Source organism: Colias eurytheme, chromosome 7 (genome assembly GCF_061535395.1).
Source record: "Colias eurytheme isolate Ceu_HAF_F1 chromosome 7, ilColEury1 Martin Lab GWU primary, whole genome shotgun sequence".
In the NCBI taxonomy this organism is placed as follows: domain Eukaryota; kingdom Metazoa; phylum Arthropoda; class Insecta; order Lepidoptera; family Pieridae; genus Colias; species Colias eurytheme.
In genome coordinates, this window is record NC_142986.1 from 2,062,440 (window position 1) to 2,206,618 (window position 144,179).

Sequence of the window (144,179 nt, forward strand, 5' to 3'; positions counted from 1 at the left end):
GCGCACGCTTTTATAATTAGGTTGTATGGAACGGCCACACACATTTTATAATTAGAAATTAATACAACGTAACAAAAGAACATGAAAATCCTCTCGAAATAATGTTTCGCAAACAATAAAAATTCATAATTACCTTCTGAAAAACAACCGCTAAAGCGCTTACCTAAATTAAATCTATTCCGAATCCGTAAAGTAAAATACAGCAAAATTTCAATTCTATCAAGCGTAAATGAAACGGAGAAACAGGTGATATCTATCTAATACTAGTGACCAGTATGACATGAGACCCTGACCCTTTTGTGTTCCACACACGTGGTACACAATCTATAGAGTTGAAGGGTCCTATATAATTTGGACATGTAAATTTACCCCAGGCACGGGAAATTAGTGAACCTTACTAAAGGTTGAAGACGGTTTACGGGATTATTGGAATTGTTCAAGTTTATACCGAAAATCCTCGGTGAGTGTAGTTATTTTATTGCTAATTTCGTAACTGAAAGTCATTGTTTGAGAATGGGCGAAAAATGAGGAAAATAAATATCCGCTTACGAAACTAGGAAGAGAAGTGACGAGGCGATTGTTTGAGGTAAATTTTAATGGAAAATGTGAAATAATATTATGTGAAATGCGAATGCAATTTTTTTTAATTTGAATACAAAATATAGCACACAAAGTTTAATTGTACCTATCTTTATAATTCTGATACATATAACTGCGACACCTCGACGATTATTTTGCTGTTCAATCTTATTTTTTACGTAGCTGTTCTTCAAATTGTATAAACACTATTTTGTTTCGTCGGTATCTTAACTTAAACAGTGTAATTACCACATAGATTAAAATGAGGTATGTTTCAAACCTAAAATTATATTAAGTCCTTAATTTAACTTTAAAGCAAATAAAATAAATGGAACTTTAGAAAAGACAATATTAGCGTTCACACCGGGTATCAAACAGCTATGTAAATGCAGTGAAATAACAGCTGGGACATCAAAATATTTGCACAGTATTATATTCCTTATTGACACCGGGGACCGCGCTCGGTTACTTTTGGCGTGGTGACGGTAAACGATTCGCGCTAGTCTATGTTCCCGTGAAATTGAATAAAATACCTACCCGTTTGTTCAAGTTTCTTGAATTCCCACTGACAATATTGGTGTGTTCTTTGCAACAATTTTGCAAGATATTCTTTTTCATGACAAGGAGTTGAAAATAACGATAAGAATACGGAAACAATTTTGTATTTCTTTTTTATATGCTAGTCTAATGGTCCCATACCTAAAGAGATGAACAATTGGCAATCAGTTTCTTGAAGTGTTAGCTACAGCAGCTGTATGTAGAATGTATCATCCTATAGAATACCATTGTGTAGGATTAAGCGTTTCGCATAACTGACCCATGAATTGAGCGTATGCGTTCTCTCAACGCTACGAATATGCTACGCATTGGCTACGTATGCGTAGCCCATACTTTAGTGCACGCATACGCTACGTATGCGTAGCCGATACTTTTTAGTGACATGTAGTAAAAAAAAGCGGATGAATGAAGAATTTACAGGATGAAATTTACTTCCTAGCATCACTTTTAATGCAAGAAATTAACATTTAAAAATATTAAGTAGGTAGGTATTTTTTATTTCACGCACAACAGGATTTTGTTGAATAAGTATCCGTATGCCATTTTCTAAATAGCAACGATAAATAAATTTTCAACACACTCATTACATCAAAAACACACCAAGTCCTGTGGTGATTACTTACTATAATCGTCTGTATTATATATAAAGTTTATATTTCCACAATTTTATAAGACCGATAATAGCGTTAAATGCTAGAATATATATTTGTAATCTGAATTCCTTTCTATGTAGAATATACATATATTATATATTATATATTATATATATATATTATATATATATTACTAGGTACCAACAATAAAACTTCAAAATTTTATTTTAGTTGGCTAAGAAGACTGTTGCTCTTTCACACAAAAACTAATTTGTTATGCAGATTATGCTCCCGTACTGTTGAATATAATATCATGTTACATTTTTATTCGGATAAGTACTTGTGCCTACTATTATATCATTTACTATTATATTTTATCATAAAATGCTTTTAGTTGTTTATGTTTCATAATGTACTCGTAGTCAAGGTGCAACAACTATTATAATTATTACACTATCAAATAGATTCATCAATATTTTTCCCTTCATTTTCTCTCTACCATTAAGTAATTAATATCAATAAAACTAAATAAGGTTCGCTCAAAACTCTATGAATGTAATGTAATGAATTGAATGAAATATTTATTCCATTTTATCTTAGCTTTTCTTCATCTAGAAAAGAAGGCATTCAAAGATGACTTACCCAATAAAATGATTAACGTCTTCGTTTTGCCCAGAAATATAGACGCTCTTTACCAAAAGCAAAACACTACGTTCAAAAATGTTTGAATCAACATTATATTTTGCCATTTGAACGAACCTATGTTATCATATTATTATTTTACCTTTCAACTTACAAAATTTCTGAAATATATATTACATTAACCGTATTACTCATCATCATGTTCCCCTACAGTAATTAAATAGTTTAAAACTTTATAGTTATGAATCTAAGTACAATATTGAATTTCAAATTCGTTTGAACTATTGAAAGCATAAGTTTAATATTGAAATTTAAATCTTTAACTTCAGGTGATGTTCAGAATATGATACCGACGTTTGTAAGTTACACGTATTAGTTTATGTTTTATTCCGAATCAACGGTTATTTGAAAATAGAAAATAGTGGAAAGTAGTTACTCATGAAAAATATAACGTCATACATTTAGGAGTCCTCTTAATACATTAACAAGCTTTTATGATATTAGCAGGTGAATTCGGTGCCTTTACGTTGCTCTGTTAATAATTAATAAAAAATATTCAAAATATGACGTTAACTGATTAAATATTATGTTTTGATGTTTAAATTAGTACAAATTAGAACTTATTAGCCCTGTACAAAATGCATAGAATATACAAGTGATATCCCTCTACTATCCCCATTCAAACTCTGGCGCAATACACATCGTAACAATCAAGCAATCGAGTCAACAATGACCATACAACTTGATTAAGTCTGTCACCAAATCCTATGCATATATAACCCCTCTTGTAGCCAGGTACAGAATGGAGACATCATTAGTGCATGCAAATTCAATTTTGAAATTTCCTGACGCGTTTCAATTGTGGTCATGCGTGACCGTGTACAAGCCTATTTATAGCTTTGTGGTCATTTATAGTTTGTATCTGTGAAAACCTGTGGTCAAGCTTCGGTATTAGTGTGTTATCTACTTGACAAACAAATTAATATAAATTACTTGACAAATGAATTATTATTGTGGTCGTTAAGAGTTTAACGTTGCAACTGCATTATGAAATATACAAATGATTGATCAATCTCATCTCTTATTACTATATTGTTTGTCACTTATATACCAGTCAATTTTTAAGGCGGTATTTTAATTTTCAGATCACATTGAATTTTTCGCTACGAATCTTTATTTTGCCACTGATTTTGTGTACGTTTGAACAAACAACCTCTACAATGTAAATCCGCAGAGTACCCATAGCGATAGCACGTAGAACGCCATCAGCATTTCAGCGAAGATGTCATATAACAACTGAAATCCAACATATCATGCTCGAGCACAATTCACTTGATTCACATGGCATTGTCTCTGAACAAAAATATCACATTTTTCCACAAGTGTAGGCACTCTAGGCACGTCTAAAGCGCATCTAGAGAGTTCTTCAAACAAGGTCCTTTAAAACAATTTGTCGGGACTCCGGAGGCGAGACGCAACCGCTTTTAAATGCATTTGTTTTCCATTTGCAAGAGAATGTGACTCATCGTCGAGATAGTCCACTGTTTGCTAAAGCACTCCGGAGTGATGCATAAATGATGTGGGCGAAAAGTGTTAGGAATATACAGTTAGAAAGTGGGACGGAAGACGGAGCACGATTGACTTAAGCTCTCCAACTAATTGTTTGAAAGAATGAAAGATAGGTCAATTGTTATTAGGCAAGTTTAAAGAAAACTCGGAGAGTTCGCTATTATGTTGCAACTTCAGTGTGATGGAATTGATGTTCTGACTGGATAAGTGTATGAATTTATTTTTCTTCGAAATATGTTTTAAGCTAGCGGTCCGCCCCGGCTTCGGCCGTGGTACTTACATGTTTACGTTTTTCTTCATGAGAACCATCCTCGTACTTCAAGGAATAGATTCCGCAGCGCACGCGATGTCGGAATTTTTTACACCTTGGGTTACATTATTGCATTTTTGGTAAGAATTTCAATTTTTTTTGAAAATGCAATATAGCCTATGTTGCTCAGTGAAGATGCAGCTTTCTAATGGTGAAATAATTTTTGAAATCGGTCCAGTAGTTTATGCGTGAAAGCCATACATACATACATAATTACAAACCTTTCCTCTTTATAATATTCTAGTATAGATAAGAACAGTGATCATTGGATTATACTAACAATTACAATCACATAAGTGTGTATATTTTTTTTGCTACGACGTTTTAAGTGAGATTTAGACAACAATAATGCAATTTGCATGCACCAGTAACGCAGTCGTATTTTAATGTATAAAATATTGTAAGACACTATAACTAGATATTCAAAGTTCCAGCGTTTAAGCTTAACCTTGTTACTACATTCTCATAAAATAGCTTTTAATTCGACTCGTAAAAACATAAGAGCTCAGTGCAACAGTACTTACCTAATAATTGTATTTACACTCTAACATAACATAAAATATAAGCTTTGTCGTAAAGTAAATTCAGTTATAGAAGCTGCCATTTCTTCTCTATCTGCTGACAGTATTTTAACATTTAACGATACGATTTATCGTCGCAATAACGTCATCAAATCGTTAACGCGAAAATAAATAATATAATTAACACTAATAAGTAATAACAATCTTTAGGTAAGGTACAGCATAATTATAATCGCTCTCGTTTTTTGTTTTTGTTTTATTATAAACTTAAAACACATAACACAACAGATTTTTCATAAAACTCTAATAAATATTTCAATATCACTTTCAATGTGAAACACTTTTTCAGGCACAAATCTTACGAGCTATTCTTATAAGAATGTTTACAAACAGGATAATTGACATCCGATATCGTATCGGATCGAATAATGTAAATCGCTCTCAGGGTGTTTACGATGCCATTATTTATATCTTCCTTCCCATATGCAGAGGATCACCAAGGAAGGGATTTTGGAATATATTAGTGTTATAGTAGGATTTGGTTTAAAGGGCATATCCCTTCGAATAAAATTGAGCATTAGTGCCTTAAGTCCGCGATATGTTTTTAATATCCTTTCTTCTCGGAATATTAAACATGTAATCTTTATTACTAGGGTCTGACAAAATATTCTACAATACAACGCTGTATAATCAATATATAAAAATGTGTTGGTAACCTATATTGTATCCACCCTTTTTTATTTAGTTATTATAGTATCATTGCTTACAACAAAACGGGCGATAGATTTGCAGATAACATTTATTGAGGTGCAAGCAACATTTTCTTATTTTTTACCTTCATACAATCATTTTCATTCCCTTTAGTAATAAAAACAATTTCCCATAGCAACAAGGAAAATTGAGATAAGGTAGTGATTAGCATCTCTTAGGAAAAATGATCCATTATAATTTTCTTTTGGCTGTTCAATTTAGACATTGACTTCAAAGGAACATGCGTTCTAAAATGGGGACATATTAGGTCAAAAAATTACCAATTTGATAACTTTCTTGCTCTTATATTATAATTTTACATTTATGTTAAATAGTTTTATTATTTAGTTTAATCATACTTGTAAATTTTTATTAGATTCCAGCCAGAAGCCTTCTTTAAATATTAAATTAGGTCCTATTAATTGTCTACTTTAAAATTTGGATGAGGAGTAACAATTTTCTTCATTTAATAATTTTCTAAATGTTATAAAAATTAAAAAACGTGAATGTTCCTTTAGAATTAACTTGAGTAGACACGTTAAAATTATTTTTGCATTTATATTAGAAAATAAGTATAGATACTTGTTTGTCTTTGGAAACACACATACACACAACACATCAAGCAGTAGAAGCAATAAAACGCTGTAAGAGTTTTGTTGTCTCTTCTATAATTATTTTGTCCACACTAACGCAAACCGCTGTAATCTCTTTGTCAATCTTGGTATACTTCTGGAAGTGTAAAAATTATTAAACCTAAACTGAACTTTAATGTCCACAATATTAGGCCCAATATTATCACACAAATTTGCCAGCCACTTTTAGACAACATTGTCTTTGTAATGGCCTTTTAATATGCCTTCCCTTATAATACTTTGACGGCTTAATCCTTTTGAGGGTCGGAAATTAGATACAATACTTACTTAGAGCATAGTTGGATGGGAATAGCCTTAACTGAGAAGTTTTAAGTGGGGTTAAATTTGCAAGGTAAAGTGTTTAAAACTTACACTTACAATTGTGTAATTTAGACGGTTATTATAAATTCAAGTTTTTAAATTGATGACAGTCAAGAAATATTTTTGTTTATTTTAAAATCTTCCATAAAATTATTGATCTAATATTCTATCTAATATTAGCAAAGTCTATTAAAAATAACGCATAAAAATCAAAACCATGATTACAAAGTGTCAGAAGCAAATTACACATTTATGTAATCCAAAGGTAATCTATATAAAATTATTTTTATGTTTACCGTAAAACCTTTTTTCTTCATCGTATAGATTTAAATAGCTGGCTGGAAACAAAATTAAAAAAAAAATGCGCTTGACATTGCACAGTTGCTATGGAGTTCTAAATTTGAAAGAGGCGCGAATAAAGTTTGTGCTTATATTAAAAAATAATGTAGCTAGTGATAAAATTTTAATTTAAAAAATACTTAACAAAATATAATTATTTATTATATTTACTAAATTAAACCTTTCAAGTTTTAAAATTGAATTAAATTTAAAAATACTATTTTGTTCTCGTTACAGTCTTAAAATGTGGATCTAATATATTTTGGTCTAAACAGAACACAAATATTAAAATCATTTTTTTCCGTGCTAAAGCGAATCACACATTCATGTTATACATATCAAATTATTTATAGGAATACAATATACATACCATAAAACCTTCTTTCTTTATTGTGTAAGCTACTTGGTGGCTGGAAACAAAATTAAAAAAAAGACGGGCAAAGACATTGCGAAGCTATCTACGTTCGAAATTTAAAAGAGGCGCGAATAATTTTTCGTGTTCCTACAATTTTTAACAATTTATATAAAAATTAACTGTTGTAGTGCTATTTTAGATTAAAAATAACAAAATGGTTGTAAAAGTTTTCAATATAAAATTGAAGCAGATAATGGATCTATTATACACCAAAGCATGAGAAAAATTGCTTTAAAATAACATTTCCTGTTTCGATTATCGTTTGAAGCGAAAACCTACATGAACAGCAGATCTTTTGCCAGAATCTAGCCTCTTTTGGCAGGCACACTTTTAAATTTAATTCAGGTTAGTGTTTTACCTTTTATTTTATAATTTAGGCAATAGAGAGGTCAGTACTTTGAAGCATAATATTAACTGTTTGTTAGGCCTAACAAATTACAGCAATTTGGAAGTTTCTGTGCTAATCGCAAACAATCAGCTGTATTTTTAACAGTATTTTGGTTCTTAGATAAAAACTCTGAATTTCTTGAGTATATACTAGAATAGTAGGACACTAGAATTTTTTACTAAAACATACATTTTACATGCGTTTTAAAGTATAGGTAATTTTTTATTCTCTTTTTAACAACTTCCCTTAAACTTTTTTTAATATCTCACGGTCTGAGTTACAAGTTTCTTTTGTGAACAAGTTTCATGTTATTAGTAGTTGAGAGGCAAGTCATCTTCAGTCTAAATTATACGCTGTGAGAAGTGTTCATAGCTCGTAGTATTTAGAGATAAAAATAAGCGTTTCTATGTGTTCGTATATTAATTGCGATACACAGTTTGATTACATTATTGTTCAATGGAATAAAAAAAGTATTTATTAGTATTTAAATTTTGATAAGTAGGTACTCACACTGTTTTTGAAAGAATTATAAATCGAAACTAAAACATTTGTGTCTTTACGCAGACGCATTTAATTGCTAAATACTACTCGTTTATTTTCATAAATTTTAAAATGTATTCATATAAAAATTATAGCGTGGTGGATTATGGCCCTGTGTACCCTCATATAGGAGGCCCGTGTCCCAGCAGTGGGAACGTACCTATATGGGCTGATTATGATGATGATGATTCATTTATAAATATAATTTAAAATAATTGAGATGGTACCCCCCTCCACATCCAGCGCTGTGTCAATTTCGTCGTCATTCATACAATCGTTAACTAGATAAGAGTAAAAGGGAAACAATATCGAATTTTTCCTCAATACTATCGAATTTCATCACAAAACGCTGATAAAATCCACGTTTCATGCAGGGAACTTGATAAAATACATATTCACATCGTGAAATACAATTTATTCGTCAAAAGATTCACGCGCCCGTCATAATATAATCAGTAACAAACGCCTGGTGAATCTTATTCGATTTAGAATTACTGGATAGGATTTTGTATCTGAGATTGAGGTACGTCTCGTAATCGTGTTCGAAGTGATCCGATTTGCCCAATTTCCTTTTACATACGCGTATTGTCCTCATTCGATCACTATCGCGTATGTAATACACATTTTCAAGCTAGGTGTATGTACCTACCTATAATATGGTCACCTCAGGTACCTATAGTCCCATAGACTATTGTTAGGCGACAAAAAGTTACAAAATAATAATATAATATTCATTGGGCACTTAATAAAATTAAATAAAAAACACGCAAACTAATTGTTTAATCACCGGTCCTTGATAAGTCTACAAAGTTTAAATTAAATCAGTCCTTTAAATTTTAATATTGGGTTAAATTCTAGTCTAAAGGAGTGGGTGAGTTAACGGATACAATATACAAATATACAGTTGAAGCTAATATACTTAAGCGTGTTAAAAAACTTTCTATTGCTAATAATATCAAATGGCTATATATGCTTTCTAAAAATTCCATTCCACATCACACAAATGCCATATTTCAACATTATCTAAACTGAAACGAATGAACCATATTGTACAAGAATCATAACAAAAACCCCCAGTATTCACGATAAATCAGTCGTTCTCGGAATCAAGATCGAAAAACCTACAGACGGCAACATATCAACGGCCTTGATGCTTGTCCGTTAATCTGCTTGAAAAAGTAATTGTGATGGGGAAAAAAGAGAATTTCAACGTTATCTCTCCCTTGTGGGCAACTGAATTAACGCGAGTGACGTGACCGTGAAACTAAAGTTCGCATTATGCGTGAACTGCTTTTATTTTCGGCATTTCGATTGGAACTATGTGCGATTCTTTACAATTTAATCGGTCGCTCTTTGCACTGAAAAATACGTCCTAAAATATAAGATATATTTTCTCAAAGCTTAATATTTATACAAATTTTTTGACACAACACTGAAACTAAGTGTGAGACGGGTGTCTAAATTGTGAACTAAACAATCTGAACTGTAATTTTCATACTCATAAGCTCAAAATTATGACTTCAAATATTTGGATTCTAGAGCTTAAGTAGAAATCTACAACAAGTTAGTCGTAACAGTCTTGCAAACTGTAAGTTTCTGAGATAATACTTACAGTCGTAACTGTCATTTTTACTCAGTATAAAAATATAATACGAGTAGAAGCTACAGAATATACCTACATTTTAATTAAACTGTTTCTAAAATTGTATGTGTCACAGCACGCAGCTGTATGTGGCGTGTGCTTGATGTTTAGGAAAATATCCTTGTGCGAAATTTACTTTGCTTTATTTATAAATGATACATATTACATAGCTTAAAGTTCTTAGATTCTTAAGCTAGTGAAGGAGAGATATAGAGAATCTTTTCATGTTTAAGAATTTCATCCAGGTATCATATTATTAGGTCTTACTTGCACTTTTCTCCATGATAGCTTATATTTATAATACACATTTCAATGTGATTTAGATATTTCAATGTGAAATAGATAATTATTAATTATGTGCATGTGTTTATTATGAATTTAAATCATATCGTGTAATGTGTGAAACCTTTCAAAATAATATTAAAAGAAAACTGTATTAAGAAATTTAGTACCTACTAAATATTTCGAAAGGCCTAAAAAATACAGGTCTGAATGTGAAATTAGATTTTTAAGGCCAACAAAAAATCAGATTACTCAATGAACAATGTCCATTATTTTTAAATATTAAATTACCGGTAGGTTCTTCAAAGCGGATACAATGTATAATGAATTACTGAAACATGAAATATACAGATGTAACATCAAACGACACTCAGACGCCCACACCATCTGTTTATTCGTTAAAATATTCACGGAATCTTTCGGCTGCATTTTGGATAATGAAATTTTAATCATCACTCGCCTAAATCGCTACTCATTTTCCTTCTAGACGTTTTTGTCGACACACTTTTGGTTATTTCTGAGTGCGTCTAGTAGTTAGGGAGTGGAGAGCGTTTAGAATTTCAGAAACCACTAAGTGAGGAATGCTCTATTAAATTTCGAGGTAAAATTTGCCTTTGAGTAAATAGATAAGTGTCTTTTAAGTTTGGGCTATCCTCATTATGTTTAAGAATAATGGAGGTACAGGGAATATCCAAGAAGCGTTAATAATAATAGGTATGGTAAGCAGTTTTGTGTTGACTATCCCTCCAACGAGGTTTTGTTTGTTAGTACGAATTTAAATTATAACTTTGTTTTGTTTAACAATGATGTTTTCATATAAGGTCATATCACATACTATTTACAAGATAAGAAAAAAAATCCTAACAAATCTGAACCTTATCGTTTATCTTTTAATCACTTTATATCTAGCGAAACAAATATTGAATCAAAACTGAAGCAAAGTATGAAATGGTCGAGTAATCAGTAGCAAATGAACGTGAAAATGAAAACAAAAGCCAAATCACTGGGTATCCGAGCTTCGTATTTGCTAAGTTGCTAATTTGCCTCAGCTAACGAAGCGATTCGATTCCATAAGAAATTAAATTTTACACGATACCTGTAATACTTGGTAACAAACAAGTGCTATTGAGATAAGTTCCGTGTTTTCTAGAAAATGTTACAACAATTTTTCAATTATAAACAACTAGCAGTCCGCCCCGGCTTCGCCCGTGGTACATGTTTACGTTTTCTCTACATAAGAACCACCCTCGTACTTCAAGGAATATAATAAAAAAAGAATTGACGAAATCGGTTCAGCCGTTCTCAAGTTATGCGCTTACCAACACATTTTGGGATTCATTTTTATATTATACTAGCGGTCCGCCCCGGCTTCGCCCGTGGTACATATTTACGTTTTCTCTACATAAAAACCATCCTCGTACTTCAAGGAATATAATAAAAAAAGAATTATCGAAATCGGTTCAGCCGTTCTCGAGTTATGCGCTTACCAACACATTTTGCGATTCATTTTTATATATAAGACTAGCGGTCCGCCCCGGCTTCGCCCGTGGTACATATTTACGTTTTCTCTACATAAAAACCATCCTCGTACTTCAAGGAATATAATAAAAAAAGAATTATCGAAATTGGTTCAGCCGTTCTCGAGTTATGCGCTTACCAACACATTTTGCGATTCATTTTTATATATAAGAAGATAGATTAAGTATTAAAAATAATCATTATAATTATGGTTTTTTTTCTGATCATTTCAAGTTTCATTTGCTTTCTTTTCTAGAATGACTGAGCAATATTCCATTTGTTAATATGGTATATTTCAAAGTAAATAACCTTCTCCTTATGTTACGTAAATCGTTCATCAGCCCGAGTCAGATCTAGGTATTGCTCTAAGACAACATAGCCTTTGAAATTATTATGCTAACCTAACATAGTTTCAAAATTTAAATTGAATCACTCATTACTATGCAAACGTTAAACAAAAACAATATTTATTCATAAAACTTATTTATCTTGCCAAGTACAACTGTATTGAATTTTCAGTCTACTCCATCAAAATTATTTCTAATCAAACAAATTACTAAGTGAACTAACTTCGTTAAACTTGTATCTTGTTTACAAATGTTATCCAATTTGCTTCGATACTCTTTATATTTAAGTGAACTTTAATGGTCATTCATTATACTTGTTGAGTTTGCGCTACAAGTGATCGCTTACTCATTATTATTAGATTTCTTAACACTTTCAAGGTTTTTAGCAAGTTTAATAAATTAAATTACTCAGACGATTTTAGTTATTAATAACGAGATGGATTGTTATAGCTTATTTATCAGTTTGGTAGTTCTGATGATGTAAAAAATTACTTTGAAAAGTTATATTGTTAGTCTGTGAAATCTTGTTACTTATGAATTAAAATCCATACTAATATTATAAATGCGAAAGTAACTCTGTCTGTCTGTCTGTTACTCAATCACGCCTAAACTACTGAACCAATTTGCATGAAATTTGGTATGGAGATATTTTGATACCCGAGAATGGACATAGGCTACCTTTTAGTGCGTAATATGTACCACGAGCGAAGCCGGGGCGGACCACTAGTGTGCATGTTCTGCATTACAAAGAAATATAGCTTTCTTTGTAATGCAGAACATGCCCGATGATCTATAACGTCAAGTTTTTTTTATCATTGCTATACGTAGACATAAGTCTTTAATACGAAAGAGACGATGAAAAGGATTTGATTCTCATTTAAACAAGGAAATATAAATTAATCGATCCGTGAGATGTTTTTTTTTATTTGTCATGTGATACATAAATTAATATCTTAACGCTAGAATATTATACAATAAGTAACATGAACTAAACTATAAGAAACTATCTTCAACAAATGTTTCCCACAAACTTTAACAAGTGATGTAATTATTGAGACGTGTTCTAAACATTGACCGGTTAAACCCCGATCTCCCCAGAATGGTGATGGATGGGAGTTCAGGATTTGCAAAAGCGGTCCCCGGCTACAAATAGCACAGCGAGATTAGTGTGCTTTTAAAAGATTATTTCAAACTGTTTTTTCCGTTTTCGGATATCGTATTTATTATGCTGATTGTGAAACGAGTACAGAATTGAATATGGTTATTAGGAAAGATTTACTGCCTTTTCAGCTTTGTATTACTTTGTTTTTGTTTTAGCTAGATCCTTTTTTGATCCTCGGAAAGTCTGCTTTTGATGAGTATATTTCAATTCAAATTTGTTTTAATGGATGTGTTGTTTCATGTTACATTTGTGTTGTGTGTAAGAGAAAGCTTTCCATTAGACTTAGTCTATTTATACTCTCGAATAAACGTATATCTGTACTTTTCTGAATTAGAAACATAAACTAAATTAAATCTTTGTTCGTGGGTTTCAGTTGTTCTTTGTCTGTTTTCCTATTTTATATTTTGTTGGTCAGTGAAGACATTACTGAATTAGCCATGTGACATGATATTCAAAAGTGGTACTACTGGAATAATTAATGTACTTGCCAGGCAAGACTGGCAAGATCATTCAATGTACCTACTGTTTAAACATAGAACACCTTCAGATGAGTTTGGTGAAATGTATATTATTTAATAATACATTTAACACTATTGAAGCTATTGACTTGGTTGTTTTTACTGTCTTGATACTTTTAGTTATTATCTTTAATACTTCGTAATCCAGCAAAGTTATAAGTTTCAAACTGTAATCTTGTGAAAGTGTATTATAGGTACAATATAATATTAAAGGGTGTTGTTATGGGAACATATTATTTGGTTTCTCGCTTTAACGTATTTATTTATTATTATATTAAACATAGCGTATAAATAGCTCAAAAATTTTCAAAATTATTAGCATTACTTCAAGAGCAATAGTGGGTTTAAAATTTAAAACGTCTGTACCTAATGCTCTACATTATTTATATCTAGTAATATAATATAAAGTTAATTTACTCTAGTTTATACCATATGTTACCAGCTAATGTGCAACAAAGTTAGTTACTAGATTACGTGGATTCAATAATACGTTACTTAGGATATTGCACGACAGCTGGGAAGCAACGACTTGCTTTTAAGAAATTTTACTTTTTATTTCTAGGTAACATCGTAAACTATGTAGTTAGGTACATTGTACAAAGTTTCTCATGAAATTATTCACAGGTAGGTATGCGCAGCGTTATGCAAATTCTTTTTTCATCCGAACTGCGAAGGAATGGAATTCTCTTCCATCGTCGGTGTTCCCCGTAGACTACAATATCCAGCTCTTCAAGTCCAGAGTGAATAGGCTTCTTCTGGGTAGACGTGCTCCTAAATAGATCGCATCACTGCTTTACATCAGGCAGGATAGCGGTCAAACGTCTAACTATTTACTATAAAAAAAAAAAAGGTATACGATCATTGGCTTTATTAATAACATATCTTTTTGGTTTATTTAAATTGCATTATTTTTTGCACGTTTCTTTGTTCAACAATCAAAAATATTAATAAGAAACGTTTTTATTAACAAAATATCCGATAACTTGATTGTTTGTATATTTTTTTTCTTATCAACCGAGTATTAAGATCAAAACATTTAATAATAATATTATAATCTACAGAAATGCAATAATGACGATACATCTTGTGGCCATAATACAGATTTACTATCAGATAATTCAACCACCAAGCTACTCTCTATATCTGTCTAATTCTATTTCGCAATTTGACGAGGGTTGTAAATTAAACCGGCTAAGTCGATTTATCAACACTTAATAAAGATTTTAAGGGCTCTTATCTTTAGTGTCGTTTGTATCTTACGACTCTGTGAAATATCAGTTGTTGGGCGCTATGGAGTTAGTTGAAATATGGATGGGACTTATTCTTAATGCACTTGTATTTCAGTGTTGGTATTTTTGTCAAGGGTTATGAATCGTATTTAATTTTGAGCTAAATTATAATATGACTGTTAGACGATACCTTTGAAATAACAATTTAATTTAAATAATAATAAGCTACTTTTATATCATTTATCTGTAAGTAGGTACACTGATTGTTTTTTTAGCTATTGCATAGCTTCTATCGCGGGCCTTGAGCGCGGGGACCGAATCCAGAAATTCCGTAACGAAAAAACCTCACGCTCCCCACTCCGACGGGCGCGGAGGTGTGGCTTGAAGGCATGCAATAGCTTTACCGCGGCAGTCCCCGAGTGCCACACGTCTTTTTTTTAATAAGGTATTTTACAATTTTTAAAATTTTCATTTATCGCTTAAAAAATAAAATTTTAAAGAGTCCTGAAATTAATCCGTGCTAACTACGAAGACATGAAATATTAAAATGTCTAAATTCCGTAAGCGCTGCGATGTTCCATCATAAATTCCGTCAGAGACAAATAGTTTAAAAGCGCAGCGAGTTCTTAAACCTTTACAGGGACGAAGAAAATTCTAATACCGAAACCTACAATTTTAATCCGCTTAGTTCCTTCCAGTGGTTTATAACCTTTCTTTGTAAGTTCACCAGTAATCGACATTCTATGTTCGCCACGCATAAATATTGTATGAAGCGAGTAGATACGATGTGGCTATCAAGAGAATATTCTATTTTATTTTAACGCAAGAACAAGGCGTTTCAATGGATAGTGCTCTTCACGTTATGGGAATAAAGGATCTGCTAAGTTTAAGAGCATGGCTAATGGATGAAGCTCTCTTTAGTGCACGCTAACAAATTTCAACCTTAAATTGTTTGGGGTAAGAGGTAATTTCGAGCGTGCTAATATTTTCGACAATCCTTGTATATAATCGTGGCTACTTAGGAACTTAATTTATTATTTGTTTCGTCTCTTTACGGATGTTTTCTCGAGCTCAATTGCAGGGGGATTTAGGAAGATAAGTTGATGAAGTTCACGACATCGTATTTACATTAAAATGTTTGGGTCATTAATGAAGATAAACAACACGAAACAATTGCATAATTAAAGTAATTAAGTTAATTCTGCCTCGGACACCAGTGATTTATGAATTCAATTAAATATGAAACCAATTTAATAAATGTAAATCTCCGTCAATATTTGAATCCTATTTGATATAAATTCCGCTTATTACCTTTACATGAATTTAACACTTCGATTTAACTTAAAAAAACGCGATTTGTTTTTGTAGAATTTTTCCTATATTTTAGTGAGAAAAATCCAGTATTTAGAGCAATGAAGAAATTTTGTACTATTATGGCACACAGCTTTTTTATGGCATTATAATATATTTACATATTGGTTAGTAAAACACTGATAAATATAGAATATGTCCGCTTATTTAATTAGCATAATATAAACTGCTTATACACCACTATTTTTTAATCAGTACAAAAAATTTTACAGGGTGTTAAGTATCTTTAACCAATCATATTTGTGTAAGAAATAATTAAAAACACTAACAATCAGAAATGTCCCAAAATTGTCCACATAAATATGTAAAAATTGTTGTTTCATAAAGGTGAAACAAATGTGATCCGCAATAAACTAGTACAATTTCGTGATAATTTTCACACATTCGAAATTGGTCAGTTCATATTATTATTGTATTGTCTTATGATAATATACATCTATATATATATAAAAATTAAACCCGTTTCGCGTTGTCACGGCATCACGTGTGAACGGCTGAACCGATTTCGATAATTCTTCTTTTATTATATTCCTTGAAGTACGAGGATGGTTCTTATGTAGAGAAAACTTAAATATGTACCACGGGCGAAGTCGGGGCGGACCGCTAGTAAAAAATAAGATCGGAAACCTTAGTAAAAGCGGCACCAAAACACATTATCTACTATAAAATCTTGAAATAAGAAAATTATTCATCAATCATATTATGTAAATAACCACAAATATATCAAACGTTAGTAAACTGTAACATAAACAAAATAGTACCTACAAAACTTACAAAACGCAATAAAATTTCATAATTTTCATACATTAAATCGCAGTGTTGATATTATGCACAATTCCATCTGCATAATCATTTCGAGCTGGCGCAGTCGGCTAATTAGCGTATTTTTAACAAGTCCTCATGTAGGAGTTGAGGTAATAAGTGCTTGTACTTGTTAATTTTGTTACTCGTGTATAATCTTAGCTGGACTGTAATGTGAAGGAAACTCTGGTAAACATATTTGTAATAATATTATTTTAAAACTGGATAAGGAATCATGTATTTGTTGAAAATATATCGATATTAAAATGCTCTTATCTATACAGCTATATAATTTGATATGTCAAAAATGGATATTATATTGGTATGTTTTGTCTACTGTTTAAGATAATCCAATACATTACAGTATATAATTTTTAATAAGTGTTAGAAATTTGAGAAACTAATAAAAAGAAAGTCTTCCCTGGCGGAGCCGGAACGAACGCCCAACGACTTCATAAAAATAATTCTTATTTACACGAACATAAGTATTCCTTGTTAAATAATATTTAAATGTTATCATAATAATATAATATGTTGCTAACTGAAAAGGTTATGTCTTATAAAACATACTAATTGAAGTAACACGATCGCTTTACAATTCAATTAACGCATTTAAATATTTTAAGTAAATATTTATATTGTAAAATCGAGTCGCACTCCGGATCAGATTTATAAAAAAAAACTATGTTATTAAGCCATCATACAGCTGCCACTCGACAGGCAATACTTTCCAAGACAAGACTTTTTTTTAATTAATTGATAAGCCACAATTATTTAGGTACGATTCTATTTCGATTAAGATGAAATTGAAAGTTACTTAAAGCAAGATAATTTATAGTTATATTTTATTGTAATAACGCAATAATAAAATCTTCATGATATGAACATCTTGCCAAACCATCAGTCATATCTCATATTAAACATAAGTCAATAGTTCAAATCTGGGAAAACAAAGGAACACGTCCCGAGATATCATTTCTGGGAAAGATAATATTCTCACATAATATATCAAAGTAAATAGCCTGATTATTGAACAAAAACCTTCGTGACGTATGTGCTCCGTGACCTTTGAGATTGAACTGTAGTAGCGCAACTATGGAGTTTCTTGCCGGTTTTTCTCCATAGAAACGGCTTTCAGAATCTGTGGTAAATGTTAAAACTGTTATGACGATTCAAAAGTGCTTCTAGAGATGAAGTCTAATTGAATAAATGTTTGAGTATTTGAGTTAAGTATCAAGAAAATATGTTTGAAGTACTATGTATTTCAGAGATTTCTGGATACTAAATTACATAAGGTATTTTGAAACTCTTAATTCGGTTAATGTTACATGCTTTGTGCATTCAGGGTATATTTTCTAGAGAATTCCGCTACCAAGACTAAGCTTAGTGAGCGCTGTGTAGCTCAAATCTGTCCTAATGCTGTTGCATTACGCTGATCTTTTGTAAGATCTCAGTCCATGTATACACGTGTTGTAAGTTGATTATAGCCTTTATACGTGTAAACAATGCTGTGAAAATGTAGAATATTATATGTATTTCGTTACATTTTTATAAATTATATTTATCGAGACGTCTTTAGGCCATCTTTTATTCACTTGAATGAACAAAATATGTCAATAAAAAATTTGAATCAAACATTTGTGACTTATTTGCTTACAAACTATATTATCCAGCCTATTTTTAACATGCTTATTAGCTTCACCTCTAAGCCTCCTTTACAATCGATTTTGACCTACTTTTAACGGACAGATTTAATTCAAACTCTGTGCACTTATCAAGGATCAGGGACGAAGCGTGTTTATTTTTGGATTTATAAGAATATTAATTTTATCAATAAGAAAAATGTCCCGTTTTATTCAGCATACTATACATTAAAATGTACCGTAAATTGAGTTAAAATTACTTTCAGTAAAAAAAAGTAGCAGCACATTTTCTGAACTAAGAGATACCAACAGGCAGTTAAATTTAACTTCTTTAATATATTCTACAAGCGTTCCAGCAGTAACTTTACAAACTTTAATTGAAGACGGTTTATTATGACATTTTCATATTACGTTGTCTGATTTCATTTCGCACGAAACACATATTTTACTGTAATAAGTAGTTAGATAAACATGTATTATTGCGTGTGACTTATAAACAAAGCAACTGTGATTCAAAATAATAGGATAATATAGTATTATAGACAAAACGTATGTACCTACGAAAATCAAACACACAAAATAGATAACTCACCATTTATATGAAAAAAATAATTATACCATCCAATTATTTATCGCCAAAAATACTTCTAATATCAATTTAAGTATTTGAAATACTCTATTATTATTTAGATTCTATCGTTACATTCTATTAGCAGAAATATATTCTTCATGTCAAAATAGACATAAAAACATTTTCACACGTTACACCTACTTAAAATTCCATTTCATAATGAGTACCTTTTACCAAGGATTTGACATATAAGCGATAAGAGGTTCCTCACGACAGGAGGCTCGCCAAAGGCTCGGATATTATGTAATACCCTAATGTGATTAGCGGCTAATCCCAGGTCATTAATTTGATGAAAACGCCTCTATGTCGTTACATTATTAACACGTCGTGAGAGTATGAAGGATACCTTAATTTTTATTTTTATTAATATTTTGGGTTGATATTTTTGAGTAGTGATTTCGATAGATAAATATTAAATAAATACTAGTAGATGCACCGGGTGTAATCGTTAAGTGTGTGCAGGTGATTATTCCGTAACTATTGCAGATATAAAAAAAAATTGATATCGAAAGCACTTAACCTAATGAGTAAAATGACAATAATAACTTTTTAAAAATAAAACGAGAAATATCCAAAAATGTTACGTTAAACACTCCCATAGCTGTACCGAGCGGTTTCATTTCGGTTTCAGTATTTCTATAGCTCATGTGTATTCTGATGTATATGTCGTGGTCATATCGTAGATTTGATCATTTCATGATATTATGAGTGGCCATTTCACGAAATGGTCGCATATCGTGAAATGGCCAACATAGTTTGATCAGATCGTTAAATCGTCAACGTTTCACGATTTGGTCATCCACATTTGGCCAGATCGTATAAAATATAAAGAGTCCATAAAATATTAAAAAAATTCAGAATAACTATATTCTAAAAACTTTTTTAATGTCATTAAAGTTAGTGCCGCGGCAGCGGCCGGCGAATGCCAGAAGCGAATCGTTTTTGCAATAGAAAACAGTTAGGTTAGGTTAGGTTAGACTTTGATAAACAACGCACGAGCCGAGCGAGCAAAGCGAGCGTGCCGCGGCAGCGGCCGGCGAGTGCCAGAAGCGGATCGCTTTTTAAAAAACAAACAATTATAATAATATAGTAGTACAGTTTCTTAAATTATTTTATATAAGTCGCATTTTTCCTTAAATACATATATAAGATATCCACATTTTCCATAGTACTCGTACCTCTTCGTCGTAAATTCTTTGCTGACTTTCTTCATAATATTGTTATTAAACGAATTATGAAGTTTTTAACTGCGAATAATTTAATTTTCGCCAGCGGCCGCCATCTTATCACATAAACACAGAGCTTGCAGCGCCTCTACCAACGATTAATGTAACTATTTTACGATATGATCAAATAATTTTGATCATTTCATGAAAAAACCGTGCGTTAATTGGCCATATCGTGAAACGATTTCTTATCATTGATCTGCCCAAACCACATCATGATGTGGCCAAACTAAATTGGCCATTTCACGATATGCGACCATTTCGTGAAATGGCCACTCATATCATGAAATGATCAAATCTACGATATGACCACGACATATATCTTATATCATTGTAAAGTTTAATCCAACCCCATCCAGTAATTCATTCGTACAAGATTCTTATATACATCCATCCACAAATTTAGCATTTAAAATAATAGTAGGACTATATAGTATAACTAAATGGTAGATGTTTGATGTATTAGAGTGCATAGTGCATACTTGTGCACTATATTATAATCTCCTACATAATTGACTAGTCTCAATCGAGATTGGCCCGAGTACGAAATTCAGTGAGGAGTAATATTGTGGTAGATATCAACTTCCACTTTAATCCTGATATTATATTCCATTTAAATATTAAACATGTTGTTCGGCCTATTTGATATTTCATAAGTGATAATATCAGTTTGCACAACAGATTCAGTGGCTGTTTTAAGTTAAATGAAGAATGTATTAAAAATATCATAGCATTATGATTCATGTCTTTGATGTCTAAAACGTAATGTTTGCAATCAAGCATCAATCATTAAAATATAAAGTTTAGCAATTAGATTGAAAGAGCCTCATAGAGCAACGCTTTTTGCTTGTTATTTTTTAATAAGGCTAGATACTGACTAACGACTACTCACACCCTAAGTGATTTTGGTAAAGAGTAGCTATTTGTATTCTGTTCGTTTTTTACTGAGAAGTTTACTGACATCCCCTTACCCACATTTTTGCTGATTATTTATTACCCGAATGCCCAGGGGAGATATTTTAGTAACTGTAGCTATGTAAGATTCTGATATATATTTAATTTTGGTTATGTTTTATTATGCAGGCTTTTAATAATTAATTTTTATTACATACTCACCCAACAATAAGAATTTAATGAAACCATTAAACAAAATTAATAAGTTCTTAAATTAACATTACCTAATGTGATAAATAATCTGAAAAATATTAAACTTAATTATTTTACCTTATTACTTTGAATTACTTATCATTTTTCATAACAGATAAATGTAACAATGGATCAAACGAATATTAACTAAAGTCAATAACACGAAAATGAAGCAGCCGATAAAAAAACACCAAATTTCGATCAGAAATTTAAATTCAATTAATGTATTTTTATGCAAAGAAAATAACTGTCTAATTTATAAACTCCACAATTGAAGCAATGATGAATATATAAAAATACTAGCGGTCCGCCCCGGCTTCGCCCGTGGTACATATGAAAAATAGATGTTGGCCGATTCTCAGACTTACCCGATATGCACAGAAAATTTCATGAGAATCGGTCCACCCGTTTCGGAGGAGTATGCAGACTAACATTGTGACACGAGAATTTTATATATATAGAAGATGTGTCTGGGTGAAAGTGGAAATTATTCTAGTATCAGTTGGTGTGGGTGAAATGTATCCCACACAAACGAAAAATGTATAAAAACATCATAAGAAAAATAAACGAAGAAGAAAAATATCGTCGTTACACGTAACGCTCGTATTAAAGGCATATAAAATCTGAGCTCAGCAAATATACTCGTAGATAATATATGAAAATTCAAGTGCAAGGGCGTTCAATGTAATATTAAATGGATGATAAGTGGGGTCCCCTGCGAATCGTTTATCACAGTACCTACTATCTGCCATCCTTATCTGCCTACAAAGGAAGAAATGAGACGGATATGTTGCAGTCAATATTTCTTTAGAGGATTTTTGGTGTCACGTGGACAATGTAATGTAATTTGTAGCTGACCGTCTTTATGATTGATGACTTGACGTATTTAGATCGTCGACTTGGCAATCATAACATCTTAATTGCTTTTTAATTGGAGTAAAGCTTTGTAATCCGATATTAACTAATAGCCCATTATGTATAAGTATTTTTTTTCTTCTTTTTCGCTTTATTTTACCTACTTTTGAATTTCATGACTGAAGAAGCAAATTACTCCTTACAAAATTAATGAAGTTCTTGGTTATTAATAAGCGTTGTAGATATTTATATTTATTGTAAAACGGCTTCGGGCTTATACCTAATCTTATATTTTAATTCAACCCTATTCTCTACCGTTATATTATCTTTAGGTCAATCCACCCCATCCCACTGAAAAAACATTACCTAGTAATTACATCTACCAAATCCAAATTCCAATACTTAATTAAAAATGCTAAGTATTAAATGCATAACTACCAACCAATAATCAAGATGAAACCAACTATTATTAATTCTAACATATTTTAGATTCGATTCCAATTATCCCTAATCCGCAAACCCCAAATTCTGTTGAATGCAATCACTAAACATTTTAACGTTATTCCAAATAAACCACAGCACTGTTGAAGATAAAATTAATCAGTTAGAATTTATAATATTGTCTAATTACTGTTTTACTGTGGGTTTTAGGATTGTAAACATTTAATGACACGATAAGCGACGGTTTAATAAAATTATAATTATTACACATGAAAAGATATATTATGGATTAAAACTCTCGTATTTAGATACTACGTAACATTGAATGTTACGCATGTATTTTTGTTGTAAATTAAAAGAGGTAAGTTATTGCACCGAATATTAATATCCTACAATACAAACACTGCTAAAAATGGTTACAATAACGTTGCTTTGTGTTTTTTCTTTATTAAAATTTTCTGATAAGTAACGCTATCCTGATTTATATTTGAAAAATCCCTTTTGAACTTGAACTTATAAAAAAAAGAGGGGTTGCACTCCGGGAGTGCCGGCAGAAGTGAAAACTTGATTATTAACGTTCAGCATGTTTGATATTTTGGAATGGTATCCGTCTTACGCATGGAATATAAGGGCTAAAAAAAAACATCCGTCTTACGCTTTTTCGATCAGGCCACGTGTCCTGACGCGAGTTTAAGATTTTATACCCAACGCCGCTAAAGAAGTTTTCACTTCAATAAAAGCATCGTTTGTAAACCACCTACAGTTTACGACAAAATTTCTAACAACATACATAATATTATAAACACTACGTAATTAAGACGAGTACAGGAAAATGAAAGCCGATCGCCGTAGTTTCCACACAAAAGGCAGGAAACAATAATTAAACAGAAGACATTCTATAAACATTTTCCATTGTTTGTGAGTATTAATAAATACTTAAGTTTCAATTATATCACAAAGATCAGTGTTCCAAAATTTATATCAAATAACTAGGAATGAAAATGAGAAGAGGTTCGCCTCTTCAAAAGATATTAAATTTTGATAGATATTTCTTCTCTAATATTTCGCTTTTAATAATCGAAAGATAAAAGCCGGTTACCAATTTTTTATAAACAATTTTAGATGATCATATTTATTTTTCAAAATACGTATAAATTACAAACAATTTTACCGAATATATTATTGATACTGTGTATTCTGTTCCAACCCAAATAAATATTGAAATATGACTCTATAATTATTATTGAAATATGACTCTATAATTATAAATTAAACTACATTTTCAGATCCAAAAAAACTTCTCAAAAGTGGCCTAAAACCAAATGTCAGGTGCACTAATGCTAGCCATTTCGCAGAATGTCTGAATGAAACGAGCTGCAACATAATTTATTTGACGAATGTGTGCGAAAAGTCACATCAAATCGCAACTCAGTTGATAGTAGTGGACAGAGCGGGAAACATTTGCGTTGTTTTGAGGTTAGTTTTATTAGTGGGTTATATTTTATTTTTTGTCGAACATTTCCAACCATATTCCATTTTTTTATTTTGTTTGCTATTTAAATTATATGTTTTATTGTGTTAAAATATTAAATAAATAAGCATAAGGGAGGAACAGAATAGTGATAAATAAGTAAGAAATTTTTAAATTTATAAATCTTAATCGACTGATAATAATAATTGATAACTATTTGTTTGAAGTAAAAGCTTCTAATAATATTACTAAGTCTATATTGACTTTATTTGATGTATTATTGCGTGAAATTTCATAAATAAGCAAAAGGAAGGGACCAATTTTGTGCCATAAATAAGTAAGAGGGATGTCCCATATCTCATAGAGTACCCCAGATGCGTTTCACTGATCCAATTTTTAGGGCAAGTATTCACTGCCATGTGTCAATAAAATAAGTCCAGTAAAAATATTAAAATATTTATGAAAATTTTGGAATAAACATAGATCTATAAACTTAATCCTTATTTAAACAGGCGAAATACAACACTAAGTTTATTTATAATGAACAAATAAATATTTAATGATGTTCTAAATAGTAAAATAAACAATATTACTTTAGAATTGTAAATTCTACTCCAAAATAATTGTTCGTTAAAAATTAATTTGGCCGTTAAATTACTGTTATTGTGCGTTTCCTGCTTAACTTTCGCTTCAATTAAACAGTACTTTCAGGAAAGCAATTTAACACTCTATTAAGCTTAATCGAGTATAAAAGTTATTTTTCGATTTTAAATTGTTCCCGTAAAACATAATGACTGTAATTCAAGAATTGATTACAAATATTACTTGCGGTTATTCGAACTATTTTAAATGATAGAATGCACTAAAAGTAGTGTAAAAAAAGGAAATAGGAAATATATTTCTGAAACGACTGTTGCCCACTTACATAATATTATAATTTATTTGAAGTAGATAAGATCTTCTTAGCTTAGTGGCATAAAATTCGTGCACACGGAATTAGATTAATTTGCAAGCGTGTGTAACTTATATTACCTATACATAATATGTAATATGTATTACCATTAGTATACGTATAACTCAGCCGAGGTTTTCTATCTGTATCCTATATGTATACTTATATAGTTTTCGATATGTGTTGTATTTTTTACTTGTATTTACATAACTGAACTTTATAATATTGTAAATAATTATTGCTCTATCACACTGTTAATCATTTATTTTCAAACAAACATCTAAAAATAATCTAAACAATAACAAACCCAAACATTTAATAACACATACAAATTTTCAACATGAACAAAGCAAAACAAAACATTTTCCCATTCTTCTATCACATCAGCTGAAACTCGCAACTCGCATACATGATTGATGAATAGGAGGTGAAAATAACATGTCATAACATACTGTATCGAGGTATCCGCTTTATTTCCTGTACAAAATAAACGTGCGTACGCCGTACATGTTTTAACGATACATCTTGATTTCACGACGTAATTGATATGCTAGAGTATTTCAGAGGTTATTGACGGAGTAAATTGTGTGTTGTCGTTTTTTTAAAAGAAATAGGGCAATTTATAGGATAATATAGACAAATTACAGTTGTGACAACATCTAATTTTGCATTAAATGTGTACCAATCTGTCCTTCTCAGTGTCTAATTATATTTTAAACGGTCGTCGACACGTAAGCAAATACCCTTTTAAGGGCTCATTTTCACTTTCATACCACTAGAACATTTCAGTCAAACTACTTATGATAAAATCAATTTTCAATTTTATTATGCCCACGCGGTACTTGTAGTGTACGACTAATTAATTGAGCATTACTTTACAACAATCTATTTATAATAAAATGTTATTATACATAAACATAAATAGAGTTGTCTATTATTGTTTGTTTTAAAATATTTATGTTGAACAATTAATAAAATTAAAAACATGACACACTTTTTTACCGTAGCTACTCTAAAAGTTTACAGTTTTAATGATTCAAGGCATGCATATAATCACTATGGCTTGAACAACAATGTCATGATATCATCAATCAAGCCAACACAATAGCACCCTAAATTACAGAAGTAAAGTGCAAAATCAGGAGATGTCTTGACTAGATTGCATTTCCGACGTGTTAGGGAAGTCTTGACGTGTTCACATTTCACTGGAATAGACACAATGTACAATCTAATGCTTACATTTACGAAATGGAAACAAAGCTGTTTGCGTAATTGTGTTCTTTAAAATGGTGGAATGTAGATTGGATGCGTGTGGGTTTAATACGTTTTGTAAATTTGAAATTATGTTTATTCTCATACTGTAGTCGTTATAATTTCGTCTCATTATAATTTTGAGGCGATTCGTTACTGTATTTTTTGTGGGATATATACGAGTGTAAAAATAATATTGTGAACGTGAAAATTTAGCTAAAACAAATGTTTTAACTGTCTACAAATAAAACACCCGTCTTATATTCTGAATATTTAAAAATTCAGTATCAAATTAAGCATCGGTCCGCCCGTGGAATGTATAACAAGGCTCGGTCCCTTAAGGGGCCGTTAAAAATTAATGCAGTCGCGTGCAGCCAATTGTATAATGACCGTCAATATTCTGAAATTGTCGGAATCGAGAATTAAATTTTCGCCCGTAGCCGCCCGATGAATAAAATTACCTCAAAAGCAGTTACTTTTTCACAATTTATTTGAACATAAACGGCCAGCGCTTTGAATGGATTCATTGCAATAGTTATGTACTAGGCTTGTAATACGTAACAGTTATCGTTGTAATAGCGAGCGACTATTAACCCGCTGCTGAACTTTTTGTGGCCATTTTAAGCGTTTGTGAATATATATTTCGTTTGAAATAATCCGCGTGTTTTATGTTTTGTTAAACGGCAATAAACCTATTATTGCGATGATTTTTCTAAAATTGTATACAAAGCGCTTTTATTTTAATATGGCTTTTTCGTGATTCAGCTTTTCTATCTAAGCAAACGACAATTAATTTGCAATTATGCTTTCAGTAGACATTTCTTTGGTCTAAAAATCAATTAAACGAAGACTGCCTCAGAACTGGGAAATAGCTTCAAAAGTATTTAATTTACAAAAAAAAATGTATAAAACCATTAAAATGACAATTTTTTACTAAGAAAGCGATATCCAATTATTTATATATTAAACAACCTTAAATAAAGTTAACCACTGCACATCGATTTGCAGAAGCAAATTAAATTCAAACAGTTGAAATGCAGCTCCATAACTTGAATAAATTTTCATGATATTTTTCAGTGGTTAATTCCTAATCGACCGCATTCAGTTTTTCGCAACGAACGTTGGTAATTGAATTCCAATTCCCTTAGGATTCGAATAAGATAGCGTAGATTTTTATCGTTTTTATCGTAGTTTAATATCTGTATTGTATAACAATTCGATTTTATTGGTACACTAGTTTCTTATCTATCTTTGATATCATGTTACCCGAATCATAGCATTATATTTTAATAATGATAAATATATATTTTGTATTATTTGTGATTGAAAAACATACCATAGAGTTAGCAACGCAATTATTTGCGATTTTTGTATTATTGACATTAATTATCGTCACTGAAATTTGAAGGCGTTTGGCCATTTAATCGAAAATTAAATCCTACTTTACTTTGATTCACAATCGGATAGTACTTTATTCATAAATAATTTAGCGTGATATAAACTGATTAAGGCTTGACGAAGCCTTCTATTCCCAAGGAAGTCATAATTTAAGATCTTAAAGAAGGTTAAGTTGAAATAAAGCTTGTTTGTTGTGTTAATGTGTTACAATCTTTTATTTAATTAATATTCATACTATATAACAAAATATCGTTGTAACAATATTGAGAAATTTATTATAAATAATAAAAAAATAAATATATTATTCATATCATGTACGTATTCATTGGAATTTTACAAATAATGTTAATTTGGAAACACAAGTATGTTAATTATAGCATACAATTTTCATAATTAATTTATATTGTGTATAATTATCGCGTTGATTATTGTTAAATTTATTAAAATTCAAATGTATTGCAGTACAATTATCATTATATGATTATTTGAGTGAATATTATCAAATTAAATAATCCTATATTATTTTCTATTCCTTTTCGTTTCATTAATTTACTAATTAAAGACTAATTACCATTCAACTGGACAATCGATTCATCTAAAATTATTGTAAGATTATTTATTTAGTTAACATTGGTAATACATTATTGTTAAAATGATGATATACAGGGTGTCCCGCTTTCGGTATACTAAGCGCGAAGGGACTTGTAGTTTTGCATACGCTGAGTACGTAAAAAATAATTATAAAATTCCAGACGCATTTTTTTTTTAAATAGAGGAATTCTTAAAATTCCATGTGTACACCCCCAACAAGCAAACCTCCCAACTTTGCCACCCGCATGTGAGCATGCCACCCCCATAACATACATGGGTTGATTCAGATAGCCCTCTAGGTCCTCTATTTCCCAGCTTCAGTATATCACTACTTCTTGGGACAGCCTGTATAACATGATTGCTCTTTTTAACATTTAGTATTCAAACTCTGTATTTATATAAAAAAATCACTAAATAAACGAGCAATGGAAATCTGATCATCTACTTGCCCTCAAAGATCGCTTATCTTGGCTCATCGATCAAGGAAACCTATTTAAATTGCATCCCCACAACGAGTTACAGGAATCCACTTCCATCTTAACCTGTATTAAATAATATATTTACTCATTATCTCTACATATTATAATTTAAAGACAATTTATTACAGCTTTTACATTAGTAAGGATAAAAATGTGGATAAAAATCTTATATCAGAAGTCAACAAGGTTTTATATGCTATTCATATAGTTTGTATATGAATCAGTTTTCGTAGACGAAATAAAGCGATCTTGAAAAGCTTGTCAAGATGAAGTCAAGTACTACATTATCAAAATAGAGATCTGACATCTGAATAGGCAATATTTTTCATACATTTGCTGTTCAGAACTGTTTTGTTTTGGAGAAGTATAAATAGTATACATTAAAATTTATTTGCCAATAATTGATTTGAATTGTTTGTTCAAAATCAGCTACAGTAGCGTTGTAATAATGGCATCGCTATTTGTTTTTAATCGGTAAGAATTTATAACATTTTCATTTAAGCATTAATTTATTCAATAAAAAAATATCCGTATAATTATATATAATTATTATCACTAGGTATCCATATAATTAAATGAGCACCCATCTCATGAACTAGCGTAAAATATCTAGTAAATTATCTTAGGTTTGCCTTACAAAACATAATAATATTATATTATGATACAAATTTACTATAAGGCAAATTTATTTAATATTCCTCTGTTTAATAAATAAAACAAGCAAAAATGTTCAAAATATTTGACCATATTTTATTTAAAAAGTAACGCTTTATTTCCTAGTACCTGAAAGTAGTGCTACAACTCTAACAATAATAAAGGATACCAACATTAGTTTATTTATCCGAAGTGAAGCATATCCAATGTAAGCGTAAACTAGGAAACTCTGAAACGTAATGCATTCCATTCTAACTTCGCAAAAACTATTCATATTGCATTGCACTCGGTAAAAATGTTAGCTCCCAGATTGTGAAATATGTTCTTTGTTCCAGGGAAAGATCCAGAAATGGTGTATAAAATGGCTAATTTGAAATATACACCCTTGCTGGTGTTCCAGTTAATACTTATGGTACTTTACTTCATATTTGTGAAGTATGGCGGTGATAAAGATCACGATATACGAGGTGAGTTGAGTATTTACTATTACAATATACAGGATGTCCCAATAAGTAGTGGTGTGAGTGACTGAGGACCTAGAGGGCTATCCGAATCACCCCCATGTATGTTATGGAGGCGATTCGGATAGCCCTCTAGCTGTCCTCTATCTCCCAGCTTCAATATATCACTACTTCTTGGGACAGCCTGTATAACATGACTGCTCTTTTTAACATTTGTGTAATTTGTAAAATAGAGCTATTATCATGTAAGTGGCAAACAATACGCTTACGAATAAATTATCTCATTGTCATAAACTATCACAATATCCTATCAATTTCAACTATGAATAGGTCGCAACCTTCCTTATCACTAGAGACATAAAAATCATAGTTTTTAATCTTTGAATATTATTATTTTTAAGTTTTTTATCGAGACTATTGTTCCATAAATTCCGAAATCGACAACATAATATCGTTACACATATTTTATCCATAGTACTAGATTACATAGTTGCCAAATACTGCCATATAATATATCGGGCCTACATAATTAATATCTCACACATACACATTAGCTGTATTCGCTTTGAAGATTAATAGCTCTGATAATGAAGATACACTAACGAGTTAAGGACAGAACAATTAAGGCGCAATTAATATCAACAAATTCTTTAATGATCCACTTGAATCATGAATGAAATGTGAGAAGACTTATATTTGTCTAGACTTATTCTTCTATTAAACGATTGCTTGTGATACTGCACTAGCTTTAGTATGGGCATCGATTTCATTGTAGTGAATGATTTATATTAAAGATGATTTATAGTCGAAGGAATATTAATATTAAATTTATTTTTAATTGGACAAGTAAAGACGATTGATATCAAATAGGTTATGGAAGAATTTTTATAGAGTGAATTCGGATATCGGTTTAAACGTTGAAGAGAGAATTTCAGAAACAAATGTTATCATACAATAGTTTCTAATTAAAATCTCTCGCAAAACTTAAACAAATTGCTTTTTTCCGTCTAATCCAAATTATCAGATTGAAGCAAAATGAGCTAAGGAGAAAATTTCTCGATAAGAAAAGATTCCATAAAACTCCTTTGAATTCCTTATAAATACGAAGGTAATCCTCTTAACGTTGTTGAACAAAAAATAGAACGCCCAAACATTTTCTTGTTTCTAGTGAAACTAGTTGATTTATTGTATTTATATTATATTTCACTATATTAATATTTAAAGAGTCTATTTCTGATTTTACCCACGTGAATTTATATTGGGTGGTGATTTATTTTATTGCATAGAGCTAAAAAGCAAATGAGACGATTTATATTTATTTCCACATATCTATTGTATCAAAATATATCTCTAGTAATTTCTGGTTAGAAAAAGCTTCTAAAAATATTTCAAAATTGTAAAAACGTTTTCGGTTTTTCTTGTATCATTAGGTGTTATTCAATAATGGTATTGAGTAAAACATTTTTAATTCAAAATAATTGTAATGTCTTGTGTATATCGATGGAAATACGGTTTTTAATAACTAATGTTTTAAAAACCATATTTTCAACATGAAATATGGTTTTAATACGAACGGAATAACTACACGTAGTTCTCATTAATCAATTTACTAAGTATATTCCATTATTGCAAGAAGCGTTGCTAAGCTCAAATCATTATTCTCATACAACATTTTTCCAATAACTCAATTACGAAGCCAAATCGTGAACCTTATAAATAATTATCCATACGTCCTCTTCGTCCCATTAAATGAATATAAAGTGATATTTCCTCAATCGCACGACCTATTCAGCGACGTCGAATGAACAGCAAATTTCCTATTTATTATATAATAATATTCGAGTTTGTTTAGTACGAGGTCGGCGGGGAATCAATTTTGTCGTTCTCACGGACAATATGAACGCGGGCGTTGAGACGTGCTGGATGATTGGCTAAACCACGTTCTGTAGGTGCATGGTGATGAACTGAGCGGTTTCAATACACCTCAGAACCTGTTTAAAAAACTGGCTAATTAACTGCTTCATGTACCTCAGAATCTGTTTAAATATTGAGCTTATTGGCTATGCTTTATGGTAGAGCAAAGGGTTAGGTGGTCCTACTTGCGCGGAAGTAGGCCACCGTGACCCTAAATAGTAGGGTTAGGTAGTCCACCGCATGTTAGGTGGTTACCGCCCGTAAAAACTAGTAATACTGGTGGTGTTATACTTGCTTTGTTGGTCTTTTAATTAAAAATACACCTATTTTCTTGAAGGTTGTATTCACTTGACATTGACTGTACTAAGTAGGTACCTACTGTTTGTTGAATGTTGTAAATTTTCAGGATCACTAAACAATCGCAAATACCTAATTGTATTTGAGTTTCGGAATTAATATTGAACCTTTTACCTTTATTACAAGGAGAGCAAGTAAATCCTGGGTAATGGATATTGATATTTAATCCCTTCACCACAAAATGCGGAAACACACAAATCATTTAAAAAACATTTTCCCTAAATTTTCTGTGAGAATGTGGATCATATTGCTAGTTACAAAATTCAAGCTGGAACGTGCCAAAGTTTTCAAATTTGTCTAATTCAAACAATTCGATCGTTTCTCCGAAGTGATGATGTTTACTTTATATATAATTTATTGAAGTGTAATTGCTTTGCTGTTCTGCTTAAACAAAATAAATATTTAATAATTATAAATCGCACAAATTCCCAAAAACCTTATAATATAGCCATGATAGGTATAACCGTATGAGCAAGTACGTTTTCAGACTCAGTAGTGTGTGTTTTATTAAACTTTACAATTCTTAAGCAACATCTGATTAATATTATGTACCTACCTACTTTTGTAAATCAGCTTCTTATTCATTTACATTAAATACTCAGAGGTTAATAACATGGCCATAATAATATATACATACAAGACAAAACGAATACATAGATATCTTATAAAAAAAATGTTGTGTGGTTTTATACCTACTCGGCAGCCGCGATACACGCGACATGCGCTACACAGACCAAAAAGTTTGAGACGATGTAATAAAAGTTTCACTTTAATATTGGTATTAGGTAGCTGTAAGTGCTTTATTATTTATGTATGTATGCTATATAACAATACACAAATCTCATAGGATCGTCCATCTATATTTACATAATAACAATATATGACCAATGCATTTCCATCAACATCGTACGTATTTATTTCATTGTGTACGTGATGTTTAATGAAAATGTACTTAAATACAATCACGTCATTGTATACTGTACGTATTTATTACATGTTATTTATATGGCCCAATAAACTTTAATATTTCGTAACATGTGTGACTCATCCAGAAACTGTATACGAATTGTCAATAACGAAAACAGCAAGGAAAACATTAAAACGAACTCATTAAACACACGAGAAATGTAAAATCGCTACATACAACAACATGACTGCAATATTTCACACTAGAAATAATGCAGGAGTTTAATTGAAATGCAGCAAGGCAAGGAACGGAGCACTTTTAGCGATGACAAGCTCTTTCGAAGGAAATTCAGGTCACAAATCAGAATCGTATTTCAATGACGTTAAGACTCCAACACGTTGGAAATAAGATGCGCATGTTGATTAGATGAAGATTATTCCGGGGGGATTATTTTAAAACTTTCGTTCCACTCTAGTCAACTATTGTCCTTGTATTTTTATAACAGTGCAGGTGCAATGTTTATGTATGAAATCGAGCCACTGTAAACGGGGAGAGATAAAATTTCAAATAGTTTTCTATACTACGATTATATAAATATTACGACCTCTCGAGGTCTCTATAGTATAATACAAAATATGTTAGTTGTAAGATAGATAGTAAAAGATCATAGGTACATAATTTGTCGGAATTATATTGTTTACGTATAAGGTTCATAATAAGTATAATAATAAATTACCTACAATTCACACATACTAGTCCTAGTACACAAATACACACACGTATGCAATTATGCATAACATATTGATATAGTATTGTGTTTTTCTGCAAAGCTTTTCCTTTTTATTCTTTATTAAAATTAATTACTCGAGTGTTCAAGACACAATCGCGTGATTGGGAATCCATTGCCGATATTTTATGTTATGTTTTCTATTTAAAATATCAAATTGTTCAGGAGGGTTACTTGTAATTAATAGGTATACAATGATGATACGACTGCGTCCCTTTTTGATCAAGCCAATCCACGATATCCAATATCTTTGATATCCCATTAGATGGCCAATACAAGAAAACGTATTACTGTCCCTTACAATACACGTCTAACTTGTTAGCGGGGTTCTAATAAGGCAACATAATCGGTAACATAATACAAATTACTTCAAGACTCCCATTGTTACGGATACGCGCTAGGGCTTTGTGAGAACAATTGGCCCTTATTACGGGTAGCTCATGATCCCGAATGGGGTAATTTCATCAGACGTTATTAAGGAATGATCGAAGAGCGGATGGGTTTGAGTCATGTGGAAGGGAATTAATTGACGATGATTCTGTATTAGGATCCGGGTAAGCTTATGTGTTTCGTAAGGTGGACGGATAGTTGGTAATAGTGATTGTCTTGGACTACCTATTGTTATGAATGGATACGTTGGAAGACAGTATATTATAGTACTGCCACCTATGCACCTTAATTGAGTCAAGACCATAAAGACAATTAGCTAAATGTTTCAAAATATCATTTTCCACTTACCAAATATTATTTCACAATGATCTTTCTATAGACAGTATGAAATAAGTCTTGATTAAAACACAATATTAATATCAGAAAGACAAACTTTATTCCGTCTTTTGATATAAACTTCAACACGACGACGAAGAGGAAATTGTAAATTAATAAAAATAATTTCCACAACACTCGGGTGAGTACAAAATTACACGACAACGTCCCACCTCATTACATATTATTCATAGAAAATTATACGTACAAAAAATCCCACCTCCGCGTTAATCTCCTACAATATAAAGAGATATTAATATTGCGGCCTCAATTTCATTTTAATAGAGCTCCTAACGATTCCGTTTATAAAGCATTCACGATTCTTCCTTTGGTCCAATAAAATCGAGATCGTTTATTAATCTCGGATCACAATCGCTGCTATTGCTATGATTATGTACTTAATATTCAGATATGGAAAGAATACTAATGGGGTTCGATGATAAAAGGATGGTTAGTGGGAGCGGCTCGTTCTTAATGTGCAGCCTTTCTTTATTTTAACTTGATGATACTAATTGATATTAACGTATTTCTGTAAATGGATATACTTAAATGTTCCCTTTTCATTAAATAAGTGAAATATTATCAAAGAATATCATTTCCTAATTTCCCCACTGAGAAATTCATTTGTGTGTAGTATCACGTATTGCATAAACTTTACCGTTTGAACCCTCATACAATGTTCCTCAAGTTTGTCCCCATATTGGCAAATACGAGTTCAAAGTACGGAGCCTATAGAGTCGTAACAAGTCAACTACTTGACTTCATTTAATATTATTAACGACAAACCAACGTGATCAGTACGTAATTGTGTCGAAAGTTTCACGTCCCGTAGTTAATTTAACATGTTTCTGATTTGCCTATTAATCGTACGTACGCTGAGTTTGCGAACTTTGAAACTAAATCCCATAATGTAGTCAGATTGTGTTTGGAGTTAATATGTTTGTTACGGTATTTGTGGAGCACTTTAGTGTTTGCCGGCTGCTTTAAATCAGAAAGTGTTTGCGAAATTAAATATTCCTTTATATTTATATTTACTTTATAAGGTTTTTACTCAGAAGTATACCGGAAATCGAGCGAGAAAAAGTGGTCTAGATAATTTTCCTAGAAAGATTTGTACATGATATTAGAAAAGCAGCATTGCTTTTCTTTGATCCTATTTTAAAATTATCTTAATGTGCTCGGGGCTGTATTATTTCTATCTTTGAGTACATTTTAAGCTTAAGACGAATTCTGCGTTGCGAATCTTATACACATGTATCGTTTACAGCCGACGTACTTAATTTTATATTTTCGTTCAAGTATCTATTCCAACGTTCACATTAATTTCCATTTTGTTCTTGTTTGAAGATAAATTTTGGAGCGTTGAGCATAATTTCAGCGGCACACTGTAGTCACTTAATCATTGTGTCATGCCAAAAATTAGAATGATTTTCACATGTAACACACCTCGGTGTAATAAAGAGGAGCGTCCGTGGCCGTTTCCACGTAAAATATTTTTTCCCATCATGCCCCGGGGGCACATTAACGGGCATTGTATGATTTCGTTTGCCATTTTTCATCGAAGATTTTCGGGAATCCACAGCTGAAAGATATGTATTTGAATTGAACGGGTTTTTTAGTAATGCCATAGCTTTCGAAACTTCGACGTTATTAAAACGTATGAATTGGTAACGTTTGCAGCGATAGAGATATCGATCCTAAACTTCGAATTGAACAAAACTTATATTAAAATTGATTGGTTATATATATTAATTTTTAAATATTAAAACGTTTGTTAACCTGGTAAATTTAACATGACTAATAACGATACAGATATAATAGTTCTTCATAATTGCATAAGAACAAGAATGTTAAACAATACCTACTAGCATTTGTATATTTCTATATTTTATTAAAAAATATTTTTGTGCGGAACACTTCATACCTCATAACGAGTCACGCTTAGCCACGTTTCACCGTGCGACATGATCGAGAGGATTATAGGCTTGTTTGGGCATATTTTGTTTGAGAGTATCGAACTTCCCTTTTAAATAACCACCGATTGGTGTGGTTTCACGCTTCGTAATTGGTTTTGCTGTTATAGGAAGTTTTATACATTCATAACGTAATATGAACTGTGAACGGATTTGGTGTAAGCCGTGTTAAAATTGGAAGTCGGTTTATGATTCTGCAAGAATTAGGTCAGGTCTGTTTTAACACTGCATAAGGTCACAAAACCTTACTGCTAGACGACTGCTCTTTATTACTAGGGGTCTTGCTTTAAATGACCTTAAATGTTCTCCAAGTTATATAGCTGATAGATATTAATTATTAATATGATGATAATTATTCGTTGGGAATCTTAGTCCTTATATAAACGTAATGATAAATTTGAATTTATAAGTATAAAGTAATTATTTGGCAGGAAATTACGATTTAATGGCATGAAATGAATAGAGTTTCCTAACCGGTATATTATTAATTTCATTACAACGATTATATCATTAAAATATATTAAAAAAGCTCTCGCAGAATGTATGTATGAATGAATAAATTGTGTATCCGTGTCGAGAGTGTGAATATTTTATCCATTTAGTTTCGTAAATAGTTAACGGTAAAACTAAAACGGCAACAAAACGGGTCAATGAAAGGCAAAACATTAAAAAATTCCTATGTACGTACACTCGTATTTTCAGTTTCCATAACAAAAATCAACGGAATGGAAAAAACTTCGAACACTGCACTTGTTCAGTAAATGCAGCGTTTTAATGTTAAGCATGAAATGCAGCCACACTAGAGCTTATCAAGACAACATTTTTAATGAAATTTGGAATTTGTCCAGAAGCAGCCGGCGATCTATAGCCTTCCAGTCTACAATTAGCGACAATTGTATTGTTATGAAAGTATATTTTGATATTTTTAACGAATTTTTTTATGCGGTTGTATAGTAATCTCGCCACAACCTATAAGGAATTATTAATGTTTTAAGAGTGTTTAGCGGTAATGAAATTAATTATTAGATGGACATCACAGCTCTTAAGCGTTCGTTGCTATATTTTGTTTTATCAATTCACGGACGATTTAAAAAATCTTCTATCATCTTCAAACTAAATTTTGAGACGATCATAGAGACGTTTATGTTCAGTGTTTATCTATCAAATAGTTAAAAAAAGACGTGTGGCACTCGGGGACTGCCGCGGTAAAGCTATTGCATAGCATGCCTTCAAGCCACACCTCCGTGTCCGTCGGAGTGGGGAGCGTGAGGTTTTTCGTTACGCAATTACTGGTTTCGGTCCCCGCGCTCAAGGCCCGTGATAGAAGCTATGCCATAGCTTAAGGCGTGAATCGGGTAGAATGACCTTTTAATACCGAAAATTAACTCTAGTTATAACCGTTTCTCTTCTTAGATTCTTAATGTACATATCTAAAAAAAATGTATATTAAAGTTTCGAATATGATAAAGGGCATGGTTGTTTTAATTTGTTTATTTTACAATCAGGTTTTTTGGAAAAAAATCATGAACTGAGGTCGATTTTTGGACTTTAAACCAAAACGCTAAGTCAATATAACGTCAATTATTGTAGTATTTTTACAGTGTGTTTATGAAATTGAGACACAGGGCATGGTTGTATTAAATTTTGATTCCATACCCAAATATCATTTTAAATAATTTTTATACGTACTTTTACTACGGTAGATTCGCGCCGGTCCCCCGATCCCGCCTTGTAAATCGTCGTCAAGGTCGCTAGCCCCTATTAACGCCTTAATATAACACTAAAATTCTTTCCAGGTTTCGAAGACACCCACGTGATGATATTCATAGGTTTCGGCTACCTGATGACATTCCTGAAAAAGTACTGCTACAGTGCGCTCGGCTTCAACTGGTTCCTTGCAGCTCTGGTTATACAATGGGCCCTGTTGTGTCAAAACTTCTTTCATATGAAGGACAACACTATTTTTGTTACCAAGAAGTCGCTGCTAGGTAAGTTTTATTTTTGGTAAATAATTAGCTATAAATAAAATTAAGATTATAAAAGCGTGTCAAAAAAAATGTTTATTTATGGTTCTATGCATTTTATTATAACTTATTAGTAGGTACGTCTGTTAATCTATGAGTTTTTGATATAATATTGTAAATGCCGAAGATTTTGTATGTTTGTAGCAAGCAAACTCTGATACTGAACCGGCTTTGAAAAGTATTCCCCAATCATCACTATTCGAAAACAACGTAATTTCTAAATTACAATGGCTATTACTTTGTTTGTTTTTACCCCGGTCAATTCGGTTCAAACTAGTTTAATATAAGTAGGAATATCAAACTCAAATATAAACATTCAAATATTAATTAAGAATACCCTTAGTTTCCGAATGAATCCTTATTGTAATTGTTACTCGGTTTATTAACATTACCGCGGTTACCTGAAATAATACAAAATTAATATATTCTTTACACTTAAATAACAGTGGAATGAATCGCATTGTGGCGTATAAAACAAATGTATTTTGTATAATTACGAGCTAAAAACCGCGGCGTGGTGAGGTTAACCTGTGTTTTCACTCTTTGTTAGACTTTGATAATTGTTTGAGTGGCAATTGAGGGGAGTGATAAGTTAAGATTTTTTTTATGTAAATATAACGGGGTTTTTACAATAAATATTATGGTATAATTAATTGTATTTGGAGATTTTGCATGTGGATTTGTTTAATTATATTGTTGTAACAATAGTATAAAGTTCAACTCAATCTAAATATTATCATTATCGATCTATAGGATAAAAAATAATTTGGAAAATCCAAAAGTGCACGCCTCATAATTTTTTTTAATAATTATTTATTAATTATTATTTTTGTTTATTTAATAACAATTAAACCACATCGAATCAGACCCTGAAAAATGAAAGGGTTCTATTCCTGAGCATACTCAAGCGTAAGAGAAAAAAAATACTCGATTAGTAAAGTATTTCGGTCGCTATCGTGTTAACAAGAAAATCCTCCGCACATACAGACACACGGACGTCCAAGATAGAACTTTTTTAAACTGTTTTTAACTAGTTTAAATAACAAAAATGACATCAAAAATATCATGAATGTTAAAAATAGTGTTTTTTCTTAATATGTGTGTGTATGTATTATCTTACAAGTGCAATGTATGATACATAAAGACATTTTAAGTTTGAAAATTCAGATGTTTTGCGCGAAGTGACAGTAGTACCCACCTCAACGCTTCGCTTATGAGGCGTGCAATATTAATTCCAGATTTAAGTGTTTTGTACTTCTATCGTTCGAATTTGCACAACACAATTTCCATAATGAATGTTTACTCTATCCGTCCTTATATCGCGAAAGATAAACAAAAATATCCACCTAGTCTGATTTAAAAGTCACGAGCGTCATTGAGACGTGCGTAGAAATACTTCGTACAAACATTGTTATTTTTAACGACTTTATTCCAATAATATAAATTTTATTGATGCTTTTTCAAAAATAACAAGACGCACATTTAAAATTGGATGAAAATCCTCGCTGATACTTTCATTTAAAAACATCCTTTATCCATTAATAAAATAAAACCCCGATTCATGTTTTCAACTTCGGTGTTTAATTAAAATTTGTATGTCTGTAAAATATTTTTAATTAATACTCTGTCATTTGGGTGGAGTGTCAAAAATCATTAGCATAGAAAAGGTTAACTCTTCTCTTCTGTTATGGACATTATCAGTGGTTTCTCCCAACGTTTATGCATCGTTTACTTTTTAATTATTTTGCGATAAGATAATTTGGTCATTTTATTTACCATAGTTAGTCACAATTCAAACACGTCAGGGTATTCAGATGTTATAAGCAAAACATAAGGATAAAAATTTGTGGAGAGCGATATTTTCTTCGAACTCTGTAAAATTTAAATATCTAACAGACTAAAAAATAATGACATTTTTATTTTTCACAAAAGGCATGCGTATAAACATACATAATAATATACGTAAAATTGTTCACCTCTTATGCAAGTTGTTAATTTGTTAGTGCAGAAAGATACTTCAATTTAATTTTTAAATAGAAAACTTTCCAGTTAGCTATTTTCTAGTTTTCACTCAGTATGTTTAGCTTACGAGTACCTACGAGTTTATAAGATAACGAAGGTAACTTATAAATTGATTATAAATTACTATATTAACCTTTATTTACGGTTATATACAGTTTGATAAGAGATTTGATTTGCTTATCATGAAGACTTTTCCACCAGAGGCGGATATAATGTCGGCAACCGTGTTGATAACTTTCGGAGCGGTGTTGGGCGCGGCGAGCGGGCTGCAGCTGCTGCTGATCGCGATCATAGAGACGGTCGTCGGCTGCTTCAACTTCTGGCTCGTTGAGAGTGTGTTTAAGGTGAGATTTTATTGCTCATATATTAAGATTGTATTGCTCATCATGATCGTCGAGGCGGTCCTCGGCTGTATGTATTTGAGTTTACGAAATTACAATTATTTATCTTTTGCAAATGGTGGAGGTAGCGGTAATATCTCAACCTACAAAAAAAACATATTTTGAATAAAATTAAATACGCAAAAATATTCAGTAACATTCAGTATTATAATCATTATTTAACAGACGAATTCATTATTTTAATCCCCAACATAATAGACTTGAATGCACGCACCGTAAATTTTGAATCGGATCAAAAAATTCGTTGAAAAATCTCGCAAAAAATCATCCGGGAACGGCGGCACGTTTTAACGAGGCTGTAGCTATCTTGCGACGTGTCCCCTTTTCGATATGCCCCTGTGTACACAAGAGATATTCCTTTCATCTATATTTCGTGGAACAAGGAATGGAGTTGGAGCAATATTTGCATTTACCATAAAATATACACCGAAAATGCCATGAATAAACGGTATTCTTTCTAGCTCTAACGGTATATTCTTTGGCAGAAATGTAGGAGTGTTCGGTCAGAAGATACCCAAAATATACAGTAGCGCTCAAATATTACGATGATTCCAAACTGTTTTTTCAAGTATCCTGCAATAACTGGATGGAGTCGAAAGTGGGTTGATAGTTTGGTATTAGTTTCAATTCAAAAATTGTTTTCACGCCGGGATAGATGCTTAGTTCTTGTTATGAATTTATAAATAAGTCAAACAAACAATAATCTAGACATGCATTATTTTAAAGTTGGTGATGAATGAAAAATAATCCCAGCAAGGCTGATAGCGATTTATTTCATTTGCTTTGCAATAAACATAAAACTTATGTAAAACTTTACAGAAACGTTTAATTTTAATTCGACGTACCTATATTTAAAACATAAAGTACCTATAAAACTATTTCAAGTTTCAATGTAACTAGCGTCCATTCACACCATTATCTAATTAGAAACTGCAACAAGGAACTCAGATGAATGCACCTCAAATGTTCTCGTTAATTGATGTGAAACGCATAGAAACGGAGAGCGAATTTTCCTGCTGGGGTATGCCGTATGGGGAGGATGCATTTTACATTTATTACATTAAATGATTAGTATAGCTTTTGTGCCCTGTATTTACTTAATATAATTATATAAATAAAGAAAAAAAATACCACCTGTAATTATTTTAGCTCTACCAAGAACGACCGAAGAATGAAAATGTTAAGATACCTCTAAATTAAAATGTGTTAAATATTAACTAATAGGTACATATTACATTATCAAACTCCAAGCTTAATAGTAAAAAACCTGTTAAAATTCAACAACTTAATTTAAAATTCGAGTTGGCATAAAAATTACCACGCACTCAAATATCGATGAATTTCTGTATTATTCATGAGCTTAAAATTTTCACTGGAATACCTCCACTATTTGCATATATTCTAAACAAATACAATTTTGCTTTTATTTTGCATGCATTTATTTTGCTTTTGTGTTATCACACATTTTTACTTTTTATTAATTTGTATTTATAGATCAAAATTCCATCATATTGTCTGTTTAAATGTTTCATTTATTTGTCCGCCTAGCCTTGTATGTCTTATCAAATCCCGTCTTTTTCGTTTGAGATCAAACTGAGGGCCTTATGGTTTAACGCTCACGCGTTAATCGATGTAGCAATAAACAGTTTATTTCTATAGTATAACAGATTGCCACAACATAAACTTGCATTTGAACTAAAGTCAGTTAATCTTCTCACATAATATTCTATTACACATTGACCCAATCCAGCTCAAAACCATACAAAAATCACTGCTTTTGTGTCAAACATTAAAAACAAAAGCTTGCACACAAGACCGTGTGTCCTAGAAATATGTTATTTCCCACCAGGCGGCTGATGTAGGCGGGTCGATAGCGATCCATGCGTTTGGAGCCTACTTCGGCCTCGGCGTGAGCCTGGCTTTGAAGCCGCGCAAAACGAAAAACGAAGCCAGCACCGCGCCGGCCGTCGATCTCAATGGGCCTAGCTATAGCTCCGATGTTACAGCTATGATAGGTATGGATTTTTTAAGTGTTTCATTTCAGGATTTTTTGTTGTAAGGAATAAAACACATGAACTATTTTTTTGGTATAAATATCTTGCTATTAAAAAAAATATTTTTCCCAATAGTAAGTTATAGGTTTCTTCTATAAGAGCCTAGATCAACGATCATAAAATCGTTTAGTCGTGAACATCACGTTTCTTTTGCTCTTGACATTTGCAGATATTAAAAACTTTAGTGAGCAGAAAACTATTTGGTTATTGGCAATATTTCACGAAGAAAAAGTCTCGTATATATTCGTAGAACATAAGATCATCTTTCCATGAGGGAAATCATACTGATTTTATCAGACTCCATTCAACGTATTTTAACTGAAACGCAATATTTTAGGCATTTGTTTGAGAAGATATCAGCGTCGCGTATCGTCGTGGGAAAAAATACATAATACCCGTACCCCTATTACAGAAAATGTAACAGGAAGCTGTGAATAAAATATTATTTTTATCTATGCTCGTGGGCTTTTGAGCACCGCCAGAATATATTATTATAGAAAAGTTATGACCAATAGAAACCAAGTTTTATGCCGCTGTCGGCAAAAACAAATTTAGATGGAATCTCTCTCTAGGTTAGGTGATGATTTTTGTGTTTTACGTGGCGTTTGTAAGTTTAGGGTTTTATCAGGGTCCTTTAGACTTTTTTATAGTATGTAATAAGCGAGCAACGCCCTGGAAAAAATGAAAATAAGCTAAACTCAAGTACTAGGCGTTTTGTAATGGAAAACTGTCAAGCGTCAATTTAATGCCTCGCTTTTTAATAAGTTTTCTTTTCTGTTTTCCGATACTTTAAATATAAACTAAGTTGAAAGCGTGAGCAGGCAATTTATATATTTAAAGGTTATAGAATATTATGAGTATGTCTAATAGTGAATCTTCCCACGGTACTGATGAAATAAATACAATCATAGTACCTAAATTATCTCGATCTATTTAGGAAATTACCGATTTGTTTAATATCTAAATATTGATAATATGATGAAAAATACGGACTGGTACCAAATTTGTTGTGAAAAAAGTCAGATATCACGGGATATTTTTAATGTTAATATTTTTACATAACATTTTAAACGCTCTATTGTTAAATATTCGATGCTTGTTCGAGATATAATAATGCTGATGGTCAAATGTGCATTTCCTATATTGAGATAGCGCAATGAATATTTTATACTCTCCGTTTATAGATATTTCCAGTCATACACTGCTGATAATATTTATGAAACTATTTTAGTATGATCTAAAATTTGAATGGAGTAGTTATCATATACATTTCTTAATGGAAATGTTCTAAACTTAAGTTTAATATCTTGATGCACTTATATATTATTTAGATATTTATAAAATAAGAAATAATAGAAAAAATGTGGTTTTAAAAAGAAAATAAATTACCATTGAATAGTCTATTTCATGTTATAGGCATACAAAGTATAGCGAACGAGTCTATTTCATGTTATATAGGCATACAAACTTAACGATGCTAAACCTTAAATATTATTTGAATTGCTGTAACTATTCATACTATTTGGAAGCAAATTTTCGACTAGAAACTGATAATAAGAAAGTTTTGAAATCCTTATGAGCCTTCATAAATTTAAGGGATTATGTTCTTTGCATTACTTTAAACTTTTTATACAATCATTTAACTCTTTCTCTCTCATATCAAATTACTTGAGCGTGAAAGAGATAGTAAAATGTATGTAATTATTACAGGTTCCATCTTTCTTTGGATTTACTGGCCGTCATTCAATTCGGCTCTCACCAGCTCTAACGGTGAATACCAAAGGGCAGTCGTCAATTCGTATTTATCGTTGGCTGCAGCTACTGTAAGTATTTTATTTAAAACTTTATAATATTATGAATAGTTGGTTACGAAATGTATTTAAAAGTACACTTACCCTTAGTACAATTTTTACTTATTTATATTTTATAGGCGTGTGTTTGATTGTCTTTCTTTCACGTCGCCACAGAGCGATTTTATATTATCATGACTAGAGGTCCGCCCCGGCTTCGTCCGTGGTACATATTTCGCAATAAAAGGTTGCCTATGTCCTCTCTCGGGTATCAAAATATCTCCATACCAAATTTCATGCAAATTGGTTCAGTAGTTCAGGCGTCATTGAGTAACAGACAGACAGACAGAGTTACTTTCGCATTTATAATATTAGTATGGATTTTTGTGTCTGGTGATAGGAGGCTAAACTTAGAGTGACATAGGATACGTTTTACAGAAGTGAAACATTTCACTTTTAAGGAAATTTCCTGTATTCGCGGACGAAGCCGCGGGCAGAATGCTAGTTATAAATATTTTAGAAAAATCAATCTTTTGTTTTGTGCTATTTTTAAGATAAATTTCAATTTAGTTTGTAGAGTAAGAGCTATCAAGAATGTATAAAATAAATAAACAAATCTCAATGGAAATGACTCCTCGGATGAATATTATAATTTAATTACGTAATTATGATCTTGTCTGTTTTAATGAGCAAACTAACCCCGGGGTGAAATGGAAACACATGGTTAAATATTGGATTTACGATTAATATAAATAGCTATATTCTTTATATATAAAATTCTCGTGTCACAATGTTAGTCTGCATACTCCTCCGAAACGGGTGGACCGATTCTCATGAAATTTTCTGTGCATATCGGGTAAGTCTGAGAATCGGCCAACATCTATTTTTCATATGTACCACGGGCGAAGCCGGGGCGGGCCGCTAGTATAAATAGAATATTTACGCCTTTCGGAGCAATACAAAGCTTCGTTGTTGTATTGAAATAATGAATAGTGTCAGTTATCAGTTTTGATAACGTTTAAATGAACTTGTTTATGCCATGATATATTGGAATAACGCACAGGAAATTATCAGGAATGTTATATTCTACTTCCGATCGAAAAAACATGAAATAAACTGTCAAATATACAAAAATGCCTAGCCAAACTCTATAAACTACTTTTGGCATTCATTATGAATACTAATCATATCCAGGAGGATCGTCTAATCCTTTTTATGTTACACAAAATTGTAAACATCTAAAACATACTCTACTTTTTAATGTAAGGTAGATTTGTATTAAAATAAATTTGCACCGCTGCTCTATTCATTAACATGTTTTTATACAAAATAATCTGCAAGCTGCTTTTAGCTAAATACAAAAATAAAACTATAAACGTGAAAATATCTCCACCAGTAACATTCCTAAACATCTTGATAACATTTTCATTAGAATCGAGAATTTGTTCTTGGTGCAAATATTTTAATTTAAATAGTTTTAAAAAGGTTTTCCTTTAATGAATTCACTTTCAAGTTCTTAGGCGAAAAGGAGTTTAATCGTGAAAGAGAATCTGTATGGAATTGTATTGCAGTTTCAATGTATAATATTTAAATATAAAATTAGTGATAGGTTTATCAAAAATTTTAAGGTATTTTTAATCCTTACCTTCTAGCTGTAATTCCAAGTCACAAATAATTAAATTTCTTAATACGGTTAGCAATACTATGAGTCAGTTTATAACATGATATTAAACGAGGTAGTATTAATTCTATCATACAGTAGTGTCCATGGGCAATTAGCTAAATTTATCAATACCACACGTATGTTGATAAGTTATACTCAATAGTTTCTATTTGTGGGTGCTTATCTATTAGTAAAGTTTAGCTATATGCAACAAAGAATACCTAATTCAAATTCAATTTTTTTTTTCACATTTTTTGACGTGACAACGTCTTATAATTCGATAGCGCCGGCTGCACGCACGAAAAAACATGACTCATGCGGCGTTACCTCGCTCTGAGGCGTTCCATGTAAGGCTTGAAGTGCAATTGACAGCGCGGAACGAGCGACAAAGAAGCACAATCGAACGTTGTCACGTTCAACTATCGTCAGTAAACCGACTTTACAGACAATTAATTTTTTTTTCCTATATACCAGGTAACAACATTCGTATTCTCATCCCTGGTAAGCCACCACGCTGGCAAGCTAGACATGGTGCACGTACAGAACTCCACGCTAGCCGGCGGCGTGGCGGTGGGCTCTGTGTGCAACATGCACATCAGCCCGGGCGGCGCCATCGCGGTGGGGATCGGCGCGGGCGTGCTGAGTGTGCTGGGCTACCGGTACTTGACGGTGAGTGGTGTTGCTAGGCAACGGTGTTTGTTGCTGGTTGCTAGGCAACGGCGGTCGCGGTGAGGAAAAGGGAGTCGGTGCGGGCGCAGCGAGCGTGCTGGACTACCGGTACCTTATGATGAATTGATGTGTTGGCGCGTCTCGTAGTAAGCTAGATAATAATATTATGGTGCCCGTGTAGAACTTCGCTTTTGTTGGCTCCTGTGTATGTCGTGTTACATTAAATGCAAATTTAATATAACGTTATTTGTCGGAATTAAAAAAAATATTCTGTCTTGGTTTTTATTTAGTTCAATTCCAAGAAGATAAAAATGTAATGTTTCAGTAGATAAAAATGTAAACATAGTTCTTACTTACAAATTCGATGATTATTTGCATTTTATTTTAAAACTATTTTTATAAACTGAATTTTCAACCTAGTTTTGCTTTGATACAATTTTAGATTGCATTTGGATCTATTTAATGACAACAGAATGATATTATAACCTTAATGCTGATACGATAGGCTCGCGGGTTATATAATTTGTCAAACAAACACAAAACTTGATTTGTTAGCTGCTTCCAAAATTTTCACGGTTAGAAAAACGTTAAATTGGATTAATATTATCCATTTTCTTGAAGAATTACGAAAAAATATTTTATGAGTGGCAAAATTCAATCCAATATTTACGTTTATACCAGTCTGAAATGATCATTTTTTACAATCTAATTGGATATCTTAATGCTTAATATAAACTTATTAATTATATGACTTTTGTGCCTGGAGACAGAAGGAGAAATTGACATGGACTTCTTTTTACCGCATCGTCTTATTCCCATAGGAATTTTCTTTGACACATGCAAAGCCGCGGGCAAAAGCCAGTATAAAATAATTATGAAATGTACAATCACATAACCGCAAGTAATGCGCATTGACATCGACATTGCGAGGACAATATCTCCGGAATGTGGATCGTGAACTGGCCACGCCATATCTTATTAAATTTTCTTTTGTCCCACTATTTTATTTGAAAACTGGGAACATGCTATTGGAAGATAGAATGCCGATCTTTTAGATACCATTTGAAAGTGTATAGAGTACTTGGTATAGAAGCTTTGTGGTTTTGAGGGAGACTAAAATATATTACAACTTCTAAGGATAACCAAGAACTAAGATAATCCATACTATCCATACTAATATACTAATATTATTTTATTTATTTTATTCTTTATTCTTATTCTTAATATATACTAATATACTAATATACTAATCCATACTAATATTATAAATGCGAAAGTAACTGTCTGTCTGTTTGTTACTCAATCACGCCTAAACTACTGAACCAATTTACATGAAATTTGGTATGGATATATTTTGATACCCGAGAAAGGACATAGGCTACTTTTCATCCCGGGAAAATGACGCAATCCCGGAAATCCCACGGGAACGGGAACTATGCGGGTTTTTCTTTGACTGCGCGGGCGACGCCGCGGGCAGAAACCTAGTATTATAATTTATAAAAAAAAAAACATTCGATAAGATTAACAATAATTTGTAAATAAGTGATCTAATATTGGAGTATTTTTAAGCAAACAATAAATATTAATTAATAAATATCTCAAGATTTAGACGAAATTTCGCAATAACAAAATGATGGACCGTTTATTAATCCTTTAGGCAAACGCAGGTTTCTCAGAAAACCAGTGTTACGGAAGATTTCCATCAAACCTTTTTGGGCATTATCTATTCATTCTTTATCGATATTTAATATCGTTACACCTTTTATCCTACTTCAGTATAGACTCTGTAATTATAAGAAATTAATAAAAAATAAGGTTAAAATATACAGTAATAAGGAAAAGAGTCTCATCCCTATTGACGGTCAACCTGTGATCATGTACAATAACCATTCGATCCAACTATAAATAGAATCGAATCATTATCTAGTTTTCTAGATATCTCTATTATAATTGACCCTTTCAATCGATGCAATAAAAGTGAAAACTGAAAACTTAACAAATTTTTAAAAATCTATGAATGCAATTAATGAATCTTCTCTTTAGTCGTGCGCCACGGTGCTTTATTTCAAGCTGTTTGTTGTCTCCTGTTTTTTTGTTCGCTCTCTGGCCCACAATGCATCTCATTTCTGGCGATCAGTAGCGAATACATTGTACTTTACAAAAATTATGGAATTTTCGCACAAAGTTTAATGTCTATAGTATTAACACTACTTTTCCTCCAGATAACACTAGAAAATTCTAACCTGTATATAATTTTTGTCATACATTATCCTTCAGCCACTCCTAACACGTATCGGTATCCGGGACACATGCGGTGTGAACAACTTACACGGAATGCCCGGGATCTACTCCGGGATACTAACCGTTATATTCGCAGCCGTGGCCACTAAGGACACATATGGAAAGGAACTACATGATGTATTTGAGGCTATACATGAGGTGAGAAAATATTTTTAGTTATTTTTTAATGTTGATTCTTGGTTTTAATATAATGAACAAAAACGCAATCTGAGACCCGAAACTCGATCTCAAACTCAGACTCAAGGTGGAAATTAAACTGACTCAAATTTAAGTCAAGCTCCGATTTTGAATCCTCGTGAAACATATAGATTATTACCCTCAAAGTTAATTTGATGTTGTTATTACAATGTCAAAATTATTTTTTAGGTTATTTTTTTTGAATAGTTTTGTTTAATATTCCACAGGTAAAAATACGAAAAATATAAAAATAATGCAGGATCCCACTAAAAATAAAAAAAATTGCAATACAATTAATTATATTCTATTGAAGTAGGTATGACTTAATTCATCGCATATTTTTAATGGAATGAAGTTTCCAAGAATGTTGTGTTTGATTCCCTTTGAGGAAATTATGTATTGGTATAACATTTAATCAGAGGTATAAATAAATTTTATTGCGTTTAAATTCATTAATACGTGCTTCATACCGAAATTAAAAATACATTCATAAACATAACTCATATTATTTCAATGCCAATAAATAATATTATAGGGACGTTTAGAACTTTTCTTTGTGTATTCAATAAGTTTATTTTTAGCAAGAAATAATTGTTTTATTGTATTTAAAATATAAAGAATTTTTATATTTTATACCATTTACAGGACGGCACGGGTAGGACGGCAAGCGAGCAAGCTTTAAACCAATTTCTGGCTCTAATTGTTACCCTTGCTGTATCATTTGTGGGTGGATTTATAACAGGTATGTAAATAAATTATATTTAAATTTAAATTGCTAAACATTTTCTTAAAAAAATGCCTCATGGCTAAATAATAATATTTTTTAAGCCCGTGGAATGTGGACCTGATGGAATTATGTTTTTTTTTATTACGTAGGTTCTTCTTATAATGAACACAAACATCCAAAATAAATGGAACAAAGAGTTATTTCATTATCATAAGTTACAAAGTAAACAAATGTGTACAAAGGTTAAATAATATATTTAAATGTGAAATTATATGAAGCTGCTGAAAAACCTACTTTATTAAACCAACCGTAACTTAGAAATGTATAAATTTATTTACTAGACTTGATATTAATGTTTGCGATACTTTTTATTATTCATAAGTTTGTATACCACACACGTCTTGCTAGACGAATTTAAATGAAATTTAATAATGTTTATTTTGTGTATTGATTTAGCTAATCGAATAGTCAACTTTAAAGTTTATACGCTCCGTTTAATAAAGAGGCTAGGCCGTTTATTAACGGCAGACGTAACATTTATGCCTAATCTTCTACTACTGTTGAAGCTTACTAAAGATAATAACAATTTATTCTGTCAATCCTCAAGCTTTAATTTTACAAATCAAAAATATCACATCCATATTATTCGATAATCGCTTTAAAGAATTAACGATTCATTCACTCTATATTTTATCGGCAACTGTAAGGTGCACGCACAAAGAATTTATCGCGGATATTTATAAGGATATTACGTTAAACGCCTCCCTGCGCGACTTTGGTAACTGACGCACTCGTTATAATACATAATTTATGGTGCTTTCGCGAACGTTGTACCATAGTATAAAGAGACAAGTAGGCTGACTTTCGACTTTAGCCGTTTTAAAGCGCACAGTACCTAAAGTCGCGAGGCGCAAGGGTATCACTTGTCACATTGATATTTTAAATAATAATTGTATAAACAAACACCGACCGCTCCCAACAATGGCGCGGCCCTCACGAGACCGGTCCATGAGAAGGAACCGAGCGGCGTCGTGTGCGTGTGTCAAGCTTGCGTACGTACATGAAGGGGGGCGTGGCCAAACGCTCTGCGTACATACAAACGGCGCAATTTGTTCGAAGATAACTTACTTTTATCTTTATACTATGGTTTTACGTCGTGGCTAAGCTAAAATGTTACGTGTTTCCACCTACATTTAGTGTATAACGCATCTGAAATAAGCTGTTTTATGCTATTTTGGAACTTATATGTTTCTGTTTACGAAAAATATTATGAATGAATTTTTAAAAGTAATATTTCAGTGTTTCTAATTTTCAATCAATCTCATTTCGAATAAAAATATATTGAAATCGTTGGAGTACTTATGTCTCTGACCTTTTATCATTTATATGACCTCGTTTAATAAAAGCCAAACGTTATAGTTAATCATGATGAAAAGGTGTTTATTAATACGTATTGTATACTGATATTTATTAATACATACACATACAATTTCTAACTATCAGAAACTATGATAAATCTAACGCGAGTGCGGTTTTTCCGCGGTCGGCTTCATTACTGAGCCGTGTTAATGAATACATTGTTCTATTTATTTTAAATGTTTTTGTAGTCAATATACGCTGTGTTTAACTGAGGTTTTTCTAGTTAATGTAATGTTGGATTTACACTAGTTTAGTGTGATTACAAATCAAAGTAGAAAAATAGTTAGATGTGTTGTAAATCTCATTTTCAGAGGTTTAACACGGTATTCACATCTAACCCGGTAAATTTTGTTCTGCCAAGACACCTTTAACATATTTTATTGGTGTAAAAAAGTTAACGATCACAACATTAGAATATATCTGAACAAAAATACATATATAAATTGTTCAAGCTTTTTCGGAGGAGTTGATAAGTTTGTGTCAAACAAAAGAATATTATAAGCATTGTAGGGGAGGCCGGGGTTCAAAGTGCCGGGGGTAGGTTGTTCCGATTGAAATAGCTCCGCCAAGAAAAGAGATAGGAATAAGTGTGAAGTGCATCGCGAAATGTCATATCATCGCGCATTTGCGTCAGTCATTTTAGTGACGGTCTGCCCGCGTGTTAGCGTGGTAGTCGATTGGTGACACTCAAACATTACGTAAGTAAATTTTTTCGTCATCATACTTTTTGGTCTATTTCAATCAATTTTCTAGCTATTTGTGTGTTACTTGCTATTATCTGTCGAGCAAACTATAGTGATTAACTTTTTAATATCGTTTTTGGCTTTTTAAAACGTATTCTATCATAATTGGATGTTACTTTAAAAAATGGAATTTGGGGTTCCAATTTCCTCTGCTGGGGGGCTAGTTGTTCCGCGGAACAACCTGCCCCGTAACGAACAAGTTAATAATAAAATTAAAACTTTGTTTTAGGATGAGAAACTATAAACGAAAAATCGAACGGGGCAAGGTTTCATTTGAGCTTTTGAGCCTGAAGCAATTAAACCTTTACCAAAAGCACCGCCAAGATCGTGTGTAACAACTAAGCGACGAATAAGAAAATCAGCAATACTGACAGATACGCCTGAAAAGAATGCTTTGGCTGAAGAAAAGGCAAGAAAAGTAAAGAGCAATAGTAAAATAAAGACGAAAGAAGTTGAAAAAAGAGTCAGAAGTAATAAAGTAACTGGTAAAAACAAGCGAAATTATAAAGTGGCAAGTAAATCCGCAAATGTTAAAGAAAATGTGAAAAGGAAACTACTGCAAGAAGATAATCATGGAAGTGATAGTGAAGAAGAGACAAGAGACCATGGAATGGTATTATCTAATATATTGCAATTTATATTCCAACTTACGACCAGGTGAACAATGGATTGAATGCGTCATGTGTAAGAATTGGGCTCATTCAAAATGCCTGAAATCTGAAGATGTTCATTCTTATGTTTGTCAAAATTGTAATTCTGACGACGACTCTGAATATTTTTTTAAGTAACTGAAATGGATCTGTTTTTCCAGAGTAGGTTATAAGTTTAGATTATTGATATCAGTAAAGTCATTGCTATAAGACGGAATTAAGAAACTATAACTCGAAATGTTAAAATTTGTTATTTTTTGTGTTTTCATTAAAATAAATAATTTTGTTTTTTTTGACAAGCAAACGTTTGTTAAAGTTGATTGAGTAATATTAAAAATGTTTATTATTCTAATCTCTATTAATTAGGTTGAACTACACTTGTTATTATTGTATGTTTGCAGTTATGTTCATTACATTTTTTAATTTTGTTGAAAAGTTTGTAAAAAAAATTAAGATTTTGTACTTTTCTAAATAAAACTCTAATAAATATTCAATTATACACCTAATTTATTTTATATAATACCTTTCCAACTAATACTACATTATTAGGGACTGGAGTTAATAAGCGGAACAACTTACCTCAGCTGAGGAACAACCAGCCCCTTTGTGGGGCGAGTTGTTCCTTGTCGACTTTTTGCAGAAAAAATATCCTGAGCAATAATATATGCTTATTTCAAAGAACTTAAGTTTACAATTTGAAACAAGGATAAATTATGCACCATTTTATATAGGAATCGTTGATTTTAAACATTTCTATTACATTTATATTGCCTCCGACTCCAAAATCGGAACGTCGAACCCCGGCCTCCCCTACGTATAATCCTCTCGTAACTCAAAATTTACCCGTATTAAATTATAACATTTATTATTATTACCGTCCATCATTGCCACCGCTGGGTTGAACAATAGTATCTATTTAAAACTAGGGTTCTAGGCTTTGTGTTGATATGAAACACACGCCAGACAATAAGTTTCAGCCTCCCCAGTTTTAGTTTTAACTGAATAGAATGTAAATTGTAATAAATTTCTTGTATACTTGTAATAAATCTTCTAGTTATTACGTATCGAACCCAGGACGCATCGGTCATCGACACACAATTGTACAACAATTACTATACGAAGTAGGCGGTATAATTAATAATACGATACATGTTAAGTCAAAGAAAATACCAAAAAATAAAAGAAAATAATATCGCATATTTCTCTTTCAAGTACAATCACAATATCGACACTTCAAACGTTCATAAAGTAGATTAAAAAGTGAATATTCCGCTGAAAGATAACAATAAATATTAGTTTATTGCTTTAGCGAAAACCTACAGCTGAAAAACTAGATCATATCGACCCAAATAAATAGAAATTGTGGAATAGATAGGAATAATAATGCTTTTTGTGTTTGTTAAACTTGTATAAATCTCAATAAAAATACTTTAAAAATAATAAATCTAATCAAAGTTAGTTTATTGTAATAATGTTTTAATATTAATAAATGTTGAAAATATGTTTAAATTACGCTAACACACAATATAATTCTTAATCGACATTCATGTTTCGGCATTATAAATTATTATGTCCTCTATATAATATATTTTGTTTTTTTTTTCTTTAATAACACTGATATTATGTATAATGCCGGTTTCTGAAAAATAGAGTAGGTATAGGAGGATTCTTCAGGGCCTCGAAATATAACAAATATTTTTCAAATAAATCCCCTCAATATTTGAGACGTCAAATTCCATCAAAACTTATTTAAAGCTATCATGAGGAACCCTTCCCCTTTGTCTATTTGTGTTCAAAGAATATTATGTTATACAAGCTACCGAGATTGTATTGTTTAACAGTCGCTTTTAATTTTGTCATAAATTTAACTGAAGTAGCATTAATCATATTACGTTGATATTTACAATTTCACAACAATACTTCAGCTTGTAAACCAATACTCGTATTTCAAAACAATTATTGTGTAAACTATGATGTTTACAATATGTTGACAAATAATATACTTTTGCATTTTTATGGTAAAATTAGCTTACTTGCTCGCGGCTTCTCCCGCGTTGTCTAAATTTTCGACATAAAACAGTATAAATTATATTATAATTAAATCTTGCTGGAGAATATTCTATGAATAAAAAATTGCATCAAAATCCGTTGTATGGTTTTAAAAATATCTACTGATAGACAAATACACATAGAGACAAACATTCAGATAGTTTTGGACTATGTAGTGATGAAATAGCAAACGATTAAACAAGACAACACTCAGAATACGCTGTCAATATCCACTCGATTTTGTTTCGCTATCGATATCCCTTTAGAAATTAAAAGCTGCACAGATTTTTCAATTAATCCAAAGTTTTTTTTTTTACTGTAAAAAGAGTAGATCGGGACGCTGAAACTTTTTATATGTCTTTTAATACTTTTACCCTAAGTAATAAATTTTATGATTGTTCATTATCTATGCTTAACAATGATTCAATATTATGCTAAATATTGAAGAGCGGAAAAACAATATTATGCACTAATTCAAGGATTTAAATATTTTATATTACTAATGCTCTGATGCATGAATGCATAAAACTTGCGTGAAATATGATAATATTATTATATTATATTAGGGAACTGATCACGATATATAAAAAATTAGCCATTATTCAAACCGAATCACATTTTAATATAATCCTTTAAGTATTATAATGTGAACATAAGCGGATGCAACGGATTATTAGGTAGTTATTTCGACGAAATTGCCGGATTAAGTACTGAGTTATATCAATTTATGTCTCACACTCTTAATTAATAGATGCCGTTGTATAATTTTGTAATTATAATAATTTTATGTTTATGTACTAAAAGCTTTTATATAAGCTAATATTATTAATGTTAATTTACTGCAGATTTACGTCTCATTTTACTTTACAGTTTCACTGTTATGAAATTATAATTTGCATCGTTTAATTATTATCACTACTTACAATGAGGACGAAATTTTGAAATTAGCTAGGATCATTAAATAGAAAATTATTACATATATGTAAATATAAATATTATTCTATTCATCAATAATATCGGTTAAAGTTTACTTGAACAAGTTTAAAATAAACTGTACAATACAGTCATACCAAACTTTCATCAATTCGTAGCACATCTACGGCATGCAAAAGTTCAACGGTTAAAAGCGGCCGACTATCTCATAGTATCTCACTTAAACTAGTTTCACGAATACAAATCACGTGTTCAAAAAAACGCTTACACGATTCCCCGATACAGAAACTCGGCCCAATATTTCATTCTAATCGAAGTGAAACGAGATAAAAGCGCGAAACTTGTCGGCTACGGCGGGAAATATTTCGTAGAGGCTAGCGTTAATTTGCTGGCGCGTAGCTATTGGCGCTAGTCGCTCGCGAGAATCGAATGGGTATTGTTAGAGGTAGCAGTCTGATAATATGCTTATTGCTTAATAATAGACATACAGTTGGATTCAATTTGAAATAACTGTTAAGAATTGTATTCGTCTTCAACTTTAATGCTAGAACTGGTAAAATAAACATTCGTTTACAAAACAGTCAATTGAATAACGATAATTCCAAAGTAACAAAGCAACTCGCAAATCCAGTGCGAGCAGCATCACCAATGTAAATCAGCATTAGGCCCATAAAGTACGGCGCCTTATCTGACACCGTTTTGTTATTGACCTTTGTAGATCAATTTACTTCGTTAGCTCCGATACGAGGGTTCGCCCTCACAGTGCCCGAAACAAAAGCCTCTAAGCGGGAACACCATCTATCTTCACCCTCTTTTATTATTTAAACCGCTTTCAGTCGCTCACTTGTATAAAGTTGGCCGAATTATGTATCGCGTTATATTTCGGTGAAATATCACGATGTTTTATTTTACGAAATGTTTGTTTATTGAGCGCTGTTTTTGTTTCGCACAATGAGGACAATGGGGCGATGTGTACTTGCGAATTGAAAGGCTGGTTAAGGGAATATAGCTTATTTAGCACGGAATAGCGCTTCCGATGTATGTTGCTGTTTCGTATTATTCTTTTAAAGATTCGGTATATATTGAAATATTCTGAATATGATTTTAATTTGCACAGAGGATAGGTTTTTGTTCTGTTTCATTGTAACGATTAAAAACAAAAACTGCTTTAGGGATTGTGTTAAAATTTTTTTGGAGTAACGCACGTTATTTTTAATTTTCATCCCGGATGAAACTGGGTGGATTAGTAACTAGAACTTATCTGGTTCTGATATCGCTAATATTATGAGGTGTTATTTAGTAGGGTGATAATTATTGTAGGTATTAGGTAATGTGTTGTATTTTGTCATAAAAAAGTGTTTGTATTTTTGAAATATTATACGTTACAGTGAAATATTATGAAAACAGACAGTCAATACTCCAGTCAAAATTAAAATGATGTTAAATATGAATTATTTACGAAAATGTTGTATGTAATGTAAACAGTACGATAAACATTACAATGGGATAAAACAAATTGTGTTTCAGAATTGGAACAATAAAATTATATTCCTCCGTAAGAATATTATCTCTATTACATATCATTTCGGTGTATGAACACAATGTTCTTATCAAAATACTGTGACTGTGTTACTTGAGTCTTGAACAAAAGTTTTTACGCACTCTCTAATCCGAACGTTTTATCTCAAAGAATTCGACGCCTGCCATTTATTTGAACATCAATATCATTCAATCGGATTGAGAATCTCTCTTATGTAACGCCTGATGATAATACTAAATGAAGGGATCGAATTGGGAATCGATTTGCGCGAACGTTTGTAATAAATCGAGTAATAAATCGACGTTTTGCGCGCGACTCGTGAGGCGTGCGTTTGTATGCTAGTACGATTAGATATTAAAAATAAGATTTCGCTTGAATTTTCGCTTGTTTCCTTTAGTGTGTGGACTACTTAATATTTGAATCTTACTTTTGATCAAGGTTTACATTAAGTGTAATAATAATTGTGTAGATATCAAATTTAGGACATATTTGGAACTGTCTTGCTTTATTTTTTTATACCTTTCCACAAAAAAAAGTATGAAATATATCTCTAAATAACTGTTTACATAATAAACATAATATTATCAGCAATGCATTTCTACCACATATCTATGTAGGCGTGTACTTTCACTTTAAAATGCTCACAAAACATTTTGGCTAGAGCAGTACATGCCAATACAGTCTAAAACTTACTAGATCCGTACCTTTGTTTATCAGTTCACGTTTAGATCGTATCATGCCAGCCGCTGGCTTGCCGTGGTAGAAATAATCCGGATTGGAGTAAGCTCGCTTCTATCGGCCCGTGGCTGTCACTGGACGCTTACTGAAAAGGGATACGAGCTGTTTGTACACGTTTCAGTCAAGTCAAGTACTGGACTATTAACGAATGCATGTAGAGTGTAGACCTCATTCTTAGTGAAATAGTATATTATGATTAGTGGGTAGTACAGTTTATATCTGTTTTTTAACGGTGAATTATTGACCGTTAACTACTAATATTCTGATATTTAAAATACTTACCTATATTATATTCTATGATATGCAGTCAGAAAACGCACAAGCAATATGTAATTCGTTCTAAAATAATTGTTGAATTAGGTACTATTTACTCGATTCGATGATAAACATTTTATATTATACTATAACAAAATAAGATAATAGAAGTATTATTATGTAAAAAAAACTTTATATTTATTTCATAATTGAAACATTCCCCGAACACCTCGACTTCACTCGGGGTCAATAACACGATCCATCATCTCGCTGACGAAACACGAAATCTCGAAAACTATTTGACCTACGAACATGAACTTTGGCAAGTCAAGGAAAGGATTTTGCGGAGGAATGTCCAAAGACGAGACATTTAAGATCTTTATTGTATACTATTGTACAAAAGCCACGGGCAATGGCTAGTTTATCTACACTTGTTTAAATGAAAAGAAGGGTTTTTTTCTGTTTGTTAATATTGAATAGGCTCCAAAAGGACTCGACTTTGTTTATTAACACGCATCCTTGGCTCAACTTTGACGCACTTTAAACAGACAGATTATAATTTAAACTTTGTACACTTATCAAGGATTGTTTTTTTTTTTTAATTTTTATCGTAGATACATAATAATATAGTGTGTATTCAAACCATTTCAAGTGTCAGAATATTCAAAATCTTTAAAAAACTAAAGTATTATGAAAAATTCAATTATTTAATATTTTCTTTCATTTTGTTTCAGGTCTTATCGCTAAATTGCCGTTCTTGGAGCCATTGAAGGACACAGAAGAATACAATGACGAAGTGAACTGGGAATTGCCGTGATCAAATCATTTTGTACTGTTTTGTGCTGCCTTGTCATAATACTTGCGTGATATTGTTTGAGATATTATATGTGTTACCTTTTTTATTTAAGTTTTTTATTACTTCCCCATTCTAATAAATATATTTTTAGATGTATCTGATTTTGAAATTAAATCACTAGGTTATATAGGTAGGTAATATCAATATAATTGATAAAGCTCTGTGTATCTGTGGTAGTTTCATATCAGTTCAATCTTCAAAGTTTAAAAGTTCAATGTTTATATTGTTAATATTATTTATACTTATGAGTTATGGACCTCTACATGGAAGGTAACCTTGAAAAACAATTGACTTCTCGTAAAGTCGTTCGTATTTAACTCTCACAATACCTTTGACACTTTGTGTAATAAGATTCAAGGCTAGTAAAATTCTTTAAAATAAGATATAGAATTACTTTAATCGTATCTATACTAATATTATAAAGCTGAAGAGTTTGTTAGTTTATTTGTTTGAACGCGCTAAATTCAGGAACTACCGGTTTGATTTGAAAATTATTTCAGTCTTAGATAGCCCATTCATCGAGGAAGGCTATATACCATCACGCTAAGACCAACAGGAGGGGAGCCACGCGAGTGGAACCGCGGAGTGCAGCTAGTTATACAAAAAAAATCATTGCAAGAAGTGGTGTTACAAGAAAAATAAAAATATATATTGTTTAATTTCAACCTTCCTCATAATACTTTAACTCATGTCACAATTGAATGTTTTATTTTCACAAACGATAGCCAACATTAGTAGAAGCCGATAGCGAATTACGGAACAGTTCAAAGTACGTTCAGTTCACTTAGATTTATCGACGCGAGCATTTATTTCCAATTTTAAATCGTTTTGCGAACGACGAATTCGCGATATAAAGTTGATTTAGGTGCGGAATAAGGATGCGATTCTGTCGAATGGTCTGATATTAAATGTATTTTAAATGCATTGGTATGCGTTTGTTGAGTTTTATTGGGATTATCGACAATACAGTACTATAAATGCAGTGTGTAATTTGAATTGATGAGAGTATACGGTGAATAGTTTACAATTATTTTTATAAAGAATAGAAACAATTCCGCGTCTTCCGTTGTACCGTGTAGACATCTATAAACTGGGCTACTTATGAGCTCAATTCAGCAATCGAACTTCTAATCTTTCAGTTTATATTAGTATAATTATTGTGCCTATTAATCAATCTATACTTAATATTATAAAGCTGAAGAGTTTGTTTGTTTGAACGCGCTAATCTCAGGAACTGCTGATCCAATTTGAAAAATTATTTCGGTGTTAGATAGCTCATTCATAGAGGAAGGCTATATATAGGCTTTATATATCACCACGCTAAGACTCATAGGAGCGGAGCCACGCGGGTGAAACCGCGGAGCGCAGCTAGCATTACAAATAAAGCTAGTTTAGTATGTCTTTCTCTAAGTGACATTGATCATTTAGCTACTTGTATATAATATAACATTATGTTTACATTACCTATTCATCACTGACACAGAAAAAATAGTATTTCGTATGAAGTAGATACGGCATGTAATAATTTTAGTCACGGCGCCTCCTTCGCCCTTTATTCAAAGGTACGCAAGAAATCTTGATTTCTTGTTCAGATTTCTCGTAGTTTTTTTCTGAATAGAAAAGTATCTTATATCTTATAATATATAGAATGGGAATATGGGTAAAATAAAGAATGTATTTTTATAATTATTACATATCTCTATAGTGTAGATAAACTCACTAAACCACAGCACCAATTTCGTTGAAATAATTGATATTGCATACTCGTAAGCCTAGAGTCAAACAAAATGAGATCTTCAGTACTTGTTTTGAGACATTTTACCTTTTTTTTAGTAAGCACGTAAATTGCTTCAGTTAACGTCAATCTTTTAAAATAATAGTCCGGGATACATCGTCCATTTTTGCAAGTGATTACTATCAAGCTAATTTTTCGTGAGTAGCTTTATTTTGATGAGATGCCCAATAATTTCATGTACGAAACTCTCGATTGTGGTAGCTACCAGAGGAAACAAGGATAAAATATTTTGATTTGATGGTTCTCAAATATTAATTACCAACTGAATGTTTTTTTTTGTTCAATCTCAAGATAATTATCTAAATTATTCGAAAAAAATATTTGTCCTACAAAATCTATGGTTTGATCAAAGAGTCCCCCTTTCCAATGTGTATCGATAACGAAGTAATCATAAATGATTACTAACCAGCTGATTTTTTTATTTTCACTTATTTAATACTTGTATAATTCAACAGACATATTGTCCTACAAATTGCGTAATAAATATTTGAGAACCTTCAAATCAAAATTTTTTATCCTTGTTACCTCTGGTAGCTACCACAATCGAGAGTTTCGTACATGCAATTATTGGGCATCTCATCAAAATAAAGCTACTCACGAAAAATTAGCTTGATAGTAATCACTTGCAAAAATGGGCGATGTATCCCGGACTATAAGGGGCATATTGATAGGATACAGGTTACAAGATTTGTTACAAGTTTGCGCTATAACACCTATAATGTCTATAGCCAGACGTTTTAAAAAAGGAGAAAAATACGAAATTTGAATTTGGAAGTCGGAATATTACACTTCAAATTTTGCTCGGGGCAACACCTGGGACCTTGAGGCGTGGAATATTTTACATAACTGTATCTTATGTTTTGAACCATAAGGTTCATTTTACTTTAAAATATTCACAGAGCATTGCTCACTAGCTGTCATGAGGACTAAAAATAATGGTATTCAGAGGAAAATATATCGATAACATTGTTTACGCATGGAAATAGGATTATAGGTAAACATTAGATGCTTTCTCTAATATGAATTTTGTTGCCAAATATTTTTGCGTTATCATGTATCGGAAATTGAGTGAACATGTTTGTACAAATGGAATATTAAACGGGTGTGTTTATAGTTTAATGATATTAGGTATTTGAACACGGAAAATGTATAGATTTGCTACACATATTTATCTTGTCTTCTTGTCGAGAATATTTGTTTCATATATGGTAGAGCAGTGTTTTCAATGTTCTCTTTTTAAAAAGTATTTTAACCAAACATATTATAATATATGTACCTGAAATATTAAGGTCTATGACGTCACCCAACTTTCAGTGTATGAAAAACCGAAGAAAAGCCAAGCTGCAACCATGGTATGTTTCTGTAGAACAGCAACGTTTGACCTCACTCAAAGCATAAAGAAACCTAAATAAAGCTTCTACCTAACTTATTAAGAAATTAAAAGCTCATTCAAACTGATGTAAATAACTATTTGTTCACAGAAGTTGCTCTATGATTCTAATATAATTATTACAAATTCAAATTTTATAAAGTCTTGAATTACTTAACACTTATCTATTATAAAGTATGAAAGCACACTATATCTATAGTTGTTGAAAATTTCACGGATGCTAAACTAAATTTCGTGATAACATAATAATTCTAGCATCAAATCCAACATCAAAAGAAAATATCGAGTGAAATGTTTTAACTTCAACGTAAACACATTATTATAACCGTTTGTTTAGGATTGCGGTATTTAGTTTAATGTAATTACTAAAAGAAAACATTTTGACCCTAAATAAACATTGGACTAGTGAAAGAAAATATAAGTTCGTCCCCGTATGGATTAAATGCTAATAATGTTGGAATTTTATTTAAATTTTAACACGCATATGTGGTTTTCGTTTAATCGATAGAGGAACATCTTAATATAATCTAATATCTAATATCTAATCTAATATATATTATAAAGGCGAAAGTTTGTAAGGATGTATGGATGTATGGATGTATGGATGTTTGTTACTCTTTCACGTAAAAACTACTGAACCGATTACAATGAAATTTAGCACACATATAGAGGGTAACTTGGATTAACACATAGGATAGTTTTTATCCCGGAAATCCCACGGGAACGGGAACTATGCGGGTTTTCCTATGCAAACGCGGGCGAAGCCGCGGGCGGAAATCTAGTATAATATATAATATAAATCTCGTGTCACCATGTTTGTCCTCAATGGACTCCTAAACCACTTAACCGATTATAATAAAATTCGCACACGATGTGCAATTCGATCCAACTTTAGAGATAGAATAGTTTAAACATGTAGGTACCACGGGCGAAGCCGGGGCGGACAGCTAGTATAAAATAGGTATTTAATAGATTATTTACATTTTTATCACAGATCTCATATCAAATCTCGATGTTTGATTTTCGTACCAATGCCCCCTGTCGTACCTGTAATAATAATATTATGATCTAAATTCTAAATTATTTAAACCAGGAAATACATTTACTGAAACGAAAACACATATACACACATAAATATTACATGCAAAGTAAAACCTAAAATCTTACATACGACAATTTCAGCTTTCATAAAAAAAATACAAAAATGTCAACACAACATTACCACGCATTACAATAGTTCTCAATATCCCCACTAATATTAATTAATACCACACTGGCAATACTCAAGCAATTTATTAAGTACCTAATCCCTTAAGCGATGGCTCATTCTATTTTGCGACAAGCAAGCAATAATAATTAATTAGATCACTGCATTCAGGTATAGTCCTTTGTAGCTCGAATGTTTGAAACAGATATACATACATAATAACAGGCAATGTTAATGATCACTCAACCGATCTATCCCTTGCTCCTTATATTATGATATTGTTTATCGAATAGTTAGATGTGGTTGGTGCTTTGTGTGGACAAACAAGCGAACTATCGTATTGGGTTAATACTAGAATACTTTATTTTTTAAATGATTGAACAACATTAATTAAATTAATCATAAAATAATGAAGAATTTATTTTATACCAACGGACATCTCTGCTATATCTATAAAATGTCCAGAGGTAAATAATATGCTTATACGAACATGTCATAAAGACTAAAGAGCAGTAAAAAAATACACAAAATTATGCAATATAAATAAAAATTAAATATCGTTATCAAAGGGATGAGTTATTAAATTGTGCTCCCGTCTTATGAATGTCTAACATCACATTTAACGTTATTATTTTAAGTCGTAGCGAACCCACAGATGATACCAAAACAACGCTATTTAAGTGGTCTCAATTTTTTACTGTAAAGGTCATTTTCCCAAAGGCTAATTATTTTTAAAATAAAAATTGCCTGCCAAGTTGTTTCAGCCTCAATTAATCAAGATCCTTTGTCGGCCTGAGTTAATTTAAACCCTAAAAGACATTTAAGCCTACATTTTTAAAGCAATCAAACTGATTTAGTGCAGTATATTCGTACAAAGGAATGTTATTTTGGGCTTTATAAATAGCCAAGTATCTTTTTAGTTAAATTTCTGTCTCTTGAGACTGCAATGTACTTACTTTTATTACCTTTAAGAGCTAGGTAATGAAAAGTGACCGGTACAAAGTCCGTCCAACTAATGTTAGTCAATGTTTATGTAACTAAGTGTATTAACTTCAGTTTAAAAAATGATGTTTTGCCGATCGACCTCTCAATCAAAGCTCATACTTGTAATTATAACAACATAAGTTTGTGTTCTTGTCATACAATTGAGATTGCTAATAATATTAAGTACCTAGGGGTTATTCTAGACTCCCGTCTGACGTGGCAATTGCATATCGATAATTTGTGTTCTCGTACTCGTAAACTGATCTGGACCTTTAAAAAACTACGACAGGTAGCTGAACTTAACCTACTTAAAACTGTTTATCTTTCTCTCTGTCAGAGTATACTTAGGTATTGTATTGTAGCTTGGGGTGGCACTCATAAAACTATTCTTCTACCTTTAGAGAGATGCCAGAGGTCAATACTTAAGGTGTCAGCTTTTAAGCCAGTTCGTTTTCCCACAAAGGATATATATTATAATTTATTCAATGTATTATCTATTAGACAACTCTATATATTAGACACTGTCCTTAAATTCCATAATCTAATAAACATTAATGTAAGTTTCTCTAACATAAATTTAACTCAGCGTTCAACTAGAGATGTAGTAAAACATCAAACTTTCAATACGACCTTTTTCCGTAGGCAATTTCTATATTTGGGACCACACTTATATAATGTAATAAATAAAGAGTTGAAAATATTTAATTTATCACGATATAAAAGTAAAAAAACTATAACTAAATGGCTGCTCTCAAAGGATTACTACTACACAGAAAATGTAATTATCTCTAAGACCCGCTGTTAACGTGAGAGTCTATATAAGTTATTCAAACGTAAACACATTCTACTCATGCTGTTCTACCATTACATGAACCCACACTCCTCCAATCATGCACACACGTAAGACATGTCACACACACACACACACTCACACTCACACACTCATACACTCACAAACACACCTACAGACACAACTTTTACATTATATATATATATATATATATTTTTTACTTTATTCTCTGTTTAAATTACGTCACTATATTTCTCAACTGTAACATGGAAGGACATCGGTACCCGTAATACAGACTATAGTCTAGTACGGGACCATCGTTTTTGTATATTTTGTAATTGTGGTTGTGAAATAAAGATATTTTTATTTTTTTTATTTTTTTATATACATTTCAGTAGTACATTGAGATGATGAAATAGATGGGCAAACACAAATTCTTCGCTTAGAAAACCGACATAATATTATAGAGTAAGTAAATTTGCTGCCAAAAAGCTCTTAGTATGTGTAGGTATTTAAATATTATTCATACATACTAATGCTGTGGAATGTTAGCTATCGACGTAAAATCGAATTTAAATATTATGTCGTGTTGTTTTAAGACGTTTAATTACATAGGGTGGTATATTATTACAGTCATGTATGTTACAAATGTATAATATAATACTGTTTTTTTTACAAGATACCATCAGCAATGTTTATTTTTGATTTTGATTCTATTTTTCACACTTCGTTCTATTCCTACACCACTGACCCCGATGAATAAACTATGGGGGTGTTCAAGCGACGAGTGAACCGGTACCTACTAGGGAAGCGCGTACCATCGTAGCACATCTTAGCTTTCTATCAGGCGAGATTGTGGTCAAGCGCTTCAGCTCAGTGATATCGAAATAACTACATCACTACATACAGTATAAAACAAAATCGCTTTCTCTGTCCCTATGTCCCTGTGTATGCTTAAATCTTTAAAACTACGCAACGGATTTTGATGCGGTTTTTTTTAATAGATAGAGTGATTCAAGAGGAAGGTTTTAGTATATAATTTATTATGTTTTAGACAAAGCGGGCGAAGCCGCGGGCGGAAAGCTAGTCTAGAATAAACTGAAGTGATATTACCATCTTGTTCTACTACTAGATACAATATAAGTATTTACAACACAGATCAATCGATTGACCTAAGAAACTTCAAAGTCAGCCTACGCCTTTGGTCTCTAGAGTCCCACAAAAGAACACCCATACATAGATAAACACTACTTTTATGTCGAACAGTCATAAAAGGACAATTTGAATTTATTTGATGTTATAGAATAGTTACTGTAAATAAACGTGCAGAATAACTTATGTAATCTAAGCTTTGCGAAACAATAACTTAGTTCTTCTGTGATACAATCTGTCCTTTGTTCTTTCTCACATCTCAAATTATCTCTATAATAAATTTCATCGAAATAGATTCAGTAATTTAGGCGTGAATAAGAGTAAATTAATATTTGAGAACCATCAAATAAAAACATTTTATCCTTGTTACCTCTGTAAGCTACCACAATCGACAGTTTCGTACAAGAAATTATTGGGTGTCTCATCAAAATAAAGCTACTCACGGAAAATTAGCTTGATATCTAGTAATCAAGTGCAAAAATGGGCGATGGATCCTGAACTAGGTATACTTATGAATATCATTTTAATGCTTGAACAAGTACCTACATAAAAATAAAAATTATAAACCTTATGCACTTATATCTTGTTTAATTTATCATGTAGTTTATAATGTAATTCAAATCTCGCATCCAATAGGCGAGTACCTACCGTTGTGTGCAAGCTTGACTCAATTACTGGACCAAGATCAACTTTGCACAAGCCTTGTTTGACTGATTATTATTTACTAGATTTCCGCCCGCGGCTTCGCCCGCTTTTTCAAAGGAAAACCCGCATAGTTCCTGTTCCCGTGGGATTTCCGGGATAAAACATATCCTATGTGTTAATCCAAGTTACCCTCTATATGTGTGCTAAATTTCATTGTAATCGGTTCAGTAGTTTTTACGTGAAAGAGTAACAAACATCCATACATCCATACATCCATACATCCATACATCCATACATCCATACATCCATACATCCATACATCCATACATCCATACATCCATACATCCATACATCCATACATCCATACATCCTTACAAACTTTCGCCTTTATAATAGTATTAAGATAAGATTAAGATTAGTTTACGCTGATCCTACCTTCACTTTGTGTACCTGTTTATCCTAAATACAGTCTTATATTGGACAACTAGAATCAATGTAAACAACCTTTTGTTTTTTTAATTGGCTTTAATTCTAAATAAATTTCAACAATAATAATATTTTTTACGGAGCTTGTAAAAATAAACACGTTAACTATATTTAAAATTATAATACTGACTGTGTTTATGGTTTTATTTCGTAACCTTTTTGTGGCAGAGCAAGCAAAAGGGGAGGAGGGCCACCTGATGTAAAGTGCAGGTATCCACCGCTGTTGAGGAGCGACGAGCGGCCAGACAACGAGGCGTCCGGCTCGCGTTGAACGCGCGGAACCGGAACTAAACCCGGTAGTCGACGGCGCGCGCGTAGGCGACGGCGGGGGTGCTTCCGTCCCGCAATATCGTTTCCCACGGCTGTTTAGCCACCTATGTTATTATACCATTGTAAATTGTTTAAATAAAGTGAGATTTTGTTGTAAATTTGAGATCAAGTTTGGAGGAATAAAAGCTATCAAGGAAGAAACTGAGTTTTCATCAACCTACATACAGTCCACAATATTCAGTGGTCCATCGAGCGCCGGATCAAGAGTACGAGCGAGCTGAAACCCTACTGGAAGAAGAAGCCATCGATATCTACGGGATAATATCGAAGCATGGTCGTCACACGCAGCCAGGGCGAAGCCGCGGACACGGAAGACCGGGCTATGGAGCAAGTGCGGCAGGAGAGGGCTCGACGTTTAATACTCGACCCTCCGGCCTCACCGTCGGAGTTGAGGACTACCACAGCCACCGAGTCGGCTGACGTAGCGCAACTACGGCGGCGATCACCTACAAGGTCCGTCAGATCGGCACGGTCCACGGGGAGCACGGCCACACGAATTAAAATGGCGGAATTAGAGGCGGCGGAAAAACTCGCGGCCATTCACCGCAAGGAGCTCGAGCTTGAAAAAGAGCTCGTAAAGAAGCGTCTTCAAGTCGAGGTGTCGGCAATAGAGGAAGAAAATCTACAAGAAGACACCACCACCGCACAAGATGAACATCAGAAGGTGGACGACTGGCTACAGGCGAACCCCATAAACACACGGGGGGAGCCGAACAAAGACGAAAGACAGCTACGGTTCGGCGTGCAACGAGGGCGATCTCCCACGCCGACTAAGTCCCGAACGGGCATCGAACAGTTAGCAGCGTCGTTAGAGAAAATGGCACGACCGCGGCTGCGCCACGTAGAGCTCCCAATATACGCGGGCGCTATTGAAGAGTGGCTGCCGTTTCGCGCTGCATTCAAAGACACGACAGAAATGTACAACGTCTCAGACGCGGAAAATATTCAACGATTACGCTCGTGTCTGAGAGGCGAAGCAAGAGACGCCGTGGCGGCATTACTACACACCGCGACGTCGCCTGCACTGATAATCCGAACACTCGAACAATGCTTCGGACGGCCGGAGATACTCATCGATAGAGCATTGGACGAATTAAAGAAAATGCCGAGGCCGGGGACATCGGCGAAAGAATTGAATAGCTTCGCCGTTAAGCTACAGAATATAGTCTGCACAATACAAACGATCGACCGCAAAGGATATCTATTTAATCCAATGCTAGCGAGAGAGGTGTTGGACAAGCTAAGTCCACATATTCGATCGCGTTGGTGCGACTATGCGTTCACACAAGAGGGAACGATAGATCCAGAAATCATCGTGCTATCTCGCTTCCTCATGCGAGAGGCAGATCAGGCGCTGCGATACACGTACGCGCCTATGAGCAACGCTACGACAACAACGTCGAAACCTGCGTCACGAAGGAAAACTGCAGTCTTCAATATTGTATCAACAAATGAAGAAAAGAAAGAAAAAACATGTCCGTGTTGTGGGCGTGACCACGAACTCACTGCGTGCCCGCAATACACAAAACTCAGCGTAAACGAGCGATGGGCGCTAGTAAAACAAAAGGGAATTTGTTTTAAATGTGCTACAAGGAAGCACAGACGCAATTTCTGTAAGGCGAAGTTGTGCGGCGTAAACGAATGCCAGCGCTCACATCATTCGTCATTGCATAACGAAGCACCGAGGGAGGAGCCGTCGACACCTGCGGAAGAAACCGTTATGTCAGTTGCGGACCGCGCAACTACACATCGACGCAGCGTGTTACTGAAGATGTGTCCCGTCACCGTGGTTGGTCCACGGGGGGAGATCAAAACTCATGCGCTATTGGATGAGGGATCGACTATATCTCTCATAGACGAGGATATCGCTCGTCAAATCGGCGCAGAGGGCCCCACATTGCCTCTTTGCATACACGGGGCGAACATGGAACAAAATGAGAAAAGCAGCAAATTAGTTTCCATTCAACTAAAAGGAAACAACGAAGACATCACACACACGGTGAAAGCGCGAACGATGAAAAATCTAAAACTTCATCAACAAGCCATACCGAACTCGCTTCTCCGGTATGAACATTTGCGCGATATACCCACCGATGAAGTGTGTTACGAACGAGCGCACGCGGGCCTGCTAATTGGTACAGATCACTGGGAATGCATCGTATCGCGTGAGCTGCGCACGGGCGGTCCCGACGAACCGGCCGCGTCAAGAACACAACTCGGCTGGGTGGTGCACGGAACCGCACCTCAGAGAGCACTTATAAACAAAAATAATGTGCTACACGTGCACGATAGCGAGCATCAACAACAACTCGACGAGCGACTGCACGACATGGTCGCCGAACATTTCAAAATAGAAGCCTTATGCATCGCTAACAAACCACGCATTAGCGACGCCGACGCAAGAGCCACAGAGATAGTTCAACAAACTATAAAACAAATAGAAAATGGTTATGAAGTCGGACTACCGTGGAAAAGAGACAACACTATCATGCCTCTCAGCTACAACAACGCGCTTCGTCGCCTAACAAACATCGAAAGGAAAATGGACGCGTCACCGGAGTTTGCCGACGAGTACACGCGACAAATAAATAATTTATTTGCAAAAGGATACGCGGTACCGTGCGACGGATCGGAAGCAAAAAGCAACGTGTGTTGGTACTTGCCGCATTTTGCCGTCACCAACCCGAACAAGCCCGGCAAACACAGACTCGTGTTCGATGCGGCGGCGAAAAGCTACGGAGTTTGTCTCAACGACGAGTTGTTAGAGGGACCCGACATGTTGCTATCTCTACCGGGCATACTCTTCCGGTTTAGAGAAGGAAGCGTGGCAGTAACAGCGGACGTGCAAGAAATGTTCTTACGAATCAAGATTCGCCCTGAAGATCAGCCTGCACAACAATTTCTGTGGAGAGGTGATAAGCGTGATTCACCACCGCAACAGTACAAGATGACATCGATGATCTTCGGCGCAGCGAGCTCGCCATTCATGGCACACTACGTGCGTAATCATAACGCACAAACCCACGCCAAAAAGTATCCGTTGGCGTGGGAGGCTATCACAAACGGCCATTATATGGACGACATGGTCGTTAGCTACGACAACGTAGAAGAGGCGTGCAGAGCCGTAGAAGAAACAAGAAAAGTGCACGCTGTGGCAGGCTTCACATTGCGTGGGTGGAGCGCGAGTAACGAGTGCGTATTGCGAAATATACCGCAAGAGCTGCTCGCCACCGCGCCGACTCAGCTAGGCGGCTCACAACCAACGCCCAAAATACTCGGCCTCATATGGGACGCCGTACGAGACGAATTGGGATTCAATACATCTATGAATCGCGTGCCGGCGGAGGTGCGAGAGCGAGAGCGACCGCCGACAAAGAGGGAAGCACTCAGCGCTGTCATGTCTATCTACGACCCGCTGGGACTTCTAAGCCACTTCACTATACGGGCGAAGATTATACTACAAAGCTTGTGGCGCCTTCAGATATCGTGGGACGAAGCGATACCGGCAGAGGAGGGCGAGTTATTTGCGGATTGGCTTGCACAATTGAAACAAGTCAGCAAGCTACGCCTACGACGGTGCTACGACGCTACGAAGGCGCGGGGCGTCGAGCTACATGTTTTCTGTGACGCGAGCGAACAGGCCTACGCTGCAGTCGCGTATTGGCGTACGCTCAAAGACGACGGCAGCTACAACATCAAATTGATTGCGGCTAAAGCAAAGGTAGCTCCCCGACGCACACAAACCATACCGCGTCTAGAGCTACAAGCGGCGGTTATCGGCGCGAGACTCGCCGATACGATAAAGCGGGAACATCGCTGCGAGATCAAACGTACGGTCTATTGGACGGACTCCTCAACCGTCGTCCAATGGGTGAGGAACGACGCGAAACGCTACACTCCGTTCGTCGCACACAGGCTCGGTGAGATAGCCGAGCTAACCAACAAGACCGAGTGGCGATGGCTGCCTACGCAGCATAACGTCGCGGACGACGCTACGAGACTTTCCAACGTCGACGTAGACCTACGTAGATGGTTTTACGGACCGGATTTCCTAAACGAAGACGAAGAACGGTGGCCCACCGAACGTGAGGAGTACGAAGAGGACGACGTGGACGTACTACACATCGACGAGCGGCCTACCTTGTACAACTGGCTGCCAGACCCCGCACGTTTCTCAAAATACGAAACGTTAGTGCGTACTATAGCGCGTGTGTTAACCTTCATAGACGTGCGTATTAAACGCACCGCTACAAAGATGGAGTATCGCCACATTCAAAGCGCAGAGCGAATGCTCATTCAGCGCGCACAGCACGATAGCTTTGGCGACGATATAAAGAGACTACAGGAAGCGCGCTCAGTCACCAAATCGAGCAAATTATTCAAGTTAGACCCAGTATTAGAAGAAGGAATCGTGCGAGTGAGAGGGCGCATCGACGCGGCTACGGCGCCGGTCGAAACGAAGCGACCGATTATTCTAGACGGCCGACATCGAGTCACACGACTGCTAGTTCTAAAAGAACACTGCGCAGCGGGACACGCAAATAGGGAGCGTGTGACCAACGACCTAAGGCAATTGTATTGGATCATACACTTGCGACCAACAGTACGTGCCGTCGCGAGAAGCTGCGCGTTGTGTCAAGTGCGACGTACGAAACCACAAGTCCCAGCCAAAGGGGACTTGCCTCGCGCACGATTAGATGCATTTCACAGACCTTTCACTAACTGTGGAGTGGATTATTTTGGACCAATGCAAGTGAAAATTGGAAGACGGCGTGAAAAGCGGTGGGGCGCGTTATTTACATGTCTCACGTCACGCGCCGTACACATCGAAATCGTCGCATCGCTGTCTACCGACTCCGCAATCATGGCGCTAAGACGTATGGCGGCGCGTAGAGGCTGGCCGCGTCTCATTTACTCTGACAATGGGACTAACTTCAAAGGCGCCAGTGAAGAATTAAAGAAAGCACACGGCGAGTGGGCAGCGGCACTGAGCGAAGAAGCGTTGCGACACCGCACCGAGTGGCGTTTCATACCGCCGGGCGCGCCGAATCAAGGCGGCGCGTGGGAGCGGCTAGTACGCTCCATCAAGACGGCGCTCGGCGCTACGCTTCACGAGAGGGCCCCCAGCGAGGAGTTACTACACACGCTACTTACGGAGGCCGAGTTTTCCGTCAACGCACGACCGTTGACGCATGTGAGCGCCGACCCGCACGACCCGGAGGCGCTTACGCCTAACCATTTCCTGTTGGGCTCATCGGCGGGCCTACCTACGACGACACAATGCGACGTGCAAGACCGGCAGATGTGGCGAGCGAGTCAAGCGCTCGCGAATCATTTCTGGCACCGCTGGGTGAAAGAGTATTTACCCACGCTGGTACCACGCGGCGAGCCACGAAACACAGCAAGGCGCGTACTGGAAGGCGACGTGGTTGTAATCATGGACAACACGTTGCCCCGCAACACATGGCCGATGGGTGTCGTAGTGCGCACTCATGCCGGCCCCGATGGCGCTGTGCGGGTGGCAGAGGTACGAACAAGGAGCGGCGTGTTTAGAAGACCTGTAAGCAAGCTCGTCGTCGTGGCCAAGGAGGCTACGCATGCTACGCCGGGGGGAGAGCTGTTGAGGAGCGACGAGCGGCCAGACAACGAGGCGTCCGGCTCGCGTTGAACGCGCGGAACCGGAACTAAACCCGGTAGTCGACGGCGCGCGCGTAGGCGACGGCGGGGGTGCTTCCGTCCCGCAATATCGTTTCCCACGGCTGTTTAGCCACCTATGTTATTATACCATTGTAAATTGTTTAAATAAAGTGAGATTTTGTTGTAAATTTGAGATCAAGTTTGGAGGAATAAAAGCTATCAAGGAAGAAACTGAGTTTTCATCAACCTACATACAGTCCACAATAACCGCCTATTAATAATAGTAACATTGATAATTATTAACTATAATAAATTTAAACAATTGATAACAAGAAAGCTAATTTACTAGAAGCCCATATTATATTATCCATAAAGATCCAACTACGATAACACTAACCCTATACCACAAACGCCCTTGTAAAAACAGCCAATATCCATATAAACAAGAAACAGGTAAGTTATAAGCATGAAGAATGCTCGCATCACGAGATACCCTAAATGCTAATAAAACCGATCGGGAGCTCTCGGAAACATTCGTTATGAATTTTTCATATTCCAACCGACCAGTTTACAAGAGCTGTATATTGAAACTGGTTTTACAAAATTTTAATAAAACGTTATTCAGATAAGAGGTCGAGTTTGCTTGGCGATTATTCTTTGCTTATGGAATGGAATACTTGTCTCACTAATTTGCTATTATTGGAAAGGTGCTTCAGATTTGTTTTCTATTTAGTGTTGTTAGCTGTTTATCTGTTTAACACGGGTATTTATAATGTATTTGTATCCCTGATTCTATTTTTATTTCTTTTCTAGCCTCTTATATTATGTTGTTCATTTCGTGATCATTACGAGTTGGAGTTCACGAGTTTAATTATTATTTAATTTATATCTAACATTTAATTTTGCTTCCACTAACGTACTAGGGCTATGTAGAAGCAAAATTAAATGAAAATCTGTTAAGGCACAGATGATTATCACATATTATTTTACAAAATTAATCGATCGAATGATGGTATAAATGATGATATTTATTTCAATGGATAGTTGGTTGAATCAGCATTTGTTACAGCTTTTGATATAACGTAAATATTATAAAAGAAAATTAATGAAAAATTGAATCCTATAAGGCAAGAGCGGCTAATTTATGGAGTTTCATAATACAAGTACTTGTTCAAAACAAATTATGAAGACTATATTATACATTCAAGTTTCGGGATCACAATTTTGTTGAAAATTACCTGTTTATTACCGTAATGTTTGTTACTCGAAAACATTTAATATAAGTTTAACAAAGGTTTGGCAAGTGAATATTCATAGTTCCTTGTAAACAAAATTTAACAGTGAAATTAATATTATCAAGATCCTTAATAAATATTTCTTACACGCCTCGAAATTGATAATTAAATGTAAATAATTGAACATCATCTTCGGAGTTGGAAAAGTTTTTACAGAATGTTTCAAATTATTTATTGCATAAATAACGCACAGCGAAATTTAATTAATACAAAGTTTATTCTATTTGCTTATCTCTTAGAAACTTTAATTTGTTTTGTATCTGAGATTTATATATTATTTACTTAGATTAAAGATTAATGAAAGGGATTTATGAATAAATTTTACTGTGTTAGGTATGAAGATAGATTTTAAATGTTTTCTGGAAACATGATTTCATGGTGATAAAGCTATACTAAATATACCTACAGAAAGTTGATAATAATAGTTGATAATACAGAAATTTGATATAATAGATAGAGCTACAAAACAATATGTTTTGTTATTTTTAAGAACAGTATTTGGTTAAACATTTCTGCATTTATGTGTACAAAAAGAAATATCAAATACCTACTACTCGAAAAACAAAAAGACATGACCTTTTAACTTCTCGTTAAAACGAATTCTACATAAACATACATTTAAATTCAGGGAGTCATCAAGTAAGAATCTGACGCAATATTTAAATCCAGTCTGAGAGTATTTTGGTTCGTTAAATCCCTTTCTTAAGGGCCACAATATGTCCCTTGCTATTCGTTTCAGTGAATTACTTGAACATAAAATCGCTTTTTTGCTTCCCCATTGTTAACTGTGAATGGATGTAATGATTTTTCCACGGACAGGTAAGTAAAGGAAATGCTTTTCGTAATAATTTGATCATATATTGTGTGGGGTTTTGATGCTCTTTTATCAAATTTATTATATAAAATTTAGTACTTTGTATGAGAAATGTTAAATAGTTTATGTAATGTACCAACGAGAAATATAAAGAACACAAAATTCCCGGATTGGCGAGAAAGGTTGTGGGTTCGAATCCCGCTTCGTGGTCAAGTTTTTTCCATTATTTATAAACTTATATAAGAACACGAAATTTGGTATTTTTAATGCACATACAATTATAAAAATACAGAAGAATAACCATACACAGAATACATAGAGGCGGTGCAAAGTGAATTCTAAGAAATTTCACTAAAAAGGTCTATGGCTTTTATATTAACATTGAATATTTTAATACTGTTACACATCGAGACACAGGCAAAAGCTAGGATATCAAAGATTTAACCGGATAAAACCAGTCACACAGACTCTACTCGACTACATTGGATTCTATGGGACTTAGGATGAAATAGTTTGGTCTGGTCCTTACCGGTTTATCCTGTCATGCTCAGGAAATGTGGTTTAGCCAAGTAACAGATATGTATACTTCATTAAATACCTTTTGAGTTGATAAATATTCACAATCCACTTAATTTAGACGTATCTGTGTATGATTCACAGATTATTTTAATATTGTGTTGTGATCGGAAAAAGAAAAATACACAATTGATATCAGATATGAGAAAATAGATGTTCAAATTCACCATTAAACTAATCAATAATAGATTTGCACATGTACGTAGCTAAGAATTAAATCAATTTCACAAAATACTTCACAAAAAACGATAAATGAGAGGTTTTTAAAATCTTACAGCGTGTTCGACTAAAAAATTCAATGTTCGCGCGAGACCCATCCATTATGTCATTGGGCACCTAACCTCGAACGTGTCACTTAAACCCTTAAACGGTTTTTGATGAAATGCCACTCAGTAACAAATGTCCTTTGAATTGCTTTCAAAATCTATTTGGAATATTAAACTGAATTGATTACGTTTCAATCAGTTGGTGTCAGTGTTGGTGACTATTTTGATGTAGAAAGGCAGAAAATGTAGTTTCGACATTTTTTAATAACGGTAATATGTTTTTTTTCCTTTGTTACCTTTAAAACAGCGAAGAAGCAATCAATTTTATTCAATTTAACTTAAAGGTAAACACGTAAACTTGTTCATAAAATAACAACTCGAAAACCTAAACCCGTTATTGTGTAAGCGTCATAATCAATTAGACATTAAACACAACAATGCGACATTTAAATTAATAACCTTCAGTAGAAGCGACAATAAGAACGAAAGCTTCACAATTGCTCCAAAGTTTACAGCTGCTATAACAATGCAAGCAGCAATTTGAACAAACTCAACCAAACAAATTAAGACACACCCCTCTGTTAAAGACAATAAACAAAATTTTCACCTGAAAAACACCCGTGAAAAAATAAAAACCACTCGCACCCGCGGGTGCGTTTAAAAAAACTTCCCTGACCTTATTCGAGGCATTAATTAAACCAAACGGGCCTAATTTTGGCCAACGTTTTTCGGGGTAATTGAAATAAATGTGGAATTTTAATCTGAGAATAAACGGGAAGCGGAAACCCTTCAGTTTGTTCATTCGTTTAAATGTTTGAGTTATCAAGTTATAACAAGGTCGACTGTCAGATATACTGGAATCTATGGAACTGTAAAAAATATAAATATATTTTGCGAGCTCAGTTTTAGGGTTAGTCGGAAAAATCAGCGTCCGTTCATAGAATATTTATAACGTATGCCTTTGCATGTGAGCATTCGTTGATTCTGAACCATAAACTCTGGTTCTGTCTTTTTTTATCTCGCAAAATTTATAACGAACAAAAATCATAGTTACAGATATAAAGAAAATGAGCTGCACGATTGTAAAGCGATGTTAGACTCTACTACTCTACACTATTATCACTACATAGTATAAAACAATAAGTCGCTTTCTCTGTCCCTATGTCCCTTTGTATGCTTAAATCTTTAAAACTACGCAACGGATTTTGATGCGGTTTTTTTTTAGATAGAGTGATTCAAGAGGAAGGTTTTAGTATATAATTTATTAGGTTTTAGACAAAGCGGGCGAATCCGCGGGCGGTAAGCTAGTTTGTCTATAAATATTAGTCAGAATTCTTCTATCCTTGCTTATAAATCGGATTTTATTTCTATTTGTTTTTTTTTAATCTATAAATAAAATATATACTTCACTATTTGTTGAATGAAAATAGTCTGAAATTGAATTAAGCCTCAAAAAAACTTAAACCAAAATCGGACAATTTTATTCTCAACGCAATTTATATCATTATTACACAGACGCTTTCTTTATCTGAAACGAATTGCTTCGTATAATAGATTTTACAAAGCGGTTCGTTTTACGGTATGAAAAGTCTAAATTAAATTTTTATTTCAGCCGAGCTTTTAGCTTTTTAGAATGGCTAAAACTCAAATTATTCATGCGATTTAAAACTTAAACTCAAGTGAATAACAATCATAAATAAATACTCGGTACTTAAAACATCTAATATTTTCCAAGTTATAATTGAATTTTTTAATCTTATCTATACAAAGAATCATTTAAAAAGTTTCCAAAAATAATATTTCACGTTTCCGTGAATCTTCCTGGTCCAAAGTATTGTGTCATACGTCATCGAAAACATTTGCCCATTTCGTTTCGCGAGAAATCATCTAAGTTTTATTAGATTCGGCTCGTCAAAAAGTTTTTGTTTTGTAAAACTTGTGATTAAATTCGTTTTTCGGAACGACACTGCTGTGGAATTGTGTATTCTATGAAATACTAATACAATTAATGTCGCTTCCATTTACAATATAAAAGGTGAACGGCAATCGATAACATCAAAGAATCTCCCGTGTATAAAAATGTAATTATAGATAATAATTATATCATGGTTTTTGAACTCCAATATAAATTTGCTAAGGTCTCCCAAGAACTTTTAGTAGATAATTATTTTGATATAAAATGTGCGGCGCGTGTAATTAAAATTAGATTAATTACTTTAACAAAGGTTTTAGCTGAGGTGTTGTCTTTGTATAAGATTGGTGTAAGTTTGATAGACAGTCGTATGAAACCATTATGAAGCCACTTGGTGAAACATTCCACTAATATTAATCCAAATTTGTATCGACAAAAATGTGTTTATGTTTGTTGCTCTTTTGCACGATAAATCCTGATCTGATTTGCGTCAAATTTGAAATGCAGATTAAGGACTGGAATAACATAATATATAAGCTTTATCCAGCTTTCATGCGAACTGTTTTTAATAATCGGAAAAAAAAATACCATAAAAAATATTTTTATGGTATTGAACTTAGGTATAGTATGTTCAATAATATCATTATCTTGTCTTAAAAGCGAAAGTTTGTGAGAACGGATGTATGCATGTTTCTGACCATTTCACTAAATTTCCAAAAAAATTACTGGACGGTTTTGATGAAACTTTACCGTCAGAAACACAGGTTACACGTCATTATAACAAATTAGAGCTACAGAAATACTCGATTTTGCGTGACAAAATATATAACTACTAACTATACTATATATTTTTGATACTATTTTTAAAAGATTATAAATATATTTCTCATAAAATCAAAAACCAAAGCTAAAAACCTAATTACTGTCCTTCCAAGAATGGCCATCATTTGAATTTCAGCACAATTTCGCTCTGACCGGGCCCTAGGGCGCGTATACATTAGCGACAAAGAACGCTATTACCCCGGCCCGATCCTCTAACGACAGCCATAGTTCATGCTTTATCGTCGGATTAAGTGTAGTACACACGGGTTTGTCCTAATACGGGATTCTTATGATTTAGATGGGCGGGAAATATATTCATTGTCTGGTGTAGGTTTTTGTAGGATCGAGGTGGTAGTGCTGAATTCGTGTGTTTGTGAACAATATTATTATTTAAATAATTTAAAGCGTGTAAGAGAATTACGTTAGCTTCCACATTCATTCAACGGTCCTTCAAAATTCGGCGTTTCGAAATAATAATATTAAGTAATTCCTAATTTATTGTATCGTATCTATGTATGCGAACAAAATTATGTTATTGTGACCTTATAGGCAGACGCGTAAGCGTTATTTCTTTACACATTATATATTATAATATACCATAATATAAGCGATATTTCTTATATTTCTACTCCACAAAGCAGTTTATAAGCGCATTTCCACACGTTACAGCCGCAACAGTCAATCAATAAACCTTTATCCTTCAGGGAAGTGGTTGTAAACCCTTATCTAATGGTTTAACGAAATCGCATCATTACAGTTAATTGAACGTTGACGTGGAATCAATTGTATGGAACTGGGAAGGCTTTTGGACCTTAAAATGCTATTTTAAGAACATTGCTTTCATATTTGTTGTTTGATATGTGTGCGCTATATTTCCGAACATACTGGTCCATTAGATTGCAATGCAAATTATTATTAAAGATTGCATGTTATCAAATACTCAGTTGATCTCTTTTTGGATAATAAAGGTAATTAAAGATCTGAGAACTTTAAAAATACCAACGTAGTAAACACATACTCAACATAGTCATCAATAAAATAATGCGATTCAGAATTGTTTAGGTAATAGGTATATAATATATCTAGGTGTATTCAGAATTGTTAGGTAATAGGTATATATATCTATATCCATAAAAACATTTCATGTTCAATTGATTTATTTATTCATTTTCAAATTATTTTCAATAATGTTTTTATCAAAAGTGCTGTAACAGAAATGTTATTTTACAAACTTATAACAACAAGATTGTATTAAACACTACGTATCTTTTAATTTCTTTGGGGACATGTATGTAATTTTCACGAAATTACAGAAAATTTCGGTCCTTTATTAAACATAATATATTTTGACAACCCTATCTTTAATATATTATTTTAACATAATATTATGATAATTATTGTATAATTAAATTCACACGTCTTTATAGAATATAAAAGATCTACTATGTATATTTAATTTAAACCCCAAACCTAACACGATACTTGCAAAGCCAAGAGAACAATATTGGTTCTTATTTTCTTTTGAGTAAAAAAATAAATATACCTGATGATCTGATCCTTCTCTCATTGCTTACCAAGCTTTTGTTATATCAAAACAAAGTCATCAAAATCAGTCAAGGATAAACCATGAAATAAATCGATGTATATTCATCCAGAAAATAAATCAAATCATGTTTTATTTCTGTGTGAGTAAAACACAATGATTTCTATTTTATATTACAGTTGTTACATAATTGTGGGTTATGTTTATTTGTCCGGAAGTTCTGAACAAACATAATCTAAAGTGTTTATATATTTGTATAGAACTGAGTTGCAATTTTAAGTGAAGAATTATAGGCGTCAAAGAAAAGCTATCGAAGATAATTATTATTGTATTAAAAATAGTCTAATAGGAAATAAGTGAACGTTTTCCACAAGGGGGAACACGCCAGATGAAATCATCATTTTGGAATTCTAAAAATAAACGTTTTAAGAAAATTGTGTAATCTATCTCCTAGACTACTTAAAATGTAAATGAACATTAAACTTTATCGTTGCGTTTCTCAATTTCCTCATTAATTCTTGTACAAGTTTCAATTGAAAGTCGCAACTCGTATTATTTATGTAATAAAACGTATCAAATTGTTTCTAATTTACACTTATTTGCATTTATTTTCATTTTAAATATAAATACCTGATCAAACGGATCATAATATGCTTATAAGTTAGGTATTCAAATCGATTCTATTTAATCTTAGCTTAACTATGTCTATTATAATAATTAAGGAGGTAGAGCAAGTTGATATCTTCAATCTTTTGATTCCGAATGTTCTATATTGTTCTCGATCACACACAAATATTTGAAGAGTACTACAATTATTTATTATATTCACTAAACTCTCCAGTCAGTCTCAAGAATATATATTTTCGGACCGCAATGTCTAGTGGGATAGGACTATAGTTTAGCCACCTAATATTATATTGAAATGTACCTATAATATTATGTATTAGATTTTTTTATCCATAAATTAAATACAAAAAATCTATTGAAAAACGAGCATGATTAGATATATCTTCAATGTACTAAAAGGTATTCCTGTATTCGTGATAAGTAGCTTAATTTTATATTAGAAGTAATCAAATATGCCTTTTACAGCTTGGGACTTACCAACAGCTGCCTTCATTAAAATCATTTTCTCGTCTAGTCTCTCACACTAAATTATTGAAATTGGACCTTAATTCAAATAGAATTTTAACTAAAACGTTACTATTATTTTAACATTTAACCATTACTGCTCAGTAAAAAGTATAATATATCGATATATTTACATACAATTATTATTAACCGATACCCGGCGGCGACATTTTATATCCATAATATCGTAAATATGAACTGTTACGATGTTTACGCAAAATGGACCAATAGCACACTAATATCGATATGATAGCCATAATTTCATAATATGAGGAAATAATGTAAGCAACTTTATTTCGGGGTTATTAAAGGCATAATATGATTTATTATGACGTAGAGGCGTGAAGGTCAAAAATATGTTAATATTCTTAGATTAGTTATTTTTAATCCTACGTAGATTTAGTAGCAATTTGCTAAAATTAAGGCTAAAATTATAACATTTTGATTGATATCCAAAAACTACAATGTACTTGTTTAGATTTAGATTCAATTATTTTAATTAAAATAGTTTTCTTATAAAACTCGTAAAATCTCTGTAATTACTTACAAATAGTTTCAAAACAACGCTTACAAACTTGCACTTTAGTCTTTAATATTTAAATTTAAGAAACTTCAATCTAATCTAAATTAAACTTTTAACTTGTACGATAAATACATACAAACATTTTCTAGGAAAATTAACATTTAATCTCTCTTCTATATTTGATTTCAAAAATATAATATATTTGAGAGGCAGTGACTTGGCTGGTTTAAATTACATTAAACTTTTTAATAATCCGTTCAAATTTTATCAATTATTTCAATTTTCAGAAAAACTGATACAAAAAAGTTTGCAGAACAGAAGTTATGTCGATTAATCTAAAATGAAAAATGTTTAAACCATTTTATATCATAAGTATTGGAATAATACGCACTTTACGAGGAACGTGATTTAAATATATTATTCGTAAAAAACGACTAACCTTACATCATGGGAACTTTACTCATCATACGAAGTGTGAATGCTACATACGATATTAAACATTATTACACACATTATTAACGTCTATATTGCCACGAAGTTTCTCAATATCACAAACTTGTATGAGAAAAATAGAGATTTTAGGCACAAGTTATGATTCGACTTTGTATTTATGAAAATGGTTTGATGATATTATTAGATGGCTGATTGGAACGAATGGATTGGAACAAGTCAATAAATTCTATCTTTATATATCAAATTCAGAGATAATATTACTTATACCTTTGGGAATACAATAATATAAATCATGAAATAAAATAAAAAATACTTAACAGTAATTTAAAACAACAGAGATATATTAAATATCTTTTCTTCAATTAACCTTGGCAGAAAATGTTTTTCATGATAAATTTTAAAGTGAAAATTGTGAAATTTGTACGACCTTCCTAAAATTAAGAATAATAATTAATAACGTAAAAAAAAATATACTTATAAAGGTACTTTACATAAACAATTATTAATCTCATCATTCATTCAATCGATTTTATAACAAAATAATTCCAAACTTTTTTTTTATAAACACCCGTCGAGTGAGCTGTAGGTAATCTATTACTGAAAAAAGATCGTGTGTGCCGAACAAACGTGTAGAAAATCAAACTTCTTTGGCAAGATTCGAAGATACCAAAATCGTCGCTTTACTCCATGACGTGACGGTATTGCCATGATGCGACCATGAAATTTTACTCCCAACGCATTACGCGCCTAAAGAAGTTTCACTTCAAAATCTATTAATTTTGTAAACGGATAAAACATAATGTTGAACTAAGATCACTATTGCATTAAGGGCCAAACGCTCAGGGCAGTATACATGACATACCAAATTCGAAGAATTCACAAATGAGTGACTTCGAACGAAGATTAATCGATACACGTGGCCGCTATAATTCCTGGAAATACCTATTTGCTTTAAACGTTAAACTTAAGCCCAATGCATAATAGATATAACCAGAATCTACCGTTACAGCTTAAAATGTACAGCAAAAATTGTATCTGTCCGAAATTATCTCGCAAAATGTTCTCACAATTTCACGTATAATATCAGAGTTGGTTTCTGACCTATGATTTTGTTAAGCTATGTTGGTTCGGCTTAAAACTAATCCCTAGAGCATAGGGGATATAAGCCTTTGGTCTTTGCGTCATTTACACAGCTATTCACAGCGTAGCTTAAACTATATTTGGATTTATTTAGATCCACTACAAAGCGGAGTCTATTCTGCTGGATTCTTTTACAAAACGTTTTTTCATTGCAATTTGGTGGTACATTCCAATGGAACCAGGAATATAAAATAAAAACTATCTGAAATATATTGAATTCAAATGAACAACTTAACCGACATTGTCCATTATTTCCAATAACTGTAGATTCCAAAATCGTTTACCATACGTGAACATATAATTCGGTACCCTATAATAAAATTCTACAGTTCGAGTATCATTCGCTACATATAAATAGAAGAGTAAATAGTAAATAATATCCAAACGTTAAATAGACTATCGTTTGAACAATATACTAAGGTAACGATTTGTATTCCCAAAACATACACAAATATCGAGTCACTTCGCAAATATGTTAAAAGCGTTTGATTTTCTTAATATATCGTTTCCATAATACGCCCTCTAGTGGCAAAGGCCCGAAAGTATTTACTTATTACAAGGATGGTATTTGAAAAGGGTTAAGTAATATTGCGAAGGGACTAAGAGCGGTTTAGTTCGCTTTTTATTGTTTATGACAGAAACTACGTGACTAATATGTTTGAATTTTGTACGTACTTAGATAAAATCATCAGCTAAATTGTATTCGCTTCCTGCTAAACTAGCTGCTCACATTGGCATTCCCTTTGTACATAATGTATGTATATATAAAATAGTGTAAGAATTTATAAAATCGGTTTAGTCGATCCTGAGAGGAAATTATTTAATTAAAAAATTAAATTAACCAAAAATATATTACTTTTAATATCGATATAGACATAATAATAGGTATGTTGATATGTATATTGATTCCCCTAAAGCCATGTTACTTCAGACTAGACCCTTGGAAAATTTTTTCCTCGAAACTTCAATACTAAGTGCCTTCGCTAACTTTCCTTTTAGGTCGGTTGGAAGATTTTGAATAATATAGTAAAATCGAAGTAAATAAGTTTCTAGATTCAATGTAGTTTTCTTAGTAATGTAAATTATTTAGAAACATTTAGTACTGATTATATTTATAAATGAATTACGAATAGAATTATTTCATTAATAAACAAGTTACACTATTTATTTGTGTAGTTTAAAATCTACAATAACCGTTCCTTAGACGAAATTTTCCAATGGTTTTTCAAATGTTTTTTTTTATAAATTATGTTATAATAATTTTTAATATATAATCATGATAATAGGTTTCGATTACCTAGCAAAAGTCTAAATTTGCAGTTTAACGGCTTTATCTTTTGATTGCGTTTTTGTTGGCATGCTTGATACCTCTACTAGACCGGGAGATACTGACACAAAATTTCGAGTCATTTGTAACAAGGATGGCGGTTCTACAGGGGTCTTAGTACGCAATGACAAAAAGAAAAATGATGGTGTGAACGCTGGTACTGGTGGCTTAGTCGCGTGGGCGTTTGTCGAACTCGTCGGAAAAATAGCGAAAGTCAAACGATTTGTAACACAAAAATTTTAGAATTTACCGATAGCCCATAAAAAAGTAGTAGGCGGTAGTGTCATGCCATACTTTTCCGGTGTGACTTACAGCCCGCCATACCGACGCGAATGTCTTGATTTAAATAAAACAATCATTCAACCATTTGTACCAGGCTAACTTTTGCACAGGTAACTATCGTCGTACAGCCATTTACGAAAATCGCCATGCCATACTTTTCGGACGATTCCAAATGGTCGCCATACCGCCGAAAATCTGCAAAAAATTTTTATTTCGCCAAACTTTTTGTACCAGTATTGCATTTGGATTTTTGGAGAGTATTTGATAAAATGTGACCATTATTATATTTGCCATACTTCTAGTAGGGGGAAAAAGTGCTGTCATACTTGAAAAATTAATTTAGTATTAATTTATATAAGTGAAGATTTCCAACACCTAGATCTTTGAAATTTTGTATTTATATTCGTTGATCCTCAAACTTACAGGAAAAATAAGTGCCATACTGTTACAAATCGTTTGACTTTCGCTATTTTCCGACGAGTTCGACCAACGCCCACGCGACTAAGCCGCCGGTACCAGCGTTCACGCCATCGTTTTTCTTTTTGTCATTGCGTACTAAGACCCCTGTAGAACCGCCATCCTGTTCCAAATGACTCGAAATTTTGTGTCAGTATCTCCCGGTCTATACGCTCTACGCTTTCGTGAGAAGTATCTTGACAGATAGACGGACAACAAAGTGATCCTTTAAGGTTCCATTTTTTCCTTTTGAGGTGCGAAATCCAATACTCACCTTATCCTATCCACTTGGAAAATATAAATGTGTAATTAATCCGAACGTCACAATCACTGAGTGATTTATTAGCGCGGCGAAAACGAGGCCATTAATTTTGATTCTGTGTCGCAGAATTTCAATGAATAAGCAGATTGATGTTTAGAATGCATTCAATATGAGGCAGAATGATGCACATATATCAAAGATTAGAAATTCCACGCTGAATTACGTCCTATGAAGAGAAACCAAACATTCGCTTTGTGGTCTAGTCTGATGATGCTGCATTTATTAATTAGTGAGCATTTAATGCTAATCATTTTTGATGCTAGCAACAGACACGCTAATTATTTTAATACTTTGATTGATGCCACATTAAATGATAATGAATGAAGATTTAATAAACGTAGGTATTGTGGACTGTATGTAGGTTGATGAAAACTCAGTTTCTTCCTTGATAGCTTTTATTCCTCCAAACTTGATCTCAAATTTACAGCAGCAAGGGTCTTCACACACGCGGCCTCCGTTAGGAGGCTGCGTGGGGGATGCTGTTCAGGACGATTCGTCCTCTGCAGCAGGTGTATGGCGCCGCCCGCTAATACGGGCGGGTTAATGGGAGGACGAATCGCCCTGTTTGGGAATAAAATTATTTGTCGATTGGGGCACAGTATAGGAGACTGTGCCCGACTGTTTGAACCTTTTGGATGTTTCCAATGACTCAACCGACCTTGTTCTTTTTCGAGCCCGGCCAGAACTTTTTAGGCCGGGGACGGACGGGGACGGGAGCGACATAAAACCAATGGGTGTGGTGGGAGGCGCCAATTGCGCGTGGGGATAGGCGTAGGAGTGGCTGGGTACGTTGTGTACCGACTGTGAAGGAGTTATGCAGGGTGAGGCGACAGACGGCGCGATAGAGAGCGCCGTCGCAGGCGGGGCTTGCGGGGGTGGGGGCGTTATTTGGGATTGCGCTATTTGCGCGTGGGAGTGGATTTGGTAGGAGGGAATAGTGAGGGGCGCACAAAGTGCGTGGGCGGTAGGTGGCGCTGGAAGCGCGGTATGGGGCGCCGGCATTGTTTGCAATGCCGGTGGTGAGGACGGCGTGTTCGCCTTAGGAGAGGGGGGTGGTAGTAGATCGCGCGGATTCGGACGACGCGACCCGGGAATGGCGCGGTGCGGAGCAATCTCTCGGAGATGGGAATGAGTTTGTGGTATAGGGTTAGTGTTATCGTAGTTGGATCTTTATGGATAATATAATATGGGCTTCTAGTAAATTAGCTTTCTTGTTATCAATTGTTTAAATTTATTATAGTTAATAATTATCAATGTTACTATTATTAATAGGCGGTTATTGTGGACTGTATGTAGGTTGATGAAAACTCAGTTTCTTCCTTGATAGCTTTTATTCCTCCAAACTTGATCTCAAATTTACAACAAAATCTCACTTTATTTAAACAATTTACAATGGTATAATAACATAGGTGGCTAAACAGCCGTGGGAAACGATATTGCGGGACGGAAGCACCCCCGCCGTCGCCTACGCGCGCGCCGTCGACTACCGGGTTTAGTTCCGGTTCCGCGCGTTCAACGCGAGCCGGACGCCTCGTTGTCTGGCCGCTCGTCGCTCCTCAACAGCTCTCCCCCCGGCGTAGCATGCGTAGCCTCCTTGGCCACGACGACGAGCTTGCTTACAGGTCTTCTAAACACGCCGCTCCTTGTTCGTACCTCTGCCACCCGCACAGCGCCATCGGGGCCGGCATGAGTGCGCACTACGACACCCATCGGCCATGTGTTGCGGGGCAACGTGTTGTCCATGATTACAACCACGTCGCCTTCCAGTACGCGCCTTGCTGTGTTTCGTGGCTCGCCGCGTGGTACCAGCGTGGGTAAATACTCTTTCACCCAGCGGTGCCAGAAATGATTCGCGAGCGCTTGACTCGCTCGCCACATCTGCCGGTCTTGCACGTCGCATTGTGTCGTCGTAGGTAGGCCCGCCGATGAGCCCAACAGGAAATGGTTAGGCGTAAGCGCCTCCGGGTCGTGCGGGTCGGCGCTCACATGCGTCAACGGTCGTGCGTTGACGGAAAACTCGGCCTCCGTAAGTAGCGTGTGTAGTAACTCCTCGCTGGGGGCCCTCTCGTGAAGCGTAGCGCCGAGCGCCGTCTTGATGGAGCGTACTAGCCGCTCCCACGCGCCGCCTTGATTCGGCGCGCCCGGCGGTATGAAACGCCACTCGGTGCGGTGTCGCAACGCTTCTTCGCTCAGTGCCGCTGCCCACTCGCCGTGTGCTTTCTTTAATTCTTCACTGGCGCCTTTGAAGTTAGTCCCATTGTCAGAGTAAATGAGACGCGGCCAGCCTCTACGCGCCGCCATACGTCTTAGCGCCATGATTGCGGAGTCGGTAGACAGCGATGCGACGATTTCGATGTGTACGGCGCGTGACGTGAGACATGTAAATAACGCGCCCCACCGCTTTTCACGCCGTCTTCCAATTTTCACTTGCATTGGTCCAAAATAATCCACTCCACAGTTAGTGAAAGGTCTGTGAAATGCATCTAATCGTGCGCGAGGCAAGTCCCCTTTGGCTGGGACTTGTGGTTTCGTACGTCGCACTTGACACAACGCGCAGCTTCTCGCGACGGCACGTACTGTTGGTCGCAAGTGTATGATCCAATACAATTGCCTTAGGTCGTTGGTCACACGCTCCCTATTTGCGTGTCCCGCTGCGCAGTGTTCTTTTAGAACTAGCAGTCGTGTGACTCGATGTCGGCCGTCTAGAATAATCGGTCGCTTCGTTTCGACCGGCGCCGTAGCCGCGTCGATGCGCCCTCTCACTCGCACGATTCCTTCTTCTAATACTGGGTCTAACTTGAATAATTTGCTCGATTTGGTGACTGAGCGCGCTTCCTGTAGTCTCTTTATATCGTCGCCAAAGCTATCGTGCTGTGCGCGCTGAATGAGCATTCGCTCTGCGCTTTGAATGTGGCGATACTCCATCTTTGTAGCGGTGCGTTTAATACGCACGTCTATGAAGGTTAACACACGCGCTATAGTACGCACTAACGTTTCGTATTTTGAGAAACGTGCGGGGTCTGGCAGCCAGTTGTACAAGGTAGGCCGCTCGTCGATGTGTAGTACGTCCACGTCGTCCTCTTCGTACTCCTCACGTTCGGTGGGCCACCGTTCTTCGTCTTCGTTTAGGAAATCCGGTCCGTAAAACCATCTACGTAGGTCTACGTCGACGTTGGAAAGTCTCGTAGCGTCGTCCGCGACGTTATGCTGCGTAGGCAGCCATCGCCACTCGGTCTTGTTGGTTAGCTCGGCTATCTCACCGAGCCTGTGTGCGACGAACGGAGTGTAGCGTTTCGCGTCGTTCCTCACCCATTGGACGACGGTTGAGGAGTCCGTCCAATAGACCGTACGTTTGATCTCGCAGCGATGTTCCCGCTTTATCGTATCGGCGAGTCTCGCGCCGATAACCGCCGCTTGTAGCTCTAGACGCGGTATGGTTTGTGTGCGTCGGGGAGCTACCTTTGCTTTAGCCGCAATCAATTTGATGTTGTAGCTGCCGTCGTCTTTGAGCGTACGCCAATACGCGACTGCAGCGTAGGCCTGTTCGCTCGCGTCACAGAAAACATGTAGCTCGACGCCCCGCGCCTTCGTAGCGTCGTAGCACCGTCGTAGGCGTAGCTTGCTGACTTGTTTCAATTGTGCAAGCCAATCCGCAAATAACTCGCCCTCCTCTGCCGGTATCGCTTCGTCCCACGATATCTGAAGGCGCCACAAGCTTTGTAGTATAATCTTCGCCCGTATAGTGAAGTGGCTTAGAAGTCCCAGCGGGTCGTAGATAGACATGACAGCGCTGAGTGCTTCCCTCTTTGTCGGCGGTCGCTCTCGCTCTCGCACCTCCGCCGGCACGCGATTCATAGATGTATTGAATCCCAATTCGTCTCGTACGGCGTCCCATATGAGGCCGAGTATTTTGGGCGTTGGTTGTGAGCCGCCTAGCTGAGTCGGCGCGGTGGCGAGCAGCTCTTGCGGTATATTTCGCAATACGCACTCGTTACTCGCGCTCCACCCACGCAATGTGAAGCCTGCCACAGCGTGCACTTTTCTTGTTTCTTCTACGGCTCTGCACGCCTCTTCTACGTTGTCGTAGCTAACGACCATGTCGTCCATATAATGGCCGTTTGTGATAGCCTCCCACGCCAACGGATACTTTTTGGCGTGGGTTTGTGCGTTATGATTACGCACGTAGTGTGCCATGAATGGCGAGCTCGCTGCGCCGAAGATCATCGATGTCATCTTGTACTGTTGCGGTGGTGAATCACGCTTATCACCTCTCCACAGAAATTGTTGTGCAGGCTGATCTTCAGGGCGAATCTTGATTCGTAAGAACATTTCTTGCACGTCCGCTGTTACTGCCACGCTTCCTTCTCTAAACCGGAAGAGTATGCCCGGTAGAGATAGCAACATGTCGGGTCCCTCTAACAACTCGTCGTTGAGACAAACTCCGTAGCTTTTCGCCGCCGCATCGAACACGAGTCTGTGTTTGCCGGGCTTGTTCGGGTTGGTGACGGCAAAATGCGGCAAGTACCAACACACGTTGCTTTTTGCTTCCGATCCGTCGCACGGTACCGCGTATCCTTTTGCAAATAAATTATTTATTTGTCGCGTGTACTCGTCGGCAAACTCCGGTGACGCGTCCATTTTCCTTTCGATGTTTGTTAGGCGACGAAGCGCGTTGTTGTAGCTGAGAGGCATGATAGTGTTGTCTCTTTTCCACGGTAGTCCGACTTCATAACCATTTTCTATTTGTTTTATAGTTTGTTGAACTATCTCTGTGGCTCTTGCGTCGGCGTCGCTAATGCGTGGTTTGTTAGCGATGCATAAGGCTTCTATTTTGAAATGTTCGGCGACCATGTCGTGCAGTCGCTCGTCGAGTTGTTGTTGATGCTCGCTATCGTGCACGTGTAGCACATTATTTTTGTTTATAAGTGCTCTCTGAGGTGCGGTTCCGTGCACCACCCAGCCGAGTTGTGTTCTTGACGCGGCCGGTTCGTCGGGACCGCCCGTGCGCAGCTCACGCGATACGATGCATTCCCAGTGATCTGTACCAATTAGCAGGCCCGCGTGCGCTCGTTCGTAACACACTTCATCGGTGGGTATATCGCGCAAATGTTCATACCGGAGAAGCGAGTTCGGTATGGCTTGTTGATGAAGTTTTAGATTTTTCATCGTTCGCGCTTTCACCGTGTGTGTGATGTCTTCGTTGTTTCCTTTTAGTTGAATGGAAACTAATTTGCTGCTTTTCTCATTTTGTTCCATGTTCGCCCCGTGTATGCAAAGAGGCAATGTGGGGCCCTCTGCGCCGATTTGACGAGCGATATCCTCGTCTATGAGAGATATAGTCGATCCCTCATCCAATAGCGCATGAGTTTTGATCTCCCCCCGTGGACCAACCACGGTGACGGGACACATCTTCAGTAACACGCTGCGTCGATGTGTAGTTGCGCGGTCCGCAACTGACATAACGGTTTCTTCCGCAGGTGTCGACGGCTCCTCCCTCGGTGCTTCGTTATGCAATGACGAATGATGTGAGCGCTGGCATTCGTTTACGCCGCACAACTTCGCCTTACAGAAATTGCGTCTGTGCTTCCTTGTAGCACATTTAAAACAAATTCCCTTTTGTTTTACTAGCGCCCATCGCTCGTTTACGCTGAGTTTTGTGTATTGCGGGCACGCAGTGAGTTCGTGGTCACGCCCACAACACGGACATGTTTTTTCTTTCTTTTCTTCATTTGTTGATACAATATTGAAGACTGCAGTTTTCCTTCGTGACGCAGGTTTCGACGTTGTTGTCGTAGCGTTGCTCATAGGCGCGTACGTGTATCGCAGCGCCTGATCTGCCTCTCGCATGAGGAAGCGAGATAGCACGATGATTTCTGGATCTATCGTTCCCTCTTGTGTGAACGCATAGTCGCACCAACGCGATCGAATATGTGGACTTAGCTTGTCCAACACCTCTCTCGCTAGCATTGGATTAAATAGATATCCTTTGCGGTCGATCGTTTGTATTGTGCAGACTATATTCTGTAGCTTAACGGCGAAGCTATTCAATTCTTTCGCCGATGTCCCCGGCCTCGGCATTTTCTTTAATTCGTCCAATGCTCTATCGATGAGTATCTCCGGCCGTCCGAAGCATTGTTCGAGTGTTCGGATTATCAGTGCAGGCGACGTCGCGGTGTGTAGTAATGCCGCCACGGCGTCTCTTGCTTCGCCTCTCAGACACGAGCGTAATCGTTGAATATTTTCCGCGTCTGAGACGTTGTACATTTCTGTCGTGTCTTTGAATGCAGCGCGAAACGGCAGCCACTCTTCAATAGCGCCCGCGTATATTGGGAGCTCTACGTGGCGCAGCCGCGGTCGTGCCATTTTCTCTAACGACGCTGCTAACTGTTCGATGCCCGTTCGGGACTTAGTCGGCGTGGGAGATCGCCCTCGTTGCACGCCGAACCGTAGCTGTCTTTCGTCTTTGTTCGGCTCCCCCCGTGTGTTTATGGGGTTCGCCTGTAGCCAGTCGTCCACCTTCTGATGTTCATCTTGTGCGGTGGTGGTGTCTTCTTGTAGATTTTCTTCCTCTATTGCCGACACCTCGACTTGAAGACGCTTCTTTACGAGCTCTTTTTCAAGCTCGAGCTCCTTGCGGTGAATGGCCGCGAGTTTTTCCGCCGCCTCTAATTCCGCCATTTTAATTCGTGTGGCCGTGCTCCCCGTGGACCGTGCCGATCTGACGGACCTTGTAGGTGATCGCCGCCGTAGTTGCGCTACGTCAGCCGACTCGGTGGCTGTGGTAGTCCTCAACTCCGACGGTGAGGCCGGAGGGTCGAGTATTAAACGTCGAGCCCTCTCCTGCCGCACTTGCTCCATAGCCCGGTCTTCCGTGTCCGCGGCTTCGCCCTGGCTGCGTGTGACGACCATGCTTCGATATTATCCCGTAGATATCGATGGCTTCTTCTTCCAGTAGGGTTTCAGCTCGCTCGTACTCTTGATCCGGCGCTCGATGGACCACTGAATATTGTGGACTGTATGTAGGTTGATGAAAACTCAGTTTCTTCCTTGATAGCTTTTATTCCTCCAAACTTGATCTCAAATTTACAACAAAATCTCACTTTATTTAAACAATTTACAATGGTATAATAACATAGGTGGCTAAACAGCCGTGGGAAACGATATTGCGGGACGGAAGCACCCCCGCCGTCGCCTACGCGCGCGCCGTCGACTACCGGGTTTAGTTCCGGTTCCGCGCGTTCAACGCGAGCCGGACGCCTCGTTGTCTGGCCGCTCGTCGCTCCTCAACAGTAGGTTTACCTAATTCCAAAACAGTGTACCCTTAAATGCATGTATAATAACTCTTAGTAACAACTATTTTGCTTTTGTTTTAATCTTAACTGTTAAAATATTTTTTTTTGAGCCGAAAATGATATTGTTTGTTAATAAAATATTTAACACTAGCGGTCCGCCCCGGCTTCGCCCGTGGTACATATTTACGTTTTCTTTACATAAAAACCATCCTCGTACTTCAAGGAATATAATAAAAAAAGAATTATCGAAATCGGTTCAGCCGTTCTCGAGTTATGCGCTTACCAACACATTTTGCGATTCATTTTTATATATAAGATTAACGTATATTCATATAAATAATTACCTAATTTTATTTCACACAAGTTTTTTTATTAATTCTTTGTTCTCCTAAAGTTCAAATATATCTCTTTATTCGCTAAGTAAATAGAGCCATAGAACTCTTCCTACGTATTATTCTTTCAGAGTCTAGAAAGTTCAAAATAAATATTATCCGCTTTTACCGTAAGAACTTCAACAGATAAACTGCCATCCTATCTTTGCTATTCTAGGAAATATTTTTCTTAAATTTCCCAGGATAGAAGACGAATTACCATTTACGTAACGGCAACATGAAATCAACGATCAAATCTAAGTACTTAACTGAATTGTATTTTTTGTGGTAATTGTAGGTTTTTATTTTTATGATTGATTGACTTCATATTTAATAATTTCTTTTGAAGAATACGTTGTAATACTTTAGAGGCAATTTGGCAATTTCTGAAATTTAAGCTATTGTTTTCAACTTATTTACATAAATAATTGTAATTAATTATTTTCTTTCCCTCACATATATTCATTTATTTTAATATTTCAGACAGACAAAACATAAAAGAACTTTTTCATTAATGCAACTATTGAAAACGCCTGAACTGCGCGATAAAACCGTTTTTCCCATAATTACGATCATCAGATGTGTATTCAGAGCAGTATTTAGCTGAGCTAATACGGGCACATTTTAATGCACTGGAATCGATCCCGGGTCCGTTCGGAACAATGTGAATCACTCGCTACTAATTGTAGCATTCCATATAATGGCTTGCATGACTCTGCAGATGACGCCTTAATTACAAATATTTAGGCTTCAAGAGCGCTGGGTTTGGTATTTGGAGTGCATTGGTTCTATTGAAGAGTGCTTGAAATCTTTTTTAAATGTTTGTCTAATCAGTGAAAGATTTCGTAAACTAAACATATTCTTGGGTAAATAGGAACAGTTTAAAAATAAATAATATATCGTGATGACTATAAGGCGTTTATAAGAAAAATCAACTAAGTATAAATGATTAATTGAGTTTTCATAAACCGAAGAAAGTTTAAAGACACATTCATATAATATTATCATTAACAAATATTTTATTTCAACAAGTTTAATCATACAACTACTAATCACTGCAAACCATGGTGTTTAATATAAAAAAGGCACGATCCCTTAAAAATTCGGCTAGTGTGTACTTTTAAATTGAAGCATCATTGCATGAGGCATTTCAACTCCAAGTATGAGAGTTGCATGCAACATGCTTTGTTTTCAGTGGCAATGAAGTGCTACTACAGACATCGTCACGTGAGTACACTTTTCTTTAAAGGACATTAGGTAGGATTATAGTGTTTCAAAGGTAATCCTTTTCCTATGAAATGAAATGCGTAAATTCAATAAAAATAAGTATAATTATCATAATTTTAATAGATTAAATTGAATCTAGTTGATTCTATTAGCCATTTTAAATGTGCATATTTATCGAATAAAATAATTTTCTATTGAATTTTCTATTGATAAGTTCTTTTTTTCGGACTCAGCTACAACATGCCATGCAATATCCTGTGAAAATTTTCAGGCCCAATTTAAACAGCTTATCTGTATAATGTAAAGAAATGAATAGCTTATTTAATCTGTATAATAAAATCAACAGCGCTTCGACAACCCAATGACATACTACATTTGAGCGAAATGTCAGGAAGTGTGCGACGTTACATTAAAAATTTTACAAGTTCATTACTAGATATATGGGAATACTTTCCGACGGTGAACGAATTTCTGCTTTGCATGGAATTAAAGGATGGATCCTTGGTAATAGCGGTCTTCGGAATGATTTACGGCTGTATCGGGTCCATATTAATTCTGTCTATCGTCATAAATTATGCAGAATGGAAAAGCTTGTACGAAAAGAAGCAGGATTTATTAGTTTATCTAACATTAATATTTTGTATAATATCTATTCTATTGTTCTCGAGTTTCATTCTCCTAATTGGTGCTTATAGGAGCTACGAATTGCTATTGAAAATATTCCTTTGGGCGGCTTTAATACATGTGTTATCTAATTGTGTCATAAATTCGGTTGTGTGTGTTTATTGTGTGCTGAAAAACTCGTGTTTCCAGAATTTTGGACCAGCTGTCGCCATAGTTATGGTGGTTATAACAACGACATACACTGTGTTTTGGGTATATTTAATGATGGTTGTAAATAGCTATAGAATAGAATGTTGATAAATTGTATTATATTGAAAATCAATTTCGTTAGCGTTTTAACTATTTGCTAATTAATAATTTGGACAGGTACTTAAACAAATTACAGAGAAGATTTCTTGTGATAATATTTGATGAGAACTATCGAAGGTTGTATTTAAATTATCTTTCATTACATAATTTAGTTGTATATAAATTATTATCTATCATGGGAGGAATTTCTCATTTGAAAAATATTATTTAACAGGTGACATCTATATTAATGCATTCCTCTATCTTCTTCTTCTCTTATATATAAAAATGAATCGCAAAATGTGTTGGTAAGCGCATAACTCGAGAACGGATGGACCGATTTCGATAATTCTTTTTTTATTATATTCCTTGAAGTACCAGGATGGTTCTTATGTAGAGAAAACATAAATATGTACCACGGGCGAAGCCGGGGCGGACCGCTAGTCCTAAATAAAACTATATCAATTTGCATGCTGAAATATATACCAACATTTCATGAATTAACCCTAGTTCATAGCCACGTACAGAATTCTGTACCCTCATCAAAAACGCGACAATTGAAAAGTTGCAAACGCCACCCGTCAACTGAAAACTGAATTAGCGAATCGAGCTGATCTAAATTTAGCAATGTTGCCAAAACAATGTTCAGTTGTAGTTGAAAGTTGTGAGAATTTGATTTAGTATCTCGTACCTGATAGCAGGATTAAATTCCCAATTGCCTGATCCCAGAGGTAATTAATCATCCAACATAGTCTAACTTGGCTACGTTGCGCTGCCTCAAATAATTTGCTCATTGATGATATCATGCTCTATTATAATGTGGCGATTGTTATAGCCGATTTGGCTTCGATTAAATAGACATTATATTTGGTCCAATTATTTCCCTTTATGTAGCTTTATTGAAGTGTTAAAATGTGACTGTTTTGTTCGCGAGCTCGTCTCAATAGAAGATCTAATACATCGTGATTAGAAATCTTTATAATATAAAAATGAAACGCAAATGTGTTGGTAAGCGCATAACTCGAGAACAGCTGAACCGATTTCGTTATTTTTTTTTTATAATATTTCTTGATGTACGAGGATGGTTCTTATGGAAAGAAAACGTAAACATGTACTACGGGCGAAGCCGGGCGGACATATGATTTTTCCTTATTATATATAATATTATGTATATAGATACAATATATGAGATGGCTTTTTTCCCTATATTTGTATTACAAATTTTCAAAGAGTACCCATGGGAACGGTACGAAACAGGCTTCATATTCAAGTGAGAACAGAAATCCTCCGTTGTTTAATCTTTAAGGTTTCATAGAAGTATATTGTTAATATTATATAAAAAATACAATACAAGTATTTTTCAAACGATCATACAGATTGCTCTTCGTAATGAAAAATAATCCATATTACCCTTACGTAGTTTTCAAGATATTTAAGATTCAAGTTTTTAAGTTAATGTAATATTATATAATTATATATTATTTAATGTTATATTATATTGCACGCCTCATAAGCGAAGCGTTGAGGTGGGTACTACTGTCACTTCGCGCAAAACATCTGATTTTTCAAACTTAAAATGTCATACATTGCACTTGTAAGATAATACATACACACACATATTAAGAAAAAACACTATTTTTAACGTTCATGATATTTTTGATGTCATTTTTGTTATTTAAACTAGTTAAAAAACAGTTTAAAAAAGTTCTGTCTTGGACGTCCGTGTGTCTGTATGTGCGGATCCTTTTTCTTGTTAACACGATAGCGACCGAAATACTTTACTAATCGAGTCTTTTTTTTTTCTCTTACGCTTGAGTATGCTCAGGAATAGAACCCTTTCATTTTTCAGGGTCTGATTCGATGTGGTTTAATTGTTATTAAATAAACAAAAATAATAATTAATAAATATATTTTATTAAAAAAAATTATGAGGCGTGCACTTTTGGATTTTCCAAATTAATATATTTGCCAATTTGCAATAAGATAATATTATATTATAATATATTGTTATAAAAGTTTAAGGGAATATCTTAACCACTTACTATTCATATTACTGTTGTTTTTTTCTAAAATATATTAAGATAATGTTTTTAGAGGATGGTTATTCAATTTTGAATGTAATCGATAATTTATAATTTATGTTCTAAAAATTATGATCTAGAAAAAGAAATCGTTTTACCACTGCGCGTACTCGTGTTTTCAAATAAACCACAAGGGGGCACATAAAACGTAATCACAAAACATATTTCTTACTCTTCAAAAGAAGCAAATTGCTTTTATTCTGGGAAAATAGCAATAAGCTTTGAAGTACACTAGTATTGCGATCAATACTACAAACATGTTTAAACTTCTTTAGTTTTTATTTCATCTACCTTGATAAATAATATAAACAAGATTCAAGTAAGTACCTATTCAAGGTGTTTGGTAGAAAAAATATGAAGTAAGACCTACGTTATGTACTAACTTTGCGACCTTTTTAGTCACGCCCGCCCCTGCGTAGTCATAAACACGCATAGTTGCCGTTCTTGTGGGATTTCTGGGATAAAACCTCAAGGTAAGCTATCTCTGTACCAAATTTCATCTAAAGCGGTTCAGTGTTTGAAGTGTGAAGAAAATACAGACAGACAGTTTCATGTTACATAATATTAGTAAGGATTTGGATACAAAAACACAATTTAAATCCGTTATAATGATAATAAATGTAAAATCCTATTTGAACATCATAAGTGTAGTAAATAATTATCTTATATATAAAAATGAATCGCAAAATGTGTTGGTAAGCGCATAACTCGAGAACGGCTGAACCGATTTCGATAATTCTTTTTTTATTATATTCCTTGAAGTACGAGGATGGTTTTTATGTAGAGAAAACGTAAATATGTACCACGGGCGAAGCCGGGGCGGACCGCTAGTCTTAATAATAAAAATGAATCGCAAAATGTGTTGGTAAGCGCATAACTCGAGAACGGCTGAACCGATTTCGATAATTCTTTTTTTATTATATTCCTTGAAGTACGAGGATGGTTCTTATGTAGAGAAAAAGTAAACATGTAGGTACCACGGGCGAAGCCGGGGCGGACCGCTAGTATCTTAATAATTTTGGTAAAATTGTTTCGAGTAAAATATTGCGAATCGTGCTAGAACTCGTGAGCTAGCCTGTGACAAAATATAAACATCGCCTTTTTAGTACAGGCCAATTTGTCATACGAAGTTATTTTCTAGTCTACAAAAGGGCTTACGGTGTTTTCCCAGCCGTGATGTGACGGAACAAAAGGTTTAACTTGTTAGGCCTCTTTGCCATCCTGCAATAACGAACATTATTATATCGCGATAGAGTCGAACTTCCTGCGATACATTTCTTTTAGAATGTTTATTTCTTCGCTGACCCTGAGTCAGCAAGACGTTTACAGCATTTTAAAGTGATAAATCTTTTTCTTTGTCTTTAAAGAAATCCGCGTTAGAATTTTCAATTGCTAATCGCTTACCTAGAAAATGCTTACATAACATGTTATATAAACAACTGAATCATATCATACTTATATCGGTAAAAACATTCTTTTAATGAGATTTTTTCTCGAACAATTATTATTTTCTAACACCGAAACCTTTAGCAAATAGTATCTAACGACTTAACTTTAAGCTTCTTAGCAAAAAAACATTTTGGATTCCTGTTCATGGAAAAACTACAGTACCTTTAAATATCTCGACATCAAACGATTAAAAATATAGCATAGATTCTAAGCCTATAATATAGTCCGATACATTAATTCTTTAACCCTTGGCATGCCTGGTGGGCATAAGTTACACTCTATGCCTGGTGGGTCTCTCAGACCCCGATTTTAAAATGGTATTTTTTCCTATAAATTTTATTATGTAAGGTGATTTAATGGTTCAAGACGCATGCTTAAGGGGCAGAAAAGAGATAGTAATAAAAATCACATTAGAAATTAATCAACTTTATTAAAATATTTGAAATTAAACTTTAACTCACATTTTTAAGCAACATTTCGTGACTATAACTTTGTTAACATATAATTAGTATCAAAAGTAATGAGATCATAATCAGACTTTAATCCAGTGTAAGGCACTATCATATACTTAATCTAAATAACAAAATAAGTCTTCATCACTTGCATTTACACTTTGTAAAGCTTTGGTTTGGTAACACTTTGCGCATGGAAAAATCGAGTGGTCAAGACAAATGTGACAACTAATTGTCTCACAAATGTACTAATGGATGGACAGAGGCACCTCCATTTCAGTATCTGAAGAGGTGGAGCCTGCATCATTTTCTTCCTCCTCAATCAAATGCAACTAAGTCTTCCTCATCCAACTCTTAGAATATTAAACTAGCTATATCCTCGTCTGTTAGTTGTTTATTCATGATTAAGCTGAAAAAAACAATAAAGTAGGATAATGTAATATACAAACTAATATTATTTAACGCCAAATTCCAATATTTATAAGAAAAAAGAAAAATAAATACTTACAAAATAAAGTCACGCCGTATGCCTGGTGGGGTCTGTGGGACCCGCACGCACTTTAAGCACATCCTTTTACGCTCGTAGCTCGCCTCGGGCTGAGGAAGTGGGCGGAGGGCATTCCGCGGTTAGTAACGGCCAGCTACTAAAAACGGTGAGGCGCGAAATTCAAATTTTAACGAACTACAACGGTTCGCGCGTTGGTGTGGGTCTGACAGACCCTACCAGGCATGCCAAGGGTTAATATATATAAATCTCGTGTCACAATGTTTGTCCTCAATGGACTCCTAAACCACTTAACCGATTATAATAAAATTCGCACACCATGTGCAGTTCGATCCAATTTGAGAGATAGGATAGTTTAAACATGTAGGGATAATAAATATGAGTAAATAGTAGAAATGCCTGACTTTAATATAAAATGGTCATCATTATGTATTTTCTAAATAAACCGATAGCATAATGAATTTATGTCGACAAAACACAATAAATGAATCCTCAGAGAGTTGAAAAATTCAAAATATTTTCCTCGATGAGAATACATAAGTCCAAGATAGAATGAGATTCCTCAAGAGATCGTAAAATTTTTATGAATGCAAAATTCCAAACGCGAGGAATTCTTTATTAAAATAATTTTATTCTTAATTAACAAAGGACGCTTATAGTGAGAGCGTGTTTAGTATATTTTCATTTTTATATTATGGCAGAACCAGTTTTAATTCTTTCACAGTATTTTTAGGGATGCTTCGTGATAACAGACCATTAATTATTTAAGAAATGGTCACCTCTTCTATGTATTGTTTTCAGAATAATTTTAAAATAAGTATCAGTTTACTAGACTTCAATTATTAACAAGAAGTATCCAAAGAATGGTCTTTGAAAATCATCATATATTTTAACATTCATAATATTATGTTCCGGATTATATTATTTAAGTAGGAAGAAGGCTTATGAAAATAATATCACTTTATTTTTTTTATGGAATAAAGCATAATATTAGAATTTTATTAATAAAGTCGTTTCTGTGACAAAGTGGCTATTTAGATAGACCACGGAATTTCAAATTCAAATAATGGCTACTTTTATCCCGTCACACATCAAGGCAATTAACCTTATCCCCTGTATTGTGATTCTGTCGTGTGAAATGATTTATGCACGTTTAATTACTTGTATCTGTATTTACCTGTTCTATATTATTATAAGGGTGATTTTCCACCAATAATGTGCGTGGATGTGTAGCGAGGAATGTGTTTGTAAATAAACCAATAGAATCGCTTCAAATGCTTAACGCTCTAAATGAAGCGATATGATTGGTTATTTACAAAAACACATCCTCGCACATTGATGGTGGTAAAGCACCCTAATAAGAGCTTAATAAAGTAGCTGAATGATGGATTAATTAAAAACAACTTATTTATTAATGTTTATTTAGCACATATGAAAGGATTTCAAACATCTGAGTGTGTCATAAGGACTGCAGGAGCCTTTTGTAGGAGAAAATTATTAGAACGTCGTGGCATATGACGGCTGAAAGGAAAAATATAAAATTATATTCAATGCTTCTTTTGATAAAAGTTTCCAGTTTGTGGAGTTATTGCGTCTAGACTTATTTCGTTTTACTATAAGGGACATCGGTCAATATCCAGTGCTTAAGTACTTATAGGTATAAGGTTATGTACTAAGTACCTACTAGGTATATGTTCTAATTTCTGCTCTCTGTGGATCTAATGGATCTCAAGCTTGATTCACTAGTTACTCAATAATTCAATTAGCGACTACTGGCACATGATCCAAGAATATTTGACCTCGGATAGTTGGTCATACAACATTTTATCCTTTATCGTTTACATTTACAAAACTATTGAAAAATTATATTTTGCATAAGAATATATTACATAGAGTATAGATACGTAAATGACATATTTTTTCAAATATTTTGTTTCCCATGTATTCGAAATTTAATGTTCAATCCACTGCATCTATCGCAATGTGAAATCTATATTGTTATACAAAAACAGCTTTTTTAAAAATTGCAACAGACAAAAGACACTCTATAACCCTGCATATTAACATATCTTAACTAGTATCAAAATCAATCCAACTCCATTCTTTACACTCATCGTTGACTATCGTGAACTGTATTCATCATTGGATGAATACAGTAATTACAGTGCTGTATTCAATACTTACTGCACAAAGAAAGAGCCAGCATCCCAAAAACAACCGCTAACATAAAGTGCATAGTAAAGTGACCGGTTCGGATGAAGTAGACGCCGCCGGTGACGCCGAGCACCGTGTTATATGACGCGATGATCAGGCACAGCCAGAGCGCCACTTCGAGGGCTATCGGCTTTTCCTGGACAAGCAAATAGTGTAAGAAATTAGATTCTCTCGTGCTCAAATCGAAAATGCGAAAGTGTGTGAAATCCTGTGTCCAGTAGTGGGGTATGGGACAGATTCATACATCAGTTTTACTGGTCGATTTTCTACTCGCACCGAGACATTTTTTTTCTTCGTCTCCACCGGAAATCGAACCCAGGACACCTTGGTTCTATGATAATTACTGTACCAAGAAGGTGGTCAAAATGAGAAAGTGTTCTTCTTTCACATCACAACGGAGCATTTTTATGATATGACTTTTATGTATGGAGGCTAAAAAATATCATTACCATGGGAAATTCCTTTGCCAGGAGAGTGAAGCCGCGGACGGAAAGTTGTTCGTATTAGTTGTATACGTAGTATATTATTATTAGTCTGTGGTATTAGGTAGGTATATTATGTATAATAAATTTATTATATGCGTGTTACTATATTTATTGAGAAACTGTCAAAGACTTCTTAAATCTTACTCAGATAATAAATGAAACGAGATCCCACTGAGAAAATACGTACAAAAACATAATTAATATTACTCATGAAATTTGTGTACCTACAGAAAAGTACTCATATATCATGAGTAATATAAAATCTCATACATAGTAGCTCCTGTACAAAGAAAATTCAATCTAGATCTTTTCCACTTCTATTATAAACAACAGTTTTAAACACTCCCTTTAAAGAAATTAAAAAGATAAAATTGCGCATAAACATCGTCCATTTAAAATTATGAAAATGAATTCTTTACACCAAAGGAAGCCATAAAGCTAAGTGTAAATAGCTGGGGTCATTATATAATATAATTATGGAAAAATTCTAAATGAATGAGGCACTTCCAGTAATTTTTCGTGCAGATAATGTGCATAATTAATTTAAAATTATAAACAAATGCGTATGGCGTGTATGGCGAAAGACACGGGTTCGAATCCCGCCTCGTGATCAATTTTTTTCTATTCTTTAAAAAAATTGGCGTAAGTCGCGGGTTCAAATCCCGCCTCATGATAAGCAGCCATTAACATAATAAATTGTTACTAAAATCCAAAAAGAAATGTAATATCTCAACAATCCACCAATCCGAATTATAACAGGCTTTAATTTCAACTTTTAAAAATTAACCCTCCATTTATACAGTCCTTTGAAACTATCTGCAGGTCCAATTAACCAACATTAAAGTTTTTACTCACCTCCAAAGCGCCTAGAAACAGCAGAACTCCATTAAGTACTAACGGAGGTATAATTGCAAGAATCATTATTTGTATTACTTCCGACATACGCCCCTTGCTGTTCGCTGCGACGAGAAAGTATAATATTATGTAACATATTGTTGATATCTGAAAAAAAATGTGTACGTAAGAAGTGAAACTTCTTTATGACCTTATTTTTCAAAAAAATAATTTACTATATTATGCAACTTTACAAAAATACGATAATCACGCGTGGTAGGGATAAAACAAGATGGCGCGTAACACAAAAATTTTACACCAAATTTTTTTCTAACCCCGATAAAGAAGTTTCACTTCAATAAAAATGAATCACAAAATATGTTGGTAAGCGCATAACTCGAGAACGACTGAAACTGATTTCGTTAATTCTTTAAACAATAAATGTTCGTTGAATTACGAGGATGGTGCTTATGGAGAAAAAATGTAAACATGTACCACGGGCGAAGCCAGGGCGGATCGCTAGTTATGAATATATTTAGTAAGTAGCTGTGCATATTATTAGCTTGATACATTTTTAATTGATGATTATGTAGAGCAATCACAAAAATGATAGAAAATTAGTATTATATTATAGAAAATTAGGATTTATTTACAAATTAGCTCTCCGCACTTGGCTTCTCCTGTTTTGTATAAAACCTAATAAATTATATACTAACACCTTCTTCGAGAATTCGAAAAACATCTATTAAAAACCCGCATTAAAATACCTTGCGTAGTTTTAAAGCTTTAAGCATACATAGGGACAGAGAAAGCGAGTTTGTTTTATACAATGTAGTATTTATACTACTTTGTATAAAACAAACACCATTAAAAACTTTCATTTATGAAATAAAAGATTTGCATTGGTGTTAAAACACAATTTGTTTGTCTTAATTAAAATACAGCGAAAAAACGTATCCTCAATTAGATTTTGCACAAATCTAATGCCCACTTCTTTAGCAATCAAAATATTATAGTATATTATAGCAAGTAAAATTAATAACTTTTCAGTATTTATGAACACGATGCTGGCATACATATCACCTTTATGAACTATGGGTAACAAAATCCATTTGATCATGCGCCAGTTGATTAGATTTGGAAAACGGTAATGCAACTTGAATTATTTACATAATGATTTTGAATTATTTAACTAGATTCGTTGTGGAGCTATAATCTCTTTGTGTTTTCAATGACGCTGGATTAGATTTAATGTTAAATTATATATCAAATTAGCAATGAGTATTTATATTGCCCTTTTAATCAGGATCTACTAATAGGCTTAAAATTGAATTATTGACTCGGTTAACGTAGTTTACATTATATTAGTAAATTAATTAAATGGTTAAATTTAAAAAGTTTAAACACAACACAACACCATTAAAAACACATAAATATTCACTGAAATAAATGAAAAGAGAGAATATGCGAAAAGTGCACAACGCAACGTATCGTTTATCAAACGAATTTATAAATTTTGGGAATGTTTTAATGAATTGAACAATGAACATAATAAAAAATTTCGATATAAAAATTATGGCACGTGGTACGTTATTATTTTGCGCATTTTATGAAAAATATTTGAACGAGCCTTTATTAAATTGAATGATTTGTTATTGTTTGTCCTTTGTCCTGTTGTTTTTCCTAGACATTGTTTTTTTGTATGTGCAATTTTGATGGGTAGGGTATGAAAAAGGATACCTAGCCGCCCGGTTCTTTTAACAAAGCACTGATTTACTGATCGATTTTATTTAAGGACAAGTATGTGATTAGCCTTCTGTGTCCTGCCAGACCGAGACATTTTTTCTTCGTCTGCACCGGGAATCCAACCCAGGACCCTTCGGATTTACGCTCACGCCTTAACCACTGTGCTAAGGAGGCTGTCATGTAATGTGGTAGACTGGTCCAATTCAGTACTGAATCTTACTTGGCATTTAAAATGAATATCAATATTGTAGTGTCCCTAGTTACTCATGTGTACTTACGAGTTTGATCCATCCTATGCATATAACAGCATCTCTGAGCGCTCGTCGTCTGAATGCCAGCTCGTCCGGGTCCAAAGTTCTCAGGTCTGCGCAAATTATCATTCTCATTTAGGTCAAACAATAATTACTTTCAATATAATGTCCATAGTTTAAAAACAAGAATTTTAAATATAATGTGTTGTTTTCATAAAATGACGTCCTGACATTTGGACGTAGTCATAGAGATAATTTTTTTTTCTAATGTCATAGGCAATGGAAAACTAATTCTATAGTAGTAACCACGTAGTAACAACTTACAAGCGTTATTTTTAACCGACTTCAAAAAAAAGGAGGAGGTTATCAATTCGGCCGGTATGTTTTTTTTTTATGTATGTACACCGATTACTCCGAGGTTTCTGAACCGATTTACGTGATTCTTTTTTTGTTCGATGCGGGATGGTGTCGAATTGGTCCCATAAAAATTTTATTCGGATAGGCCCAGTAGTTTTTATTTTATGAGCATTTTTGTCTGTATATTTGTAAATGTTGTAAGTGCAAGTTTGAAGTCGGTTGTTTTTAACGCAGTTATTAGCAAGATAATTAATGTTTAGCCACGTTTAGCTTTACTTGTTTAAAGAGCCATACGTCAGGAATTACCAAAAATATAATTTTCACAAAAATATAAAAAGATTTTTATTTAAGGCTGCAGTCTAGCAAAATTGCGTTTTCAACAAGTTATTTGACAATTTTTTCCCGGCTAATGAAATGATAAACTGAATTTTTTTTTCTTGTTTATCAATTAGTGTTATATACGCAATGCGCGTGAATTTTTTCACATTTATAAAGTTACTTTATGTTACCTTAATCAGGCCTTCAAGATAAGTCTCTTTCCCCCAAAATCATTTCGAGCTAAGTTTGTGCACTCACTACGTTGCAACCGATTACAATTTACACAATCTGATCAGCGCATTATTATCCTTATATAGTCGTTATTAAAAACTGCTGAATACAATTGCCGAAAAACTAATGATTTTCTTAATTAGAGCGTTATAAATTCATTAAATTTCCCATTTTTTGCCTTACAAAATCGATTGATAAATACTGCTAAAAGTTATTTTTTCCATTAATTTATTCGAGTTGGTTGAAGACCAATGAGTATTAATCCTTTAAAAAATTTTTTTTTTGAATTTTGATAATTCTTTAAATATTAAAAAAATATTTAAAATAATACGGAAAAATCCTAGCGAATTTCTTTAGTCGCGCTCCTTGGGCCGGAGCGTTCTGACGTGTGCTCTACGCTCGATTTTCCTTCATACCGAAGTGAAAGTTGCTCTACTTCATTAAATTTAATATTTTTGTTAATTGATTATTTTTATCTTAGTTTTGTGCAAATATTCGTATTTTTAAACATTTGATTTCGATATGGAAAATAAACGAAAAAAATACGTGTGTAACTACTAGAAAAAAAATTATCTTCGAACATAAAGTTAATGAAACCAAATAGATTGCAAAGGTGATTGGCAACAATTTCTTTATTTTACGGGGTGTCAGTAAAGGGATGTATATTTCTTTAAAACTAAAGTAAGCTCATAAATTTTCTTATAATAAGTATAATTTTTTTGAAGTTCCAAAAATGTTTATTTTTCGTTTGAGAAATACGAAATATAATATAAACTTGTATTGAGAACTTGAACTTCCCAAGTTCATCCGGGGAAATCCCCATACGGGGAAAATGATTTGTTTACTCCAAAATTGATCCGAGGTGTTTTAATTTTTTCTTCTTGTCATTTTCAACGTAGCGGCATGTTGTTTGATTATTAATTTTGTAACTTAAATACAGGATGTTGGTTTTATATTCTGATCTTACAGACGCGCTGACAAATTTAGTCCACCATTTCTAGTTTAGTCTACCAACTCTAAGTACCAATATTAAAACGAATGGATTATCATCACATCATCAAAATTCAGTGGGGTTGAGAACTAAACAAACAGAAGTAACAGAGACGCGAAGAATAAAAAAAGAGGACGAAAACGATAATTCGTTGATGCTTTCCCTTTTCGACGTATTGTTGTACCCTATTGATGTACCCTACATCACCAATCTGCAAAAAACAAAACTGATGATTCCCAATTGCTGATTAAAAATGAAAAACAAATAATCGACAACAGTGGTGAAAATTTGCTGATCACAATGAAACATCCTTCAGTGGTAGCAGATTTACTCATTTAAAATGTATCGGTGAACAGCGTAAAGGAGAGGAGGACAGGAAAACATTATGAATGTGGATGGTGGATTGTATACAGGGTGTAATCGATAAGTATGTGCAGGCGATTATGACGTTATTATTGCAGGTATCAAAAAACTTAAAACTGATATCGAAATTACTTTACCTAATGAGCAAAATGACAATGATAACTTTTTAAAAGTATAACGAGAAATATCTAAAAAATTTACTTTATACACTCCCATATCAAAAAGGGAAAATGGGACTAGTAGAAGTTAAATGTCTAATTCCGGCAAAAGACATGAATGCGGAAGATGCGGTTAAAAAAAATTTAATATTTGAAATACAATGCAAAAAATAACACTTTTGTCATAGATAAGAATCATGACTATTTTTTCCAAATTCAGGGACAACTAAACGTTGCAGAAGCAGAAGTCTGCTTATTTGCTGTTTGGACTGGAGTGAATCATTCGTTAAAAATAGAATATATAAAATAGAATATATAAAAAAGTATGTAACGTTTAGGCAAAATAAAATGATGGACCATTATTGGATTTTACATAAATTGCCTACTGTCAGAATTGATTGATTCGAGACTTCAGCATTCGATGCCCATCAAGGACCCATCCTATATCATTCAAGCGATTGAAAAAAAAGAGATAAATCCAGTGCAACCGATAAAGCATCAGAATGCTAGCAAAAGATTTATTAGGTTTATCAATATAAATCTATATATTATACATAATATAATAAATCTGTAGAAGACGCGAAGACTGACATCCGCGCGGACGGAGTCGCGGGCGGAAGCTAGTCAGAAATAAATATCTTTTGTTTTCATTTGCGTATTTTTCTATTTTATAATTTTTTAAACACAAACATTACATTTTTTTTATTAAATACAAAATTTGTTTATCCGTTTTATTAGTTAAACTGAACAACTTTCACTAAGAAACTTAGGTCGAAAAAAATGTATAGAGTTATGCATTTTGTATGGAAAGCTTATTTTTTTTTATATTTCGTCCAAATTTCTTTGTAAAAGTTGATCAGTTATATAAACATGAAGTTGAAGATATCAATAGAAAGTATTCGCAAATTTTGTGTACTGATAAAAAAAAATCACCCGGTGTAATTTTCACGAAAATTGTTTCAAATTGTCATTTTTGGTACTTATTACGAATATTAAATTATACGAATGATTTAATTTTTAAAAATTAAGTGGAGCAACTTTCCCTTAGTACATTTGTATTATTTAAATATAGGATGACAGGATGCATTTGTTTGCACTACTAGACCAAGCCCTTAATATCTTGATAATCTATAAAATTACCACAATCACATGCTTAGCAGTGAAGGCATCGGCTCAAGATATCATATGGTTTGTTTTTATTGGCTTTATCATACCTTTGTTCAAGTTTTGTTCTGTCGCCTTAACTTTAAGATGTCTTAGCGGCAGTAAACTCAATCGAACTTCGTCGTTGTTCCCGCGTACTGCAGTAATCTCATACATGTTTGATATATACTTTCTGCCACGGCTTAATGTTCGTGGCGTACTTATATCATAAAAATATGTTAAGTAACAATGTACGTTTGTACAGATAAGGGGAAAATAAAAACATTTATATTTTTTACTTTGATATATATTTTAGTTCTATAGTTCGCCCGGCCAGGCGAAAGACGCGGGTTCAAATCCCGCCTCTTGACAATTTATTCTCTACTCCTTACAAATGTGTCATGTATTTTTTAATTTAAGATTCACTTGGTCTTTGTTGTTGTTGTTGCTGTCTAATACAAGTATATTATGAAGGAAGAACTGTTTAAAGCTTTAGTTGAATTGAAATACCACTTAACAATTATTATTCTTATACAATATTCCGTTTTACAAAAGCTTTTAAGATAATTTAAAAATGTTAATGAATACTAGATTGCTATGAGTAATGAGTTATAATGGATAAGTACTACGCATATTTGCACAGTACTGGCATAATATTCAAGTGAGGAGTTTTTTCTTCCAAAAATTTTTTGATGTGAAACTTCTTTAAGCGCGTTGAGAGCAAGGAGCTTATATCTAATACACTGGAGAATGCACTATGACCATTAAGTTAATGGTTAATGGTATCCCTTTCACACCTAACTTGGCAAGTTGGTGTAATAATAAAAAAACATACCTGGGCGTCATTCAACGTCATATTTTCTTGTTACAAGTTAAGGTCATAGTGCAATCTCCAGTGTATTAGATATAAGCTTCTTGGTTGAGAGTAAAATTTCAAGGTTGCGTCACGGCAATACCGTCATGTCATGTAAGGCGACGATTTTGGTGTCTTTGAATCTTTTCAAAGAAGTTTCACTTCTGACTCGTGTGCTTGGCAGACACGCTCCTTTTTAATTAATCGAATTTAACACTGGAGCAACCAAACCATCATTTGATAATGTATCATTAACAAAACCAATTATTAATTAAATTGCATTCTTAACCATAAATAACGAAAAGCTTTCATTTACAATGTAAACACTCGCCATTTTAATGAGCAAATTGATGGCGGAACAGTATTTAATTTTTACAATTCACTGAACAAATAATTGTTGAACAATGTCCGAATATGTAACCAATGCATATATTAATCAACTATGTTTGTCAATAGTGACGCGAGCGGATAAAATTTATTTGGTATTTACAGTAAAAATTCAGTACATAATACCCACATACTTTCAGTGACCTTCAAACTCAAACTCAAACATTTATTTATTCAATCAGACTTCTTCTAGAAGTACTTTTGAATCGTCATAACATATTGTTAAAATTCTCCACCGATTCGGAAAGCAGTATCTATTGGAGAAGAATGATAACTAAGACCTTATAAACTAAAATAAATGGTGAATTCTTTTAAATTAAGTTTTCTTTCCTACTGATAAATAAAAACTTCACAATAATATTGAAGTGTTTCCTTATATTATGTAATTATTAAACGCAACAAACGAATCACAGCTTTTTACATTGTTGTATAAATTTAACATACGTTCTTTAATTACAATTATCATTAAATTTACCTACTAACAATTTAATAGGGATGTTTTAAAATATTTTTCTACGAAATTTCATTTTCTATTTGTTTTAAATATTTCGCGGAAGATAATGGCACAATACTGATTAATATCTCAAATTAATTTCCTAGTATTACAAAAGTATTCAGATTTAAAATCCATCAGTCCCCGGAATCACAGACACAATAGAAAATCTATTGTGTCGTGGCCCGATCGGGGCGCTCGGTGGTAAAAAGATATGGATTATTTTCCTGCCAATTATTTATCAATGCTGTATTAAAACTTCATTGTTGTAAATAAAATAATATTATAGTCTGAACTATTTCAAATTAAAATACTTATATTTTTTAATTAAAAAAAGCAGGAAAATTATATAAAAAATCAGCAGCTTCACTTTCTTACATAAATTACGGTATTTTTACATGAATATAACTACCAACTATATCTAATTAATTTCTTTGAATTTTTACAAAAGTTAACCTAATTAAAAAAGCCTTACAAGTTATAGGCACTCGTTTTGATACTTGGTGGCATCAAGCGTTTTATAAAGTACCTACATAATAGAAAACTCCCTATTACACGACATATTAAAACTCATGGAACCATCAACGTACATCATGCGAGGCTCAGCGAAACTTTTTGATATCACGCTCGAAGTTTTTGAAATATTCGAAAGTCGTCGATGTAACAAATTTATAGACTCCATCCGCTACATGTTGAAAGTTTAATCTGCCAGCTCATTTTCGTTAAGATATATAGATGTTTGATTGGATTTTTCATTAGCCCATCACTACATAGTATATTTGAAATAATTTCTTAGCCTCGTGTTGGAAAAAACAACGCTCTATTTATAACCCTGTTGAGGAAGGTCTGGGATGAAAAATAATGTTGCTCTCATAATAAGCTTTGAAAAACATCTTATTGGAACCGTTTTATAAAGAATATATTTTTAAAGGTCGCAGAAAATGAACCTTGATTGTTTACAATATAGAATCAGATTTTCTTAATACTTCTTGGAAACAATTTCTATCAAAACTGTTGGTAGGTAGACATTAATTTGCTCAGACTTAAGAAAATTAATTACGAAACAAAGTCCAAGAACTTCACAGAAATATATTATAGTTTAGAACGATATTAATTATTGATTGAATATAAAATTTATAATTATTGTTTATCAGAAAAGACTTTGTATATAATTTATCGCCAGTTTTATGTATTCTTAAAAAATTAGAAACTGCGATAGACTATCTTAATACTATTATAAAGGCGAAAGTTTGTAAGGATGTATGGATGTATGGATGTTTGTTACTCTTTCACGTAAAAACTACTGAACCGATTACAATGAAATTAAGCACACATATAGAGGGTAACTTGGATTAACACATAGGATAGGTTTTATCCCGGAAATCCCACGGGAACGGGAACTATGCGGGTTTTCCTTTGAAAACGCGGGCGAAGCCGCGGGCGGAAATCTAGTAAAATATAAAATCTCACATTTATTTACTTTTAGCATTTAACGCACAAACTCTTGCATACAGTTGATACATTGAAACAAAAAGTGGAATCTTCTCGAATATTACCCCGAATTAGAACAGTCTTATAATAAATGGACGTATTAATATGAACCCATAGATGATAGACAAAAACTAAGATAAAGACGGTCCCAAGTCACAGAAATAGTGTAGGTATTCGTCACAAAGATTAATTACCTTCAGAGTCGTCTCTCGAGTTACTTCATTGCGGAACTCCGAAAATTAATTAAAGTATTTTTGCTCTATGTAAGGAATCGTGCGTGCCGGCGCAGAATTAATTAGGAAATTATATACCTTACTGTAACTGGTTTTGGTTTCGTGGATCCTGAAGCTTGCCTTGCTAATGTTGTTAAATTTAATGAAAGTATTTGGGACTTTATTAGGATTGCAACAAAAATGTAATGGACAGTAAAAAGTTTTGTTTTGAATGTATCTAGTTTATCCAGCATCTATCCAACTTCATATAATAACACCCATAATATATTATCTAGTATACATATATATATACATACTATATTTATATACGATTAAAATTTTATCATAATAAAATGTAATTATTGATTGAAGCACGATCGATTATGTTTAAAGGCAAGAGATCCGCGCTACGAATATGGTATCATAGTTTTAATTATTTTTCTTCTAAAATGTGCTTATAATCATTATTAAAAGGAATCAGTTATGCACATTACGGTAGCCAACCTATAATCTTCATAAGCAGTCTGTTTGCCGGGTATATACTACAAGTTGAGTGTAAACACACGTATGTTTGTGTAAGCATACCTCCGTATTGACTATCTACTTAACAGTTCCGTTCGGTCAGTATAACCATTAATCGTATAACTATTTGTGCTTGCATTTACAGGAATTGATTTTGAAGAATGTTGATGCAAATAAGAAATCAATTACTTCATTTATGCCTTATTTCGTACTTGTTTTCCGATTGTGGCTTCGCACGCTTTGTCTAAAACCTCATAAAATGATATACTCGAACCTTCCTCTTGAATCACTCTATCTATTTAATAAAACTGCATCGAAATCTCTACACAAATCAAATAATCAAAATCTAAGCATACATACAGACATTAGGTCATGGATTAAAAAAAATGGAGGGATTAATCAGTATTAAGTCCCTTACAGATAACCTTTACATTTATAGAATAAATATAAATATATTTTATTCGTTGTACCAAAACTAAATATAGATATAATATAACTTAGTTGAGCCCGAGGCTCCCTTCTCGTAAACCCTGAGAAGATGTAGGCGGAGGGGTAATGTCGACTATAATCTATCTCTTTGCCTCATTTTATTCAAATACGATCAATATTTTTAGAGAAAGTGTAATAAACATTAAATTATTGATCCTCATAAGCATTTTCATAAAAAATTATGTAAGATAGGTACTTTATTTTTTCAAGCGCTACAAAAACGTAATTTTATTGTACTCCACATTGAAGCTTTCATATTCAAAATCTTAATAATCCTTTTTAATCCAATTCACCATGTAATCTCTCACAGTGGATACATTATATTATTAACTACAACCTACAAGACAAGACCACTAAGTAATATTATGTAGATAAGTTTGTCAACCGAACATCTACCTCAAACTACAAAACATCCTGTAAACACAAATATAATCAAACACAAACTTGTTTTACAATCATTTTTTGTATTTTATTTATCCTTTTCAGGTGGCCAGGATAACAGGCCATTTTTGTACTCAAATAAAATAGAGTAAATCCATAACATAACATATTTCATGTATATGAAATTAATTAAAAGATTCAATAGTTTGGCACAATAAATAGATAAATAAATAGTCACACAGAGAGAGACGTTTTTCACCAGAGACCATATGCATTAAATCGAAGTTATAATACATTTAAATAAAATAAATAATACGTAGCAAGCTCCTTATAATGCGGATACCTTCTCGAGGTAGTCTTGTTCATAGCATTATCGGATTATAATAATCCCGCGCGCTGCCAGCATTTCGAGTAGGCAAGCCGAATGCTATCTCTTACATTATATGAATATACTATGTCTTTTGGAATAATGTAGATTGACATGAGATTATGTCCCAAAAGTTCTGTTGACTTCGTAACATATTTTGGTCGGAATCTTTTTATTTAATACTAGCTTTCCGCCCGTGGCTTCGCCCGCTTTGTCTAAAACCTAATAAATTATATACTAAAACCTTCCTCTTGAATCACTCTATCTATCACAAAAAACTGCATCAAAATCCGTTGCGTAGTTTTAAAGATTTAAGCATAGATAGGGACATAGGGACAGAAAAAGCGACTTTGTTTTATACTATGTGATACGACAGAAACTTTATAACATATTATTTACCTGTTGCATTGATATAATATAATGATACTAAAAATATTTTTTTTAAGTTAATATAAACGTATACAGATCGGAAACCACACTCTTTTATGAGAAGTATTTTTATAGCAGCGTTTCCTTGCTACGGTCGGGTTGATGTTTTCTGCAAACATTGCTCTGGCTATAACGAACACAAAAAATAGTTTTCCAATTTCATGCAACCTTTTAGAACTTATGCGTGTACATACATTTCGATGATGCATTTTTTAAGCACTTATAAAGAGACGAATAACATTACACAAATATCTTCCCGGAAATTGGCAGCCGACGACAAAAGCCAGAAGCGATAGGCCTTTTTAGTATTAGATTGTTTAAATAAAAAGCAAGTAATTAATTTTTGTATAATGATTGTGTGAAAAATATCACTAGCCTGTTATTTATGTTCTCTACTCTCTCTCTTTTTACACTACCAAAAATGTAGAATTCAGGTGCATGCTCCGACCATTGCGATTAATTCCATTAAGATTCACCGGCACTACCTCTGAACATAGACAATGATATTTTATGCTAGAACACTAGCAAGTACTAAAGCTGTCAGCGGGAACTAGGTTAGGCCCTCGGGAATATCCTACGTCTTACGAACAAATTATGTTGTTATAGGATCAACTTATAATTTAGTATAACTTATGAAGGGCAAGATTTTCCTTAAATATGTATTTTGTATCGACGTTTTTCGTATAAATAAATGATTCTTCTTGACTTCCTTGATTTAAGACATTTTTGAGATTTTATTTTAGCATCAATTGTCTATGTTGTAAGATGAATAAAAATCGATTTATTTACATATTTTAGTTTTGTTAACGTATCGATGAGTTTTAATGTTTTTGTCTACCAAGTTTCAATAGAGTGGAAAATTGATTAAAGAAAATGGCTAATGCTTTTCTTTCATAATACTTGAACGTGAAGGTACGTATTACATATTATACAATTAACCTATAAATTAAAACGCAAGCATAATTTAACCGTGATTCAGAATCCAATATTCAGCTTTATCACATCTCAACACGGTTCAATTTCGTACATTTTATTTTGGCAATCTTCACATATACCACTTTCACATCATAGATTCAAATAACGCTTTAACGGAAGCGATAAAACAAACAAAATGATGTTATAATTAAATGGAATCCAGGAAACATTGTTTACAAGACATGTTCAAACGCAGTCAAAGTTAGTTAGCCCGCCTTTGGATTCTGAGCTTTCATGAAGCAACCAGCTGTGAAAATCGACGTTTTGCTTGTATTTTCATCCTTTATATTGTTGAAACGTATTGCCTCTGAGCAATATCTAGTATCTACTTATATTAATCCACAAACAATATGGCTGGACGCAATAATGAAATGAAACGGAGTGAACATTTTCTCTGTGAATATCAGTATATTACGATCAGTATGAGTGCGTTAGAATTTGAATAATGATAAGATTTTTAAGGTTTTGTGTGTGTAAATTTGGCATAAAATTATAGTAATTATTGTACACTGAATATAATGATGATTTATTGGGTTTTATTACGAAATATATTTTTATTTATGTACTTCTTTTTAAATTTCAATAGTTAAATCCATTATACAGAGTTTACAAACTGTATATCCCTTGTAAACATGACGCATCCTATGAAGAAAGAGCAAAGCCCATTTGAAATTTAATTTCACTATCACAATAGGTGGATTCAATTTCAGCGAGTAACAGGAATACCGTACAAACTACACAGGAATATATTCAGGTATCCAATAACAAATACGCGTGCAAAATGCCGCGAGAAGAAAATTTAATGACAGTATCGAAGTAGTTTTATACCTTACGATATTATGTCGTGTATAAAGTTCATTGATGTTGTACGGTGCAAACGTACAGAGCGCATCATAGTGTTTTATGTATGTCACAACATTTCTATTTTCACAGGTGTTTTGTGAGAAAATTGACGATTTAGTAGTAGGGTTAAATTTTTAACTTGTACAACGATTTGGTAATAAATTGGTATTTTAATCGGATTTCATTGCTGCTCTTATTGATGCTATTGTATATTGAAACACTAGTTGACGATATTATTTGAATTGCTCAACTCTCTGTAGCTTATTCCAACAGAAAATGATCCAAATCAATGTTGAAATCACTGTATCTAAATTTAAAGTACCGTTATTTAATTTCAATATCGTATCGTTATCAGATCGTATAAAAGTTTTAATAAAGCTACACTTTGTTAAATATGATGAGTAATCCTCTATTTTGCGTACCAAGGTTTGCTTGAAAAGCTTTACTTCGCAAATTTGAAGGAGTTTACCTCAGGTATACTAATTAATGAACCAAAATCATTTATTAATATGTGTTACTTTATTGAGATACGTAGAATGCTCTCCGACTTCAATAAAATATAGGAGATTCTGAACACGTAAAAATTTAATGGAAAATAGTTTTACATTATTAAACACAGCTATTCCACACGGTTTCACGGTTTCACGGTGGACGAAGCCGCGAACCAAATCTATTATTTAAAGCTTTGTGTTATTCTAATTTTTCATCCAAATCCGTCCAGTAGTTTTTACTTGAAAGTGTAACAAACATCCATACGTATAATTATTCAATCCACCACGTTTCTAATCAGCGTAGGATAACATCGTTTGGAAGCTGACATGTCCAAGAACCAAAAAGTTCGACATGTAAACAGATGCGGGTTAACAGATGCCAACCCGTGCTTAACCACTCTTGAATTATGTCCCAAACTTTTATGGACCCTCTTCACAATGGGCAGCGTTGGCCCAACAAATGATCATCGATGTTTGTCGCCATCACGGTGATTATGAATAAACATCTACAATGGCGGCCAATCATAGATAATATTTAGGCTCTCTAGATTATTATCGTGATGCCTCTACTCGTCCAACGTTGCCCATTGTGTTGAGGGTCCATTAAAGAAGTTCCCTAAGTGGAGAAATAGGTCGAAGATTGTGGCTTTGTACGTATAATATTCGTCACAATTGAGAGTAATTTGTTTTCCGGTAATTAACTGGAATAAGGTCAATCAGTATCTGTATACAAGGATATATTCTTGAATAATAATAATCAAGCAACAAAAATCAAATCTTAATTGTGGGAAAAGAAAGGGCTTTAATTCTAAAGAAACCTCTATAACATATAACATAATATATAAGTACGATCTAGTTTTGTGATCTTTGTATAACTTTTTATATATTATGTCGACGTATGACATAGATATTTATTCAATTAAATCAATAATCTTCCATATTTTGTACTATTAGAGCGGCCGTACACGGGCGGCTCTAGCAGTTAACGGCTGCGCGACGTACACGGACTGCTCGAGCTGTCAATCGTTGACTGCTCGAGCTGTCGCTACAAACCGCGCAGTTGATGGCTTGAAGCGGTCGCGACTGCTCGAGCCGTCCGTGTACGGCAGTGAATGAATGTCTATAATTCACCGCGCTGTCGCGGCTTCAAGCCGTCCGTGTACGGCCGCCCTTACTGTTTTCAGCTTTAACACAAGTATGTCACAAAATATACTAATTTGTTATAATTGTTATGCTATTAATGGGTGTATTTTGTGAAAATGATTACAAAATAAGACTACCTACTTTACTTTACTAGACCCAATTTTAATTCTTAGTTAGAACACATACTGCATTACTAAAGTCAAATACAATCAATTTTTGTATTTAATCACTAGCTATAACTATGTATTAAATAACATGAAATAGGTACAAAAATTGAAGTTGATTGTTTTTGTATTCTCATCATAAACATAATATGCGAAAATGTACTCAATTAAAAACACGCTTGAAATAATTTAAAACTCGAAGCTTAAAAGAAAATCCATACAACATATACAACGCATGCCTAATTGCGAAATGAACCATGAATAAATTCGATTGTACACTCACAGACCGTAAATGCGTCCAATACATGAAAAAGGTCTCTAAATATCTTTTTATTTTTAGCCTTTTGAATCAGTTTTTCAAAGCTTTCAATTCAATACAATCCGAGCTCCGAACTGGCATTGAACAACAATAAAAACACTTTGACTCTCAACTTGACTTTTTGGTGCAAGGCTTTTCTAATTTTTACGAATCTAAAAGAAATTCGATGGCAATCATAGTATTTTCTTTGATAGCAAATTGTGTATTCAGAAAATCAGATACTCCTAACCTTTTCTTCCTTTTTACAAATTGCTTTGATGAATGGCCAAATAATTAATACTTAGAAATTATAAGCATCTAAATAAATATCAATCATTCATCATTTATATAGGTAGTTCTTCAAAGACATTTCTAAAGGATAACATTTTCAATTACTTAGATATTTAGTTCCAATAACAAGTCAATGTTGTGAATGTTATTTATAAACCGAATTTTAACGTTTTGTATCTTTGAAAGTACTGCAGTATTATTTTTAAACAGAGACCTTTCATTCATTTCCAAAAATACTCAAAATTAAATAATGATTATTTTACGTTACCTATATTACAAAATATCACTCAGGCACCTTCCTATTCAATGTATTGATGATAAATAATATATTTATATTGTCTTTATTACACGATATTGTAAGTATCTGCTCTATATTTAATCCGTGGCAAAACTTAGTTAAAATGCAAAGAAAATTCATAATTCACGCAGCAATAAAACAAACAAACGGATGTGAACAAATTCAACGCAGACTAACTCAACCTTTTGCAGCCTTAATAAGTCGTTCGCTATCTTCCTGGTACCGCTTTGTTATGCCCAAGGGCTGTCTCTAATATGTTTTAGGTTTATTTAATATTTGAAAATTTATCCAAACATATTGTGAACCTTGTATCATGAATAGAGTTGATTATCCTGACAACATAACCCTGGGTAAAGTAAGGCTTAATATACTTGGAGTAATTTTCAGAATGGTATCAAAGGTTTCCTTAATAAAGTAGAATTAAGCCCTTATCCTTAAATAGGAATTCCTTATTTGTATAAGGGTGTATAATTAACGCTTACACCTTTAATTTTTTTATATCTTTAGCTTCAGGGTATGTTTAAAAGGCTTGATTTTCTCAATAGATCATAGAACGAACTGCTTCGTGCAGCGATTACTACAATACTAATTACAATTACAATTAATTATTAATTTAATTCGCGAGGCTGCTTCGCTCTGTGTGGACCTGGCTAATTATTATAATAACATTTTAGAGAAAGACGAATCGTTAATGATGTTGATTCTTTTAATTTAATAGTTATTAAATTAGTTTTGACACCGACAATATAAAAACAATTTGACAGAATAATAAAGGCAACTTTTTTCTCCTTTACTTTTATGTCAGATACATAAATAGAAAAGAACTAAAGTCGTGCTTATTTTAAACACTACACAATATAGTGACTCGTAAGAGGAACTATTCCTCCCAAATGGTAACCAATTAACCGGCTATTACCAAAATTGTACCGTTAAAACACGCGTTTAATCTGTTTACATAAAACTTAGGACATTATTGTTCAGCAAACAATTCCGCGTACGGTAATGACACCCGCCAATCACACGCCACACTAAACTCGATTATGCACGTGGCAATATCATGAGATTTATACAACGCAATATTTGTATTACCTTTGTGTATTTGGTTATGTAGAATAAAGCGTAAAACGTTATTCGTACGTTGCATGAATCTTAGTTCACTACAAATTACTATTTGTTTTGAGCCACGAGAGATTTTTTATATAGTTTATTAACATGCTTGTGGAGTCGAGTTGTGTAGATAAATATATTAAGCATGTAGAATTATTTGAAAAATCTTTCAGTATTTAACTATTTTGTTATAAAAATATAATCTCGATATTATCTTCTTTTATGTATTTATATGCCATCAAACCGTATAGAAAGATCATCTAAATTTGCGATAAGAAAATCAATGAAACGCGTCTCGGTCTTGTTTCTGAAAATAAACTTAAGATGTGTATCTCTGATTTTTCTTTACAAGCAAGCATGTATCCAACGCATGTGTCCGTCCAGTCTACGACATATTTCATTTGTAACCTCCATCGAGACTTAACCTAGAAACTTTCAGCTCACACTGACTCTGAAAAACTGTGTATATAACAAAATGTCAAATAAAATTCTCAATTGACAACCCTACCCATCCCAGGTGGTGCAAACTTAAAAGTTAGGACAGTTCGGTAGTAGCCGGGACGCGTCTTTAGGATATTTTACAAACTTTTAACCGCTCTGCTATAATATTATTTGATATGTCATCTGTCGTAGTTTGTCTCGAGGGAGCCGTGGAATATTTTAAACGTGACCCGAATTCAGTAGCGGCCATTTCTCTTGTGATATTTAATTAAAACTCGAAACAGTTACATAATGAGGGGCGATTATTATTGTTTTTAAGTAGCTGTATGATAATTTTAATTCAAATTTACTAAAGGTACCTATGTTAATGAATTTATAAAGATAGAACTTATGTTATAACTGTGAAAGTATAATTTGAAGAAAATACAAAATATTCTAATATAATAACACAATCTTTGCTAAGCCTGTAATTCCTTATTTCATACGAAGATGAAAATAACTTATTTAAATGTAAAAAGGGAATAAACTTACTTTAACTTCTTTATGTGTAACCAAAGTGAATGAAGAGTTAGTATAAAAATTGCAACAACAGCTACAAAAAATAAAGCTGAAACTTTCTGAAAGGTGACAAAGACGCGGTCTGTTTGCTCAAGCAAATAGCATCAACATCGTCTGAGGTGCAGGCGATTTTGACCCCTATTGTCCAGTATTTGCTTTGTATGTGTATTTGATTTCCTTGTGCTATAATTTTACACTACATTGTCAAGTCTATAAGCCCAATTGATGCAAAATGTTGAAATATTACAATGTTCAATAAGCAAATTGGTTCTCAACCTTCTGTGTCCTTTCCAATGCAGATTTTATACCCCAGTACCTATCCTCATATACGTATAATAGGCAAAGGAATTATTAAATGTTCAAGTAATACGTAATAAGTACCTAATAAATTAATAATTGAACGTAGATATTGTTACAATTTCAATAGCATTTCATTCATACCTCCATATTCGTGTAATAATATATCATTTGTATAATAGTTAGTCAAAGCAATACAGGTGTAATAACAATGAATGCAGTTATTGCAATAGACCGTCGAATAAACTGCGTCACGTCTACGAAACAATGAATTTCAAATCGGATCCGCCTCTGCACCCAATTATTACAGGCAACAAAACATTACGCCTAAATTTGGAATAATTTTGCACTGCGATCTGTGCTAACACCTGCCTATTGAAGTACTATTTCGGGAATGTTCCAATTAATGTTTGTTACATTGTGCTCTCATGAAGATATTTTTCATGAATGTCAAAGGTTATTTGAATTCGTTTGACGCTTATTTCATTAATATTATGTGTATTTCGAATGCTATTTATGAATGCATGATAACCTAAAGATTCATATTGTAGGTATCATATATTCGACCTATGGTTTTACACAGCAATGCATAAAGTACATAGAATTTTAGATAATATTTTTTCCGATACATCATTAAGGAGGTCTATTTCAGATTTTTTATATTTAAATGTATATTGATGTACATATTGTACACGATCATCTATCGATCTTTATATAAATTAACAATTATTCAATTTAATGTAAATTAATACCGTAGAACACAGGTGAAAGCCTATAGAAGGAGAAGGCCAATTTCAACAAGGGGAGATCTTAATTTATTCAAATATGCTTGTTTAGTTTGTAGGTATGCTATCGGTTCCCTATAGTCACATAGAGCCATGTCATGAAAATTATATGTATGTGAAATAATAACAGAACATCACGTTTTCATTTACATTTAGCAATATCAATAACTGCCACATAATTATTTCCTTTTGTTATCTTGAAATTAATAAAGCGAATCGCAATTTTAATAATACAAAAGCTGTATCGTTTTTCCATTTCCAACTGAATCGAGCGGAGATAATCATGTTGACGGGCATTAAGTAATCTGCTGATTGTACATGCGACATTTTGTAAATACAAAATAAATATTCCATTTCACTTGTCCTGTGGACAAGCGAGATGTAAAACATGCATAAACATGCAAAATAAATCCAATACTCGGGAAGGGCTGGGCTGTACTTGATGTGGGATACGTTGGGCCCCGAAGTTTTTAGTATTTAATCGTTAGTTGATATTTTGTTCACAGAATACCATTGGGTATAATATGATAGTTTCACACAGCCTCTTGAAATTCATCATTTATTTTTCACAAAAAAAGGAAGAGGTTATATGTTTGTATTTTTTATTTCATTTTCTTGTTATATTTACCAGTTGTAAAAATCTAACTCCATTTACAAACGCCTGATGGCAAAACTGTTGAAAACTATTTCCATTACATTTTACTCAATCTCGATAACAAGATTTCCAAAAATAACAATTAATATATTAAGTGAATATTTAGTTTCGTCTTCGTCCTGACGAACAATAGAAACAAAAGCTAATAAATGCCCTTTAATCTCCTCTGAATTGGAGATAATAATAACAAAACACAAGACGAGACTTATTATGTGTAGGTACTTATTATTTCATTGATATTTGTTAGCTTGGTCCTCATTTGACATACTGATTACTGAAAATGATAATATAATCGCCAAAAGACGTTAATTAATGTGACAGTTGACACATTTTCATAGCGTTGACATAATAGGTCACAGCTTGGTTCCAATAAAGATACCTACTTACCGAAATTTTTACTGGGAATAAAATATATGGACAAGTATTGGCAATATGTCGCCAATGTATTTGGCAATCTATTTTCGTTTTCACGGTTATTTATTTAAAGTTATTAAAATGGCTAAAGATATTTTTATTTCTCACTACTAATACTGCAAATGCGAAAGTAACTCTACGTCTGTCTCTTCTTCATGCATAAACCACTGACCCCTTTTCCATTAAATTTTGAAGACAGATAAGACTTGATAAAGGACATAGTATAGTTTTTATCCGGAAAATCCTACTGGAACGGAATCTATGCGAGATTTCCTTTGACTACACGGGTGAAGCCGCGGGCGGAAAGCTAGTTCACTCTTATATTATATACATTTAAAATGTGTATTTCTTATATAAAGTAACATTTCTTTAATAATCTGCTGTCACCTATTGAACTTCGATCCAAATTAATTTTCCACGAACCCTTCACAAATCACATATTCAACATTAATAATATCGCAAACGTATCGTAAATAGAACACGCTCATTACGCCTTACGTATGAAGCCTTATATTCAATCAGAGAAGCCAAGCCGGGCCCCCGTCTATTAACAGCCGTCCCTGTGGGCAGTAATCAGACGATCAGAATTCGCAATGGTTCAACTTGTTTTCGATTCAGTGGCACAATGGATGCGGGGTTGGACAAATTCGATAGTGAATGCTGAATGGCCACGCTTGCTTGGATTTGCATTCAACTTGAATCTTTTAATCGATGCTGTGAAAAGGTATGTTTGATATTGGTACGTGTGAGTTTGTTTCGTCAAGGTGACAGTCTGTGATCAATCGTCATGTTATCCGTGAATTAACAAGTGGTTATACAAGGTTATTTTTCCCAAATAATGTTTGTTTACAGATTTATAAAAAGGTACCTAGTACTTTACCTATTTTGGCAACTAGAACATTTTAGATGTAAATCCATGTATAATTTGCTCAATCGTATTTTTTTTCATAAATATGACAACGTCACAATGCAAACCCATAACATGCCCGTCACGCCAATTGTGGGTAAATTAAAGTCGCCCAATAAGCATTAAATTCGCCAGAAATTTATTCATATTGGTTTTACGTCACGGAAATTACCGTCTCCTTTAGTTGGGAGAATTAAACAGACATTTAATTACATACTGTCGGCCAATTAGGTCCTCTTTCATTAACCGGGATATCAAAGCCCTGTTTCGGGGTCAATTTATTATACATTTAATAATCCCCTTTATTCGGGAATCCGATAATTTTATGACTTAATTACGTATTGTGTATTATATTGTTTCTGATAATGGTATTAAATGATGAAAGCTCCTGGCAGGTTTTTCGACTGAATGAATGATAAAAAAGAATGCATTTCAAGAAATATGCAGTTGATAATCTTATATATAAAAACTAGCTTTCCGCCTGCGGCTTCGCCCGCGTTTTAAAAAAAAAACCCGCATAGTTCCCGTTCCCGTGGGATTTCCGGGATAAAACCTAGCCTATGTCACTCAGAAATGATGTAGCTTTCCAACAGTGAAAGAATTTTTCAAATCTGCCAAGTAGTTTCGGAGCCTATTCAATTCATACAAACAAACAAACAAACAAAAAATCAAACCTTTCCTCTTTATAATATTTGTATAGATGTATAGATGAATCGCAAAATGTGTTGGTAAGCGCATAACTCGAGAACCGCTGAACCGATTTCGATAATTCTTTTTTTATTATATTCCTTGAAGTACGAGGATGGTTTTTATGTAGAGAAAACGTAAATATGTACCACGGGCGAAGCCGGGGCGGACCGCTAGTTTTCTATAATTTTAGTTAACTTTTTTTGTTTCTTTGCCTTCCCGAATGTTCTATTCTCGTTAAAGACGTTTACACGTGGCCAATTGAACAAGTATATAGAACTACTAAATTATACCCAAAATATCTGTAGCTTTTATTAACTTATATTTCTTAGCATAATTACGTGGAGTCTCCTTTCTACAAGCAAATATCATTCCATATTTTCTTTTCCTAGAAACTCCGGTCTGTCTGTATTGTTGGTGTTTATTTTGTATGAAAATGTTTGAGTTTGAGTGCGCTTATTATCACTTCCTTCATCTGAATAAGCAGCACCGTATTACCTAATACCAAGTATTACCATTATTATAACAAAGCGTTTTATAGTTTGTTTAGAACGAATTCATTATAAGCATATGGTCTGATTCAAAAGAACTCTATACGTCTATAACCATTTGCAAGTTGCACGCTGATATTTTGATAAAAAATTGTTTTAATTCATTTTTAAATTTTAAGTAACATATGCAATGCTTTTTTTATTACCGGTCAGCCCGTGTGAAGCGGTGAGCGGCTACCATACTGATAATAACAATTTATTTAGTTACAATTTGCAGCGCCTGACTGAAAAGTGCATACAATACGAGAATAAACGACTTTGCCGCATTGTACTCAAAGGGAAAGTTTTCTCATTATTCAAAGATCTTCGGAAACAAAACACGAGTGTCGTCCAGCGCCACTATAATAATGGTGATCTTAAGTTTATACAGGTAATGTGATAGATATTTGTTTAATAACTGTAAAGTTTAAATGCACTTTAATGCGTAAATTATTTTCTGCATAATTAGGTATGCGGACAACTTATTTTTATTATTTATGGTATGATGTATATTATGAGGCACGTATCTCACCAGATACTACAACGTCTTCTACAGTCTTCATAACGTTATCAAAACGAATTAATGATATCTAAAAATATGGAATAACAAGATGTCTCCAGACTCTACAGGGACTCATCGTATAAATTGGAAAGTCTACGAGTCGGTCTACGAGCTCCATTTAAATTATTATAAATATCAAACTATGTAACTTTAATTCAATCTTACTAAGAACAAGAAAAACAAACCTTAACGAATACAACCCACAAAGTTTTATTAAATTGTGATGTCATAAATTTAAATCAAGATTTATTACCTGAAACTATACTTCAACGTAGTAATAAAACAGGCAATCTCTAACTAAAGGAGGCTTTGTTTATAAGGACCTCTTGCGGTCGCGTGTAAGGGAATATCAAATCAAACTGAAGTACTTTTAGACGACACAATATTAAGATGTCAAGTATAAAAATGTCCTTTGAAGGCATTAGACACAGACCAATATCCCACAAATATGTAGAAATTATTTATTAAAGAAGGAAACCGTGCGTTTATAGTTACCTATGTATCTGCCAAATTTAAAGATGAAAGAAAAACCCATGGTAAACCATTGAGATAATATTACTACGTATGGAGGAGACACCACGAACAAAATCTGTGCGCCATTTTTTTGCTCTAACTTAGTTTTAAAAATTATTATCTAGTTAGGTACCTACTTACCGATGAAAAGTTATGTTAGTCACTTTTCCGTATTATTTTTATTATTAATTGTGCAATATCGTAACACACACGAAGGCATATTTGATGCGTTTCACTTTAAAACAAATAAAAAATGAGCGTGCAGTTAAGCCATATGGCTTATGTTGAGCGGAACATAAGTGACGTAGGCGGTGTCGTCTCCATATGTATATCTCAATGTGGTAAACCTGTGTTATGTAAAATAAATGTTTTTTACATACAATAAACTATATTGTTATATCAAATAAGAGTATTCATCTGTAAATAAATACATAATTTAAGAGTGAAAGCATGGATAGATATATAATCTTTATTATAAAAATATCATTACTTTCTGAACACAGTAGGATACTCCTATACTTAATTAAAGGTAATTACAGTTATTTCTGCTGATAATTTATTATCATATTGTACCCGATTTATTAGTGTGATAAATATAAGAAATTATGTTATCCTAATATACCCGATATTGTCGTATTATTAGGATTATGTTAATTACAATTTTCCACTAAAAATAAAGATAAAGGAAGGTGTAGACAACCATTGAATTCATATGTTGGAGATTTTTCTTATGTTAAATGATCTCTTCTTTTTATAGAATAACTAGTAGTCCGCCCCGGCTTCGCCCGTGGTATCTACATGTTTAAACTATCCTATCTCTCAAGTTGGATCGAACTGCACATGGTGTGCGAATTTTATTATAATCGGTTTAGTGGTTTAGGAGTCCATTGAGGACAAACATTGTGACACGAGATTTATATATATTAAGATGATATTACTACCCTTGATTCTCACGGAATATTACTTTATAATTGCTCATGGTATATTATTGCTCATTTCGATTGGATAAATATCTCAGAGAAATGAGCAGATATCTTTCAACGCTGAAATAGAAATAAAATTTTAATTCTTGTCTACACCAGTCCACCTCTCAATCACTCATTAATAAATTAGCAGTTCTTTTTAATAATCTAGCTCCAACACTTTCAGGTTACAAAACCATGAGCTCTATTGCATTGTAATAAAAGTTACATTTCCATACACCTAATTCGATTTTACAAAGTTGTAATCGAAGGGCTTCAGGCTTCAAAGGAGTTTGCATCTTGTTCGACATGATTTCGATGGGTACTTAAAAATTTTATCCATTAAAGCAGTATCGAGGGTACCTGACTGAGGCAAGGGATTTAACTTGTAACAACTTAAGTGATGTCCAAGTGCTTTCAAAGGTTTTTACGCTGGAAACCATCAATTTGTTCTATTAATTTCTCATTATTGGTGGCGGCGAGGTCAATGTATCAGGGGTGTTTTGGTCAATTAATTTATGCGCTAATTGGGTAGGTATTTCGTGTGATGAATAGATGTTTAAGCTGGTATATAGATGTGTGTGGTAGTATTTTTTCCATGAAAAACCGTAGCAATCGATGCCCGTTATTACTACTAAACATGAATTTTTCCAACACTTTTTATACTGAAGTCTTTGAACTCATTCTCGCTTTGTGAAACGAAATATAGCAATATTTTAAAGATTGTCTACTTTGTTGGCATTGCGATATATCCTGGAAATAATGAATACTTACCAAAAATACCCAGCCTCAGTAAATTTCGTTACCTTCGTTGAAAATTTGTCAATTTTACCATGGGCGAGGCGGACGCCATCAATTAATGACAAAGCACACAATATTCACCTTCATTTGTGCTGGAAAAATTAAATATGTAATAACATCTGTAAATCATACTGTACCATATTGTACCACATTCAACGCAAATAAATAATTTGAATTGAATCCATTTCTAAACTCAGTCAATTGACGAAGGAGATAAAGACCCACGGACTTCTTTAAAACACTCCATTACCACAGACTAATAATAATATACTACGTATCCATTACTTCATTACTAGCTTTATCCAACATGTTCATCAGCCAATACAATAACCAATAGATATGTTTAATACGATACAGTACATGAGGGAAGGGACCTATTAAGGTAATCGACCACGTGCCTGGACGTTACACGACAGCCTGCGTGTTTCGAATTGATAACTAGCTGGAACAGGAGTGCGTTAATTCAAGATTTGTGTATGTATGGGATTTGTGAAGAAGTGTAAAAAACTCTATAGAAGTATTAAATAATATCTACTATATAAAAATAAGTCGGGTTTTCCTTCCTGACGCTATAACTCCAGAACGCACGAACCGATTTCCACGGTTTTGCATTCGTTGGAAAGGTCTCCGTGAGGTTTATAGCAAAGAAATGGTGTCTCTGGTGGCGAAACGGAGTATAAAGCACCATTGCATGGGTTATGTAAAAAGGCAGCGATCTAACATTACAATCTTTTTTCTTTAATTTTTTAATACATAATACGCAGGTGCATTCATGTGAACTTTTGAATATGACTGAACCGATTTTGATGAGTTTTAGACTATACGTAAATCAAATCTTGGAAGGATGTTATATAAAGATTGTTATACACATTTATATTGTAGAGCGGTAGCTGTACGAGATAACGTCCAGTGAATGCAACTGAAGTCTCAGACGAAAGGCATCAATTAATACTTGAAAGGTATATTAATTATACAAATTAATATAACCCTTTTTATTGAGTTTTAAATTTACATTATGACTATCCTTCAGCCAGCTTGACGTCGACGACCCCCAAAAATTGATCCACTTATCATTTAACTAAAAAAAACATTTAAACCTGTCCCACATCCACAAATTATAATAAACAATAAAATTAGTGTAATGACACCAATCCGGAACATTACGCAAGCCAGAGGTTAAGTTACATAAGGTTACGTAACTTCCTCGAGACTGACATTGGTGACTTTCACTGCTTATAGTGATTCACAATGTTTAAACAGTTTATAATAATGCAGGGAGTTTTAACGGGTTAAAAATGTTTATTCTAGTATTTATTTCAATATTTTGAGCACTATACAGAAAGCGTATAATCTACAAATCGCAATTTAATTATATTTAACATAATTTGTTGAAAAACGTTTAATACTCGTTTAAAATGAACACCCAACAATTCGATTGCTATTTTAAATAGTTTGTGCTGAACATTGTGTTATTCCAGTGTCTGGGTCGTTTGTTAAATATATACAGCCAACCACGATAGTAAATTGGAAAATTATTGCAAGCCTAAGGGTATGTGGATGTAAGTGATTTTTTTAAATATATAGGGGCTCTACATATACTCTTTGAATGAGCTATTCCTACAGGTTCTAATTAGGATACAATCAAAAATAAAAAATATCCTACATTATTAATTAATAATTATCTTTCTACTGATGTAAGAATTTTCTATCTCGATTTTTTATTCGAGTACTTTTTATACATATGGTAGAGCAAACAAAATGACAAATGGGTCACCTAATCGTTAGTCACTACCACCCATTACCCCATTAGTTATTATCTATACTAATATTATAAAGCTGAAGAGTTTGTTTGTTTGTTTGTTTGAACGCGCTTATCTCAGGAACTACTGGTCCGATTTGAAAAATTATTTCGGTGTTAGATAGCCCATTTATCGAGGAAGGCTATAGGCTATACATCATCACGCTAAGACCAACAGGAGCGGAGCAATGCGCGGTGTTGTATGTTCCGCGGGGAACAGCTAGTTTATAATAATAAGGCAACAAAACAATCTGTATATTGTAATAATCAAAGTTATATAAATTCCTTATCCATCAAAAAATATCCAAAACGTAATCATCACAATTCAATAGGTAATGGATGTGGGCAATTTGTACGATTGGAAGCACGCATCATATTACCAAAACATACAAACCCTTGACCTTATTAATCCTTACATTTGTCGGAATTGAAACAAAATCCACCAAAATCAGCCACTAACGAGCATATTGATTCCTTATAATATATTTAACCAATTCAATATTCAATAGATTGTAAAGATATGAGGAAATCTCTCATTATTACCATAGAACATGTAGAAGTGCTTTGTGATATTACACAAATCACCCGTAATGTGTTTCCTTATTTGAACGTATTTATTATTTATTCATGAAAAAAGGAAAGAATTTGATGGAGACGGTAATAAGCTAAAAATTAAACGTGAAGGAAGATAAAGGACTTTTTAAAACTTAAATTCTAAGGATGGATAGATGCTCCCTTCATTACGATTAACTTAATAAGAAAAATGTGATGATAAAATCCTAAACCTTAAAATAGTGCTGCAGTCGTAAATCTGCAGTCTTGATGGCCAATCGCAGTGAACAAAATCTAAACGAATGTATTTATTGCACTAAACTATAAAAGAAAATAATATTATACAATATTGAGAAAATTGTGCTCTACCTACAATCTACATCTGAATGTAACCGAGCCCTTATTAAATTAATAAAAAAGAGCATGTGTGTCGAGCACACGTGTCAGTAGTGAAACTTCTTTGGCAAGATTCAAAGATACCAAAATCAGGCGACTGCATGACGAGACGGTATTGCCATAACGCGACCTTGAAATTTTACTCTCAACGCGCCTAAAGAAGTGTCACTTAAAAAATAATTACGTTGAATACCAATATTTACTTAATAGTTTGAATACTATTCTATCCCTTTAGGAGAGTCACCACAGATGTTAAAACATTAAAATAATAGATATACATACATATTATCATATCTACACAGGAAAAATAGCTCTATGTCTAGACACAGGGCTATTTCTCTTGTCAAAAGTATGTGACCCACATAGGGAAAATGCATCCCAAAAAACAATCAATGATTATCACATAATATTCATAGCCATTTGGTAGTGACAGTCACTTATGTGGTAACGAGCGTGTCGAGAGTGGTGGCCAGTTGCAATATCGTGGTGAAGTGAGGTGGATTGTTCCAAGCAACGGTAGGTTTTATTTGCAAAGAAATATTGTGTGTTTGTGCTGTGTTTTGTTTTAAGTTATTTTTGTGCGCCTGCGCATGTTTATATGGATTTGTGTGAAATTTTTAATTTCTAATTTGTGTGCTACCAAAAATTATGAAAAATTAGGTCACAAGAAAACAGTCTAAATTACTACTCATCATCTATTAGGTATCAAAAATTGATATTTCGTTTTCATAAAAAATTCCAGAACTAAGTTACAATATTTTTTTACACCTTAAAAACATTTGTATTGCGAATAATTTTAACATAATCATAATCCTTAATTACAGTAAGCACCTTCACATTTTTGCAAAGAAAACCTTCTCACTTGACTCCATAAGTCAAATAAAATAAATTTGTGCTTGTTAATTAAATCTTTTCCCTTAAATTAAAAAGCCTTATAAATACAAATTAATCCCCAAAAGATAAAAGACTTCATTATTTCCATTATATTGGTATTAATTGCGCATTGGTGATTAAAAATTAATTATCTCTCTTTTGAAATTAAAATATATCATCTGTGGTTACATTTTATGTACAAAGGGCAACTTGTATATTACCTTAACCTGAATCTTGATCAATACATATATATCTGTGGTGTTTGGTATACCAGCTCGTAAGTGCAAAAATGGCCATTTTTTGTTTTCTGGCCATCTATACTTATAAAAACTTCCTCTTTCGTTTGGTCTATGTCACATAAGCCTACTGATAGTAGAAATACCTTAAATAGGTTGTATCAAAATCCATAAGTACAAAAAAAAATATTTTTGTTTGATACAAATATAATATATATAATATACATATACTTATCACACTAGCTATAAATAACGTAAGGTAGATACCTATACGAGTAATAAATGTTTAGAAAATTATATTAATTGTATGCAAAAACCTTCAAATCACTAATTACCTTTTAATTCCCATTTGCATTTCCCATAAGCACGAAAACTATAATTATAAATTTTACAGAAAACACTAAACTTCACGTTAATTATTTGTTGCAGTGTTTCTTACTTAACAACAAAAATTATGTCGATAGTTAAAATCTTTATGGATATTATACTAGTAGATATTGTATTGACTGCATTTTTGGCATAAACCATGAGAACGGAAAGCAAATAAATCTTTCTGCTTAACCCACGCATTTTTACTCTAAATTATTCTTCGATAAAAATATATATAAAAAGGCTCTAACATATAACGAGTATTCAGTTTAATTATAATAGCAGTTTGATATAATGATCAGCATATTACCGTTCTACTGCAGAGGATTAACCAGCCTTATGAAGGTTAAGCCTCAACCGCGCTCACAGCGATTTAGTATATTATGGACACTAAATTGTTTAAAAAGTCTGCTAATTATGTAGCGCTCTTTTTTATTGAAAAATATGTTTTTATTCTTTTCACACACTTTTTTTCTTTTCGCTCGAAGGTATAATACGATTATCTGTGAATAAAATCCCATGTTTAGTCAAAAGCTATTTTTCGATGCGATGTGTCATTATTATTAAAAATTATATAAATATAACCAAACTATATAAATAAAGGATACGTGCCTAAACTAATGTAGCTAGAATCTATATTGTACAAAGTTTATTACGACAATGGACAATTATTAGTAAAAAATAAACGTGTCAAATTTACAACCTTTTTTGAAGCAACAATCAAAAGTAGCAAATCACAAATCACTTCGAGTGCCCTCAAAAGATAAACGCGGGTATTTGAAGAAATTCAAATTAAGTCGCTTTACGCCTACCTGTGGGCTAATTGAAATGATTTCAATAACAAAGACCCTCCATCCTAATTGGCAATTTCGCTTCTAATGTAATTTTAATTTCCCTTAATTATACTTTTCACCTTTGCTCGTGTTTTTTGGCCATTCGATTGTAACATTTTGTTGCCAATTGCGAACCTATTGGTAAAGATGTGGCGTAAAGACGGTTCGGACTGAAGGCCTGTCTGACATTTTGTTAAATTAGTGTTTGTTAGTGTGTGTGCTGTAACAGTGTTGTATACATACGAATCAATTACGTATTGCTTATGTAGTAGGTTCGTGTGTAGGTTTTCTGTATTGAATTTCTAATGGAAACTTTGAGGCTTTCAGCCTTGTCTTATTGTAAAAACTATAACAGGTCACATTAAATTTTATGATTTAATTCTTATCTAAAGACAAGTAACATTTTACCACGTACGCTAAGTGACCTTATGATGAATCTATTCTTACAGTTAGTTATTTTTAGAAAAAATGTAGAGAGCTTAATTATTGAGTACATAATAAATTATCAAAGAAAAACTGTTCCATTCTAAAATATTTTAATTTTAAAATAGATCAAACCATTCTGCGATTGAATAAATAAATATTTAATCAATCATGCAAAAAATTTAATATTGCTTATAATCAAAATCGACCAGTAGATAATTATCACTATCACTACATAGTATAAAACAAAGTCGCATTCCCTGTCCCTATGTCCCTATGTCCCTATGTCCCTTTGTACGCTTAAATCTTTGAAACTACGCAACGGATTTTGATGCGGTTTTTTTAATAGATAGAGTGTTTCAAGAGGAAGGTTTATATGTATAATAACATCCATTAAATAGTGGAGAAGTACTGTTATATTTGAGGTTTCTAATGTGATGTCGTAAAAAATTACATTTTTTCCGCTTACATTGCAAACGCAGGCTGAACCCTACAAGTTTTATCAAAATAATGTACTAAGTATTATACACATTGAAAAGGTCTATAGAAAAGTCCGCGATGGTATATGTCTATCTCTTATGGATAACCTACAATAACTTTTTTTTGTCATTTACTTTTTACGACAAATAATGGCTAATTTTCGATGCGATTTTAACCAATACAGCATTAATCCTTAACCAATTAAATACCTTCAATACATTGTTCATTTAATATAGATCTATATGGGCCTTTACACCGTATGATTTAAGTGAATATTTTCGAAGATATTACAGATTTAAAAATTGCGGGACGTAGCGTTTGCGGCGGTACCGGCTGGCCGCCCGGCTATATACATACCTATTTTATACCCGTGTGCGAAGACGGAGCGGGCCGCTATTTTTTTATATACAACGTTCACAGTTTTCCTGTAGTTTATTTAGTATCAGCATTGCACCCGTGCGAAGCCGGGGCGGGTCGCTAGTAAACAGATAAACCGTAATCTACGCTATATTTTTACACGCTTTATATTAGCTTCACCTGTATGTTTGTTTGTAACCGACTTCTTTGGGCGCGATTTTGACCCACTTTAAACGGCCAGATTTCGTTCAAACTTTGTAGATTTATTGAGGACCGATGACAATACACTAATTTGATAAAATTTTCTATTTTTTAGTTCGGTTTTCTATAAAAAGCGTGTTTTTTAGTTTTTTTTAACTATTATTATTTGTTCGTTAAACTAGTTTTTATATCTCAACAAAATATATAGGTAGGTAGTAGCCACACAAACTTGCCATAATATGAAAATTAAATTTATGGGTCGAAAGTGACAAAGAAAAATTTAAGAAAATTAAAAGCTATTAAACAGGTATTACCTTAATCTTATGAATATCTGAAACTCCTAATCTAACTTTACCGAATACGTTTAATTTCAATTAAAACTAATTATTATATAAGCAGGCCATTGAAAGGTATACAAAAACATATGAAAGGTCACTGGCAGGCCTTGGTACATAATACATTGTACAATTAAATAATTAGTATTATTTTTAATTAATAACGGTGTGAACACATAAATGTATTGTTATAAAAATTTCTCGCAAGTATGTATGTTTAATCTTGTTAATCGAAAGTTCGATCGATACAATGTATTTACGTATTATATTTAAATTTTATCAATATTTTTTAGTACATAAAATAAATAAAAGAATCCTTTCGTAAGACATTCAATATTTAAATATTTTAATATTTCTTCATGTTAGCAAATAAAAGCTTTTAGGATAAAATTCAACTTGAAACATTACAATACGCCTTGAATAAATTCTTGATAAGGTTATTTTTTTAATCAGGACCCAAGAAGTGTTCACGTCACGTCACGTCACGTCCTGACTCAAAAAAAAACGTATAAAACTAGAATAATAAGTTTAAAGCTCTATATAGAATATATCTATTTACACCAAAAAACCTTCAACATGTTATATATTAAATGTAGACTCAATATAATTATGTAATATCTACTTCGACAAATTAATTCAAGTCTGACGTAACATGGGTAAAAACAGTAGCTGCACTAAGTATAAGATCAACAAAAACAGCAAACGGATATTCATATCATATTCAATCCATTGCTGATCATATACGAATCAATTTTCCATGAACCCATGTATTCCCAGCAATGTACATGGTGAAAAACGATATGTTCAGCTAAAAGCGCGGACAGCCTTTCACTTTCAATACTAACGTATAAATATACATGTTTTTACATCACATTGTCTCTCGGTTTCGTTTTCAATCTGTTTTGTGACAATCGATTGTGATGTGGGTAAATGACCGGTTCGATACGACAATAAACAATGGTCGTATGTAAAAAAATATATCCTTTTCTGGTTATTGTGTCTATGAAGACAATATTGTTAAAGATACTCGTACAAATTATGACGATAGAATATGTCATGTCGGAACTTAACGCCCATATAATATGCCTGCCGTCAGAACATAATATCATGAGGAATTATAAATAATTTGTAATTTAGACGTAAAATAAAAGAAATAATGAGTTTGATAAACTGCAAACAACTTCATTATTACTACAATCAATTATCCAAAAACGGTTAAAAGACTTACACGTTTTTGTAAATAACATTAAAGTACGTATAAAAATAAACCTACCTATGCAATAATATGTAAAAGTAGGTCAAACTAAAATACTCATCTAATCATAAGCTAAGCTACATCCGCCTAAATTACCTGATACCCAAAATCCTACCTTAGATAAATATTAATCACTAGCTTTCCACCCGCAGCTTCGCCCGCGCAGTCAAAGAAAAACCCGCATAGTTCCCGTTCCCGTGGGATTTCCGGGATAAAACCTATCCTATTTCCCGGGATAAAAAGTAGCCTATGTCCTTTCTCGGGTATCAAAATATCTCTATACCAAATTTCATGCAAATTGGTTCAGTAGTTAAGGCGTGATTGAGTAACAGACAGACAGACAGAGTTACTTTCGCATTTATAATATTATATCTTCTTATATATAAAAATGAATCGCAAAATGTGTTGGTAAGCGCATAACTCGAGAACGGCTGAACCGATTTCGATAATTCTTTTTTTATTATATTCCTTGAAGTACGAGGATGGTTTTTATGTAGAGAAAACGTAAATATGTACCACGGGCGAAGCCGGGGCGGACCGCTAGTAGTATATATATTATATAGTATGGATTACTAATATTTAAAACAATATGATAATAAATAGTATTTTATACGCTTTGATTTATCTACGTACAATTTAGCGTAAGGTTAGCAAGGAGTTCTATTAAGTGTTGTTCTGTAATTAAAAAATGATCATTAATGAAATCATTATTTATTAAAATGTATGTATAACCTTTACCAAAATGTACCTATTTATCTGTGCAGGATGCAGATTTTTTCTTAATCTTAGTCACTCTTAATGTTTTGTCGAAATTTTGCCGATACTAAAATATATTCAGTAAATTATATGCATGCGTGTGCATATAATATCATAAGGAACTACAGGCTATAAGTAGGAACTCGATGTATAATGGATTTTCCGTTAAACGATAGATGCAATTACGCAAATAGGTACCTGGTACATGCACACAAATACATTGAGGTATACTGGCGTCTGGCACAGAATATTATCTTCTGTGTTGTGTGTCTTATCATACAAATTCTATATGCATAAAATCGTGTCTTTTTGAGCAAAGTCGTCCTTCCCTAAAAGGACGAGACCGATTTTTATTATTTACTTTGCAGCAGCAGCAGCAAAGCAGAAAATACATATATCATACAGTACTTAGGGCTGATTTTTCAATCCTTGGTTAAAACTTATTCGTCGAATAATGTCTAAAACCATGGTAAAACTACCAGTTTAAAAACGTATTCTAATTGCCCGTATTTGGCAGTTTACGTGACATTTTAATATTATCGTGTAATACTTTATTGCACGGATAAGTTTTAACCAATCATTGAAAAATCGGCCCTTATATAAATAAATAATTTGGAAAATCCAAAAGTGCACGCCTCATAATTTTTTTTAAATAAATATTTATTAATTATTATTTTTGTTTATTTAATAACAATTAAACCACATCGAATCAGACCCTGAAAAATGAAAGGGTTCTATTCCTGAGCATACTCAAGCGTAAGAGAAAAAAAAAGACTCGATTAGTAAAGTATTTCGGTCGCTATCGTGTTAACAAGAAAAAGGATCCGCACATACAGACACACGGACGTCCAAGACAGAACTTTTTTAAACTGTTTTTTAACTAGTTTAAATAACAAAAATGACATCAAAAATATCATGAACGTTAAAAATAGTGTTTTTTCTTAATATGTGTGTGTATGTATTATCTTACAAGTGCAATGTATGATACATAAAGACATTTTAAGTTTGAAAAATCAGATGTTTTGCGCGAAGTGACAGTAGTACCCACCTCAACGCTTCGCTTATGAGGCGTGCAATACTTCTTATAATAATTCTTAGTAACATCGTTTGTCGGTTCATCTCTAAATGCTGCTATAGAATTGTCAAAGAATTCTTTGATTTTGTACTTCCGTAAAAGTGGGAGCTTCTGCATGCATAACCTTCGTATGTTTCGCTTTCAGTTGACTATAAACGATCCTTTGTCTTTGGTTAATGATAGTGAAGAGTAAATAGAATTGAAAGAAAGAAAGAAAGAAAGAAAGAAAAAAGCTTTATTGCCAACAAAAACTACTTACCTTAACTTAAAAAGTAGGTACACAGATATTAGGCAATCGGAACAGACTCAGCCATGCTGTGGGCTAACACCCGAACAGCGCTGATTTTCAGTGAATAGAATAAACATAGACATACTACTAATTACAAATACGTTATTATTATAAATAATCACACGCTAATTAGGTCATTAACCTTCGCTTCTCTAGTTTCACAGGTTTATTGCTACTTTTGTTTGTTGCAATTGTTTTATATAATAGTATAATTAGGCACATTATTTACGCAGAAAATCGGAACAATATGACTGTAAACATTGTCTTTAAAAACTGTTTTTTATCATCTAGGTAGTGAGTGAATTGTGATTTTCGTGGTAATTGTGTTATTAATAACGTACACATAAGTTTTGAAATATAGAATGGACATTGAAAACTATCACTACTCCCAAGCATAGGTAAATAAACTACAATCGAATCAATTTTTCATGGACTGGTATTGAATTTAAAACTAAATGCTTTCAATCATATCGTATAAACTCCTGAGACTTCCTGAAGTCTTTGAACTTAGTACAAAACATAGGATATACACATAACAGCAACGTTTTAGAATAAATTTACGACTGGTTTCACAACCGTTTTCACTAGGAAGTCAGGGTCTTTACCCTATCTTTCTTAAATGCTTCAAACTCGATTTAATCTTTCATAGAAATCTATATGTATAATACATTGTTATATAAATTTCTATCTATAATTCACGTATGAACATACATATAGTTCATACATGAATTAATCTATTTAACTAGTGTTTAAAATACCAAGTAATTTTTAAACTATAATATGAGAAGTTATGTGTGTGGATTTATGTGATGCGTCTGCGATGTTATATTGTTACATAATAGCAATTTAAAAGATTGTGTACTGTACTTTATACATCCATGTTCATAAGTTTGAAAATACGAACAAAACTAAGTGACTTAACAGTGAATGTTAGTCACGATCATTGTTATCAGTGATCGTAGATGAACATCAGAAATTTCTTGAAAGTCTAACAAAACGTATAATTTACTCCGAGAAAACAGACATTTATTAAAATAGAATACCTACGTAGTACAAGAAACCTCAGTAAAAGTCAAAGAACACGAAACAAGAGAGGCGTAAATTTTACCATCAATTATCATTACAACTTACATAATATGAATCCTCTTTAAAAGAAACCTAACAAGTTACAAAGGTGAAAGAAGACGCATTGGTTTTAATCAGATCGATAGATGTAGTGATAAGATAAGATAAGTTTCCACTAGAATTGATCTTCTAGTTCACTTCGAGCTTTTTCAACAGCCTAGCCCTTCCATACATTATTCATATACTATATCAAGACTGTATTAAACACAACAAATATGCATAAACGTAAGATTAAAATGTTCTAACCGAGACCACTTCGTACGACACTCAACATATTATTTAATCTCTTTGCAGAACTTTCTCCATTGCGCTTAAAAATGTAATATTGTAAACGACAAACCGTATAACAAATTTTTAAAATTATAATGTGTGTGTAAAGTTAAGTTTAGTGCAATCTTACGAGAGTATTAAACCAACAGGTGGAACTTATTATGTAACATTGAACGGACAAATTGAAGTTTTAATGATATAGTAAAACGTCGAGATTTCGAGGTTGAATTGTCCTTTCGTACTTTTAAATTCCTGTTTGAGTTCTTAAATTATTTATTCTTTAAATATATGCAATTTTACAACAATTTAAGAAGTTCTGTATTATTATCAAAACTTTATATTGAGTAGGTAGATGGTAAGGCTATGTTTTATCAGGTAATAGCTGTGCTCCGCTCCTGTTGGTCTTAGCGAGATGCTATATAAACTATAGCCTTCCTCGATAAGCGGACTATCTAACACCGAAAGAATTTTTCAAATCGGACCTATAGTTCCCGAGATTAGCGCGTTCAAACGAACAAACTCTTCAGCTTTATTTTAGTAAAGATAGATGAATACAGAAAATGCATGTTGTATTTATCGTTATCTAATGTAACAGTCAAATTATTTCGTGTTATCAAAATCAATAATTCATAAGGATGTAATAAACATACGATGTGGGAAAACATGATTCGTTATTGAAATAACGCAATAATATTGGTGTCAAAGACTATTGAAATCCAAGTGAGAAAGGCCTTTACATCATCGCGTGATGAATTTTAACAAGATGAGCGTATATTGCGTGAATTTTGTTTGTAAATGACTTATAGCATCTTCACACGATATTTATAAATAATTGCCAAAAGATCAAACATTTCAATTACGTTAGTATTATTTGATATTAATTTTCCGAGTTGTTGCTTGGATGTTGTAGCAATGGCTCTAATTTATTGACAATTTCAAGAAAACATAGAATGTGGCTTTGCAAAATATCGGCTTCTTGAAAAGCTTTTACTATATTTGTCGAATAATTAAGAATTATAAACAAATCCTGGAAAACTAGCATTGAACCGACGAAACAATTTCAAATTTCGTTTAGTATATATTTTCAAGCTTGCATTCCCTGACCTTTTTTTTCAATCTCTTTGTGTATTTTGCACGCCTCATAAGCGAAGCGTTGAGGTGGGTACTACTGTCACTTCGCGCAAAACATCTGATTTTTCAAACTTAAAATGTCTTTATGTATCATACATTGCACTTGTAAGATAATACATACACACACACATATTAAGAAAAAACACTATTTTTAACGTTCATGATATTTTTGATGTCATTTTTGTTATTTAAACTAGTTAAAAAACAGTTTAAAAAAGTTCTGTCTTGGACGTCCGTGTGTCTGTATGTGCGGATCCTTTTTCTTGTTAACACGATAGCGACCGAAATACTTTACTAATCGAGTCTTTTTTTTTCTCTTACGCTTGAGTATGCTCAGGAATAGAACCCTTTCATTTTTCAGGGTCTGATTCGATGTGGTTTAATTGTTATTAAATAAACAAAAATATTAATTAATAAATATTTATTAAAAAAAAATTATGAGGCGTGCACTTTTGGATTTTCCAAATTATTTTCGTCTATAGACATACAGTACCGGTCAAATGTGGCTACTTGACCACATTTTTTTACTTTTTCTTAGCTAACTTATTTATGTTAAACTTTTATTAACATTTTATGATTTGTTCATGTCATGAATGATTTCATCATTCACTTTTACTAGGTATTTCTTTAAAATATATTGAATCTGACATTATTTACAAATAAACGTAATACAGGTCAAGTTGACACTGATGTGGTATCTTGACCTTGCACATCAGTTTTCATAGGTAGATGCTTAACATTCTTGTTTTAGGCTAAGTTGCTATTATTTTTTAAGTCTTCGACTTTTTAAATATTGCAGCCCGAAGCTTTACAATAAACTGTTAGGCTCTGGCTACCTGGTCAAGTTGCCACGGGATTTGTAATGATTTCATACAAAGCATTACATGTCGGATAGGGTTGTCACAAACAAGACACAAATTTTAATGAACTATTTATTTATTAAACTAAATTTAATACATATGTATATGTATATTACTTAATACTTATAGGTATTTATTAATAGGTAAGGAAACATTTATTTTTCATTAGAAATATGCTAAATCGTTGTCATCAAAGAGAGTATAAGTATCTGGATTGTCCGAAATTTGCAGCAAATTTATTGATTTTACTATGCAAAACTCGAAACAGATAAAAAAAGGAAAAAATGCAGTCACGTTATTTTTTTGTGTCAACCCTAGGCGTCGGTCAAGTTGCCACGCAGCGGTCAATGGCAACTTGACCTAACCTGAGGCATCAATGCCCAAGCAAATATTTCGACAGATTAGCCTAAAATTGGATAGATCCCACTGTAAAATCAATCTCTAGGGTTTATTACACAACATATCAAAACTGTACACACCTGAGATGTGCAGTTTAAGCTCTACAAACATAATAATACTGACACCGGCAAAAGATCCTTAGTCACAGTCACACTTCGATACGTTATATTGCGAGAACCAACAGCGTTACCGCTTTAAAATTAAAATATGTTGCTAATTAAT

At 33.6% G+C, this 144,179-nt stretch overlaps 5 protein-coding genes and 1 long non-coding RNA gene across 6 annotated transcripts in view; 4 read left to right on the forward strand and 2 right to left on the reverse strand.

Annotated features, from left to right (window-relative positions):
• Window positions 1-24,396: 24,396 nt before the first annotated feature.
• Window positions 24,397-59,984, forward strand: Rh50 (Rhesus blood group-associated glycoprotein Rh50). The gene is made up of 10 exons (XM_090103716.1): window positions 24,397-24,445; window positions 30,101-30,232; window positions 38,726-38,917; window positions 41,177-41,319; window positions 43,226-43,391; window positions 45,141-45,253; window positions 47,358-47,552; window positions 49,830-49,991; window positions 50,676-50,772; window positions 59,819-59,984. Exons 2-10 carry the CDS (start codon window positions 30,115-30,117, stop codon window positions 59,899-59,901), a joined length of 1,269 nt encoding a protein of 422 aa, XP_089959842.1. The 5' UTR covers window positions 24,397-24,445; window positions 30,101-30,114; the 3' UTR covers window positions 59,902-59,984.
• On the forward strand, window positions 52,693-54,063 carry LOC149906895 (uncharacterized). The gene is made up of 2 exons (XR_016456940.1): window positions 52,693-52,874; window positions 53,149-54,063. It is a non-coding gene; the product is annotated as an uncharacterized LOC149906895 (long non-coding RNA).
• A 9,006-nt stretch (window positions 59,985-68,990) lies between the features above and the next one.
• On the forward strand, window positions 68,991-74,387 carry LOC149906896 (uncharacterized). The gene has a single exon (XM_090103842.1). It carries the CDS (start codon window positions 68,991-68,993, stop codon window positions 74,385-74,387), a length of 5,397 nt encoding a protein of 1,798 aa, XP_089959968.1.
• Window positions 74,388-88,730: 14,343 nt separating this feature from the next.
• Window positions 88,731-94,127, reverse strand: LOC149906897 (uncharacterized). The gene has a single exon (XM_090103843.1). It carries the CDS (start codon window positions 94,125-94,127, stop codon window positions 88,731-88,733), a length of 5,397 nt encoding a protein of 1,798 aa, XP_089959969.1.
• An 8,839-nt stretch (window positions 94,128-102,966) lies between these two features.
• LOC149906898 (uncharacterized) lies at window positions 102,967-107,172 on the reverse strand. Its single transcript, XM_090103947.1, has 4 exons — window positions 107,065-107,172; window positions 105,062-105,208; window positions 103,692-103,857; window positions 102,967-103,028 (listed from the first exon to the last, which is right to left on the reverse strand). The coding sequence occupies exons 1-4, from the start codon at window positions 107,170-107,172 to the stop codon at window positions 102,967-102,969; spliced, it is 483 nt and encodes a 160-aa protein (XP_089960073.1).
• A 25,937-nt stretch (window positions 107,173-133,109) lies between these two features.
• Window positions 133,110-144,179, forward strand: part of LOC149906899 (uncharacterized) — a 14,854-nt gene continuing 3,784 nt past the window's right edge. The window contains exon 1 of the mRNA XM_090103948.1: window positions 133,110-133,206. The gene's annotated coding sequence lies outside the window, so the exon portion shown is untranslated. The remainder of the gene's footprint in view (window positions 133,207-144,179) is intronic.

Bases quoted from the DNA above. Each gene is read 5' to 3' on its own strand.
- Rh50 (XM_090103716.1), top strand. From the start codon at position 30,115: ATGGTGTATAAAATGGCTAATTTGAAATATACACCCTTGCTGGTGTTC. The intron at 38,918-41,176 runs GTAAGTTTTATT...CTTTTCCACCAG, and splicing joins TACCAAGAAGTCGCTGCTAG to AGGCGGATATAATGTCGGCA. The intron at 45,254-47,357 runs GTAAGTATTTTA...CCTATATACCAG, and splicing joins TATCGTTGGCTGCAGCTACT to GTAACAACATTCGTATTCTC.
- LOC149906898 (XM_090103947.1), bottom strand. From the start codon at position 107,172: ATGAGAATGATAATTTGCGCAGACCTGAGAACTTTGGACCCGGACGAG. The intron at 103,858-105,061 runs GTGAGTAAAAAC...TTGCTTGTCCAG, and splicing joins TGTTTCTAGGCGCTTTGGAG to GAAAAGCCGATAGCCCTCGA. The intron at 103,029-103,691 runs GTAAGTATTGAA...TTTTCCTTTCAG, and splicing joins GCTGGCTCTTTCTTTGTGCA to CCGTCATATGCCACGACGTT.
- LOC149906897 (XM_090103843.1), bottom strand. From the start codon at position 94,127: ATGGTCGTCACACGCAGCCAGGGCGAAGCCGCGGACACGGAAGACCGG.
- LOC149906896 (XM_090103842.1), top strand. From the start codon at position 68,991: ATGGTCGTCACACGCAGCCAGGGCGAAGCCGCGGACACGGAAGACCGG.